The 115,619-nt window shown below is 35.1% G+C and overlaps 9 protein-coding genes and 2 pseudogenes across 14 annotated transcripts in view; 4 read left to right on the top strand and 7 right to left on the bottom strand.

The window, feature by feature from the left end:
- Window positions 1–1,766: 1,766 nt before the first annotated feature.
- Window positions 1,767–3,750, bottom strand: LOC100244716 (septum-promoting GTP-binding protein 1). Of its 2 annotated transcripts, XM_002279725.4 has the most exons (6): window positions 3,161–3,750; window positions 2,956–3,076; window positions 2,717–2,813; window positions 2,596–2,635; window positions 2,425–2,508; window positions 1,767–2,219 (listed from the first exon to the last, which is right to left on the bottom strand). In XM_002279725.4, exons 1-6 carry the CDS (start codon window positions 3,524–3,526, stop codon window positions 2,055–2,057), a joined length of 873 nt encoding a protein of 290 aa, XP_002279761.1. In that variant the 5' UTR covers window positions 3,527–3,750; the 3' UTR covers window positions 1,767–2,054. The 2 variants fall into 2 exon arrangements, with proteins under 2 accessions (XP_002279761.1, XP_059597205.1); XM_059741222.1 differs by having other exon boundaries at window positions 1,767–2,635; window positions 3,161–3,743.
- A 1,374-nt stretch (window positions 3,751–5,124) lies between these two features.
- On the bottom strand, window positions 5,125–11,088 carry LOC100250030 (glutamate receptor 3.4). Of its 5 annotated transcripts, none has more exons than XM_010659002.3 (7): window positions 11,028–11,088; window positions 9,921–10,295; window positions 7,461–8,800; window positions 6,868–7,145; window positions 6,612–6,643; window positions 6,087–6,496; window positions 5,125–5,867 (listed from the first exon to the last, which is right to left on the bottom strand). In XM_010659002.3, exons 2-7 carry the CDS (start codon window positions 10,222–10,224, stop codon window positions 5,457–5,459), a joined length of 2,775 nt encoding a protein of 924 aa, XP_010657304.1. In that variant the 5' UTR covers window positions 10,225–10,295; window positions 11,028–11,088; the 3' UTR covers window positions 5,125–5,456. The 5 variants fall into 5 exon arrangements, with proteins under 5 accessions (XP_010657304.1, XP_002273744.3, XP_010657305.1 ...); XM_002273708.5 differs by lacking the exon at window positions 11,028–11,088 and adding an exon at window positions 10,771–11,005; XM_010659003.3 differs by lacking the exon at window positions 11,028–11,088 and adding an exon at window positions 10,771–10,965 and having other exon boundaries at window positions 5,125–5,911.
- Window positions 11,089–15,198: 4,110 nt separating this feature from the next.
- On the bottom strand, window positions 15,199–21,556 carry LOC100255191 (glutamate receptor 3.7). The gene is made up of 6 exons (XM_002273677.4): window positions 20,581–21,556; window positions 18,535–19,874; window positions 17,716–17,993; window positions 17,531–17,562; window positions 16,360–16,766; window positions 15,199–15,772 (listed from the first exon to the last, which is right to left on the bottom strand). The coding sequence occupies exons 1-6, from the start codon at window positions 20,834–20,836 to the stop codon at window positions 15,356–15,358; spliced, it is 2,730 nt and encodes a 909-aa protein (XP_002273713.1). The 5' UTR covers window positions 20,837–21,556; the 3' UTR covers window positions 15,199–15,355.
- A 1,297-nt stretch (window positions 21,557–22,853) lies between these two features.
- Window positions 22,854–26,247, top strand: LOC100263647 (large ribosomal subunit protein uL6c). Its single transcript, XM_002279621.5, has 3 exons — window positions 22,854–22,983; window positions 24,173–24,481; window positions 25,576–26,247. The coding sequence occupies exons 1-3, from the start codon at window positions 22,949–22,951 to the stop codon at window positions 25,910–25,912; spliced, it is 681 nt and encodes a 226-aa protein (XP_002279657.2). The 5' UTR covers window positions 22,854–22,948; the 3' UTR covers window positions 25,913–26,247.
- A 461-nt stretch (window positions 26,248–26,708) lies between these two features.
- LOC104880886 (uncharacterized) lies at window positions 26,709–28,258 on the bottom strand. The gene is made up of 2 exons (XM_019223819.2): window positions 27,060–28,258; window positions 26,709–26,962 (listed from the first exon to the last, which is right to left on the bottom strand). The coding sequence occupies exon 1, from the start codon at window positions 27,654–27,656 to the stop codon at window positions 27,168–27,170; it is 489 nt and encodes a 162-aa protein (XP_019079364.1). The 5' UTR covers window positions 27,657–28,258; the 3' UTR covers window positions 26,709–26,962; window positions 27,060–27,167.
- An 8,138-nt stretch (window positions 28,259–36,396) lies between these two features.
- LOC100265485 (protein DETOXIFICATION 40) lies at window positions 36,397–39,304 on the bottom strand. Its single transcript, XM_003633261.4, is given in 7 exon segments — window positions 36,397–36,519; window positions 36,617–36,735; window positions 36,947–37,185; window positions 37,888–37,913; window positions 37,915–37,945; window positions 38,231–38,862; window positions 38,963–39,304. Coding segments are annotated over 7 exon segments (1,494 nt in total). The 5' UTR covers window positions 39,287–39,304.
- A 10,740-nt stretch (window positions 39,305–50,044) lies between these two features.
- LOC100241387 (protein DETOXIFICATION 40) lies at window positions 50,045–53,011 on the bottom strand. Its single transcript, XM_002279451.3, has 7 exons — window positions 52,673–53,011; window positions 51,941–52,572; window positions 51,503–51,559; window positions 50,849–51,087; window positions 50,519–50,637; window positions 50,335–50,421; window positions 50,045–50,183 (listed from the first exon to the last, which is right to left on the bottom strand). Exons 1-7 carry the CDS (start codon window positions 52,994–52,996, stop codon window positions 50,118–50,120), a joined length of 1,524 nt encoding a protein of 507 aa, XP_002279487.1. The 5' UTR covers window positions 52,997–53,011; the 3' UTR covers window positions 50,045–50,117.
- A 5,276-nt stretch (window positions 53,012–58,287) lies between these two features.
- Window positions 58,288–61,641, top strand: LOC100253423 (cytokinin riboside 5'-monophosphate phosphoribohydrolase LOG5-like; annotated as a pseudogene).
- A 39,556-nt stretch (window positions 61,642–101,197) lies between these two features.
- Window positions 101,198–103,373, top strand: LOC100267118 (probable cytokinin riboside 5'-monophosphate phosphoribohydrolase LOG6; annotated as a pseudogene).
- A 653-nt stretch (window positions 103,374–104,026) lies between these two features.
- On the bottom strand, window positions 104,027–107,271 carry LOC100246512 (protein DETOXIFICATION 40). The gene is made up of 7 exons (XM_002279294.4): window positions 106,794–107,271; window positions 106,062–106,693; window positions 105,626–105,682; window positions 104,975–105,213; window positions 104,645–104,763; window positions 104,461–104,547; window positions 104,027–104,285 (listed from the first exon to the last, which is right to left on the bottom strand). The coding sequence occupies exons 1-7, from the start codon at window positions 107,115–107,117 to the stop codon at window positions 104,220–104,222; spliced, it is 1,524 nt and encodes a 507-aa protein (XP_002279330.1). The 5' UTR covers window positions 107,118–107,271; the 3' UTR covers window positions 104,027–104,219.
- A 6,942-nt stretch (window positions 107,272–114,213) lies between these two features.
- LOC104880885 (uncharacterized) overlaps window positions 114,214–115,619 on the top strand; it is a 3,676-nt gene continuing 2,270 nt past the window's right edge. Inside the window, exon 1 of the mRNA XM_010658996.3 lies at window positions 114,214–115,619. This exon is cut by the window's right edge and continues 504 nt beyond it. The gene's annotated coding sequence lies outside the window, so the exon portion shown is untranslated.

Below are 115,619 nucleotides of genomic sequence, written 5' to 3'. Positions count from 1 at the left end.
AAAGACTCGAGAGGGGAGTGGGGCAAAATGGTCCTTTGATTCTCTTATTATGTTCTTTACAAAAAAACTTTCTACCATTAGCCTCATTGGTTAGTAAGGCCCAACAATTAGAGGCCTTCACATACTGGTATCATCTAGATCTTGTACCAACATGTTGATGCTCGTGGTGTCATATGACTTCAGATGGGAGATGTCAGTGGGCTCTCAATAGTTACATGCCCCTTCATCTCTTACCATGTCCCAAAAATTTGATGACAGGAGGATCAAACCCATAAGGTCTATGAATTAGGAGTTGTTGAGCTCTACATCTAATAGCATCAAGGTGCCACATCATAGTTGGGACATCTTCAAGGGAGTGGGGATCAAGTGGAGAAGTTTCGAGGTAACATCGGCTCGAAAAAGATGTCCCTCGCCTTTCATGAAATGAGAAGGATGGTGTGTTAACACAACCTATACGAAGGCTAAGGTCTAACACTACCTCCAAGGGAGCAAGCTCATGCCAACCTTGCATGAGGAATGAGGTTGACATCACCTTTGGGAGTCTAGGTTGATCGAATGTATAAGACCATCTCCAAAAGCTTAAATGGGGAACCCTCCTAGGAATGGCATCACGACGGGTTCGGTACGGGTCGTCCCCATCTCAATCCCGCCTAATTTATTTAAAGCAATTTTCATCTCCCGTCCCATTTAAAAAATTAAATAAGGTGGGACGGGTATGATAAATTCTCATACTCGTCCTAGTCCTATTTAATTTTTTTTTAATTTTAATTTTTTTTTAAAATTATTTTTAAAATTTTTAATTACATTAAAATAAATATATTTTGTAAATAATTAAATTATTATATTTTTTATAACTTATTTTATTAAAAATATTTTAATATTATCTATATATTAAAAATAGTAAAATAAAAATTAAATTAAATTAATTTTAAATTTTAAATTTAATCTAATTTTAAAATTAATTTTATATATAATCGGGACAGGGGCGAGGCAATACCCGAACCCGTCTTGGGTTTTTAAAAAAAATTTCAAACCCTTCCTAAATCCATTTATTAAAATTGAACCTCGTCTCATTAGGAACAGGATGGGATGGGTAACCGAAAAATCCCATCCATGTAGGTAAAAGGCAATGATGTCTCATTTAATAAATATCTTCTCAATTGGAAGGTGTACACACTTTTATCAGTCATCATACCTGGACATTTATTAAGGTGGGCCTCAACACATATGTAAAGTGTGACTTCCAACTTAGGGGTATATTAGTATACACTCCTTTTATCTCTTTCTCGCATATATTTTTTTGGGTGATAAAAAAAATTATAAGAAATTAAATTACATTTTATATGTTTGGTAGTTGCATTTATTTGCTTGGTTTAGCCTAGAAAAATAACTTTTGGGCTGACCCTTTCTCACCACCTAATTTTGTCCAATCTAAAAGCCCAATCCTAAGGATAAGAGAAGGAAGGTTATGGTATGTTCCACAAGGAACCCATCAATTTGAGGCCCATTCGTACAGCCAAAAGTCTCTCTCCAATTTTCTAATGTATTATTTAAAATAAATAATATTTAAATAGATTATGATAAATGGGGCAATTAGCATTAAAGAAATTGCTTTGATTTTCTTTCCTCAAAGCAACAAAAACACTTCCAAAATGCTACCCAAACAACACCCACATTTTCCTTTCCTTTTTCCCATTCTCAGTTTGTAAAATTGATCAATATTGAAGAATTATTGAGAAAAATTATTGAGGACATAGGCTAGCATATTTGAAAAGTTCAACCCTTTTATCTCGGTTCATGAACTCAATTTACTTCCCTACAAATGTTAAATATCCATGGAGATATGGGGGCGCATTCGCCTCTCCTTCCTCTCCACTGCACTCCAAACAAAACCATGAACTGAAACTGTCAATAGATCATATGCATATACCCTTCATCATCTACTGGCCAACATCCAATAAGACTATTTAGCTATTTTCTTCTGATACTGCAGATCTCTTCAATGTACAACTTGACATTCTGCAGATGCTGCTGCAGCACAATTTATCAGCTCTCTAGAAATCGATCATGGGCTCTCCAACTGTCAGATTTCTCTCCACAGTCCATGGCAAGTTGAAGAGTTTTGCTGTGATGAATTTGAAGATCTTGTTCACGTTTATGTTGTAGGTTGCGCTCGAGAAGAAGAGCGTTGCATTTAGGGCCTTAGCGTACGCTCTTGCCTGCCAAAAACAAGGTACATGTAATAACTCTTTCTCCTTATGACTTTAAAATGCGTCTATATGTTTAGAAGAGCAAGGGGCCCACCTAAGTCAAGCAAATAAAGACCTATGTCATACCATTTGTAATGACCGACTCCCAACCACCCACGTTAGGTTCAATGGTCATCACAACTTTAAAATTATGAATTGAGGTGGAAAAATTTACCTGACTTGCAACTGTCCATTGCAGGTCAATGGGAAGTTGGATGAAATCGTCAAACTTGGTTCCAATCAGCACTGGAATGGCATTCTGTAGCAACAAGAAAAGCCGAGAAAGAGAGAAAAATGTAAGACGAAATGAACTGCTAAAACATAGGAGAGAATCAAATGTGAGTACCTGATTCCATTTCCTTGCTTGGTGATACCAACTGATGACACTGCAATTACACCGCAGAAATCAGAATCCAGAGAGAAAAAGAGAGAATAAAATTGAAAATTTTAGTTGGGAAAACTTATACCTATTCAAGGTACACCTGCTAGTAAGATCAAACATGTACAGGATTGCTACTGAGTCTTTACAAGCCATTGGAATGTGATTATGAGCTTTTTCATCACCTAAACAAATCAATGAACTTGTAATTTCGATAAATGAACAAAACCCCCATTATACTTTCTAAGATCTTTAAGAGCATGAAGCCATCAAACTAGCCCAAAGCTGTGAAAAATCAAAGAGATAGAGAGAGAGAGTTATATGTACCTCCTACTTCCCAGATACTATAAGAAATCCTTGCACCTCCAACATAAAGAGTTTTGTCCATCAAATTTATCCCTGACGTCTGAATGTCTCCTTGTTCTTTCTCGTTTCCTACATACTTAATCTTCAATTTTCGAACAAAGATATCAGTAGTAAACAAGAAGCCTGTTTGGTAGCCAAAAAAAAATGTTAATCAACATGTACCCACCACAAAACTTGTTTTTCCAATCTGGCAATCACCCAGAAGACTGATCTTCAAAGCAACCAAATCCGAGTCCTTATCACGCTCACGACACCTTGCAAAACCAGCCTCCCCTGAAGACTGCAGAGCTGGAGGAGGAAGAGGAGGAGGAGGAGGAGGAGGAGGAGGAAAAGCAGGAGTGGTAGCAGAAGGAACAGGCTTAGCAGCAAAGGTAGTTGCTCTCAGCAACTGTTTATACTTAATGGATTTGGGCCTAGAAATGAGGAGAAATCGATCCCAGAGGCGCATGAGGCATCGGCCGAGGAGGGAAACGCGACATAGGAGTCTACGTCTGAGTTTGACGTAAAAAACTTTCCGGGAAAGTTTAATCATACTAAGGATGGCCTTGGAGAAGAGTAATGGCCATGGAAACGGCAGAAAGCGCTTTGAGAGCTCATATTTCAAAGCGTTGTGGGTAATATTTAGAATTTTTCTATATAAATTTATAGATTCAACTGCCTTTTTCCTATGAACCTGGGTTTTTTGTGTCCATTATTTGGACAGTTGACTAGTTTGTGGCCCTTATCTCCATTGTTTTTCTGTGGCTTTCATTTCAACTTCTATTTTGTCCATAACCTCTCCTTTTTCTATTTGATTCAAATCATCCAATTATTCATACATTTTTGTAAAATAATTTTTTAAATCCGCTTAATTTCATATTTTTATACTTTCATCTCATTTTTGGATACCTTATTCAAAGATTTAAACTTTATTATACAGATCGAGAGTTTGATAAGTACCAAATTAATATCCTAAAACTTTGTCATAAGTAAAACTAAATGACTTCAAAAAATTTGGGATAAATTGAGACAATATTGTAAATTATTTTGATTCCATTGATTTGAATAAGATATTTTTTACATTTTAGAATAAATATTAATATCATAAAGGGGTGGATCAGGCACGTGACAGAAAGAGATTGGATCAAAGCCAAGGAAGTCAAAAGTGAAGACTAGACGGTGGATCAAATAATTCATGATTGGATCGAAACGACGCCGTTTTAGGCAAACAACTATCCATTATTATCATCATGTGACACGTATTTGGATCGGACGGCTGTCAATGCATCTTGTTGTGATGATTGATGTCGATATTCTCTGGTGGGCCAGTGGGTGGGAAAATAAGCCATGAAGAAGTTGACACATGCCCTTAAAAAGTCTACAACCCACCCAACAGAGTTTGAATTTAATATTAATAGAATCTTGATTGGGTATGATAAAATATCTCCACCTCACAAATTAAATTGATGAATTTTAATAAAATAAAGAGGTTGGTGTTTAAAAATTGTGGGACATTTCACATGAATTATTTTATTTTTAATTATTTTGATTCCATTTTTTGAAGTTCATGGCTTTATGAAGTTGATCCTTTGATGGGCCACATAGCCCACCCCTTCCAGCCCAGCACGCTGAAAGGGATTGAACCCTCGACTGATTGGGCCTAATTCCCAGCCCACATAGCCCACCAGTTCTAGTCCAGCATGCTAAAAGGGATTCAACCCAGGACCTTTGAAGGTTCCACACAGCCAACTTTAATTTTGATATTTGATAAATATATATAGATATCATAAATTAATAAGAATGAAACTATTATAAATTAATTAATTAATTTTAATTATCATATCTTTTATATAATGACTAAATAAAAAATAAATATTTATATATATATATATATATATATATATATATATATATATATATATATATATATATATATATATATATTAAGGCGAAATATGTATCATACTATGAAGCCACATGTCATGCAATATGATCGAAAATTTGTGTTTCAAGGTTACATCATAATGACGTTGTATTATGATTCACCAAGCATATTGATATGAAGTATTTAGTTGTAAAAGAGAGTTCATAATGAAATCGTCTCTATTGAGCATATTAATACTACAATCATGGTGGCGAATCAAGGAGATCTTTAGCCAAAGAAATGCTCTTTATAACATCATTTTCCTCCATGAAGATCACATACAAACTACAAAGAACTATCTACATCTTGAAATACATGCTCCCTTCCTTTGGAAAAAAATAAATAGGACCAAAAAAAGAAAAAAAAAGGTAGAACAGAGAGCATTGTGTTATGCAGATATATAGCATATAACCAGCAAAAAGCCTTCTGAATTTCTATGAGAAAGCCAGGCAAATAGCTATTTGATTCTATCTGCCTAACCTTTGGTATAGAAGGAAAGGAGCAGATAATTTAGTATACGGGAATTTGAATTGAACATTAGTTATCAGTAGCTCTAACTCTAAGGAGTTGAATTGCTAGCCCGTTGCTTTGAATCCTTCCGCTTAAGAGCCTCCTTGATCTCTTCTTCTTTCTTGTCAATAAAAACCAGGCAGCCAGGGCGGGGAGGCCGCCTTGGACTATCAATCTCGTTGTCATCCTCCTCCTTCTCCTCTGGGCCATATCTGCGGTATTGACAAAAGGTCCTAAAGAAGAATACGGTGAGAGCTACAAAGCATGCAATGCCAGAAATGAGAAATAGGCCCCAGAAGCTTGAGAGTGAGAGTCGGTTTTCATCAACTTGGCTGAGTTGCGAGGAGCACTCCTTATTTGATAGCCATTTATCATGGATTCTTTGGAGTTCACCATTCTCTGAGAGCTGAAGAATGGCGGTTGACAAGTCAACTGCAAGAGGAGAATCCCTTTGGAATGCCTGAGTCAAGAAGGAAATTGAACATGAGATTATCTTGGAGTTTCCTGTTATTGTCCATCATAAAATCAGTTTGATTGAAGATCAATATCAGGTTTAGCATGAGATTGAATTAGATCCAGCCCACATGTTTCCTTTTATGCCTACAATCATATTTTGAAATCTTAGCTAATCAGAAGTTCAGGACAGCCTTTTGAGTTAAAAGAGAGTTCAGACACTTACGAATCCCCACCCACTTTTTGTAAACTCCTGTCCAACAATCCTGAAGGCGCAGTTCAGTTTGGCCAAGAAGACCTGAATGTAAGGAAGCTCATCAACAATGGCAGCTACCCCACCTTCTTTTGGTCCCAACCGGAGGGCATCAGCATATTCCTCCTGATCTTTTAAATGGACAAGCCTAGACACTGGTATGTTGAGCTCTTCAATCAAATAATTCCATGCAAAGGACCCATCTTGAACTCCAATTTTATCATTACTCGAGATCAAGCTATCAATTCCTTCAATCCGTGATGTCAGCTGCTGTACTGTGAGGATTGATGTCAAACTAGCTGTGTAGCTTGAGTTGATGATTAACACTACAAATAACCATATGATCAGCACCAGACGTCCAAGGGTGCTCACTGTGTTCTCTCCTGCACTCGGTCCAAGTAGCAAACGTTGTCAGGAGTTTCAACTATAACCCAGTAACTAACCCACTAATGGTAATTAAAGAAGAAAATATAAAAATATCAGGCATGATTTACTTACTGTGTGAGAAAAACATTGTGGAGAAACTGAACCTGCAAGATCAAAAACAATTTCAGTGGAATTACTTCAATATTGCAACCAGAGTATGTAGAGCCAAAGATGCTAAAACAGGGTCCTGGCCTTCACAACCCCTAGAAAGTTGCATAAGTGCTAAGACAACAGCCAGACACCGAAGGGCTTTTACATCATGTGCCTGAGAGACATGTTCAGATGCTATTAAGATCAGAGCGCTTTCAATGAGTTAGGGCATACTAACCAAAAGATGGTAATGAGTTGCTGGCTTGGTGGACCACGGAATTCTTGATTTATACGATGCTCAAGAATCCAAACAACTGCTCCTACAAAAATAAAGAAGGCACCAGTAACACACCACATTTGCACGGTGAATGGCTTGAGGAAAGCCCAAGGGCTAGATTTTGTCTCTTTCACCGTAGCAACTATGACGAGTCCAGATTCCATGAAAGGCTGGGTAAAATCCACTATCCTTGTTCTATTTGTAACAATTGTGATGTCCCCAACAGCAGCATCAAATTTCTGAAAAATAAAATAAAAGAAGAGGCAAATCAAGATAATGACAAGAACTTAGACACCAATGCAGAGCTTTGAAAACCTTCCACCCTGAACCAACTCTATCAGAATACCATAAAACTACCCAAACAGTTCCCTGGTTCAAGTCTGCATATCTCTGTCTCACACACACACACAAACACCATTTAATATTGATATTGCAGCTTGTTCTCTAAGTTAGTCAGTCCATATTCTATTCAGGAATAAATTAGGTCATTGCCATATATATATATATATATATATATATACACACACATTATGCATTCAAAAGAATATACTCACATTTCCCACAACCTGAGACACAAGATCATCGTAGCTAGGATTTCTCAAACCATTGCCATATAGCATATATGTGTGTGGAACTGCGTAAGGCAGCAAGTTTACTGCAGCTTCAAAGATATCAATGCAATATCCTCTGACCCCAAGGGGCCCCTTGTCTCTCGCCACAAAATCTTTAAAACTTACTCGGTCAGGCACCCCAATTCGCAGTGGCTTCCCATTATTAGGGAACACCCATCCCCGAGGCTTTGCTGTAATTTCACCAGGCCATATAACACTGTAAAGATGATGATTGCTAGAAGAAGTGTTTGGAGGCCTCGTATATAAGATTTCTGGAGTGATGACTGAGAGACCAGAATAATTTGACCAATAACCTATTCTGCGGAATCCAGTTCCACCAATGTTGAGAACATCATATGCTGGGTGAATTAGATTCTTCTCCAAATCAAATTGAATCTGACCACTCAGACCTGTAAAGTTTGTTGTAATTAGGGTTTGGAGTAATTTCTGGCCACCATCAAAAGTATGGAGTGTAGATAATTGTAGTTTGCTTCCATTTGTGTCGTGCAACTTTGGGTCACTAGAGAAAGAAATATTTCCACCTTCTTTGAAAAAAACATCAAGAGCATGTGCAACTAATGAAACAGAATCATAAGCATAGAAAGCATAAGAGTTCAGGCCGGAAATCCCCTTGTTCTTCAACTTGTTCCACCTAGATGTAAAACTCTTTTTGCGATCAGAATCAGGGATGTGATGGCGAAGTGCAACAACTCCTTGTAATTGATTCATTTGATCAGGATCAACCGTTTCTGATGAATCTAAAACAGAAGGAAGCCAGTCTGTGGCAATCCAAACATAACCATTGTTCAACATTCCAAGAACCTTTGCAACAGAGAAAATATACAGGCCAGAGTCAGGATTAACATGTACAACGAAAACTCGAGATTCCATTAGGTTCACTCCAGCCAACAAGTCACTGATTTCATTCTTGGTGGCTCCAGGTGTGAAGGCAGCCTTATAAGAAATCTTGGCACGCTTCTTAGCAAGGGCATCACCCAATACTGAAATCCCATTTCTTCCATAATCATCATCTACAAAAATTGCAATTACTTCTCTCCATTCAAAAAAATCAACCAAATCAGCAATTGCATACATTTGGTAATAGTCACTCTGTGTAGTGCGGAGGAAATACGGGAACTGCAGTGCAGAGAGGGTGGGATCTGTCGCCCCAAAGGACAGAAGTGGTATGTGAAATTCATTTACGACATGGGACATAACATGAGCTATTCCAGATGATTGTGGGCCGATTATGGCAACCACATCTTTCTCCATCAGCTGCAATGCTACACAAGTAAGAACACCCATGTCAAAACTTTTATGAGAGATGTTTTGACAGCAGCAGCCAGAAATCATTCTGTATTCTATCCTATTTTATTAGTCTCCTAAGGTCATAACTCAGTTCAGTTTGCTTTTTGTATATTCTGAGGCAAGGTCTTACCAGTGATAGCTGAAGACAATTAAAATGATGAATAAATGGTCTCTATTAAGAAGCATGAATCCTCCTCGTTAATGTCTTTGAGTCAATTAAATTAGCTGCTTGTTGATTTCAGGAGAATTGATCAGTTCAACCTCTGTCTCTGTATTTTCCTTTTCTTTATCCAAAAATTTCCTTATTGTTTTGCTACTTTGGCATCTCTATGAAATTCAGGCTGAGTTTAACAGATAATTGTTCTTTCACTTTATGGAACCAATTTCTAATCTGCTTCTACTTCATTCTAATAATTCCCCACCTCACAGCTACAGACACAACCATCAGACACTTTTTCAGGCATCAAAGATCAATGCCATGGATATGCAACATCAAAGCAACTACAGTGCACATGCAATGCCACTGGAGCAGGAGGAGTTTAATACACCAGACCACGTAAACAAAAACAAATAATAGCTTACAGATAAGTTCAACATTCAGATTTTAAGGAAAATTGCAAAACAAATAGTAATAAGTCATGTGGTTTCTCGTTCTCTAAGGTTTGATGCTGCTAGACAATTAATACTTGTTCAGAAATTTTTGACAGTATACGCAAAGGAGGGCTAGTTCTGAAACTAGATTATAAAAAATCATGATTCATAGAAAAGTAAGCAATTATATGGAATTTGAAGCTCAAACAGTATGCCCAACAGAAGTGCATAATGCATGAGTGTTTTACTGTTAAAATAAAAAAGGAAAAAGAAACTGCAAGCTCAACAAGAACAATACACAAGAATATCAGATGCAAATTGTAGAAGTTTTCCTTCACACCCAGTTTTTTTTTTCTTCATAGAATTATGGGCATCTTTAGTTTTTAAATGCTCCCAAAACAATGGGTGTCCCCCCCCTATCAAAATTAGGGATGGGAGAATCAATGACCTAACAAAAAAAAAAAGGATCTCGATTAACATAAGCTTTGACTTTCAGGAAAATACCTTCCACTGTTCCAAGAAATCCACTGCAATTTGTATCCTGAAAAATAACGTTCAGTTTCCTCCCTTCAAGAATGCTCGAATCAGAGTTAACATCATCAATTGCAGCTAAAATCGCCGGCTGTGCCGCTCTTCCAATGAATGAATTCAAAGTAAACACGGCACCAATATTCACAACATTTGCAGCTGAAGAAGAAACACTGGCATTTTGAGCCCTACCCAGTATGGGCACCCAAATACAAAAAATCAGCAGCAGCACTCCTGCCATGAAAACCCGACCAGACCCAGCAGTCAAGTTCACTTCCATGTCCAAGAAAGCTTGCACTTATAGGTCAAACCTTCAGTTCACACCAGCATTGACTCGAGAAACTAAGCAACCTGTAGAGTGTCAAAAACATGAATTCTCTTAAAACTCAGCAACCCAAATCAAATTCAGGATGATACCCAGAAGATGAAGATTCAACACCAGATAACAGCCAAATATCCAATAATATGGACCTAAAATCTAGGCTATAAGACCTTGGGCACCATATACTGATACCCATATGCGAAATCAGCAGAAGAAGCACAACAAGAAGATTGAACATCGGGATATCAAAAACTCCCTCAGATTTCAATTTTCAAAATGCCCATCAGTGTAGTTTACCTCAGCAAGCCATACAATAAGAAGTAAAATAAAAACACACAAACAACCCTAAATAAATAAATAGAAAACCCAAGTTGTAAAACCAAGAATCAACTGTGTACCAAACAACCGACATGCATGGATTAATAATAATTTTCTGAAAAAAAAAAAAAAACAATAATAAAAGCGATACCCAGAGGCAGGCAGCCTGGAGAGAGTATCACTCACCCTAAGATGGCATCAACTCCATATATAGATAAAGCCTCCCGTACAATCCTGCACTCCACACTCAACAGCCCAAACTAGAGATCTCAAAAATTCTTGCAATCTCAGTAAAGAATCCTTCTTTTTCCCCCTTTAGAACACTATGGGAAGTGAGAACCCCTAAACTGTATTTTTTTTTTTCCCCCTACAAATAAAATATGGACCAAAACCCATGTCAACTGGAAAGCTGGAAAAAAATCTAGGGAGATTGGATCACATACCTCTCATCAGGAGTTGTCATCACACAGAGAGGGCCCAAAGGAGTCTAGCGTGAAACATGTGGATTCTCCCTGTTAGTAAAAAATTATGTATATAAATATATTTTATGATTTTATAACTAAAAGCAAATTTTAAAAAAATAAAAAAAAAATTAGAAAAGGGTCATTGGCCCAGCCTCTAAAGAATATGCTACATTAGCAAAAGACTATCATGGGTCCCGCCTAATCACCTCAAATTCATGCAATTTAGCTTGTGCTTTTCGGATGGTACTCAACTCCGACATCTGATATATATCAATCAAGCAATAATCTCCAGACGATGTAATTGTATTCTAGTCCAACGGCTGGAAATTAGTATGTGTAGTCGCTAAACTTGGAATTGGAGAGAGGGACAACAGAGAGTATGGAATCCGATGTGGGACCAAGTTTTTGCTTTCGACTGCTTCTCTGTGGGGGCCCAATTTGACACTCGGTTGATGTGTTTTATGGCATAATTCATAGAATAGAATACGAGCATAGTGTTTATTTTGAATTTAGATGGTCAGTTTATTTGTATGGACCATCTTTCCTTGAATGTGGGCTGGGGGATAATCAAGGAATATGAATATCAGCATCACTGCTTTAATCTGATTCTTTTACGTACTACGTCAGCATATACAAGGTGTACGGTCTCTACCAGGATGGTGCCCCCTCCATGTTAGTTCTACACTTAAGAAATTTATAGATGTTTTTAGGCTATTTTTAGTTTGTAGTATTTCATGGATAATATTTCTATAAAGGGTTAAAAATTAATTTATCAATGATGATGAGAAGATTAAAAGCATGTTGCAATATGAAAAACGTTTACTTACATGATGAAGTGTTCACATCAATCCTACATTTTGTCTGTATTTTGTCTTTATGCATTGAGGAAAAGGGAAATTCATCGACAAAAGGACTGTACTATAAGAAAAGTAAGAAACTTAATGTTTTCTCTTTCAAATATATAATATGGATATCGATAATACAATGTAATTGAACTCTTATTTCGATTCGAATGAATCATCTTTTTAATCGAGGTAATGTCCATTATGTAAAAAGATAACAAGATTCTATATGTTTCATTAATAAAAAAAAAATTGCTAAAAATATTTTTACTTGAATCATTTTCAAATGATTGACATTGAAATATAAATTATAATATGTCATATGTTAAAAGGCACTTTGAAATTATTTTCAAACATGATCATTGAAATGTAAATTTCAAAAAAAAAATTGGTAATAATTTTAATAATACATATTTTTATAATATGTTAAAAAATTTGAAATAGATATGTAAAATATGTTAATTCAAGAATTAGTAGACATGTTCTCTAGATTTTTTAACTCAACCCTCTCAAATTTAACTCCCAATTTAAAAAATAAAATAAAATGCTAAAAAAATCTATATTTAGACCCAAATTTACCTCATTGCATCAAAAAAAATTTAAGTTACTTATCCAAGGAAAGAACCCATTTGCATCATTTTTCATAATTCCCTTTCCATTACTCTTTAGCTTTTCTACAATGGTGTTGATAAGGAAGAAAAATCTTGAAAATAAAGCATTAATTAAATAAAAACATCTTAATTAAAATTTAGATTTTCATCTTCATATTAGTTTAATATGTGTAAAGTATTCCTCAAATCATTTGGCATACTTGCTTGAGTCTTCTTCATCACTAAAGCTTTCAAAGTATCCATCTCACATCAAACATTGATTACAAATGATATGAAAGTGGTTTAGGCAGCCTTATTATGGTATAGTAACAACAAGCTAATTATGGGATTAAGAAGCCTCATTATGGTATAGTAACAACTAGCTAATTATGGGATTAAGACTATGTGAAAAGTCAAATTTGTACAATTGGTGTGGGGCTAACATTAGTTATTTGAATGAGACACATAGACTAAGTCAATTTTGGATCTAGTTATTTTATGGGCCTACCCATTATAGCCTTTTACCATTTCACTTTTGGAGTTCAATTGTAAGATTTTAGGGTCAGTAACAAAGTAAATTTTTATTTAATAATATAGTACATGGGGGGACATTGAACTTGTAGGTGGGGAACATTAAGCTTTCTCTATTTCACTTTCCTTCTTTTCATTGCTTTACTTCAATCAATGATTCTGCCACTAGTTTGGTCAGGTCACCTTTGCTTGTGATGCCCCACCATTTTATTCACCTAGAAACAATGTTGCCCTCAAATTAATCTCAATTTCTTAATTTTTGGAATGGTTGAAAAATAGCTTATTTGAGTAATTTTATTAAGAGGTGATTTGAGATAATTTCGGGTTTTTTTTTTTTTAGCTAGAAATTGAATCTGAAGTTAAACGATAATTTTCAAAAATAATATTAATATTATAAAAGTTTTATTAAACATATAAAAACAACTTCTTTAGTAAGTTAAAATAGAATTTTTATAAGAAGTAACATTTTTTTAACTTTTATATTAAACTTCTCGAACAAAATTAGTCAAATAAGTAAAAAAGTTCATATGGAGTATTGAAAGGGCTTTTGAATTCTCGGAAACCAATTTAGACAGACCTCAAAAAACTCATAATGGTATTTATATTTTAATTTTGATAGGGAAAATTATTTATATTTTATAAAACTTTTATGATATTAATATTATTCAATAAATTTAATCAAAGAGGAAAACTCCAATGAAACTCAGAAATCCTTTTCAAATGCAATGATTCTCATATTCCTTTTTTATTAAAATTTTCTAAGAAAAAATTACATCAAATATTTTTAAGGAGATACCTTTTTGTCGATATACATTAATCAAATAATTTTAAGAAGATATTTTCTTGTTCAAATAAATCCATAGCAACCTTATCACTTAAGAAAGTGATACCTCCAAGTGGCGAGTCTTAACACAAAGGGCTTCACTTTATAACATACCAAAAAAGTGGAAGCAATTAGATCTGACCACATGGGGAGCAATTAGATCTAACGACATGTATATCCAAGTTTGTATTGAGATAAGATCAAAATCTTACAAACTCAAATTTTTAGTAAAATTGATTATCTAATATGATATTAGAATCTTGTTTTTAAGAAGATTGATTGATTTACTTTATATCTAGTCTTATTTGTTTGTATCTGTATCTGGTCGATGACTCGCCTATATCTTACAAGGACGTATGAGCTGAAGTCAGAATGTTACATCACATTGGATGATCAAAGTGTTGATAAGTTGAGCATCTACAATTGAAGGAGAACCAACTCTTACCACACAAATTATTCTGAAGAACAAATTAAAGAATTATAAAGAGAGGTGTAAAATGAATCCTAGCCCAAGTTAGAATTTATCTCCATGAAACAAATGCTCCCCATCAATCTCCATCAAATGGGTGCAAAAATCTTTATCAAAGAAGTGTAAAGTGATATCTTGAACCAAAAAACCAAAACAGAGTATAAAGGGTGGCACAGGCTTGAAATGAACAGCTTGTAAAGACAAAAATTGTGAGAGATATTTATGCCTATTCAACAATGATCTCTTAGTGTGAAAGGACAAAACCCACTTTCAAAGACAATCCTTCAGTAAAAGTATCATATGTATAATATGCATATATGCACTTACAACTTTAAAGAAAGAGTATGAGATGAGACAGTGTGCCCTACCTGAAGAGAGTGTGAAATGATGTGTTTTTCAAAGAGACGCTTTTGGAAAAGAAGAAACATGGCATCTGATCTCTCCACAAGGGAACAAAAATACAAAGACATGTAACATGGTAGAAATATCTCTATAAACAAACAAAACTACCAAGACCAGAGTTCAGCTCTCTAGCAGTCTTACTGGGCTAAAAGAATAGACCATACACAGTGTCTCCTAAGGAGACTTTCAACCCAACTCCTACGATTTATTCACCGGCTACTCCAACAGCCTGTGTCATGGAGGGGAAGAGTGGGAAACTAAGGGGCATCAGTGTGAATGTGTATACAATCATGGAAGCAGCAATGCTTTTTTCTTTACATATGATTACATGCATTTGTAAATTTAATTCATGAAACTCGTGGATGATAGTGGTGTTTCAACCATTTCATCAATCATTTCCTAGAGGACTAGTGAGGTGGTACTCCATGGAGGACCCATAAATTCCTAATTAATCCCAACTGTCTAAACCAAATATCCTAATGAAATCAGAACATAAGCAAGGAAAGATTACTATATTACAACTTAGGTAGGCAAATATGTATGTACATACTTTTTGAATACCAGTTGAGATGTAATAAAAGATCATCTATATACTTGATTAGTCTCTTAACACTGGAATATTCAAATTGTACTAGTAATTATATCATTGATTAGCTCACCTGAGGCTGGGGATTCTCTTGCTGCTTGAACATTTTCTTGATGGCTTCTTCCTTCTCATCTATGAAGTCAAAGAAGTTGTAAATGACCTGGGAACAGCGGGTATTTGATGACACCGAGGGAGAATCGCCTATCTGTATTGGCTTCTTCCTTTTGTACCGGGCAAACTGGCGAATGGTTCGTAGCAGAAACACTAGGAGTGCAATAAGTGTAATAGAACCACATAAAAGATATAGACCCCAGAAGCTGATCATATGGAGTTGGTTAGGTTCAGACTTCCGTCTCCTCCATCCAGGACAACCCATCTTACAAAACCAATTCTCATGGATCTTCTGAAGTGTTCCAGTCTCAGAAAGTCTCAGGATTGCAGTTGATAGGTCAGCGGCAAGTGGAGAGTCTTTTTGAAAAGCCTGATTTATCATAGGGAAGAAAATTAATGGGAAATGCAATGAGATGCCGTAAACAAAATTCTTCTGATATTCATTCTAGAGTTTCAGATACATTGAGATTTAATAAACCTCAATGTCATGGATCAAGCCAATACAGAAAATTCATAGTTTCCCCACAAGTTAGAGAGCATGATTTTGAAAAAAATAAAATGTCCAAGACCATATGCCAAACTATTAAAAGTCTAATGAACTTCATCTTTAATTAATAGAACAACTAAAATAAACCACATGTACAGTGATAATGTGTGATTGCAATGAAGTAGACACTGGGAAGATCAATTTGCCCTAGTGACAGAAGAAAAAAAAAACTAATAAAAGAACTGGTTCAACTTAGTATATGAGATTTCATAGGCAGTTTAACCCCAATTCATAGTTGTGCAGATTACATGCATATAAACATGAATGCCAAATGCCCCTTGAAGCGAGACTGCAGTCCATTTATTGTTGTATGCTTGAAGTTGTGATTTAAAAAGCTTTTGTCAAGTATATCATTCATTTGACTACGCACATATGAACTCGTGTATCTGCTCATAAACAAAGCTACTTACAAATCCCCAGCCGCTCTTGGTGAATGTTTGCCCAAAAACCCCAAAATCCTTCTGCTTTTCTAGAAAAAGCTCCACATATGGAAGCTCATCTACAATAGCAGCCACCCCTCCACCTTTTGGCCCTTTTCGCAATGCCATTTCATATGCTTCTGGGGAGCCTAGAGAAACAAGTCTTGATTGGTGTACGTAAAGACTGTCCCTCAGATAGCTGAAGGCAAATGACCCTACTTGATAACCGATAGGCAAGTCACTTGCGATCAAGCTGTCAATTCCTGTGATGGGTGATGAAAGTTGCTGGACCGTAAGGATTGAAGTCAAGCTAGCTGTATAACTTGATGTGATTACCATCAATAAGAAAAGCCACACCACCATCACTATCCGTCCTAATGTGCTTCTGGTATCTTCTTCTGTAACACAATTGACAACATGAAAAACTATCAAATTTCCCAAGAACACCATAATTCTGTTTTGCGATCAAGGTGGCAACAGGATGACACAGAAGTTCTTTCCTCTCCTTTTCTTGAATAAGAAATAAAATTCGTTAAAAAGATAGGGGATAACTAAACACTATCAAATTAACAACAAATAGTATGAAAATTTTAGAACTACAAATAATTTAATTTAACCAATAGTGATATTAAAATATAACTTTCATAATAACTGACTCTATTCTGCATATTACATCACACATGATAAAGATCATGCCTGCCAAATTGTTTTGTACAATGATTTGCTCCCTGAGAAATTCATTAAGTAGAACTTATAAAATGACAGATAAGGTTAGCTTTGCTTTATGTGTGCAAAGTTTAATTTCTGGCATAAATTCTACATCTGAGAATACTTGAGATAAGGAGCATAAAGTTAAATGTATAGATCGACTTTCAAGATCAGCATAAAACAATTAGAGTCACTTTCCAATGGAATTGAAAGAGTTGAGCTGATTTTGTATTTTAGATTGCAAAATTCAAAAGGAAATTGGTGTAGAGTTTTTCTATATATATGCATGGACACCTGTTTGATTTAAGATTCTATTAGTAGGCTCTTAGAGAAAAATAACGCAGCAATTTTTGAGGTGGCTTTTAGCTATTTAATTACCGATTTTTCAATTATAGAAACACAACCAGATAGCTAAAAAGAATTAATCAGGTTGATGAGGCTAAAATTTCCTTACGGTTTGTCTTGAATAGTGTTGAAAAGCTGAACCTGCAACATAAATAAAATGGTTGAATGTGAGGTTAAGCACAAATTGGATTTAAAAGATGCAGCTTAGAAACCTCATTGTACATAGTATACATGTATATATAAAACCATGAGCGCCAAGGATGAGTTTTTGTAAAAACAATCAGGGAGACTTACAGGAACATTGTGATGAGCTGCCTCTTAGGAGGACCCCTAAAATCGTCATTGACACGATGCTCAAGAATCCAAATTACCACAGCAATCATCACAAAAGCAGCTGCAGTGACACACCACATCTCAACTGTAAATGGTTTAAGAAAGACCCATGCACTTAATTTTGTGTTATGGACAGGAGCTACTATGACAAGACCAGTCGCAGCGTAAGGCTGAGTGAAGTCCACAATCCTTGTCCGATTTGTAACAATTGCAACGTCCCCGACAACTCCATCAAACACCTGCCACCAAAATTTCAATAATCAAAACAGGATAACAATGAAATTCATACTTCTAAGAATTGGGTTTCAAATAAAATCAGCATATAGAGTGGAAACCCACCATTCCATGGATCTCCTATATGCCAAAATTTACCAGAAAAACATGACCATACAACTGTTGCTTTTTTCTTTTTTCCCAAAGTTTTCCAACACATTATCTATCCATGCAAAACAAATGGTAAAAGATTAAGAGCCCGTTTGTTAGTGATTTTAGGAAGCGCTTTTAATATTTATAATACTTGAAAATTTTTATCATTCAAGTGTTAAAAATACTATAAATACTTTCTAGAATCACTCCCAAACGCACTCTAAATGGATAGCAACATCCATTTGGATTTATTTTTGGTTGGACAGGTCTTTTACGCAGGACCTTTCTATGGTGACTCCATAATTCCAGCATGTTTTGCATGTTCTTGAACATTCTTACCCTAAAAACCACGGGGTGAGCTTAGGCCTCTTTTTGGTTGTTACTAACTCACAGAAAGCAACATATTTTACTTACATCATCGGCAACCTTTTGCACAAGCTCATCATAATGAGGATTGGACCGACCATCCCCAAATGGTATGAATGTGTGTGGAACATTATATGGGACTAGCTTCAGTGCTGCATTAAACACATCAATACAGTATCCTTGGACTTTGTGACTGGTGTTCAATTCTGTTACAAAATCAACAAAACTGGTTCTTTTTGGAATCCCGAGTCTCAACGGTCTTTCATTGGCAGCAATCTCCCAACCACGTGGTTTTTCTGTGATTCCACCAGGCCAGGTAACAATGCGAAGCTTCTGATCTAGAAGGGAATTCCTATTTTGTTCACCTTTGAGATCTTCTGGGGGTAGCACTGAGAGACCTGAATAATTAGACCAATAACCAACCCCACGAATTTCTGTGTGGACAATATTAATGACATCATAACTACCATTCATGACATTCCTTTCTGGATCAAATTGAATCCGACCTGTTAAACCAGTGAAATTTATCTGCAGTAATTGTTCACGCAAAAAATTTCCATTCTCAAAAACTTCTAGCTTCCCAAACTGAGTTGCTCTCATATCATGTAACTTATCACTTTCAGAAAATGACATATTGCCATTTTCCTTTAAAAACTTATCAATTGCATATGCAACCGCCCACACAGTGTCATAAGCATAAAGTCCATACGTATTCAATCCAGAACTTACTAACCCTTTTTTCTGCATTTTTCTCCACTGGGACACAAAAGCATCCTTCTTCCTGGATTGTGGAATATGTTGACGAAGTCCAACTACCCCTTGGAGGAAACGGAGTGAAGTTTGATTCATTGGTGAGAATGAATCTAAAGTAGCACAAAGCCAATCTGTTGCAAACCAAACATAGCCACGGGTCATCATTTGAAGTTTTTGAGCTATGGAAAAGATTCTAAAACTGGGATCAGGGTTAACATGAACAACATAAACTCGAGGTCCAATCAATTTGGACTTATTGAGCATTTCAGTGAAGTCCCTGACATTGAATTCAGTAGGCAAAGGCAACTTGTAAGAAATCTTTGACCCTCTTTTCTCAAGCTCATCGTCTAAAGCAGCCATTCCATTCCTCCCATAATCATCATCCACAAAAATTACAATAACTTCCTTCCACCCATAATAGTCAATCAAATCAGCCATTGCAGCCATTTGATACGAGTCACTATGTGTGGTACGAAGAAAGAAAGGAAATTGGAGGGCAGAGAGAGTCGGATCAGTGGCAGCATATGAGATTTGAGGCACTTGGAGACCGTTAGCAATCTGAGAAATCATATGAGCTATTGAGGAGGACTGTGGCCCAATTATAGCCAGTACTTGTCTCTCAAGTACCTGAAATGCTGACAAAAAAAATGCGAACAAGATAATGTAGTTTGCAGCAAGAAATCCAATTTCTTAGTTTTGACTCCATAATACATCCATCAACAGCATTAGTACAAATTATCACAAAACCCGTTCACGTGCTCTTACCACAGAAAAAAATGTTGTGATCAAGCCTCTTAACACTAAATTAGCATATGGTTCCTTGGGTTTTCCCCTAATGAAATTAGCAATTCAGTTTAGTTTTAGAAATTCAATCAGCAGTGGACAATGTTTTATAGAGAGAAGTTGGGTTCCTTGAATTTGAACTTTGAAGCTACCTCAAACGTTTACTTTCCAAGTTTCTTTCATTTTCTTTGGGCAGATATTTTAGAGTCACCTTATAAAATTAGCCCAAGCTACAAGTACTTTCCCCATACTAGATTACAAGGATTAATGCTATAAAGTATGTTCATGAAAGAGCAAACACAAGACACACTTTATTAAGAAGAATCCGACCAAAAAAGAATGCGAAATCTCAGTTAAGTTGATAGATTTTGCATCATCCCCAAAGTGAAAATTTTAATTACAATTGCTATAAACCATTGACAAAATGTTAAAATCAAGATTTCCAACTGTTTGGAGCAATTCTTCCTCACTAAAATTACTTGCATAACAGAATTGGAAAAAAAAAATTATAATTAGGCAATAACAAGAATAATAACAGAAAGTAAAGTTTGAAGGTACCAGCAATACAGCCCATGAACACACTACACTTTGCATCCCCCATGATTAGGTTCAGTTCAGTTCCATTGAGAATTCTTGGATCTGAATTAACATCAGAAACTGCAACTTTCATAGCCACTTTCGCCGGTCTGCCGATAACTGAATCAAAGGTGAAAACTGCACCAATATTCACAACTGCAGGTCTCTGGCAGAGCACAGAACCATGAAAAATAACCCATACCCATAAAGCTAGCGGCAGAGCCACAACATGCCTCATGGTTGAGCTATATGAACCAACGCCCAAATTCTTCACAAGAAAGATTCAGGGCCCTGAATCCAACTGGGTTTATAATACATTCTTATGGCAAAGTACCCCAGAACTGAATTGGAGGATAAACCTCAGGTATAAAAAGAAAAAACAAAGGAACCCAATGAATTTGACACTTCAGCCTTTGAATTGGAGAAACCCCACCAACTTTTCAGGTTTAAAATTGAGAAAATGTGGCAGCAGCACTGGAACACTACTTTTTCAAAGACTTCAAAGGAGGACTTTGAAGAAAAAGGACATGTGAAGTTGATATTTATTAGTGCTGTAAAAATCATTTCGTACAGTATACAAGTGAGAATCTAATTTCTTGAGGGAGAGGGGACAAGAAGAACCCAAAAGGAAGCTGGGCAAAGCCACAACCCCCAAGTGACAAGAGAAGAGAAAGCTCTAAGAAGAAGAAAAAGCATCACACTGTGTACTTTTCACATACACCTGAACTGTAAAGATGAGGATTGAAGAGGCTCCTCATTCCCTACTTCAAATCCACATTATTCTTTCTTACGAATGAAATTCATCACCTTTAGTACCCCTTATCCAAAGGAAAATGACCTCCATTACAACAATTACATATCCAAAATGGTAGAGAAAGAAATACTTAAGCATTCCAAAGATTGGCAAAAAAAATAAAAAAAGACTGTACAACTACAATTCCTATGTACAAGTGTTCAGGGTTTGAAAATAACAGATAAACTGACTTAGAAAAATGGCAAAATTCAACCCTCAGCTTTCCCATACTTAAATTTGTTCCGACAGTGATTTAAATGTGGTATTTCCAGAACCTGCCAAGCTGACAGTTGGGCCATTATGACCTGAGGATGACTCCATTTTTTAATCTCCAACTGGGCCTTGATCTGTCAAAAAAAATCTTAGGAATAATAATGAAAATTTTGGGCAAATGCTTAGTGGCAAATTGATTTGACAAAGAAAGGTGGGGCCAGTGGAATTGGAGGATTGCCCATTCCAAAAGAAAAAAAGAAAAGGGGGAAAAAGGGAGGCAAAGTAAGACAATGATCATGCATTCTTTTGAAATAAAGGAAGAAAGGGTAGTTGGAAATGGACTTTGGGGCCTTTGATGGGAATCACACGTCTGAGTACATGAACATGACTCCTTGCTGATAAACACCAAACACTTTTGCAGTAACATTCCATTTTTGAATACTACATCCTTCTATTATATGATCAAGATGAGTAATTATATAATTACTTATTCTGTTTGCTTCCCTAAAAATATACTTCCTTGCTAGAGCCATGTGGAGTCCCAAATAAGTTCTAACAACATCCCATGCTCATGGATGGGACATGACTTAAAATCGAGACTTTCTATTATTTTTTCAATATTTTTCATTTTATTTCATTTGTTTTTAATAGCCTTATTTCTCAATCAAAGGTGTACACGGTTTAATCAGTTTGATTTTGAGTATTAAAACAAAATCGAGCTCATCGAATTGATTTTCATGTATTAAGAATCAAGTAAATTCAACATAAAAGAAATTAATTGACTCTAATCAATCTAAGTTGATTTACTTGGTTTCAATTTAACCGATCTAAGTCGTTGAAAATGAAAAACAAATAGTGTGAGCTGCAAATTAATAAAATATAATTAAATTTTTATAAAATATATTTAAAGGTCGATAAATCATTAAAGAAAAGAGATAGATGGTTAAGAAGCAATTTACTATTTTTTTAAGTTTAATAAATTAATCATAACAATCTACCAATGAAAATTTATTAATTTTTTTAAATTTGGAAAAAATAGTTATTAAAATGAGTTAAAATAATAAAATTTTGATTTATAATTAAGAGGAGACAGAGTTTTATAAATAAATAATTGGATGGATTTTTATCCTATTATATGGGCGCCTGTCCCATAAATTGCCCTCCAATATTGTTGGCCCATTGGGCTTGCCATTCTCGAGCCCATGGGCCAACAAAAGGCTAGCCCTGGAAATTAGAAGTCCAGTGAGGGTAATTTCGTCATTTTATCAATCGCTGGTCGGATAACGAGCCTTGTGGATAGGCCGCGTAAGAGAAAACAGCAGATGCACAGAGAAGCTGTGAAAAATGGCGTCTTCAATCACTCCGTCTTTCCAAACCAGGTCAAAACCCTAAGCCTAACCCTCACTTTACTCTAATTTGAACTTTTATTGTACTCATACAACTTCTCTTTCCCATGGGGTGGGCAGGGATGGTTTTTTTTTTTCTTTTTTCATTCTCCTGCAAATGTTCATTTTCTCATTTCAATTTTCTGCAATTTTGATGAAACTCTATGAATATTTAGAGGTTTTAATCTGCATTGTAGTGAGTTTTGATCTTCATTTTTATACCTTGTATTTGTTGTAGATTGTTGATGGCTGGTTAGTCATTGAATTACAGGAGTTTGAGATGGGATTTTTTAGCCCAATGTGGAAGTACTTTCTAATGTGTGAAAATGGGTGGAAACAGTGAATTGCGGGATTGGCAGTGGGGAATAGTTTCAAATATAGAAAATTTTGGAAAACTCATTTTGATGAATGCAGAATGTCTGCCCCTTACAGGTACCTTCAGTTTTGTTAGGCTAAGAAAAGGGGTAGAGACTTGCTAACTAATGGGTTTCGTAAATTTCGTTAGCTTGTTTAAGTTTACTAAAAAATAAGGTTGATTCGGAATTTTGGAATTTGGTTTCCATCAAATCCTTTGAATGACTGCAGACTTTTGAAAATGTTTTTGGAGAAACAAGTGCTTATGAAGACTGAAATCATCTAAGGGAATTGTTATTTTATTTTGTTTTTATTTTTAATTCTTCATTCACATGGTGATTGTGATGCTAATGGGGTTAGATTAAATTGAGTGATGCGCTACCGGGGGTATTTTTGAGAAGGCAAATGATCTGGATTGAACATAGAGTATCTTTTCTACTGATATTCTGTATGTGCTAGTTCTTTGGTGTTTCACACGTCCTAGTATTTGAAAGGCCTTTTTTCCCCCTAAATGACATGAGATTTGTGTTTGATAATTTATTCGCACATGCAGTACTGTAAAAATGCAATGGATGAGAAATTCAGAGGTGGATTTTGGAATTTGATTTTGCACAATCAGTAAGCGAATTAATAATAACCAAAAAAATGACGATGCCGAAACCTTACATTAAAAAACAAGCCGTTATCCTAGAGACTAGTATAGCAGTTGTGAACTAGAAGGAGCGAGAAGGTATTTACAGTATTGTTATTATTATGGTGGTAAACTGACTGGCTAAGAGTAGATTATATTCTGAAATTCTGATACAGACTTTCCCTTATCATGTTTCAGCAACTTGAGATCTGCTTTTTTGGGTGAGAGAAATGGAATCTATGTTTCCAGCGTTCCTGTCACTCGTGTTGGATTTCTGAGGAAGACTATTGAATGTAAGGAATCGAGAATTGGGAAGAAACCAATTGAAGTGCCATCCAATGTGACAATTACATTGGAAGGCCAGGATTTGAAAGTAAAAGGCCCTCTTGGGGAGCTCTCAAGGACTTATCCACGAGAAGTGAAGGTTCAGAAGGATGAGTCAGGCATCCTAACTGTAAAAAAGGCATTTGAAACTAGAAGAGCTAACCAAATGCATGGTTTATTCAGGTGAACTCATTTATCTACTTTTACTTACACTGAAAGTTTCTTCAGTTATGACTTTGATAGAACCCTTCCTTGAATACTGGTTTGATTCTTCCCCCTCCCTGGAGTTTTAGTTCAGGATAGCTTTCTGTTTTTTTACTTTAGCCAAGCCCAAACCATAAATTTTAAAAGATAATGCTTGTATATAAAAGTTGCATTGAACATGAAATACCTTCCTGCATAAGTCTAAATAACATTTCTATAATAAGCAGCATTTTCTTGGTTTCCATTCTAAGTTCTTTTTTAAGCCATAGGCTCTTTTTAAAAAGTTTTTCCAAATAGGTACAAAAACTTTTATTGAGCTTAAGATCGAGCTTTTGGCTTCTCAGAAACCAATTTAAACAAATTCTTCATGTTTTCTGTAGGAACCTATGTTAAAATATTTTTTGATAGGTAAGTGCAAATAGTGTTAAAACGCCAAAAGGGGCGCACCAAAGCACACACGGTGATACGACGGCCGCCAAATTGTGCCAAAAATAATAGGGAAAACAAATTATGTCACTTGTTATGCAATTCCTAATTTGTTCTTCAGTGGTTTTCTTTCCATGGCCAGTGTAACTAATTGACCAAGGTTTCATATCTTTCTAGAATTATGCTTAATGATATATATAAAAGCTGGGTTCATAATATTTTACTTTGTAGTGTCGACTTGTGGACAACATCTAGAATGTATTTGATATCATGAAGCAAGAATTTAGTCCTAGAAAACTCTCTCTCTCTATAACTCATACTCATTGGCATTTGGCATTTTATCATTGGGGGCTGTAGGCTGCATTAAAATAATTGCAGGCTGAGAAGGTGCTTTATTGAAAATCATTTCGATACTCATTTACCATTATGATATGGTAATCATGTACACCAGCTTCTCTCAGATTTGAAATCCTCAAGCATTTGATTGGCTTATCTTAGGCTATTTCCCAGATTCATTTTCAAGAGTAGTCGTGTACTTCTTCAAATTCTTTAGGTTTGCTATATGGAATAGTTGGCATGATACAATCTGTAAAAACATGTCCACCCTAGCTTTTTTAATAATTCACTATTTAAATTATTTTCTTCAGAACTCTTACTGACAACATGGTGGTGGGAGTATCTAAAGGATTTGAAAAGAGACTTCAATTAGTTGGTGTTGGGTATCGTGCAACGGTTGAAGGAAAAGACTTGGTACTCAATCTCGGGTTTTCTCATCCAGTTAGGATGCCAATCCCTGGTGACCTAAAAGTGAAGGTGGAAGACAACACCAGAATCATTGTTAGTGGATATGATAAATGCAACATTGGTCAGTTTGCTGCTTCAGTTAGGAAATGGAGACCCCCAGAACCCTACAAAGGTAAGGGTGTGAAATATGCTGACGAAATTGTAAGACGAAAGGAAGGAAAAGCAGGAAAGAAGAAATAATACTGGTATTCCCCCACTTGTTTCATTTCAGTTTTGTTTTTATTTACTTCCTCAATTCATGCTTGCCAATATGCAACATCTACATCCTATGTACTGGCAATGGAAGAAATTATCTACCAAATGAAAAGATAGCAGAAGAAATTCCTTGCATTTTTTTCTTGTTTTCTTTTCCTTCTGTGGGAATTGAACATGGTCATGGTTGAATGGAAGGTTGTTTCAGAAAGGGAAGAGCCGGTTGGTACTCTTGTAATTTAAAATTTTTGCCTAACTTCCTGTAATCTTTGTCTTTCATTAAGAAGAAACGTCTTAAGTGTGGATGCCTCTTGTTTCTGATCCATGTATACTCAGCTAGCTGTATTTCTTTGTGGACAGCTGCTTGAACTTCGGCAACAGATCAAAGAGTTGTTAACTAGAATTAATATCATTCTGAAGAAAACAACTACAATGCCTAGCATAGCAAATTTTAGGTGGACTAATCTTCAATTCCTTTAAAGACATGTTATAATCAGCATTTGGTAGAAAACTGAATTTTTTTTAGTTCGATTCTAGTAGCAATTGACCCAAGTGGTGTAAAATCCAAAGTGCTAGCATTGCAGACATGTCCCTCAAGGTTAGAATTTCATGCAGAACTAATACCTAAAGCTTTATCACCCCTCTTTCATGGTGTAATGTATCAGACCATGCCATTTGAACTAAAACGATACCAAGGGTCAGACAGCAAAGGTAGCTTCCTTCTTCTTTTGGCACAATGGTCGAGAGATCATTTCCCCACATAAGGAGCCAAAGGGGCAAGTAATTAAAGAAAGTATAATGCTTTCAACTTGCAAGTTTTGATTAAGAAACATGAACTCAATTATCTCATCCTCCATTGAAACAGAGGTATAAGACTAAATCATAAATGTAACAGATTGAATCCTTCTCCCACTTAAGACAAGACATCAAAACCAATACTCTGAAGCCAAGCTCAGAACCTATCTCAAATCATATAAAACATGCCCTATGAAGGCTGCACAGCCTGCACATCATCCCTCGGTTTCCCTCAAACAAAGGCTGCAACAGAAACAAAACCCTTGAGAAAGACAACAATCAAATTATTTGAGCAGAATCTGAGAAAAATTAAAGACAGAAAGAAGACAAGGTTTAAGACCATAATCGATAACCCCCAAGAAACAAAGAAGAAAGGGGGCTCTGTAAACAAAGCAGTGGGTTGTAGCCAGCTGAATGGGATTCAACTTGATGAGGCCAAGCTGCAGGATTAGTTTATGGTCTGAGAGAGCCTTGAGAAACCAAGCTTCTTGAGCCGGTTGGCCATGGGGCTAGACCAACCTCTTTCAGGATTCCCACAGTTGAGGTCCACAATTTCAACGACACAAGAGCCTTTCTTACCAGGCCAGTTTCTATCAGGAGTTCTATCAAAAGAAACCTCATCAGAGCTGAGAATAGGAACGCGACAGGCTGGCAGTCTAGAGTTGCAAGTTTTTCTGTGGGCGCTTCCATGGCTGCCCTGACTGGAACTCCTTGGACTGCCACCAGAACTCTTGCCATTGCCCGTAGTTCTTCGGTGTTGTCTTCTTGCATAAGTGCCACAAGAAACCGAGACAGGGCCAGTTTGGCATTTTCTTCTACAAGACACTGGTGTCTCTGATGATTCACATCTTGTGGATTCCAGTTCCCTTGTCATCAGAACACTGATCTTCCCGGTTGTGCCCACCCTGATGGAGCTACCACCACCCTCACCAACCATAATGCTCTTTAAGTTTGATCAACCGCCTTATCAGATCTTCCCCACAAGGAACAAGCTTCAGAACATCGAAAAAATCGTTGAAAATTTGCTAGACACACCCCATCCTAGGAGCCTGTTAGCCCCCAGCAAGATAAAAGAATTGGTAACTCTGAGAAATGGATAGAGTCAAAGATCCGATGCAACAGCGGTTTAAGCAAATCAGTAATCAAAATTAAAGATTTAAAGCCGACCCATTTAGTGTTAGCTCATGAAAGACTTAACCCCATCAAATTGCACCAAAAGGACTCAGTTTGGTCGACGGGAAAGGAAAGGAAAGGAAAATGCGCAAACTTTCTCCTTTATTCCTACACCTTTTTCCCAATTAACCAAACAGGCATGGAAGTGGAGAAGTCAGCTTCAAGATTTCTTCTCTTTGATTCAGAAAACTTAATACATTATCCAAAATGGACAAGTAGAAGAAGACAAACCCAAGTATCAGAATTTTCAGGAGATCAAACAAGCTCGTAAAGAAAGAAGATGTAGAAGAAGAGAGGAGTTTGAAACATGCCCACAACAGTAGACATTTGTTTGCACCTCAAAAAGCTCCATATTCATTGTCTTTCCACCACTTGAGGCGTGGCTCATGGGTAATTAATTAGGTTATTTTATGAGCCATGAGAGGCCCACTCTTGTTGATTTGTTTGTTTGCCTATTTTCTTTTATTTATGTATTGTATGATGTCATATTTCTGTATTGGTTTTCAACCATATAGTTTAAAGTTCTAGTTAATGTTAAAATTATATATATATATTAAAAAATATTATCAATATAAACATTTTATCAAATATAAAATGTTTTTTTCGTAAGTTAAAATAGAATTTTTTTAAAAAGATTATTTTAAAATATGATAATTTATTATATTATAAAACTTGTCAATGAGATTAATATCGATATAAATCTCTTCCTAAATCTGTATAAAAGGAGGAGACTTAAATGATATTCTATTTTTTTTGAGTATTTTTATTTATTTTATTTTATTTTTCTCATTATTTTATTTTACAATGTATTATGAATATATATATATATATATATATATATATATATATATATATATATATATATATATATAAAACTCAAGATAAAGAAAAAAAAAGAATTTATTCAATTTTCCTCCTACATTTTTTTTTTCTCTTTCTTATTATTATTTTTTCTTTTCACTTTATTATTCTACAACATTACTTTATTATTTTATAACCAAATAATATTTTCATGGTTTTTATATAATTTTTTGTTAAAATAAAAAACTCTTTGTATAAAATTAATCAAATAAAAATAGAATATTTTATTGAACTTTTTCACCCAACTTTCATGTAAAGGATATTTTCAGGTCGGGGATTTTGAGAAAAATAAAATAATTTTTAAAATTATTATATTTTAATAAATATTCTCTAAAAAATCAATATTTTTGTCAAAATCCATTGGGAGCAAAATGCTCACTTATCACAGACAAATTTATAAGGCAAATCGATCACAAAAGTAGCAAACATCATTGATTTGGAATAAAATCATATCAGCATGTGCCTTTGGAGAAGCAAAATCATTAATTTTTCAGAAAATTTAAAGACGCACATCCTTACAAAAGTGAAACCCAGTCAGCATCACCGTCAATAATGGAACATTGGACATAAGCATGTGAGCTAGGTCTAACCTCAATGCATTCGAGCCAGCGGTGTACTAAGCATCACAGCCATCTCCCATAGCGTGTTCGTGGAAGCACCGGAGGGCCCGTGGCCGTGATTATGTCTGATAAAAGCGCTTTTACTATATAACATTTTTATCAAAAACGGCTTTATAAAGACTTCTTAGTATTTGAATATAAATTTTAAAATATTTTTCATAAATAAATAAATAACTTATAGACCTCAAAAGCCAAGTTATCAATCTCATCATGAAAGTTAAGCTCTGTTTGGAAATTGTGTTTAAGAAAAGTCTTCTACTCTTGACAACCAAAATCGTTTTTTGTTTTATATTTTTAAGAATAAAAAACATTATGTTTTTAAATAATATATTTTAATTGTTTTATGATGGTTGTTTTAAGAAATAGTTATACAAATATATAGAATAATTAAAAAATAAAACACCAGATATAATTTTTTAAAACATATTTAAAAATATTAAAAACAAGTTAAAAACATTTTAAGTTTCTAAACAAACTTTTGTTCTATAAAAATTAGAGAACAATTTTGAAAAACTGTTCTCATAAACTATTTTTCAAAAACTGTTTTCATAAACTATTTTTCAGAATTATTTTTTAAAATAATTACCAAACAAGTCCTAAAAGTTGATTTTTTTAACTCCTTTCGACTCTTTAGAATATTAAAAGACACGCATTAGATGAAAAAACATCTCAATTTTAAGTTGTCTTTGATTTATTGAAATTAAAATTCGATTTCTTAACTCCCTTAATCTCTTTAAAATATTGGAAGACCCACCTGATATAAAAATATCTCAATTTTAGGTTATGTTTGATTTTTGAAGAGTATCAAAATAAAGCAAAACAAATACCAAAAAAAAAATAAATTATTTTCTTATATTTGAATATCATTAACAAAATAATTAAAGAAAAAAGAAGAAGAAATATTATAAGTTTTTTCTCATTTTTTTCTTATTTTTCCTTTCTATTTTTTCTTTTTTAAAATTTTCAAAAACCAAACATAACCTTAATAATTATAAGACTTAAAATACAAATTTTATATAAATTATAAAATAAAATCATCGGTTTATTGTAGTTTTTAACTTCTTATTTAAAAGTAGAAGTAGAAAAAAAAAGTAATTATTGTTGTAAAACAAAGTGATAGAAGAAGAAAGCAAAAAAGAGATAATAGAATGTATGAAAAAACTCTAGAATTTCATTAGGGGTTCTTCCATTTTATAGGAAGTTACAAAAAGATATTTATGGATGATCATTCACAAGTTACCATAGTGCTACAGAATCTCATATTTTATAACACTTCCCCTTGGATGATCATAAGAATATGTTTCATTAAAACCTTGCTAGTAAAAAAACCTTATGGGAAAAACCTAGCGAAGGAAAAAGAGTACAATATTCTTATAATTCTTTAAGTTGTTCTTGGTATGTTAGGACTGCCTCGTTAAAAACCTTGTAAATAAAACCAAGTAGGATAAAACCTGGATGAAAGGAAAAAGAGTATAGTACACTAACACCCTTTTACAAGCATACTCCCCCTCATGTTGATATCATTGAGTTGACGCATTCCAGTCCTGTGTATTAACTTCTTGAATGTTGAGGTTGACAATGATTTTGTGAATAAATCTACTAGATTATCACTTGATCGTATTTGTTGCACATCAATTTCACCACTCTTTTGGAGTTCATGTGTATAAAAGAATTTTGGTGAAATGTGTTTAGTTCTATCTCCTTTAATGTAACCCTTGTTATTTGTGCAATGCATATAATATTATCTTCAAATAATATTGTTGGGTCACTTTTGATAGAGGATAGTTCACATGATTTCCGAATATGCTGGATCATATATCTTAACCATATACATTCACGACTTGCTTCATGAATTGCTAGTATTTTTGAATTATTTGATGATGTGACCACCATTGTTTGTTTGACAGATCTCCATGAAATAGCAGAACCATTGTAATTAAATTCATACCCTATTTGTGACCTACTTTTATGTGGATCTGAAAGATATTCTACATCTGCATATCCAGACAATTGTTGTTTTGATTCCCTTGAGTAAAATAGACCCATATCAGTAGTTTTGCGGAGACAACACAATATATGTTTGATACCATTCCAATGTCTTCGAGTTGAAGTGGAACTGTATCTTGCTAATAAATTGACAGAAAAAACAATATCTGGACGTGTACAATTGACAAGATATATAAATGCATCAATAACACTAAGATATGGTACTTCAGGACCAAATAATTCTTCATTTTTTTCGCAATGATGAAATATGTCTTTTTTCACATCAAGTGATCGAATAACCATTGGAGAACTTAAATGATGTGTTTTATCCATATAAAAACACTTCAAAACTTTCTTAATGTATGTTGATTAATGTACTAAAACTCCATTTGGAAAATGCTCGATCTGGAGGCCAAGACAAAATTTTATTTTTCCAAGATCTTTCATCTCAAATTCCTTTTTCAAGTAATTTGTTGTTCTTGTGAGCTCTTTAGGAGTTCCAACAAGATTTAAGTCATCAACATACACTGTAATAATTGCAAATCCAATTTCTAATTTCTTAATAAAGATGCATGGGCATATAGGGTTATTCATATACAATTCTTTTAGCAAGTATTTGCTAAGGTGATTACACCACATGTGTCCAGATTGCTTTAATCCATACAAGGATCATTGTAGCTTGATTGGGTATATGCTACGAGGCTTTATACAATTTGTTTCAGGATCCTTTAGGAATTTTCATGTATGTATCATTATCCATGGATCCGTATAAATATATTGTAATAACATCCATGAGACGCATATCTAGTCCTTCTGAGACTACCAAACTAATTAAGAAATGAAATGTGATTGCATCCATGACAAGAGAGTATGTTTCCTCGTAGTCAATACCAGGTCTCTGCGAGAAACATTGTGCTACTAATAACGCTTTATATCTTATGATCTCATTATTCTCATTGCGTTTTTATACAAATACCTATTTGTACCCAACAAGTTTTACATCTTCAGGTGTTTAGACTACAAGTTTAAAAACTTCTCGTTTTGTTAATGAGTTTAACTATGTCTACATAACTTCTTTCCATTTTGGCCAATCATTTCTATGTCGGCATTCTTCCATATTTCATGGTTTAGGACCTCCATAATTTCTTACAATATTGGAGGCCACGTGGAAAGCAAAAATATTGTTAATAATAATATTATTTCGATCCCATTTTTTTCCCGTGTATACATAACTGTTAGCCCAAGGGTTCTCCTAATCAGGTTTTGATGATAACAAACCATGGTTAAGTAACTAATTGGTTTAATGTTTAAGAATCTCAGGTATAAACTCGAAAATTCATCAAAGGACCAAATGGATACAAAATTGAGACGGTTGGAAGACTTGAGATCATAGGAAACTAATGTAAGATGAATGCATGAGTGCACTTAGGATTTTCATATGTTTTCATGTATCTTAAAAAACTCAGTTTATTCTTTAAAACGTCGACTTCATTAAAACCTGAGTTTTTAACTAATTTACCTTAGGCAAAATGTTTCAAAATTGGCTTAATAATTTACCTAAAGACCTTGCCTAAGTGTTAGAAAAGAAAGGAATAAAAAAATAGGTTTTTCGGGGCAAAAAATGCTCAACCGGTCGAGGCTATGGTCAACCGGTCGACCGGTTTAGGTCGTCCGGTCGAGGACCGATCGAGGAAGGTTAAAAACCTTCTCTCTCTCCCAGTAGTCTTCTCTTCCCGGTCGAGGTGATTCCTTTACCGGTCGAGGTCCAGTTGAGGCAACGGTAACCTGTCATGCATTAAATGCTCCAACGGCTAGTGAACCGGTCGACCCCTAGCTCGACAGGACGAGGTTGCCTTTTGCTGATTTTGACTCCCGAGCTTAGAAACCTATAAATTGAGAGCTCCACTTCATTTATTGATAAGAGAACACTTGCATTCAAAGCCCACCTACCTGTTCTTGATCAAAAAGCTCTCATTTCTTTCATAAGTGCATTAAATCACCACTTGCATATCCTTTAGTGCACTCTTGTTGTCATCCTAGCTTTGCCTTGTATTTGAGCCATCTTTAAGCTAGGTTGAGTGAGCATATTTTGTTACAATCTGAGTGTTAAAGCCTTCAAGAGGGTTGAATCTTGAAAAGGTTGTGTAAGAGCCCATTGGAGCCGGAATCCAAGTGTAAGAAAATTGGAAGCTTAGTTGAAGCTTCAAGTTAGTGGAACTCTCACTCGGTTAGGAGGTTGAGGAGAGTGGACGTAGGCAAGGAAGTGTCGAACCATTATAAACCCGAGTTTGAATTCTCTCAACTCTATCTCTTTACTTTGCTTATATTTTGTTTAATTTTGTTGTGATTGAAAAGATTTTAAAAACCCAATTCACCCCCCCCCCCCCTTTTGGGTGTTTTTCTTAACTAAACATAACATTTGTTTTCTCAATAACTTACTGAGATCTCACAATTTTTAGGTACATGTGCCTCTTTAGGGGTTTTTTGTTTAATATGTGTCTCTTCAGGGGCTTCTTGTTCAATATGTGTCTCTTCAGGGGTTTTCTGCATTATTTGTGCTTCTTTTGGAGCTATAGATTTATCAATTTTAAACTGATCAGTCATTTGATGGTCTCTTTTAAAGTGCCAAGTTTTTCTTGGGTTCTTCTCTTTCGGGGAGTTACATCCTTTGAGTCGACGGGTTTACCACGTTTCAGGCATATCTTATATTCATTTGTTAACTGTCCTACATGGACATCAATTCATGCTAGAGTATTTGCAGTTGGGATATATGACTTTGTCTTTTTTTTTTTTTTGAATCAATGAATGCATCTGGTAATTGATTTGCAAGATTTTGCAAATAAATAATCTTTTAAACTTTCAGTTCACATTGATTGGTACGAGAATCAAGATAAGTCAAAGTTAATGCATTCCAAATAATTTCACGTCGTTCTTTTGGAACTGGCTCTTCTCCTCCTAACGGTGAGAAAATTGTTTTATTAAAATGATAATCCACACATGTCGTTCTACCTTTTAAGTGTATAGGTAGACTAGTCACTAAATAAAAACTTCTGATTTTATAATGTACATCCATACGATCTTTTACCCTAGGGGACTAAGTTAGGCGGTGTTTGTTTTTTGGCTGAATAGAAAAAGTCAAAATATTTGGTTTTTTTTATTCAACTAAAAGTAACTTGTTGACATCATCCAACATAGCTAAAATGAACTTGTTATCAATAGGTTCAGTTTAATTATGTTGGATGATGTCAATATGCTACTTTTAGCTTAATAAAAAAAGCCAAATATTTTGACTTTTTCTATTCACCCAAAAAACAAACACCACCTTAGTCTTACAAGATTCTTCTAGATCTAGCATCATATAAAGTGTCATTCACATGGAATCAAATACTATAAGTAACATGGTATAAGCTCTTCTAGAGTCTTTAATCAAGTTTCTCTCACCTGATATAGTATTAACATTGTTTATCATCAATATTGGGCAATTAATGAAACAAGAGTTTCATCAAAGTAACAAGTCATAAAACATTGTCATAAAGTCCTCGTCTTTATAGAGTTGAAGAAATATTATCATAAAGAAAGAGTTTAAATCAATTGAAAAATATTAGTCATTGATGATGATTTAACTTAATAACTTGTGTAAAAGCAATGATAGCATATATAATACAATAAAACAAATATGAAAAGATAATTTAAAGTTACATATTTCTTAAATAATCTCACACATTTGATTTTGTAAGTATGAAACAATTTACACATGAAATAACGAGGAAGTATTTCAATAATCAAACTAATTGTAGTAATAGATCAATAATTTTATTCAAAATATTATTATGATTTAAATCAATGTGCAAAAATTAATTCATAAATCAAAATTTCAAGATAACATATCATGATTTAAAACATTTTGTTATATCAAAACTTTAATTGAAATACTACAAATCCATTTAAACATACATGTAAAGATATAACATAATATATTGAGAACTATAGTTGAACCTATTGTAATTTCAAAATTATTTTTTGATAATGAAATTATTGCATTAATAAAAATACCATATGTGGCAACATGCAATAATATATATTATTTTATATAATTTAGTAATAAAAACATGTTATAAAGAAAATTGGCATGCAAAATCAATTTATTAATCATATGACCAAGTCATATATTTCACATGTATACAAAGAATCTCAATTTTCTAAATCAAAATATTATTGTGTGTTAAACAACTAGAATAAAAAAATATTCCAAACTATCACCTTTAATACAAAAATATCATACTTTCATGCAATCCAAAATTCCACATTTATATGTAAATTTTTCTACTAATGACAGTATAACTTCTAATAATAAAAATTTATAAAAACTATTAAATACTTACCTATTTGTATAACTTGATATACAAAATATTAATCTTTTGATAATATGTAAATACTATCTATATGCTTATTATCATAGCTTTAGGCTATAATATATTCCATTATAACTTTTAGTTATATAAATTTCATAAAGTTGTACAAAATTGTTAGTTAACAATTTTGTTCTTCATATTAAATTTAAATCTAATTTTTATTTTTCTTCATTTTTTCTTTCCTTCTACTTTTCATCTCTACATTTTTTTCCTTTGCATTTTTTTTCAAATTTTTTGGAAATCAAACATAACCTTAAAATTTATATTTCACAGTGAAATTTGATCTCCCAAGCAAAATATTAGAAATCACTAACCTACAATTCAATCTCCACTAACCACACCATAAAAACTGAAAAAAAAAAAAAAAAAAAAACCACTAAAATTCTGGTCTAATTCAATTGTGACAAAATGTAATAAACAGATCAAGTGCACCCAAAGTTTCTTTCAGACCATCAAAAGTGGCTGCTTCTTATCATCCCACTTTTCCAATCTTTCTTTAGCTTTTTCCACCTGCAAATTTAATTAAATCTTGTATCTTTAATATTTTTAATTTTATAAAAAATTTTAGGACAAAAAATATCAAATGAAGTTTTTTCAATTTAACATCGATTTGATTTGTCTACATTTATTTCTTCAAACAGACACATGAATGAAAACGTACCTCCTTATTCCAATTGGTGCGTGCCGTAACCCAAATTAAAATAAAAGTTTGCATTAATGTGCCTCCTAGCATTCCTAACCAAATTCCCTGCACAAATGACATCTTACAAAGCTTAGAAGGTTGGTTTGATTCTCCACCTATATATTAAATGATCAAATCTGTAGAGATGTGGAAATATATGTACCTTTGCACCAAGCTTGAAGTAAAAGCCCAAGAGTGAGCCTAAAGGCACCCCCACGATGTAATAACAACCCACATTTACATAGGCCACAAAAGCTTGCCATCCACACCCAACAGCCACGCCTTCAATGGTTGCAATATGGTTAACCAACAAGTTGAAGAAGAATGAAATATGTACAATTAATCTATCTTATGAATAACCATCAACTTTAAAGGTTCACATTAGGTGGCAGATAAACCCCACCAAATGTGACCCATCACAAATCATATTATTAATTTAATTTGCATGGAGTTAAAAGCATAGGTGGTGTGGCGTACGGTGTTGGGATTTTACCTGATAAGACTGGTTGAATGCCATTGAGCATGAGGGTGATGGCCAAGACTGGACACAGATCAGAAACAGCTTGCGCCACAGTTTCCCCACCAGTGAAAGCATAGCTAATGACATGACGAAGGACAAAGACCACAGCCGCAGCTACCACTGATATTAGGAAGGAGACCAGAGTCACCACCACCACTGAAAATGCTGCTGATTTGGGGTGCCCAGCTCCAAGCTCATTCCCCACTCTTACACTGCCCACCATACCATGCCAAAAGATTCGTGTAACACTTGCACTATCATTTATGATTATGTCCTTATATTTACCATTTCCGCTCATTTATATGCGGCCATGTCATGAATATAACTTCGACAATTACATGAAAATGATAAGTTTCCATAATGGAGACAATCCAATTCCATGTTTCAAAAGTTGAATATGTAAGATGAGATTTGAACTGTTAAATGATTCGAATATATATATGTAATATCACCTAATTTATCTTTTGTTACGTATTAAAAAAATGTAATTTTGGATACTATAAATAAAGCCCAATTATATTTTACAAAGTAAATTGAATAAAAAAGTGATTTTTTTAATGGCATAGGAGATAATATGAGATTTCCCTATTTTATTTTTAAAAATATTAATAAATCATGTTGACTCGTATTTTAAAGCTCTATTAAGTGACCCACATAAAATAATAATATGATTAAAGTATGATGTAATTGAATGATGATTGTAACTCTCTTATATGATATCTAGAAAGAACTTTTTGATGCTTTCAATAATATAGTTCCGGCCTTAATTTTAATATTGAAAATAATTAAAAGAAATTAAAGAAAAATAGAAAAAAAAATTTTTAAGTCTAACAAATATATAGACACCCAACCGCAATATCAATGAATTATTTGAAGGGTTACTTGTCAAATAGAAGAAATAGATGAATACTGACCTTGCAGCAGCATTGAACCCAACTAAAAATCACGAATACAAATCCAAGTATTGTCATGCTGCAATAAATAACCAACAAGCTTGATGATGATACTTTTTAAAAGCAAATTTAGCAAAAGGAAAAAATAAAGAGTAGGAGGCAAAGACTGAAAGTCCTTATTATTGGTTTGGTTCACAAATTGATAATTAACGTAGCCTACCCATTTGATTATGTGACAATAAAGTCTATAGTTCTTTTCTTATAAAAAAATATTTTATTATTAATTTCAATTTCTATCAAAAATATTTTTCATTTATATTTAAATAATAATGAAGATTTTATTATTAACTCCTTTTTGCCGTACCATATCGACAGAGCATCCAAAGCCACCTCAGGATTCTCAAGCAAGCCAGCCAGCAGAACCAGAACCTGAAAATACCAAGTCTCCAAGCACAGCATCACTGCAGATGCTGCGGATAGTTTGAAGAACCCACACAACCCAGAGACAGCCTTCAGACTGAACCCACCCCATGTGCACTTACACTTCTCGCTCTTTACTATATAGAAGAACTGAGCCACCACAATTATCCACCATGAGAGGCTCAGCACCAGCGACGAACCCACCAACCCCAGCCCTATCTTGTACACAGCCACCCAACTCAGCAACAGGTGCAGCAACAGTGTAGCTGCCGATATATATGCACTTGGGGCCACTATGCTTTGAGCCTGTAGAAACTTTTGGATCGGGAAGTTGGCTGCGTATGCGTAGATTTGAGGAATGAGGCCGTAAACGAAGATCGCGGCTGCTGATGCGATTTCAGATGATTCACGCAGAAGAATCAGGATGGGTTTGCAGAAGATGTAGATGAAAGTGAGAAGGAACCCGGTAATGGTGAGGAGAACGGTGGATTTCTGGAGATAAATGCCCAGCATTTCAAATTTTTGAGCTCCGAAAGCTTGCCCACACAGAGTCTCAACGGCACTCCCCATCCCTAACTGTTGATAAACTCAGAGAAATGAATAAATACAGATATATAAAAAGACTCAAACAAGAGAAATACTTGTTAGTCAGAGATGTAAGTAATATCATTGGTACCATGAGGCCGTAAGCGAACATCTGGACTCCGGTGTTGCCGAGGGAGGCGGCGGCGAGCTCAAGATTACCGAGGTGGCCGGCGAAGATTTGGGTGGACATAGACATGAGATAGTTGATCATGTAAACAGCGACGGCGGGCCCAGCGAGTCTGAAAAGAAGCTTCGATTCAGTCGATGTCGCCGCCAGGAGGCGCTGGCAGAAGGGCAGCCGAGTGTCGGACAATATGCTCTCCAGCTGCCTACTGGTTTCAGACCTTCTCTCCGACGACAATGGTGGATTGGACTGTAACATCGGCTCATTAACACCATCACGAGAAGATTCCATTGGGTTCTAGACGGAGGCGGCGACGATAATCACGGAGGTCCAGCGGTGGTCGGAATCGATAAGCAAGCGAAATGCACCACGTCCATCTGGTGGTGGGCTTTAAAGGCACTGATGAGCACTGAAAGTGATTTTGTTTTTATTATTTAATCTCTTTTTGTCAAACCTTCTCAAAAGGTTCTACTTTGGAAAAGGGCAAAAAATAAAATAAAATAAAATAAAAACAAAAATCCAATATTTGGAAGCAAATTTATTTCAAATAAAAAGAATTTTAATTTTAATTTTTTAATTAAAGAAATAATTAAAATAAAATAATGCATTTTCCTTATTTTACATCTTAAAGAATAGGTTTTTACTATTTGACTTCTCTTTAAACATGAGCACACTTTTCTCTTTTTGGCTCTAAATTTTTTTATTCAATTTATATATATATATTACCCCTCACCAAGGTCTAGGATTTATTACCTTATATCCTCTATGCCCTTTTTCATGCTCGATTAATCCCTTCTTAGGTTTTTGTTATGGGCAATATGAGATTGTATATATTATATATATAAAAAAGGGAAAATGTTGAAATTAAAAATTATTAGTGGAGTTTTCAGCCATAAAAATAAAATAAAATTTTCCAATTATTTATATTTGTAATGAGCCCCACTCCATAATCTGAATGACATGGTTGGGCAATGCATGATAAATTAAAGATTAAATAAGTGTGGCTGGTAATCAACCCTTGCCATTTTAGAAGAATGGTAGGTGTTGAAATTCCGTTAATGCAAATCAAACACTTCAATAATTTAGAGTTTTAAAAGTATATATTAATCCGACAAAGGCAGAATCAACTCAATAATGTTTTTACTGTGTTTGTATTTGAAGTATTTTTAGTAAAAATATTTTTTTTAAAAAAAAATTATATATCATATTATAAATCCTAAAATTTGTCTTAATTTTATTTTTACATTAATTTTGAATCTAATTTTATCGTTAGATTTTAAATTTCGATTAAATATGATTTTTTTGCCCTTTCACTACCTAATTATTAATTTTTATTATTTTATATTATTATTATTATTATTATTGTTATTTTATTTTTCTTTTCTTCATTTCTCTCTCCTCTCACTCCCTTACCTGCTCTCACCTACCCCATCCATCCCACGTCATGGAGGCATGCCCCCTCACCTTTCTTCTATCATTTTTCCTTTTTTTTTTTTTTCTTCTTCCTACCCACTTGGCTCTCTTCCCATTTGGGGGCCCTTACATATTTTTCTCCCGTCCCATTTTTTTTTCTTCAACTCCGTATTTTCTTCCCTTGATTTCTATAGTTGTTGTTGTTTATTCTATTGGGTTTCGTTTGGGTTGTTTGAATTGCCCCTGCATATGAATTGGATTGTTGATTTGAGTGGGTTATTTTGAGTTATCACACATGAGGGCATCAATTCAGGTTTGGCTTAATTAGAATGCAAATACGTCATTTGGGCTGTTTTGTTATACTTAATTTCTAATCAGATTTGGGCTTTTGTTTTACATGGGCTTGACTGTTGGGCTTTATTTGAGATAGAAATGAGGCTTGACAGGAGCACACGTGTACATGGCTATGCATGACCACTCTCTAGTGCAATAACCTAAATGCCACGTGTCATCCTTTTTTCTTTTTTCTTTTTTTCATTTTTTGATGTTGAAACTTAATTTTCAAAAATCCAATTTCTTTCAAATTTAATGTCCAAAATTTCAATTCTTAAAACTAATTTTTAAAACTCCAATTTCTTTCAAATTTAATTTCTAAAACTCCAATTCTTAAATTTAATTTTCAAAACACCAATTCTCAAATAATTTCCAAAACTCCAATTTCTTTCAAAATTAATTTTCAAAACTCCAATTCTCAATTGATTTTCAAAACTCCAATTTCTTTCAAATTTAATTTCCAAAACTCCAATTTCTTTCAAAATTAATTTTCAAAACTCCAATTTCTTTCAAATTTAATTTTCAGAACTCTAATTTTCAAATAATTTTTAAAACTCCAATTCACAAACAATTTTCAAAAACTCCAATTTCTTTCAATTTTTTTTTTCAGAATTCCAATTTTTAAATTTAATTTTCGAGACTTCAATTTTCAAATAAATTTCAAAACTTTAGTTTTCTTTCAAATAGTTTGAATTCCACTTCGATTTTCAAAAATATTTTTCATGCCACTCCGGTTTTTTGAATAATTTTAAGTCCTCAACTTTCATCCTTCATTAGGGTTTTAGGTCACCAAAAATCCCGATTTCAATAAATTTGCTACTTTTCCTTACAAGTAAGTACTTTTACAAATTTTCTTTGATTTAAAAATAATTTTTCGTTTTCCTCGATTTTTAAATAAGCAATGAAGACAATTTTCATAATTCCATAATAATGGAATTTGTGATATTAATTCATGTAAGATAAATTAGGCTTTGGTGGGGGCCCAACATTCATAACATTTCTTTCAAAAATAATTCAAGTGAATTACATGATTGATATTGTTTGATCTTGATTGGTTTTGTGTGAGATATTTTACACTTATCATTGTGCACTAACCTTGTTTCCGTGATAGCGTACTATTACTTGCTGTTAAGGTATGATCTTACTCTCACTTTGCTTATTCTTACGCATATTCCGTTTTATTATTTGATCATCTTTTTGGTATCCATTGATTTCCTAGTTAATTGCCACACTTGTTTCATTTTCTTTAGTAGAGACCCGTTTTAGGGACTTAGAGGGGTGTTACGGTCTTTATCGTACCTTCCCAATAAGTAACTTGACCCTCGTACCCGACTTTAGTTTTTCACTTACTATCTTTTCTAAATAAGGAGTCACACTTAGGGTTTTCTTTCTTATTTTGTTTTCCCTTAAAAAAATAAAACAAAAATAAGTGGCGACTCCAAGTCTTTTAAAAAAATCAAAATTTTCACAAAAAAAAAAAAACGAGTTTTGTCATTGAGTGGGAACGCATCATGCGAAATGCAGGTCCACACACATGTTTCTTTAGAAAACACTAAAAGTGATTTTTCAATATTATAAATAATTTTTTAGATTTAAAAAGTGTTTTCTAAATTTTACTAAATTCTTAAAGCCCATTTGAAAGTGATTTTACAAAACGCTTCCAATATTTTTAATACTTAAATTTTTTTATCATTCAAGTGTTAGAAATATTATAAACGTTTTTTAGAATCATTATCAAATGTACTCTAAAAGTCTATTTGACCTTGATTTTAGAAAGTGTTTCAACAATTTTTAATACTTAAAAAATAAAAAAATTTAAGTCCTAAAAAGATTATAATCATTTCTTAGAATCACTATCAAACAATCACTTAAAGTTTATTTGATAGTGATTCTAGAAAACGCTTCTAATATCTCTAGCACTTGAATTTTTTTTTATCATTCAAGTGTTATAAAGAATAAAAATGTTTTCTAAAGTCAATATAAAACTCACTTTTACTTTTCTATCAAAAACACTTTTTAAGCTAAAAACAATTTCTAGGATGATTATCTAACATTGCAAATTTCATTCCATAACATGACAAATATAGTTAGTGTATTAGGCCCAAAACTATATTGTTCCATACTTTAAAGACACAATTCTTGAAAAGTAAAGAATTAATTTTAGGTTGTCCACATCCATAGATAAGAATTAAAAAGATTTAATGGTTGGTTATACATGCATCACATTGTACCATTTAGAAAGCCAAGATGATCAAGAGAGTAAGATATTCCTTTCAAGAAAGAGGTTAAGGCAATAAATTTATTTATGGGTAAATTATAAAAATCATTTATCAATTTTTAACGATATTTTGGTGTTTCATAGCAATACCGACTCTAAATTATGCTCAATTATCTGATAACCATTTTTATTATTTTTTTTATTTTATGAAAATGGATGAAATCAAATCACATATGCCTAAATTAGATAGATTTTTTTTAATCTATTTATTTGGATCATATTATGAGCCAAAAGAATTTAGGGAGTGAATTAGAATAAAGGAAATAAAAAAAATAAAGAAAATATTAAAATATTTTATTTTCTATTTTCTTTATTAAAAAAATTCAAAGAAAAGTGTATTATTCAAAAGATTATCTTTTTTCCTCCACCAACCAAAGAAAATTCATTATTTTTACTTACTCTTTTATTTTCTTCAAATTTTCCTCTTGAACATAACCCTAAAAAGGTAAAAGAATTCATTGAGCACCACAAATTAAAGCATATTAAATTCTAAAGTCCTTTTATTCATTTGTGTGCTTGTCTTGTGTATTTGGAAATTAAGTTATAAAATTTTTATTTTGACCAAAAACATTGACTTTTTTGTGAGCATATGAAACTATTTTGCAATGTTTTCAGAACCGGATCGGTCATTGAACCGGAAAAGTTACCGGTTCACGGTTCACCGGTCGGACCGACGGTCGAATCGCTATCGAACCGCTATTGAACCGGTGACGTCATAAATATATATTTTATTATTTTATATATTATAAAAAATTAAAAATTTAATAAATTCTATGTAAATTTTGACAGCATCTACTTTGTTTGTTGAGTTTTGTCACAAAAATTTTTACATGTAGAAGTCATCAATTATCATATATGATATCTATAACACAATATAAGATGTTATATATTCATAATGTCAATTAACTCAATATTTATCAAATAATCAAACCATTACTATCCTATAATAACCAAATTATCAAAGAGTTGTTAACTTAACACATTGTCCATAATAGATAATACAAATGTCAACCATAGGTCCACAACACTTAAATAATTACTCAAAATAAAAATATAACATGTCAATGTTTGAATATTCATGAAGTTTTTTGCATACTAATAAATATAAAATTCATGTCTTCATTCATTTTGGAAATTGGAATATGGAGATTGAACATGAGCATTTGGAAAACCAAAGTTCTCCACATCAAGCCCTTCTATAGCCACGTCACCACCATCCTCATCATTTACAAAAATATTGAATATATATCAACAAGAAATCATTTTTGAAGAAAAAAAATATAATTATTGAACTTTTATAAATTTAAATATTTTACTAACCAATGTGAGAACTTGAACCTTCCACTTCATTTATTGGAATTGACCCTTCTTCATATAGAAGATCTTCCAATTCTTCAACATCTAACTCTGCTGGTTGATCGTCATCAACTACCCAAAAATCGGTCTCATCAATGCATGCATAGTCAATGGGATCATAGATTCTTTTCTTGTTATAGAACCTAAAAAAAAAAAGCATATAATTATTCATAATTGTGAATAGAAGAATTTAAATTCAAAACAACTAAGAAATCATTTATACCGATTTTTTAGGTGCAAATTGTCATGAACGTATACAAGATCATTAAGCCTTTGATGTTCCAATCTATTCCTTCTTTTGGTATGTATACGTTCAAAGACACTCCAATTCCTCTCACATCCAGAAGACGATGCGGTTTGGCTCAATATTAGAATGGCTAACTTTTGCAAATGTGATGCACTATATCCATGTAGCCTCCACCATTCATCTAGTTACCATTTCACATTAAAAATAAGAAAAAAAATAAAACACATTAGCAAATTTAAAATATTAAATAGTAAGTAGGTAACTAATAAAAAAGAATAAACATACTAATAAATGAAAATAATATTTTACCAGGTTGAAGTACTTCACGTGAAGAATAAGCAAGTTCTCTTCCAAAACTTCCCAATCGATCACGAAATAACTCCATTTCATTCATTGTTTCAAGCTTGCCTTTCAGAACTTTCTGATCAGTAACATCCATGACACCTCCAATAACATTTGGCTTATTACAAAATTTTTCCTGATCATATTGGAAACATGGATTCAACCAATAAGCTGCTGAATGAATGCTTTTCTTTAGTTGTTGATCCCAACATTGCTTTATGATCTCTGTATAAGGCTTGTATAGTCTTTCATTGTAGTTAAACAATTTCTTGATGCCCAAACGAACCCTATACATGCCTTCATACACATATCCCATCGAAGACCTCTCATCACAATCAACAATACGCAATACGCGCATTAGTGGAGACATAAGATTCACAACAATTAAACAATCATTCCAAAATCTATTATCCAAGATGATGGAAACTGCAACTTTGCTTTTATAATCATTTGAATATCTAGAGTCCACAAAAAACTTACTAGTCACCAAAGCTTGCAAGTCATGTTTATGATCATGAAGACTCTTGAGTGCAATGAATGTAGTAGCAAAGCGAGTTGCACCAGGTCGCAAAATCTCTGTCCATCCTTCTCTTTTTCTCAATCAACTTAACAAAGCAACATGATTATAAACAAAAATTGTCACCTTTGATGTATGTCTTACAAGTTCAGAAACATGGTCCATCTTACCAATATCCTTAAAGATCAAATTAAGACAATGAGCTGCACAAGGTGACCAATTAATGTGTTTATGCTTATGAGAAATCAATCTCCCCGCGGCCACATAATTTGCTACATTATCAGTGACTATATGAACTACATTGAGTGGACCAACCCATTCAATCACCTCATCAAATAACTGAAACAAATTAATTGCATCCTTGACAATGTCCGAAGCATCAACGGATTTCACAAACGATATTCCTTCAGGACAATACACAAGGAAGTTGATGAGTGTTCTTTGTTTATTATTTGTCCAACCATCACCCATTATTGTGCACCTAACTTTTGCCCAAATTGCACGATAAGAGTCCACAAGTAACTGAACTTTTTTCTTGGCATTCTTTAAAAGATTAACCCGTAGTTGATGGTAATTTGGACCCTTATATCCAGGACCAATTGCAGATATAGCATCCAACATTGGCTTGAAGTAGAAGGAATTCACTGCATTAATAGGAATGCATGCATCATAAAAGAATCTCCCAATTGCCATATCCGCTCTCCAAATAGCTTCTTTCCCAGCTAGTACATTCCTCATAGAAGGTTGAGCTCCTTGAGTATTTCTTGGTGCAAAATACTTATCCACTGTTGATTTTTTCCTTTTTCCACTATTAGCTACCATAGAACTTTGCATTTCTTGAACCTCTTCCTCACCTTCTGCCATATCCCTTCAAATTGTGACACATTAGGACCATAAGGATTTCTACATTCATATGCTTCTTGGGTTGCTTTCTTAGAATTCACAAACTCTTGCAAAGAATTTTCCATTCGAAATCTTACATCAGGAGGAACCGATTTACATGGACCGATATCTCCTTTCACTCCAGCAAGATGTTGTTTCATTCTATGAATACCCCCACCTTTTGTAATCTTTTTACAATACAAACAAATAAAAGCTTTCCTTCCATTTGCATATCTTTCTTCAGAAACATGCTCCCATGCAGGATCAGTCTTACTTCTAGTTGATTGAGAATTGGTAGTTGAATCTTGACCAGAGGATGAAGTCAAGTTTTATTCCTTTTTTTATTTCTCTATCAAATTAGAAACAAAAATCTCACATTAACGTAGAGAATGGAAGTCATCAACAATTTAATGATTTATAATAAAGTCATCAACAATTTATAACAATCACATATCAATGAATAAATTTATCTAAAGGAATAATGGTCATTATAACAAGCATGTTTTGATCCAATTATAAATTTATCTAAATTCTAAAGTAATTTTGTAGAGATATATTGATGGGCAAACTCCACAAATATCTAAACAATCATGTTTGGAGAATTTTTCCACAAATATCTTGTAAATTCTGCTTCTTTTTCAATGCATGCTTTCACATTTTCTCTATGGCATGCGTCAACATACATGTGGTCCAAAAGAGATCAATCTTCATAATCACTCGTATATAATTAATGTATGATATCATTATACCATTATTTTACCACTTCTTCATCAAAGGTAAGGTCATTTTTAAAATAAGAATTATTAAAGCATCCTATGCATTCCATCATATTATAAACTAAATCAATATTGCTTTAAGTTACTGAAGAATTCCTCATGAATAGGCAATTAATTAAAGCAGAAGGCATGATGGCTTCCTTCCACATTTACCTCATTGTATATTTACTTTAAAAAATAAATAAATAAATTTAGAGGAAACACACAATCCAGCTACTTATCTTAGCAATCAGCATCATCACCTTGAATTATTATTATTAATAATCTATTAATCTTAATGAACTTGTATAGCATAGCAAAGAAAACTTAGAAAACAACTACTCACTGAGCAAACTCCAATGCCGGGGCGGGCTGCCAGCTGGGAGAGGGAGGGAGCTTTCCAACGCAGGCGATACCTGTGTGGGTGTCGTGGGCCGTCGGCGGGACTTGTGTGAGTGTCGCAGGCCATTGGCGAGATCTCTCTTGGTGTCGCGGCAGGGATGCGTTGACGACAGGCGGAGGAGAGGGGGGAAGCTACCAGTATGTGTGTCGTGGGCCGTCGACGGGACTTGTGTGGGTGTCGCAGGCCTTCAGCAGGATCTCTCATGGTGTCATGGCAAGGATGCGTCGACGGCTGGCGGAGGAGAGGGGGGAAGCTACCAGTGTGCGTGTTGTGGGCCGCTAGCAGGACCTGTGTGTGTGTTGTAGGCCGTCGGCGGGATCTATCTTGGACTCTTGGTGTCGCGGCTGGGACGCGTCGGCGGCGGGCGGAGGAGGAAGGGTTGGAGTTTGGAGGTTGTAGCGGCGCAGCCTGGAGATTTTCGTTTTGTTAAATAGGACTCCAAAACGGCGTCATTTTGATTTCAGAAGCATCAAAACAACGTCGTTTTGATGTTGTTTAAAAAAAAAAAATTAAAATCAATTGAATCGGCCGGTTGCCATCGGTTGGACCGCCGGTTCAAGCGGTCCGACCCCGGTTCGATCCCCATCCGATCCAAATGACTAGACCGGCCGGTCCGGTCCGGTTTTTAAAACATTGCTATTTTGGGAAAAGTGCATTTGCTATAACATATATATTTTTTTTCTGAATTTTTCAGATGCACCCATTTATTATTTTACATATGATCATCTGCCCATATAATATTGAATTATAGGGTAGCTTAAAGAAATCATTTCCCATTAGAATCTCAATTTGATCCATAATTCTAAATTTTAAAAAAAATCAAATGGAGAAACCTATGTGATAAATAAAATTTGTATGAATTGTAGTATGATATGATTGAATATATTAAATTTGTTCGTGTGTCAATTAACATTCACATTGTTTTAAAAATGAATTGTCGTATGATATGATTAAATATATTAAATTTGTTCATATGTCAATTAACATTCACATTGTTTTCAAAAAGCTTTAGTGTCGAATTAAACAGAACAAAGACATGGAAATGACTTTTATTATTTATCTTGAAAACTAAAAATATTTAATCTTAGTTTTTACACTTAATCGTATTGGTTGTTGAATATCCACTACTAACTCGTTTTGTGAGCTTGTGAGCATGTGAGACTGTGTTCACGAGTTAATGACTTTTTTGTGAGCATGTGGAATTTTGGAAACGTGCTTTTGCAATAACATATATATTTTTTTTCTAATTTTTTCACATGCGCCCATTTATTGTTTTACGTATCATCATCTGCCCATATAATATTAAAAGATAGGTTAGCTCAAAGAAATCATTTCCCATTAGTATCTCTATTTGACCATAATTAATTCTATTTAACATCGTGTCAAACTCTAAATTTTAAAATAAAAATAAAAAACCCTAATGGAGTAACCGAGAAGCCTGCATGATAAATAAAATTTTGTATGGGTTGTTATATGATATGATTGAATATATTATATTTGTTCGTATGTCAATTAACATCTATATTGGTTTAAGAAAGTTTAAGTGAAAATAGAGAGTCAAAGTATAATAAAGTAGAAAATCATAATATATATTTATCATATACATTTTTATGAGAAAGAAAAGAGAAGAGTCTTTCTATTTCTCTGAATAGAATAACGTCTTTCTATTTCTCTAAAGAGAATAACGTCTTTTTATTTCACTAAATAAATAAAAATCTTTTTATTTCTTTTGTAGAGACTATTAGACTATTCGTGCTAATTACATGTTGTAAAACAAAGTGAGAGAAGAAAAAAAAACAAGAAAAACATAATAGAATGCATGAGAAAACTCTATAGAATTTCATGAGAGGTCCTTCCATTTTATAGGAAGTCACAAAAAGATATTTATGGATGATCATCTACAAGTTATTATAGTGGTACAAAATCTCATATTTTATAATAATTATTTATTTTTTATAATAAATTTTATGTTTAAAAATATTTTACTAAAAGCAAGGACAACTTTAATACTTTTAAAATTTTAATTAAAGTTTCCCTATCTAAGAAAAAAACAACTTTATGTTTTTGCAAAATAAGGATAAATTACATGAAATATTTTGGAGATTTTTTTTCAAAATACACTTAGGTTATGTTTGGTTCCCGGAAAAGAGTAAGAAAAGAAAAACAATATATATAAAAATACCAAATACAATTAAAATTAATTTAAATTTATATATCTTTAAATTATTTAATTTTATTATATTAGACAAAAATAAGTAAAATGAGTTTGAATAAACGTATACAAATAATTTATTAAATTTAAACCAATTTTTTTATTTTTCTTCATTTTTTCTTTCCTTCTATTTTTTCTTTCTACCTTTTCTTCCTTTGCATTTTTCTTCAAATTTTCCGAAAACCAAGCATAAACTTAAAAATTAGATTTCACCGTGAAATTTGATCTCCTAAGCAAAATATCATAAATCAGTAACCTACAATTCAATCTCCACTAACCACACCATATACACTGACAAAAAAAAAAAAAAAAACCACTAAAATTCTGGTCTAATTCAATTGTGACAAAATGTAATAAACAGATCAAGTGCACCCAAAGTTTCTTTCAGTCCATCAAAAGTGGCTGCTTCTTGTCATCCCACTTTTCCATTCTTTCTTTAGCTTTTTCCACCTGCAAATTTAATTAAATCTTGTATCTTTAATATTTTTAATTTTATAAAAAATTTTAGGACAAAAAATATCAAATGAAGTTTTTTCAATTTAACATCGATTTGATTTGTCTACATTTATTTCTTCAAACAGACACATGAATGAAAACGTACCTCCTTATTCCAATTGGTGCGTGCCGTAACCCAAATTAAAATAAAAGTTTGCATTAATGTGCCTCCTAGCATTCCTAACCAAATTCCCTGCACAAATGACATCTTACAAAGCTTAGAAGGTTGGTTTGACTCTCCATCTCTATATGAAATGATCAAATCTGTAGAGATGTGGAAATATATGTACCTTTGCACCAAGCTTGAAGTAAAAGCCCAAGAGTGAGCCTAAAGGCACCCCCACGATGTAATAACAACCCACATTTACATAGGCCACAAAAGCTTGCCATCCACACCCAACAGCCACGCCTTCAATGGTTGCAATATGGTTAACCAACAAGTTGAAGAACAATGAAATATGTACAATTAATCTATCTTATGAATAACCATCAACTTTAAAGGTTCATATTAGGTGGCAGATAAACCCCACCAAATGTGACCCATCACAAATCATATTATTAATTTAATTTGCATGGAGTTAAAAGCATAGGTGGTGTGGCGTACGGTGTTGGGATTTTACCTGATAAGACTGGTTGAATGCCATTGAGCATGAGGGTGATGGCCAAGACTGGACACAGATCAGAAACAGCTTGCGCCACAGTTTCCCCACCAGTGAAAGCATAGCTAATGACATGGCGAAGGACAAGGACGACGGCCGCAGCTACCACTGATATTAGGAAGGAGACCAGCGTCACCACCACCACTGAAAATGCTGCTGATTTGGGGTGCCCAGCTCCAAGCTCATTCCCCACTCTTACACTGCCCACCATACCATGCCAAAAGATTCGTGTAACACTTGCACCATCGTTTATGATTGTGTCCTTATATTTACCATTTCCGCTCATTTATACGCGGCCATGTTATGAATATAACTTCAACAATTACATGAAAATGATAAGTTCCCATAATGTGACAATCCAATTCCATGTTTCAAAAGTTGAATATGTACTATGAGATTGAACGATGATTGTAACTCTTTTATATGATATCTAAAAAGAACTTTTTTATGCTTTTAATAATATAGTTTCGACCTTAATTTTAATATAAAAAATAATTAAAAGAAATTAAAAAAAATAGAAAAAAAAAAAATTTAAGTCGACGTCAAACCGCAATATCAATGAATTATTTGAAGGGTTATATACTTGTCAAATAGAAGAAATAGATGAATACTAACCTTGCAGCAGCATTGAATCCAACTGAAATCATGAATACAAATCCAAGTATTGTCATGCTGCAATAAATAACCAACAAGCTTGGTGATGATACTTTTTCTTTTGTCTTTTTGAAAAGCAAATTTAGCAGAAGGAAAAAATATAAAGTAGGAGGCAAAGACTGAAAGTCTTTATTACTTTTCTATCATTTCTCTGAATTATTGGTTTGGTTAACAAATTGACAATTAACCTAGCCTACCCATTTGATTATGTGACGATAAAGTCTATAGTTCTTTTGTTATAAAAAAATATTTTATTATTAATTTAAATTTCTATCAAAAATATTTTTCATTCATATTTAAATAATAATGAAGATTTTATAGAAGCTTTTTAACAGAAGTTGTGTCTTGAATTCTGCCGAATTAAAACCAAGTACTGTTATTAACTCCTTTTTGCCTTACCATATCGACAGAGCATCCAAAGCCACCTTAGGATTCTCAAGCAAGCCAGCCAGCAGAACCAGAATCTGAAAATACCAAGTCTCCAAGCACAGCATCACTGCAGATGCTGCTGATAGTTTGAAGAACCCACACAACCCAGAGACAGCCTTCATACTGAACCCACCCCATGTGTACTTACACTTCTCGCTCTTTACTATATAGAAGAACTGAGCCACCACAATTATCCACCATGAGAGGCTCAGCACCAGCGACGAACCCACCAACCCCAGCCCTATCTTGTACACAGCCACCCAACTCAGCAACAGGTGCAGCAACAGTGTAGCTGCCGATATATATGCACTTGGGGCCACTATGCTTTGAGCCTGTAGAAACTTTTGGATCGGGAAGTTGGCTGCGTATGCGTAGATTTGAGGAATGAGGCCGTAAACGAAGATCGCGGCTGCTGATGCGATTTCAGATGATTCACCCAGAAGAATCAGGATGGGTTTGCAGAAGATGTAGATGAAAGTGAGAAGGAACCCGGTTATGGTGAGGAGAACGGTGGATTTCTGGAGATAAATGCCCAGCATTTCAAATTTTTGAGCTCCAAATGCTTGCCCACACAGAGTCTCAACGGCACTCCCCATCCCTAACTGTTGATAAACTCAGAGAAATGAATAAATACAGATATATAAAAAGACTCAAACAAGAGAAATACTTGTTAGTCAGAGCTGTAAGTAATATCATGGGTACCATGAGGCCGTAAGCGAACATCTGGACGCCGGTGTTGCCGAGGGAGGCGGCGGCGAGCTCAAGATTACCGAGGTGGCCGGCGAAGATTTGGGTGGACATAGACATGAGATAGTTGATCATGTAAACAGCGACGGCGGGGCCGGCGAGTCTGAAAAGAAGCTTTGATTCAGTCGAAGTCGCCTCCAGGAGGCGCTGGCAGAAGGGCAGCCGAGTGTCGGACAATATGCTCTCCAGCTGCCCACTGGTTTCAGACCTTCCCTCCGACGACAATGGTGGATTGGACTGTAACATCGGCTCATTAACACCATCACGAGAAGATTCCATTGGGTTCTAGACGGAGGCGGCGACGATAATCACGGTGGTCCAGCGGTGGTCGGAATCGATAAGCAAGCGAAATGCACCATGTCCATCTCGTGGTGGGCTTTAAAGGCATCGATGAGCACTGAAAATGGTCCTTACAACGAAACGGCATTTCTTGACCTCAAATTATTTTGTTTTTATTATTTAATATCTTTTTTCATACCTTGCTCGATTAATCCCCTCTTAGGTTTTTGTAATGGATAATCTGAGATTGTATATATTATATATATAAAAAAAGGGAAAATGTTAAAATTAAAAATTATTAGTGGAGTAATTTTTCTTTAGAAACCACAGGTTTCTTTAAAAAAACATGATTTTTCAATGTTATAAATAATTTTTGAGGTTTAAATTATTTTTTTTAAATTTTACTAAATTCTTATAGCCAATTTGAAAGTGATTGTAAAAAACGATTACAATATTTTTAATACTTAAAATTTTTTATCATTCAAGTGTTAGAAAGATTATAAATGTTTTTTAAAATCATTATCAAATGCGTTCTAAAAGTCTATTTGACAGTAATTTTAGGAAGTGTTTTAACCATTTTTAATGCTTAAAAAATAAAAAAAATTTAAGTCCTAAAAAAATTATAATAATTTCTTAGAATCACTATCAAACAAGCACTTAAAGTTTATTTAACGGTGATTTTAGAAAACGCTTCTAATATCTCTAACACTTGAAATTTTTTTATCATTTAAATGTTAAAAAAAATAAAAATATTTTCTAAAATCAATATAAAACTCACTTTTACTTTTCAATCAAAAACACTTTTTAGTGTAAAAACAATTCCTAGGATGATTATCTAACATTGCAAATTTATAACATGACAAATATAGTTAGTGTATTAGGCCCAAAACTATATTGTCCACATCCATAGATAAGAATTAAAAAGATTTTGTGGTTGGTTATACATGCATCACATTGTACCATTTAAAAAGCCAAGATGATCAAGAGAGTAAGATCTTCCTTTCAAGAAAGAGGTTAATGCAATACATTTATTTGTGGGTAAATTATAAAAATCATTTATCCATTTTTAACGATATTTTGGTGCTTCATAGCAATACCAACTCCAAATTATGCTCAATTATCTAATAACCATTTTTATTATTTTTTTATTTTATGAAAGTGGATGAAATCAAATCACATATGCCTAAATTAGATAGATTTTTTTTAAAATCTATTTATTTGGATCATATTATAAGGCAAAAGAATTTAGGGAGTGTATTAGAATAAAGGAAATAAAAAAATAAAGAAAGTATTAAAATATTTTATTTTCTATTTTCTTTATAAAAAAATTCAAAGAAAAGTGTATTATTCAAAAGATTATCTTTTTTCCTCCACCAACCAAAGAGAATTCATTATTTTCACTTACTCTTTTATTTTCTTCGAATTTTCCTCTTGAACATAACCTAAAAAAGGTAAAAGAATTCATTGAGCACCACACATTATAGCATTTTAAATTCTAAAGTCCTTTTTTTATTCATTTATGTGCTTGTCTTGTGTATTTGGAAATTAAGCTATAAAATTTTTATTTTGGCCAAAAACATTGACTTTTTTGTGAGCATATGAAACTATTTGGGAAAAGTGCATTTGCTATAACATATATATTTTTTTTCTGATTTTTTCACATGCACCCATTTATTATTGTACATATGATCATCCGCCCATATAATATTAAATGATAGGGTAGCTTAAAGAAATCATTTCTCGTTAGTATCATCCACAGGATCCCACGTACCCAGATCAATCGAAAGTTCTACTCATTTTCAAATGATATTCGCATTATTCGCAAATATTTATTTTTGACTTTAAATTTTTTTTATAATTTAATCTATAACAATTTTCCATTTTCGCATTGAATCCACAAATGCCTATATTTTTTAGCTATCTCAATTTGACCCATAATTCTAAATTAAAAAAAAAAATCAAATGAAGAAACATATGTGATAAATAAAATTTGTATGAATTATCGCATGATATTATTAAACATATTAGATTTGTTCGTGCGTCAATTAACATCCACATTGTTTTAAGAAAGCATAAGTGTCAAATTAGACATAACTAAGACATCGTAATGACTTTTATAATTTATCTTGAAAAATAAAAATATTTAATCTTATTTTTTACACTTAATTGTATTGGTTCTTGAATCTCCACTACTTACTCGTTTTGTGAGCTTGTGAGCATGTGAGACCGTGTTCATGAGTTAATGGCTTTTTTGTGAGCATGTGAAACTATTTGGAAAACGTGCTTTTGCTATAACATATATTTTTTTTTTTCCTGAATTTTTCACATGCACCCATTTATTGTTTTACGTATCATCATCTGCCCATATAGTAGCTCGAAGAAATCATTTCCCATTAGTATCTCTATTTGACCCATAATTCTATTTAACATCATGTCAAACTCTAAATTAAAAAATAAAAATAAAAAACTCTAATGAAACCTGTGTGATCAATAAAATTTGCATGGGTCATTGTTATATGATATGATTGGATATATTATATTTGTTTGTGTGTCAATTAACATCCACATTGGTTTAAGTGAAAATAGAGAGTCAAATGATAATAAAGTAGAAAATCATGATATAAATTTATCACATGCCTTTTTATGAGAAAGAAGAGAGAAGAGTCTTTCTATTTCTCTGAAGAGAATAACGTCTTTCTATTTCTCTGAATAGAGAAAAATCTTTTTATTTCTTTTATAGAGACTATTAGACTATTCGTACTAATAATGTGTTGTAAAACAAAGTGAGAGAAGAAAAAAACAAAAAGATATAATAGAATGCATGAGAAAACTCTATAAAATTTCATTAGGGGTCTTTCCATTTTATAAGGAGTTACAAAAAGATATTTATAGATGGTCATCTACAAGTTACTATAGTGGTACAAAATCTCATTTTTATAACAATTATCTATTTTTTATAACAAATTTTATGTTTAAAAATATTTTACTAAAAGCAAAGACAACTTTAATACTTTTAAATTTTTAATTAAAGTTTCCCTATCTAAAAAAACAACTTTATGTTTTGGCAAAATAAGGATAAATTAAATTAAATATTTTGGAGATTTTTTTCCAAAATACACTTAGGTTAGGTTAGAGTCATCATGTCTTTCTCCAGTTTGGCATTCAGAGCCACCATCCTATCACGATAGGGCATTCATTGCCACATTTTTCGACGTTCAGAGATACATTCCTAGAGTTCAGAGCTGTCAATTTAGTTTGGGCATTTAGAGCTTCGTCTTTAGTATTCAGTGTTATCAATTTTTTTTTTAGTTCAACGTTTAGAGCCATGTCTTCCGTTCGACATTCAGAGTCATCATGTCTTTCTTTAGTTAGCTGTTCAGATCCACCATATCTCTTTCAGTTCGACGTTCAGAGTCGCATCTTCATTTTGGCGTTCAGAGTCGTTGTTTGTTTCAGTTTGACATTTTGAGCTGTGTTTTTAGTTTGACATTTGAAGCCATTTTTCAATTTGGCGTTCAGAGCCACATATTTGGTTTGGCGTTCAAAGCCATTGTTTGCCTCCAGTTTGGCATTAAGAGCCACCATGTTCCTTCAGCTTGGCATTTAGTGTCAACATCTTTCTTTAGTTTTGACGTTCAGAGCCGTTGTGCATACTCATTCTAACATTTTGAGCCACTACTTTTCCTCCTTTTGGAATTCAGAGTCATTTTTCCTCATCCTTATCATTCAGAGTCATAGCTCCTGACATTCATATTCACTAGTATCGCACATCTTGCCTTCGCGATTTTACATTCGTCCTCATTTTCCTCACCTCCTTTCCTTGTGCTTATTGCTTGATCATCATGCTCTTCTACACTTTCCCTTCCACTATACATGATATAGTCCTTGGAGTTCACGACACATATTTCGGTCATGTTGTTAGGCACCCTACCCTTAGCGTTCTCATGTAGTTCACATAGGGTAGTCCCCTTTGGATGCATTCTTTCTTGTACTCCAAGGTGGTTCGACCGTTACTCATCTTTGACATTAATATTCGAGTCACTTATTGAGACATTTTAGAGAGAGTCTAGATCCATAGCGCAACTTTAGAGACTCTTTGAGAGCCACCCTCATTTTAGGATTTTAGAACCCCTTTTGTTCCTTTATTGGTTTGAGCAAGTTTGTGTTTTACTTGTGTACCTTTAGGGGTCTTTCCTTTTTTTCGGTAGAGGTCACTTCGTTACACTCATTATTCACACTTTCTTTTCACTCTAGTGTTCATATTCCTTACACTCGTGAACTCTACTGAAGAGAGGCATATTTGTAGACCACTCATTGGCTACCCGGGAGTGAGTTTCCTTTCATTTTTTGGAGAAGTGGAGGATGACTTCCAACTTCATGCATGAGACGTGTGGCAAGGATGTGACCACCTTGCCATGGTGGTGGTTAAAGTAGTGGAGCAGAAAAGTAGTTGGAGAGGGAGATGGCTGGAACGAGATAGAGAAAATGATGATCTGAGTAAGAGTTAGGAGCCGGTGGAGGCTTGCATGAAAAGAAAGAGCACGAGAGGTTAAAAAGAATAAGGAGGGTGGGTCGGCTCATGGGTGAGGGGAAGACAACTTAAGGAAGAGAGCAAAATAAAAATAAAAAATAGAGTTGGCAAAAGAAGATAGTAAGAGAGGTCGAGAACAAGAAAGACAGGGAGGACAAGAGAGTAGAGTTGGGTAGCCAAGCAATTCTTTACCTGAAAGGAGTTTTTTGGGTATGACTACTGTAGCTTCTTATTTCTCATTTTTTTACACTACTTTATTCTCATTTCTAGTTGCTATTCTAAGCTTGGCTTTGTTGATTGGAGTGGACATCAAGGGCCACTCATTTGCCTTGTTGGGTTTGATTCAATACATGCATGCTCTACTTTGGTTTATTTTGAGGTTTTCTTTTTTTTGTTTCCTCTTGGAAGTATCTGATGCATCACTCATTCCCTAAACTAGATACACCAAGCTCATGCTCTTATTTTCTTTAAATCCCACCAACTCCAAGCTCTTTGGCGATCCATGACATGAAACTAAAGTTCATGCTTTGTTTTTTTATGTTTCTTTTTCTTTCTCTCCATTTCTTGTTGAGTACTGGAAGTGCACTAGGAAAGCTTGCAATGAGACCTAGATCTACTGAATCCTTACAAGAGTTAGTGGAGGTTGCAAGATATCCTACTGCTCGTTTCTTCTCTAACACTGGAACCACTACTTACGGCTGGTCCCATCTTGAAACACTAAGACTCTCCAAAGCATCGTGAGCCTCCTCTGTGTTCGGAAATGGCAAAGCCTATGGAACTCGAACGTCGATCTGGTAGAATGGCAGATGCACACACCAAGCATCTACTTCTATCACCCTTCTGGTGCTACCCACTTCTTCGACCCTCAGGTCATGAAAAAGGCACTGAGCAAGGTTTTGGTGCCATGCTACCCTATGGCCAACCGGCTCCGATGAGACGAGGACGACTGCACTGAGGTTGGCCATTGTGCTAAAGGCGTCATCTTCATCAAGGTGAGTACCAACCCTGTCATCGATGATTTTGGTGATTTCGCTCACACTCTGAAGCTCTAACAACTCATTCTGATGGTGGATTACTCCGGCGACATTGGATCCTATGCTCTCCTTATACTGCAGGAATCCCAAGTTGATGGGTTAGTCATTTCACCAAAGACGTTGCTATTGAATTGGTTCAAGAACTTGACTCGAGAAGGTTGGATATTGTTTATGGCGGAGTAAGTGTTGGGTTAATGAGTTTGGTTTCTTAGGAAGTTCATCGTGGTGGTGGACATGTACTTGGAATCATCTCCAAAACTCTGATGTGCAAAGAAACAACTAGGAAAACAATAAGAGAGGTTCAAGCCATAGTCGACATGCACCAAAGGAAAGCTGAGATGGCCCACCATTCAGATTGTTTTACCGCCTCATCAAGTGGCTATGGAACACTAGAGGAGTTATTGGAAGTCATCACATGGGCCCAGCTTGGAATCCATGACAAGCTTGTGGGTTTGCTGAATGTGGATGGCTACGAAAACTACCTCATTACTTTCATCGACAAAGCCGTGGATGATGGCTTCATCAAGCCCTCTCAGCATCACATTATCGTCTTTGCTCCAAATGCAAGAGAACTCATTCAAAAGCTCGAGGAATACGTGCATGTGCATTGTGAAATAGTGGCAGCACCGCCGCTAGCAGTGCAGTCTCGGTTACTCCCAATTTCCTCTTCCCCATGGCCATGCATGGCCACCTCGGTGTACTACCCCAAAAGGCCAAGTGTTTGGTTTTTTTAATTCTTCATTTTTTTTTAGTGTTAACAATTTATTTTGTATAAAAATTCTATTTCTAATAATCTTTCAAATTTCCAATTTTCAAAGTTAATTTTTGAAACTTCTGTTTTCAAATAATTTTTTAAAATACCTATTCTCAAATTAATTCTTCAAAATTCCAAATTTCAAAATTTCTATTTTTTTAAATAATTTCCTAAAATTCCAATTTTCAATTTTAATTTTCAAAATTTTAAATTTAATTTTCCAAACTTCAACTTTCAAATAATCTTCAAAACTCCATTTTCAAATTTAAGTTTCAAAATTTTAAATTTAATTTTCAAAACTTCAATTCCTTAATTTAATCTTCAAAAATCTTATTTCCAAAACTCTAGTTTCTTTCAAATTTAATTTCCAAAATTCTAATTCTTAAATTTAATTTCCAAAACTCCAATTCTCAAATAATTTTCAAAACTCTATTTCTTTCAAATTTAATTTCCAAAATTCCAATTCTCATATTTAATTTTCGAAACTACAAATCTCAAATAATTTTCAAAATTCCAATTTCTTTCAAATTTAATTTCCAAAATTCCAATTCTTAAATTTAATTTTCAAGACTCCAATTTTCAAATAATTTTCGAGACTTCAATTTTCAAATAAATTTCAAAACTCTAGTTTTCTTTGAATAATTTTAATTCTACAACTGTTCATCCTTTATTAGAGTTTTAGGTCACCAAAAAAATTCTGATTTTAATAAGTCTGTTGTCATTCTCATTTTGGCAAGCACTTATACAAATTTTCTTCGATTTTCAAATAATTTTTTTCGTTTTCCTTGATTTTTAATAAGCATGAATATGATTTTCATAATTCCAAAGCAATGGAATTTATGAGATTCATTCATGCAAAATCAATTGGGCTTTGGTGGGGGCCCTATATATGAGTTTTCTCTTCTGATTGTCAACTGTTATGCTTAATGAATATTGTTTGATCTTTGTCTTATTATTTGATATGCATGTGACGATTTTATACTTGAATTAACCTTATTTCATGGTAGTGCTTTATTACTTGCTGCCAAGGTACGCTCTCACTCTCACTTTGTTTATTCATTCATTATCATGACTTGCTTTTGATCTATAACCATTTTGGTATCCATTGATCTCCTAGTTAGTTGTCATGCTTGCTTCACTTTATTTAGTAGAGACCCATTTTTAGAGGCTTAGAGGGTTGCTACGGTCTTTACCGTACCTTCTCAATAAGTAATCTGACCCTCAAACCCAGGTTTGTTTTTTCATAAACTATTTTTTCCAAATAAGGAGTCACACTTAGGGTTTTCTTTCTTATTTTGTTTTCCATTTATAAATAAAACAAAAATAAGTGGCGACTCCAAGTCTTTTTAAAAAAAAATCGTATATTTCATCAAATAAATAAATAAATAAAAACGAGTTGCGTCATCGAGTGGGAATACATCGATCGAAATACGGGGTCCACAAACTGACGACTCCGCTAGGATTATTTAGAGGGTCAAACTTGAACTTAAGATGAGGCAAATGTGGCATTTGATTAGGCGATTGATGGATACCTTCCATTTGTGCTTTTCTATGCTTGAGTGATCATAGCACATTGAGAATTTTGATGTGGCAATTTTCTATGCTTGATTGCTATATCCATTTGGGACAGTGACATGCTGATGATGTTGATTGATTTTCTTGCTTGTCTTAGCAAATTGATTATGTTATTTCCATGATTATCCTATTCACTTTGACATGTATGCTCATATTGTTGTATATCTTGTTTGTCTTAGTGTTGATTCTCTTGCTCATATATTATCTTGATCATATTTGAGTATGCTATCCTTATTGCATTCATCTTTATTGTCATGTTCTCGGTTAGCTTGTGTGTAGATTTGGATGATATATAGTTGTTTTGCATGATTGTATGGTGCATGACTGCTCTTCTCTTGTATGATTTCATATTGCTTGTCTGTGTGGGCCGCACATCATCCCCTTACCTCCAACCTTTTGGTTTCGATCATTTTTTTTTCTGTTCTTACATTTGCAAGTGTGAGGCCTTGTGTGTACTTGTTTCTTTGATCGAGCTAGTGGTTAGGAGTAGGGTCTAGCGACGGGCTATATCGATGTTCGGGAGCATTATGGAGGAGGTGGACATATTGATGTTGATTGGAGTCTGATTTTTGAAGACCTATATAGCCCAAAGCTAGGTTTCATGGATATTTGTGTGACCAGTGCGTTTCTTGTTCTGCTTTAGCTTCATAGGTTTTTCGGATGCACCCACACCACTCACTGTGCACTTTAGTTGACTACTAAGTGCTAAGAGTTACGAGAGCTTTCACTATAGGAAACCCCCTGGGATGTCGAGGTAGTGCATGTGTGGAAGTGATGACCACCTTGCATGGAAGCACCTCGTCTCTTCAGAGGTATGCAGAGGGTTGCGTACCACCGGAGGGTATGATTGCTTCTGCTAGGGATCCTTTAAAATCCACCTCTTTTCTTTTTAAAGTCACCTTGACCTTGTAAGTTGAGTCTTAGATCATTCGATAAGGATTTCATTTCCTACACGTGGGTGCATCTGTGGGCCTTCAGAGTCGGGTCAGTAGTGATAGGTTTAGTTACCTTCGTAGTAGTCTCTCATATATTTGCTCAAAATTGGATGTCAGTTTGAATACTTTCAGGTTACTTTTCAGCATATTTGATAGACATTCCTTGTAGAGTTTCCCTTACACCGTATCTTATCTAGTATTTCCACTATTGTAGGAGTATTGATACGTCCGATCTGGGTTCAGCATCTTGAATTAGGGTTAGAGGTAGATTGATCAGAATATTAGAACAGTTAGACCAGAGATCAGATCAAAGAGATATGGATTCGTAGGTGGTTACCGTTGATCAGTTTGCTTCTGCCATGGCTTCAATTCAAGAGGCTATAACTGGCCTCAGCTAGAGGATAAATAGGCAGCAAGCCTAGCAGGTCCCGCCTCAGGATAGCGCACAGTATGACCCTACAATACCACCACCCCTCCACCCAGTCAGTGAACACCATAGGCTATACCTTTCACTCTGCATAGTCAGACCAAGGTTGCCCAGCCTCCTGTCATAGTGCTTACCCCGATCTTATAGGACCCACATGCTTGTATAGATAGACTAGAGTAGGAAATAAGACAGATGAGGACTTCAGAAAGAGCTATTACCTGAGAGGATTTTGATAAAGCACTAGTGGCCAGTTTATTGGCCAAGTTTAGGATGTCGAAGACAGACAGATACACGGGCATTGGCTGTCCTCGCATCCATTTGAGGCTTTACAGTACGATTATGAGGGCCCATGGACTGGATGAGGCCCAGATGGTTATACTTTTCTCTATTTCCCTGAGTGGTGCGACACAACGTTGGTTTGCTTCATTAGATGTATCACGTCGCTGGACTTGGGATGATTTGGCCCAGTAGTTCTTGAGATAGTTTGCATTTAATACTGTCATTAATGTTTCAAGGAGAGAGTTAGAGGCTTTGAGGCAGAGGCTAGAGGAGTCAGTCACCTCATTTATCTCTCGTTAGAGGGAGAAGATTTCACAGGTTATTTATCATCTTTCAGAGAATGATCAAATTAGTATGATCATGAGGAGCTTGCAGCCTCGATTTGCGAGGCACTTGATGAGATTTTCTCATACAGATTTTGGATCTTTGGTACAGGCTTTATACAGTATAGAGAAGGGCATAGCTAAAGAATTATGGTCTGAGTCTTCCCCTACTAACTCTAAGGGGAAGAAGCCTTTAGGAGGACAGAGATCAGGAGATGTTGGTGTTATCAGTTTAGCAGGGTTGAGATCTCCTAGATGCTATCAGACAGTTGAGCAGACTTCTGGACTCTACTACTCACCACCACCTTAGCAGTATAGGTCACGAGTACCTCATCAACCGTATGATCAGGCCTACTTGCCTTCCACGCTAGCACTATCTTATTATGCTGCACAGGGCACAAAGAGACCTCTGACTTCCTATTCTACCCCAGTATAGTCATGCTACGCAGCACAGTTTATAGCGAGACCCTTAGCTTCATATCCTAGACCTAAAGCTCAATAGACTTCCGCTTTTTTTGCTTTGAGGACACAAAAATAGTTCTCATAGTTGGGTATTTCATTGAGCCAGTCTCTTTCGAAAGCTCATAGCGGTCGGATTATTGACAGTTCTTGCTCCTAAGCCATTGCCTTAGCCTATCCTACCATAGTTCAGGATGGATTTACATTGCGCACATCATTAGGGGCTAGGGCATGAGATTGACCGTTGTACTGCTCTGAGATATGTCATCCATGACTTGATTGATCAAGGTTTGGTTCACTTGGTTCAGCTGAGTGTAACCACCAACCCATTATCGACCCATACTACACGTGCAGTTTCTCATTCGACCGGCGGTATACATTTCATAGATTTCATTAAGCCTAATGATCGCATTCACATGCTGAGTTGGGATGATTATGAGCCAGAGCCCATAGTAGTGGGTGAGTGCTATGAGGTTGATGGAGTGATCTTAGACTTACAAGCATCTGCATCATTTAGATTGGTCCTTGACACGCCACCATTGCAGTTGACCACGGTTAGGCCGTTGATTCACCCATGTTATAGCATTCAGTCTCCGTTTATATTGAGTCGAGATCCTGATGAGACGGTTGCTTAGGATGTTCAGTATGTCATTCGTGGAGGGAGGGTGGTACGATAGCAACCTCCCACAATTGCTAAACCTTTAGAGAACGATGTCACTCGAGAGGGGACCATACGAGATTTTGCTGCAGCTCCAGAGCACTGATTCGACTCATGGTAGCTTAGCTTTAAAGGCGTATCAACAAAATTTATACCTTGAATACTATTACTAAAGTAGCCAAGTTACTATAGCATAGTGGTTCTAGGATCGTTCACTGGGAAGGGTTTTCGCAAACACAAGTGATATTCAAATTAGGAAAATAGGTGATTTTCTTATGGATGTTAGCTTTAAAAGAAGATGTAAATGTTTTAGAAAGATTTAAACTAATCTAAGCTAACATTAAAGACTAAAATGAAAGGGTGTAAAAACAAGTTTCTCAAAGATAGGATAGCTATGCTCTGGCTCTTATGCAAATTGGAAATCTCAGGATAGGCTCCTCGCGTTGGGGTTGCAACTATGGTGATGCTTGCTTCCCGAACCGGTATGGATTTAGCAAATCAAGTTTTAATCCTTTAAAATAGCAAAACAGATGGTAGTGAATTTCATCAATGGTTATTCACCTTAGACTTCCTTTGAATGGCTCGTAAGAGATAACTAATGGTCTAAAGCCAAAAGCTTACCAAATATTGGCAACTCAAAGTCATTCTAGGTGATAAACTCACCTTTCAATGGCCATTGAAATTGGTTCTAACGGATTAATGCAAAACTTGGAATTGAAAACCTCACCTTCCAATAGCTCGTAGGAGATAACTAATGGATAGAAATCCAAAAGCTTATCAAGTATTGGCCCTTGGAAGTTGTCCAAAGGAAATAAAAACCAAACTTTGCATTAATGAACCTTTAATGAAAAACGACTACCTTACCTTCCGGGTGCGAGAAATTTCCATGGGATTGCATCCAAGCCATCACATAACATCCATACTTTGAGAAACTAAAAGTTTTAGCCAATCATCCTTTGAGGAAAAACCCTCAGAGGCTGTTTGGCTACTAAGAAAATAGAAACGGGAAAGCTCTGTAAAAATTCTATATATTGATCGATATATGTTACACCGGATGCAAAGGAATATATATAGAGAAGTTTTTCCAACCTTCCTAGCTAAGAAATCTTATGATTGGTGGATTACAAGGAGAAGAATGGAAATTTATACAAAAATATCCAAAAGAAAAGATCTCGTGTGGAGTCGGCAGAAACAGGGGAAAATTCGCACCACGCAAGGGGGTGTGCGAATTTGGAAGGTGTTGTGCGAAATTTTCGCACACCCCTGGAGCAGTTGTCTTCCAAAGGCCATATCTTCCTCATTTCAGCTCTAAATCGTACACGGTTTGAAGCGTTGGATTCTTGACTTCCTGAGCTTTGAAATGGTATATAGAATGTAGAAAATGAACTTCGGAAAGTGCTCCAAAAGTGCCAAAGAAGACTGCAGCTGCTGTCCTCTGTTTTCCTCTTTGCTTCTTTTTTCTTCTCTTTGCTTCACTTTGCTTTTCTCCATTTGTTGGCTTGCTTTGGTGTAGCTAAAAGCTTGCTTTAACTTGTCCAAGTAGCTCCTCCATCATTTGGCATGCTTGAATTGATTCATAAGCTGATATAAACATGTAAACTTGCCACAAAATGGTTAAAACCAATTACTAAGGACCTTAATGAATTAATTGGGTTAAATGAATATGATTACTACTCAAAGGTGCTTAAAACCATTATAATTAGGTCTAAAAAATAGCACTTTTTGGTAGTAATCAAGCACTCAGGCCCACATCTCCATTTGGAGTCTTTTGGCATCATTTACATCCCATCTGGAGGCACTGGTTAAGGCATTGAGTCAAATACGAGTTGAGACATCTACCTCCCTTGAGGGATTGACCCATATGTTGACAGCTGATAGGGCCACATGCATTGTCTTCTCTACTGATGATCTACCCCCTAGGGGTTTTGACCATACTCTATCTCTCTATATTTTTGTTGGTTGTTTTGGGCATCGAGTTCCATCTGTCCTTTTGGACAATGGCTCTGCCTTGAACGTTTGCCCGCTAGCTACAATAGTCGCCCTCAGCTTCAGATCTTCAGACTTTAAGCCATCTTCTTAGACAGTTCGAGCCTATGAGATTACACGTAGAGAGGTTGTGGGTACGTTGACATTGGATTTACAGATAGGCCCGGTCACATTCTCTACTTTATTTCAGGTTTTGAGGATTCCCATATCCTTTAACCTGTTACTGGGTCGGCCTTGGATCCATAAAGCCAGAGTTATACCATCTTCCTTTCATCAAAAGGTGAAGTTCATACATGAGGGCAGAGTCATTAATATACAATCTACTAGAGACACTTATTCTACTTATGAACAGTATTAGAGATTAGTCATGGTGACGATGACCTATTTCTTACTGGCTTCACCTTTAACGAGATATAAACTATGGAGGTTGAGCAGTTCTGTAAAGATCATGTGGTGTTTCCCTTTTTTGAGCATAGTAGTACAGTGGTTTTGGAGCTGATGAGATCTATGTCTTTCTTACTTGGCTTGGGTTTAGGGCATCGTTAGCATGGCTTTGGAGAGTTCATTGCCGCAGTTGATCACGATACTCCTTTCGGTCTTGATTTTGTTCATATTGAGGTCGATTATCGATTTATGGCGCAATTGCGCAAGGAGAGGATGAGAGCCCGATTGACTAACACACCATTTGACTATCCTGTTAGTCCATACAGCATGAGCTTGGCGGACTACTTTGTGAGGGCACTGGTGCTACAGACACATTCAGGTTGGATTATTGATGGATTTAGCACTGTTCAAGAGGTCAAGCTTTAGCGTCTTGTCCATCAGCTACGGTTGAGTGATGGAACTCCTGGCACTTTCGCATCTGCATTGGCCGCCCTATCATCTCCATATTGTATGAGCCTCATGACACTCTATTTCCCGGATGAGGTCGATGAGCATGGGACATTTGCTGAGATCGGGGACAAGGTGGATGAAGTTGTTCCATATGATAGGTACATTGATGAGATGCTCGCGATGAATATGAGTTGTATTGATGGGATAGTCCAACCTGAGTTTGCTTCGTCATTTGATCTCTTTGGGGTGTCCGCCATCGTGATTGTTGAGGAGATCCAAACTACTCCCATTCTGGAGTTTTTAAAGGATGATATAGTTGATGATGATGTATTTGTGGGTGTTACTAGCCTAGTTGTGCTAGGGTATGAGCATGTGGACCCACCACTTTATTTTGATGTATTGTTGGGATTTGTCTCCCTATTTGATGATGTACCGACTCTTCTTCATATATGGATATGAGTCTTTTTGAGTATTTACCTGTCTCTTATTACATCACTTTACCTACACCTTATTCACCCACATCATAGATGTTTGATATAGATGATGAGATTGTACAACACGATTCAGATGATGACTCTTCTTCTTCTTCTGGTTCGAGTCCTAGTGACTAGAGAGTTTTGTTTACCACAATAGATGCTAAGATTGTTGATTTTGGTACGGCAGACCAGCCTAGGGAGCTGAGGATTGGATTGGATTTATCTACAGATGAGAGGGATAGCCTCATCCAGTAGCTTAGATCATATTTGGATGTTTTTGCATGGTCTTATGAGGACATGCCGGGCTTTGATCCATCCATAGTCCAACATCACTTGCCACTTCTGCCTCATGTTAAACCGGTTAAGCAAAAATTGAGACGGTTACATCCTCGTTGGAGTTTGCATGTGAAATAGAAGATTCAGAAGCAGCTCAATGTGGGATTATTATCAATGGTTGAGTATCCTGAGTGGTTGGCCAATGTCGTCTATGTTCCAAAAAAAAACGGTAATGTGAGAGATTGCATTGATTTTCGAGATCTCAACAAGACTAGTCTTAATGATGATTTTCCTCTCCCACACATTGACATGCTAGTTGATAGTACGGTAGGTCATTCGATGTTGTCTTTCATGGATGAGTTTTTCGGGTACAATCGGATTCTGATGACTCCAAAGGACATGGAGAAGACGTCCTTCATTACTAAGTGGGGTACTTACTATAGAATGATGTCGTTTAGTTTGAAGATTGCAAGGAGCTACTTATTAGAGAGTAGCGACTACCCTTTTCCATGACATGATGCATTAGGATGTCGAGGTCTATGTAGACAACATGATAGAGAAATACCGAGATAGAGTAGATCACCTAGCAGCTTTAGAGAGATTCTTTGAAAGGATCAGACGGTTCAGATTGAGACTAAATCCCAAGAAGTGCACTTTTAGAGTGACTTCTGGGAAACTGCTGGGATACATGGTCAGTGAGAGAGGCATAGAAGCAGATCCAGATAAAAGCGGAGCCATCATTGACATGCCTGCGCCGAGGACTGAGAGAGAGATCAGAGGTTTCTTGGGTAGACTTCAGTACATCACCAGATTGGCAAATATCTACGAGCCCATTTTTCGACTTTTGATGAAAAGTCAGCCCACTGTTTAGGATGATCGGTGTCAGCACGCATTCGAGAGGACCAGGAAGTATTTGTTGTCACCTCTAGTTATGGTGCCTCCTACACCAGGTCGTCCCTTACTTCTATACTTGTCAGTCTCGGACATAGCCTTGGGATGCATGTTAGCTCAACTCAATGATTCGGGAAATAAGCGAGCTATTTATTATTTAAGTAAGAGGATGCTTGATTATGAGACAAAATATGTCATGATTCTGCTTAACATTGGTTTGGGCTACTCGAATATTGACATTACATGACAGAGTATTCAGTGCACTTGATATCCCATCTAGATCCTCTGAGATATTTGTTTGATAGGCCTACTTTGATTGGTCAACTCATGAGATGGTTGGTACTCCTGACTAAGTTCGATATTCATTATGTCACTCAAAAGTCTAATAGAGGAAGCATTGTTGCAGATCACTTGGCCTCATTACCAGTTTCTGATGGTAGAGCTATTGATGATGACTTTCTAGATGAGGATATTGCTACAGTGACTAGTTTGTCAGGTTAGCGTATATACTTTGATGGTATGGGCAACCATTCTGGATACGGGATAGGTGTTCTATTGATATCCCCTCATGGTGACCACATTCCTAGATCTATTCGTTTGGCATTCTCTGATCAACACCCTACCACAAACAATATTGTTGAGTATGAGGCTTGCATCTTGGGATCAGAGACAAGTCTTAAGCTCAGGATTAGACAGATGGTGGTGCTTAGTGACTCCAATCTGGTATTAAGATATATTCAGGGCCATTAGAAGACTAGAGATGTGAAGCTTAAGCCTTACTATGCATACTTAGAGCTACTGGTTGGGAAATTTGATGATTTGAGTTATACACATCTGTCTAAAGCACAAAACTAGTTTGTTGATGTCTTAGCTACTCTAGCTTCCATGATTGATATTCTTGTTGATACCGTTGTTCGTCCTTTACTGATTGAGTTGAGATCAATTCTTGTCTATCGTTGCTTGATTGATTAAGTAGAGTTGGATGATGATTTGCCTTGGTACCATGACATATATCAGTTTCTAAGACTTGACATATATCAGTTTCTAAGACTTGACATATATCCTGAGGTCGCCACAGCCAAGGATAAGAGAGCATTGAGACAATTAGCCACTCTGTTTGTGATATGTAGGGAGACATTGTACAGATGATCAGCTGATGGGATGTTACTATTGTGCTTAGATCGCGCCTCTATCGATCGAGTGATAAGAGAGGTTCACGCGGGAGTCTATGGGTGATTAGAGCCAAAATATGTGCTCTAATGGCACATATTCTATATGATTTGTGCATCAAAGGACATTCAAATCACCCAACTTGACCTAAATCAATGCTAAGGCCCTAGCCATGAGTTTAATTTGTACTTTGGAGACTTATCTCGGGTTCAAGGGAAGAAAATGGTGCAAGTAGAATCACTTTAGATTTTGAAAGATCAAGAAAGGGTTAAATGAGGAAATAAGTGAGTCAAGACTCATGGATCATAAGGAAAGGAAATATGAGGATATCATGAGTTTTTAAGATGAGAAATGACCATTATGGAGTAAGAAAGAAGGCAATAAAACATGGGAAATGAGACATGAAGCAAGATTCAACTACATTGAAATTTAGAACTCAAAAATCTGATGACATTATATACTCTGACTTTGAGGACAAATTTAGAGACCTTCCTGGAGTCCATTGTATACATACTATATACCATTTTGAATCGGGAAGTCAAAAGTCCAACACTTCAAACGTTTTGCAAATCGGAGCTGAAATGAAGAAGTTATGGCCATTTGAAAACAATTGTACCAAGCTAGAGGGTCATTTCGAAATGATTTCGAAATTCAACTTATGAATTCGAAATCCACTTCGAAATGACACCAATTTCGAATTCACCCACTACCACTTTGATGTTCCACCTTCTCTGCCTCGGGAATTGCATTTAGAGCACTCCATCAGCCCTAAGTGGACCCCACACGACTAGAAATCACCATTTTATTTTTTTAATCATTTTTAAGAAATTATTTTGTAATAAGTGGCCAATGAGAGTGTGCCACATATTAGGTAATTGATGGTATTATATAAACTCTCTTAATTCTAGGTTTTAGGGATCTTAGATTTTTTTTCCGGAGAGTTTGACATTGAAAGTGGAAGAAGACGAGAACTTTGGTTTGTTTTCTTTTTCTTATTTATTAAATATATTGTTTTTAGTTTCTTTTGATTCAAATTATGGATTTTTACCCTATTATGGATTGTGAATGTGACATCACCCCCATGAGAGGCTAAGAACCAATTGTCAAGGAACCATCTAGAGATAGAACAATGAACAGGTCAAGAGCTAGTGGAGTGTATACCTTACCAGAGGGTTTAGATGTCCAAGCAAAGTTTGCAACCGTTATGAGAAGGTTGGATGATTTGGAAGCCAAGGGAGTTCAAGAGATAGAAATAGTCAATGATGGGGTAACTCAACTGTGCTTGATATGTAACTTTACAGAACATGGTGTGCAATCTTGTCCCACTCTACCTGCAGTGCAAGACATGTTTACGAAGCAAGTCAATGCCTTAAGGACATACAACCAATATTCTAGCAATTCTCCACATTCCAACACTTATAATCCGGGTTGGAGAAATCATCCAAATCTATCATGGAGAGAAGGTAACAATGGCTAGTTTCAACAGCAAGGAAATCGATTTCAAGGTAATCAGACTAATGGGCAGCAAGGTTTTCAACCACAAGGTATGCCATCTCAGAATTGTCAATAGCAACATCAAACCTCATCATCTAACTCAAGCCTGGAAGATATGATGAGAAAGTTTATATAGAACCAAGACAAGCGTAATGAAGATCAAAATAGGATAAATGCTCAAACATCTCAGGAATTAGTAGATATTCGAACCACTTTGAGTCAACTTGCTGTAAGTTTATCTCAAGAAAAAAGAAAATTCCCAACTCAACCATAGAAAAATCTGAGATGAGTAAATGAAGTTTCTGAAGTGCAAAAGGAAGATTGCAATGCAGTTATCACACTCAGAAATGGGAAAGAATATGAAGGGCCCAAGTTACCTGTAAGTGAAGATATTCCTGCTAGAAATGAACCAACCATGGAGAAAAATGTTAGAAATGAGAAAGCGTATGAAAAATATGAGGAAGTCATTGTGAGCAAAAATAAAATGTGTTTCCAATCATTTGACTTTTCCTTTCAGCTATGCAGAGACATAAAGTGGGGGATAAGACTTTAAAGATTTTGGAAGTTTTGAAACAAGTGAAGATCAACATTCCACTCCTTGATATGATCAAGCAATTGCCTGCTTATGCAAAGTTCCTCAAAGACTTATGCACTGTGAAGAGAAGAATTAAATTAAGCAAGAAAGCATTCCTCACCGAGCAAGTCAGTGCCATCATTAAGAATAAGGCAATGGTGAAGTACAAAGATCCAGGTTGCCCTGCCATCTCAGTCCAGTTTGGAGATTCATTCGTGGAAAGGGCTTTGTTAGATTTAGGAGCTAGTGTGAATTTGCTTCTATATTCAATCTATAATCAATTGGGATTGGGAGAGCTTAAGGCTACTACCATTACACTCTCTTTACTAGACCGTTCGATTAAAGTACCTAGAGGAATAGTCGAAGATGTTTTGGTGCAAGTTGAAATTTTCTACTACCCAATGGACTTTGTGGTGTTAGATACAGGACCATTGAAAAATGGTGTGAATTCTGTTCCAATTATTCTTGGGAGACCCTTCCTTGCTACAGCCAATGCTCTCATTAACTATCGAAATGGATTGATGCAGTTATCTTTTGGGAACATGACAGTGGAAATGAATGTCTCCAATTTATGCAAGCAACCAATGAACTATGATGATGTGGAGAATGAGAAAGCATGCCTTATAGAGGCCTTGGTGCAAGAACACACAGAAAACTTAATGGAAGAAAATATAGATGAATTTTTCTCTACAATCGTTAAGAAAGAATGTGTTCAAGTTGCTACAAAATGGAAAGAAAATGTACCATTCAATCTTTGAACAGTGTTGAGAATGATGAAGAAAGCAAAAAGGAAGAGGTTGAGATCAGCAAACCAGAGTTAAAGCCCCTACCACATGGTTTAAAGTATGTTTATTTAGAGGAAAATGAAGAAAAACTTGTGGTCATTTCAGCTACATTAACTGAAGAGCAAGAAATCAAACTTTTGAAGGTGCTTAAAGAGAATAAAATTGGTTGGTCCATTTCAGATTTGAAAGGGATAAATCCCTTGATTTGCACGCATCATATTTATTTGGAAGAGAATGCAAAACCAGTAAGGCAACCACAAAGAAGGCAAAATCCCCTTATGCAAGATGTAGTCATAAATGAGGTATTGAAGCTTTTAGATGCAGGTATTATTTATCCTATCTCTGACAGTCGTTAGGTGAGCCCCACTCAAGTAGTACCTAAGAAAAGCGGGATAACTATGGTGAAAAATGATGAAGGAGAGCTCATTCCTACAAAGTTGACTATAGGTTGGCAAATATGCATTGATTTTAGGAAGTTGAATGCAATCACCAAGAAATATCATTTTCCATTATTTTTCTTAGATCAGGTTTTGGAGAGGGTAGCTGGTCATGACTATTATTGCTTCTTGGATGGCTATTCAAGCTATTTTCAAATTGTCATTGCATTGGAGAATCAAGAGAAAACCACATTCACATGCCCATTTGGCACCTATGCTTATAGGCGCATGTCTTTTGGTCTTTGTAATGCACCGACCACATTTCAAAGGTGTATGCTTAGTATTTTCAGTGACATGGTAGAGAGAATCATGGAAGTTTTCATGGATGATCTGACTGTTTATGGGAAGACCTTTGATGATTGTCTCTTAAATTTGTTTTGAAAATGTGCATTGAGAATGACTTGGTTCTAAATTGGGATAAGTGTCACTTCATGGCAACCTCAGGGGTAGTACTTGGTCATATCATCTCTAAAGAGGGCATTCAGGTAGATCCAGCAAAAATTAAGTTCATCTCAAAGCTACCTTCACCTACTACTATTAAAGAGGTAAGACAATTTTTAGGACATGCAGGTTTTTATAGAAGGTTCATACAGGACTTCTCAAAAATCTCTCAACCTCTTTGTGATTTACTACTTAAGGATGCAGAATTCATATGGAGTAAAGCATGCCAAGAAGCTTTTGAGAGGCTAAAGTCACTCGTCACTACTGCACCAATTGTGAGACCTCCCAGTTGGTCTCTTCCATTTGAGTTGATGTGTGATGCTAGTGACCATGTAGTGGGAGCCGTACTAGGTCAAAGGAAGGATGGAAAACCATATGTAGTGTACTATGCTAGTAAAACCCTCAATGATGCTCAGAAGAACTACACAACTACTGAAAAAGAGCTCCTTGCAGTGTTGTTCGCACTTGATAAATCCGGGAACTACCTTTTGGGAACTTCAATAGTAATTTTTACTGATCATTCGACCTTGAAATATCTACTCAACAAAAAGGATGTCAAAGCAAGACTTATCAAATGGATCATTTTCCTTCAAGAATTTGACATTCAAATCAAGGATAAGCAAGGAGTAGAGAATGTGGTTGCTGATCATCTTTCCCGAGTTAAAGTAGAGTCACATTTCGAGGAAGCACAAATTAATGATGAGTTTCTTGATGATGCACTTTGTGCAGTGGAGAAGTTGTCTTGGTTTGCAAATATAGTCAATTACCTGGCAACCGAAGAGCTTCTCTCAGAATGGAATATGGAAACGAAGAAGTATTTTCTTTCGCGGGCATTGGGATGATCCATATTTGTATAAGTTTTGCCCATATCAAATTACGCAGAGATGTGTTCCAGATGATGAACAACAAGACATATTGCGAATGTGCCATGAAGAAGCTTGTGGAGGTCATTTTGCTTCAAGGAAGACTTCAATAAAAATTCTACAGAGTGGATTCTATTGGCCAACTATGTTCAAGGATTGTAACACTCACTAAAAAAGTTGTCCACAATGTCAACAACTGGGGAAAATCAACACAAGGTATCAAATGCCTCAAAGTTATATTTGTGTTGTTGAGGTCTTTGATTGTTGGAGCCTTGACTTTATGGGACCATTCCCTCCTTCTTTTGGTAATCTCTATATTTTATTGGGAGTGGATTATGTCTCTAAATGGGTAGAAACGGTGGCATGCAAGAGCAATGATCACAAAGTGGTGCTCAAATTTTTAAAGAAGAATATTTTCTCTAGGTTTGGCATTCCGAGAGCCATCATTAGTGATGGAGGTTCACACTTTTGTAACAAGCCCTTTTCCACTCTTTTGTAGAAATATGGAGTGCGGCATAAAGTGTCCACCCCATATCACTCTCAAACAAATGGGCAAGAGTTAGCAAATCGGGAAATTAAGAGAATTCTCACCAAAGTAGTCAATACTACAAGAAAAGATTGGTCTACCAAGTTGAGTGATGCACTTTGGGCATATAGGACAACTTATAAGATTGTCCTTGGCATGTCACCATATCGTACTGTTTGTGGTAAAACATGTCATTTGCCTATAGAGCTCGAACATCGTGCATATTGGACTATAAAGAAGATGAACTTTGATTCAAATCAAGCTGGAACTAAAAAGAAATATGATCTGAATGAACTTGAGGCATATCGGAATGAGAGTTGTGAATGCTTACGTAATGCAAGGGAAAAACACAAATTCTACCATGACAGGCTTATTTTACGAAGGGAGTTCAAGCAAGGTGAAAATGTGTTGTTGTACGACTGCAAGCTTCACATTTTTCCAAGAAAGCTTAGGTCAAAGTGGAATGACCCTTATGTGGTAAAGGAAGTCTTCTCTTATGGCACCGTGACCATTCGAAATTTGAGGACTGGTAATGAATTCAAAGTTAATGGTCAACGCTTAAAGCATTTCATTGAAAGATTTGAGACACAAGAGAAGAATCTCCATTTTCTTGATAGGGATGTTCAAAATGGTTGAAATATTTTCTGAAAATCCAGTAGGTAAAAATTAGATTTAGGTAAAACTTTTATTTATTTGATTTCTCTTTTATTTTGTTTTATTTTATTTATTTAGTTTTGCATTTTCAACTAGTCATTAGCAATATGGTTAGCAATTTTTTTATTTATTTTTTATTTTTAGTTGTTTTTAACATACTAATGAGTTTATGAGTTGTAGCAACTTAGCTTGCAAACATCCGAGTGATATAGGTAAATGCGAACTTCAAGGTAGTGAAAAGGTAAACCTCACATGTGTTCAAGGTGACAAAGCTCCTACAGTTTATATGAAGTCCTCATAACAAACTTCTCACTTGATGATCTTGAGGTAACATATTCATTTTTCCTTTCTTTTGACCCATTATCCTACACATTGGGGACAATGTGTAATTTAGGTTGAGGGGGGAAGGCCTATTAGCCTATTAGCCCTAATTTTTTTCAAAAGTTTGCATGTCATCTTTGGTTAGCTAATGATATTCTTGATTTGCCTTAGTAACTCATGGTTTATTTTGCATGAGAATGCTTTAAGTAGTATTATTTCTTTAGAATTTGAGAAAAAAATACAGTTAGAGCAAGAGTATTAGTTCACTTATCTTATCTTTATATACCTTTAAGTGAAAAAATAGATAGGTTGAATCCTTAGAATACCTTCAATTTTTCTTTGATGGTTATTTTCTATTTAAGACTCAAAGCACACACAAAGCACGTATACCCTTATAGTATCTTGATTAAGATAAATTCTTTAGCTTAAAAGGAGTTGTTCTTAAACAATAAAAGAAGGAAATGAAAAAAAAAACAAATTGAGAAAAAAAATTGAAAATGACTGATTTAAGCTTGAGCAATTATCTGAGGGGGTAATGGCCTTGTGTCTTCAAGCCTTGGTGCCCGAAACCAACTGGTTAGGAGTCATCGGTATCTCCCTCTTTACATAAGCTAAACTCAGTTTTGAAAAAATAAATAAATAAATGTTTGGGAAATTTGACCTTGTTCTACCTTGAGCTAGGGTGATACCTGAAGGGTAAGTGGCCTATAAAAGTCCTCAATACCTAGTACCTTGGGTGAAAACTCGGGAGTTTCCGGTGGATCCCTATTAAGTCATATAGAAGGAGATTTCCTAAACTAAGAAAGAAAAATCAAAATAAATTTTCCTCCATCTTTAACTTAAAGAATGATGAAATTTGAGTTTAAGAAAAGTCTTAAGAAAAATACTATAAAGGGACACCAAAATTAAGCACATGAGGTTTAGGTGGAAATAACCAATCAAGGGAAAATCAAGAGACACTAAGAGGAATGTTAAACATGGATGCACATTTATATATACGAAGATAAGGTGAGAAAACTAAGAAATTGCATATCTTGTGTCATCTTGCTCAATTCTAGGAAATTTGTCTACTTGGGTATCTTGTGTGTGAAACATGTTATGTTGAGTTAATATGGTTTCATGAATCTCATTACATATTTTTCATTCTTTTTTACTCTTTTCATTTGCTAGGAACTAGCAAAGTTTAGGTTGAGGGGGATGATTGGAGCAAAAAAATGTGCTCTAATAACACATATTCTATATGATTTGTGCACCAAAGGAATTCAAATCACCCAACTTGACCTAAATCAATGCTAAGGCCCTAGCCATGAATTTAATTTGTACTTTGGAGACTTATCTTAGGTTCAAGGGAAGAAAATGGTGCAAGTTGAATCACTTTAGATTTTGAAAGATCAAGAAATGGCTAAATGAGGAAATAAGTGAGTCAAGACTTATGGACCATAAGGAAATAAAATATGAGGATATCATAAGTTTTTAAGATGAGAAATGACCATTATGGAGTAAGAAAGAAGGCAATAAAACATGGGAAATAAGGCATGAAGCAAGATTCAACTGCATTGAAATTTAGAACTCAAAAATCTGATGGCATTATATACTTTGACTTTGAGGACAAATTTAGAGACCTTTATAGAGTCTATTGTATACATACTATATATCATTTCAAAGCTTAGGAAGTCAGGAGTCCAACGCTTCAAACAGTTTGCAAATTGAAGCAAAAATGAAGAAGTTATGGCCATTTGAATACAACTATACCAAGCTAGAGGGTCATTTCGAAATGATTTCGAAATTCAACTTATGAATTCGAAATCCATTTCGAAATGACACCAATTTCGAATTCACCCACTGCTACTTTGATGTTCCACATCCTCTACCTCGGGAATTGCATCTAGAACACTCCATCCGCCCTAAGTGGACCCCATACGACTAGAAATCACCATTTTATTATTTTTTTAATCATTTTTAGGAAATTATTTTGTAATAAGTGGCCAATAAGAGTGTGCCACATGTTAGGTAATTGATGGTATTATATAAACTCTCTCAATTCTAGGTTTTAGGGATCTTAGATTTTTTTTCCGGAGAGTTTGACATTGAAGGTGGAAGAAGACAAGAACTTTGGTTTGTTTTCTTTTTCTTCTTTATTAAATATATTGTTTTTAGTTTCTTTTGATTCAAATTATGGATTTTTACCCTATTATGGATTGTGAATGTGACATCACCCCCATGAGAGACTAAGAGCTAACTTGGGGCTTGAAGCATGAAAACCTAAGGGCTAGGAAACCTATAAAGACAATGGGTAAATTATTATAACAATGAGATTAATTATTGGTTCGGTGACAATTTATCATTTTTTGATCCTATCCTTGTGAGTTCGTTTAGGGAATGATACGGTAAGTTATTACTTGATACTAGTAATTCTTGATCATTAGTTATCCTTGTCTTCCCTACCGTTATTTGCCCCTAAGCAAAGCTATAAGAAGTAGGAAGGGTTAAAAAGTCAAATCTTAAATTGGTAATCGATCTCATTCATTTGATGGTTTTAGGAATCTATTTTAAAAAAGAAAAATTAGGTTTCGGATGCAATTTTGAGTTATAGAACTCAACTTGCTCACGAGCAGCCAAGGATCCTAAAACCCTAAGATCATATTACTTAAAAGACCCTTGTTTTCTCTAATTTCTATACCCTAGGTTGGATTGTGGAAAACCCCAAACTTGAATCAATTGAATTTAAAATCAATACTCATTTTTTTATTAATTTAATTTCTTTTACTTAGTTTCGCATTATTCACATATTGTTTTTCACTTTAGGATTTAAACAAAAACAATTCATTTATTCTAGTATTGACAATTTTCATAAGCCAGTCCTTGAGCATGATACCCGAAATATTACAAAAGTCGTAGTGACTCTTTCTCTAGTTTTTCTTTACCAGAGTTACTACGTAAAAAGGCTAAGTATTTTGGTACAATAGAAAAGTTCGGTCAATAAATTTCTAGCAATATGGGAGGACATATGTTAGCCTGTAAGATCATGAGGACCGGGTATTTCTGGTTGACTATGGAGACAGATTGTTGTCAGTTTGTTCAGAGATGTCCAAAGTGCCAGATTCATGGGGACCTTATTCACGTACCCCCTTCAGAGTTACATGCATTGACTTCGCCATAGCCATTTTCAGTAGAGGGTATAGACATTATTGGGAATATTTCGCCAAATTCTTCCAATGGTCATGAGTTCATCTTGGTCACCATTAATTACTTCACCAAGTAGGTGGAGGCTGCCTCATATGCAAGATTGACAACATATGAGGTCACTAGTTTCATCAGATCACACATTATCTGTCGCTATGGAGTCTGTCATGAACTGATTTTAGACAAAGGAGTACATTTCAGAGTAGATGTTAATACTTTATTACAAAATACGGTATCCAGCATCATAGATCGTCTACATACAGGTTGCAGACTAATGGAGCGGTAGAAGTTGCGAATAAGAATATTAAGAGGATGTTACGAAGAATGATTGAGACTTCTCAGGATTGGTCAGAGAAGTTTCCACTAGCACTGTGGGCTTATCAGACTTCTTTTCACACCTCTACAGGAGTCACACCTTACTCCTTGGAGCCAACTAATGTAGATCAACTAAAGAAGTATTATGTTTGAGACCATGGTCGCAGGATTGTGGCCATCATTTCGGTTAGCCATATACCTTATTATTCCCTTTTAACATACAGACCATTGCTAGCCCATTGAGTTTCGCATGTGCATCAGAGTCTTTCTTTCTTATTGCCCTGCTTACATTTCTACACCGGGATAGGGGTCATTTGGTGTATGCATGCTTCATTTAGGAGTTTCGTGAGCCTTGGTCCTACGGGCACATCTTTCTCTCATTATTTTTTCTACCATCACATTACTGCATTCCATCATATCTCATTGGTTGTGTTATTCATCACTTTTTCTTTATTTTATTTACTACTTGTTTTGCTTCATATTCTCTCCATCTTAAGTGGTGATCCTTGATTCGTCCCTAGCAGCGGCAGTGGCAATGGCACCATTTGATTCGGGGTGCGATCCCCGGCAACGACACCATTTGATTCGTGCCCAATTGGTGTCTCAGCTGATTCGTGTCCAGCTGGTGCTCCTTGATTGAGGGATTAATCAACAAAATTTATAACCTATTACACCATTTACTAGGGTAGCAAAGACAAAGCTACTATAGCATAGTGGCTCTAGGATCGTTCACTAGGATGGGTTTTCACTTTGCAAATGATATTAATTCAAAACTGAATTGGTGCCTTTTCATTTCAAGGTTAGCTTTAAAAGAAAACATAAAGATGTTTGAATGAAAAAGGTTTAGATTTAAACTAACCAAAAATAGTAATTGATTTTACTTACAAAGAAAAGTGTTTCTTGGAGTTTAGATCACTAGGCTCAGGTTCCACATACAAAAAGGGAGTTCCGGTCACTTGTTTCTTTTCCTCGCATTAGAGAATTAACATATAGTTCCTTCTCCAACCGGTGTTGTACAGATGCTTCCCATTAATGGGTTCAAACATTAAATCCCTCTCACTGATGCACCGTGCCATGGCTCATACCTCTCACCTAGCACTTGCCATTCAAGGTGATCTTTAACCTTGGATTACCCGTCAAAAGCTCGCAAGAGATAACTAATGGATGTCTCCTTGGAGTCCAAAAGCTTACCAAGTGTTGGCTATTCTAGAAAATCCTACCTTCAAGTCACCTCCCAAAGGCTCGCAAGGGGTAAACTAGTGCATCTCCATGGACGGAGATCACTTGCCTTACCAAGTGTTGGCCCAGGTGATTTAAAGGCGTTTTAAGTTAACTAAAAAGATAAAAACCATTAACGGGTTACACTTTCTCTTCATTAAAAACTAAAACAACAAAACTTCCAAATTATGCATGTGGAAACTTACCCAGTTTTCCTTACTCCAAGAGACAAAAAGCTTAGCCTCTCATCCTCTTAGGAAAAATCCTCAAAGTTTGGTTGGCTAGAAATAAAAAGAAATGAAAAATGAAAGAGAAGGAAAAACAGAGCAAGGCTCTGTATATTCTATATATTGATCGATCTATTACATGATGCTCTTACAGTGGATGCAAGGGAATATATAAAGAGACATTTTTCCAACCTTCCCAACTAAGAAATCTTATGGTTGGTGGATTACAAGGAGAAGAATGGAAATTCATACAAAAATATCTGAAGAAAAATATCCAAAAGAGTCAGTGGCAAATATCGGGAAGCACTAAGGATCATTTCGCAAGAGAAAATGGTGTCTGCGAGATTTCGCAGGCATTCAAGGAGGGCTGCGAAATCACTTCGCAGCAGAAGGCTGGTTCCGCACCGCTGCGAAGTTGGCTTTCATCTTGTGGTGTTTGGCTTCCATCGCGGCGTGAAACTTCAAGGGAAATCCAAAGCACTGTACAAAAAGGCTGCGAAATTCTCGCAACAAAAGGCTGATTCCGCAACACTTTAGAGTGATTGACTTGCAATGGTTGTAACTTCTTCGTTTCAACTTCGAATCGTGCACCGTTTGAAGCATTGGATTTTTTACTTCCTGAGCTTTGAAATGGTATATAGAATGTAGAAAATGGACTTCAGAAAGTGCTCCAAAAGTGCAAAAGAAGACTGCAGCTGCTGTCCTTTGTTTTCTTCACTCTGTTTTTCCTTTCTCCAATGCTCTTTCCTTGCATATTTTGAACGACTTTGGCAAAGGACTATGAGGCTCCAAAGCTTGGTTTCTTCATGAATTTGAGCTTCCAAAAGCTTTGCCATGGATTCCAAGTAGCTCCTCCATCATTTGGCATGCTTGAATTGATTCATAAGCTGATAAAAACATGTAAACTTGCCACAAAATGGTTAAAACCAATTACTAAGGACCTTAATGAATTAATTGGGTTAAATGAATATGATTACTACTCAAAGGTGCTTAAAACCATTATAATTAGGTCTACAAAATAGCACTTTTTGGTAGTAATCAATCCTCCTCAGTTCATTACATGGAGGATAATCACATCATTCCACTATCTATCCTACAAACACTGATTCAGAGATTCTTAGTTTGAGAAGGTCATCTTGTTAGAGAGTTTTTGTTACCTTAGCACTTGAAAGTGTGTCTATCCGTTATTGATATCATTTTTGGGGTTCATTTGTTTATGTTCGGTGTATGTGCATTTGTATATATGTAAAAAAAAAAAACACGTGTATGTGCATAGTATTCTCCATCATTGAGCGTGTATATTGATATCTGAGGGTCATTTTATAGAGTATGTTTGTTGGTGAGAGTTTGTATGTGAGCTTTCTAAGATCCTTTTTTCTTTATATTTACTTTGTCATATCTCTTTGAGAGTGAGATGATCGACCTTCTCCTAGGGACTTTGGATCATTGTTCTTTCCCTCATTATATTCATTATTGATGTGACTTCACTCTATGTTTGACTTGAGTTGATCATCACTTTTCTTCGTATATTCATTGTTTCACTATCATCCTTGTGATTCATCTCATTCGCTTCACCCTCTTGTTCTTTTCTTACACTAACATATTCCAGGTTTGATATTTCCCTTGCATCATTCTTGTGTATCTCATTATCAGTTTGATTTGCTTCATCGTCTCATTATTGATATAATATTCACGTTAGGCACCCTCAGGTCCATGGCTCACGAGCTTTTCTATACATGTTGCATTTTATACATGAGGGCATGGGTTTTTTATCATTGGGTATTTGGGCCTAGTTTCCCTTCATTTCTATTACCTTATCACCCTAGCCTACGTTACGTCTCATGTCTTAAGACCACCCTGAGGCCATGAGATCAGATGTCGTCTTCAACAATCCCTACTTGAACAGGTATTTGAGATTTGGTTGATATTTAGATATCATCATGCTTCTTCTTCTGGGAGACACCTCTTTGATGTTTGGACCCGATTCAGTTGTGGATATGGACGATTAGGATTGCACATTTGATGATGGATGATCTGATATTGTCCGATTTTTTGATCTACCATACATCTGATGCCATATTAGGCCATATTTTTGTTTTGATTGAGATTTACAGATCTTTATAGAGTTGCATGTTTATCCCCACTTACGAGATACACACTGAGACGATGACCTATTTGTTATCTTATCATGATCTCTCATGGGAGCCTCTCTTAAGTCATTCAGTCAGACCCACACTTTTCGGCATTTGGATGTCATCATGTTTCTCCTTCTAAAATACGCCTTCTTGATCTGTTGGGTCTGATTCAGTTATGGACATGGATGACTAGAATTACACATTTGATGATGGATGATTTGAGGTCATCCATTTTTTCGACCTATTCCACATCTGATTCCATATTAGGGCATATTTCCTCTTCGATTGAGATTTGTAGATCTCCATTGATTTGCATGATCATCCCCAGTTACGAGATACACGTCAGGCTGATGATTTGCTTTCATTTTGTCATGATTCTCCAGTTGAGCCTTTCTTGAGTCATTCAATCAAGCTCATACTTTCTAATATTGTCATGATTATTGGATGGAGTCATCTCAGGTGCATAGACTCTCATATCATCATTTCAGTGGAGTACATGTCAGATCTCTTATACATCCTGACCGAAATTTCTCTATTGTACCAAAATACTTAGCCTTTTTATGTAGTAACTCTGGTCAAGAAAAACTAGAGAAAGAGTCACTACGGCTTTTGTAGTATTCCGGGTATCGTTCTCAAGGACTGGCTTATGAAAATTGTCAATACTAAAATAAATGAATTGTTTTTGTTTAAATCCTTAAGCGAAAAACAATATGTGAATAATGTGAAACTAAGTAAAAGAAATTGGATTAATAAGAGAAAATGAATATTGATTTTAAATTCAATTGATTCAAGTTTGGGGTTTTCCACAATCCAACCTAGGGTATAGAAATTATAGAAAACAAGGGTATTTTAAGTAATATGATCTTAGGGTTTTGGGATCCTTGGCCACTCGCGATCAAGTTGGGTTCTATAACTCAAAACTGCATCCGAAACCTAATTTTTCCTTTTTCAAACAGATTCCTAAAACCATCAAATGAATGAGATTGATTATCAATTTAAGATTTGGCTTTTTAACCCTTCCTACTCCTTATAGCTTTGTTTAAGGGCAAATAACGGTAGGTAAGGCGAGGATAACTAATGATCAAGAATTACCAAGAATCACTAGTATCAAGTAATAACCTACCGTATCATTCCCTAAACGAACTCACAAGGATAGGATAAAAAAAAATTGATAAATTGTCACCCAACCAATAATTAATCTCATTGTTAAAATAATTTACCCATTGTCCCTATAGGTTTCCTAACCCTTAGGTTTTCATGCTTCAAGCCCCAAGTTGGCTCTTAGCCTCTCATGGGGGTGATGTCACATTCACAATCCATAATAGGGTAAAAATCCATAATTTGAATCAAAAGAAACTAAAAACAATATATTCAATAAAGAAGAAAAAGAAAACAAACCAAAGTTCTCGTCTTCTTCCACCTTCAATGTCAAACTCTCTAGAAAAAAAATCCAAGATCCAAGATTCCTAAAACCTAGAATTGAGAGGGATTATATAATATCCTCAATTACCTAACATGTGGCACCCTCTCACTGGCCACTTATTACAAAATAATTTCCTAAAAAATGATTAAAAAATAATAAAATGGTGATTTCTAGTCGTGTGGGGTCCACCTAGGGCGGATGGAGTGCTTTAGATGCAATTCCCGAGGTAGAGGAGGCGGAACATCAAAGTGGCAGTGGGTGAATTCGAAATTGGTGTCATTTCGAAGTGGATTTCGAATTCATAAGTTGAATTTCGAAATCATAAGTTGAATTTCGAAATCATTTCGAAATGACCCTCCAGCTTGGTGCAGTTGTCTTCAAATGGCCATAACTTCTTCATTTCAGCTCCGATTTGCAAACCGTTTGAGGTGTTGGACTCCTGACTTCCCGAGCTTCGAAACGATATATAGTATGTATATAATGGACTCCAGAAAGTTCTCCAAATTTGTCCTCAAAGTCAGAGTATATAATGCCATCAGATTTTTGAGTTCTAAATTTCCATGCAGCTAAATCTTGCTTCATGCCTCATTCCCCATGCTTTCTTGCCTTCTTTCTTACTCCATAATGGTCATTTATCATCCTCCAACCTCATGATATCCTTGTTTTGCCTTTCCTTACGTTCGATGAATCTTGACTCACTTATTTCCTCATTTAGCCCTTTCTTGATCTTTCAAAATCTAAAGTCATTCAATTTGCACAATTTTCTTCCCTTGAACCTGAGATAAATCTCCAAAGTATAGATTAAACTCATGGCTAGGGCCTTAGCATTGATTTAGGTCAAGTTGGGTGATTTGAATGTCCTTTGGTGCACAAATCATATCGAATATGTGCCATTAGAGCACATATTTTGGCTCCAATCATCCCCCTCAACCTAAACTTTGCTAGTCCCTAGCAAATGAAAAGAATAAAGAAGAATGAAAAATATGTAATGAGATTCATGAAACCATATTAACTCAACGTAACATGTTTCACACACAAGATACCCAAGTAGACAAATTTCCTAGAATTGAGCAAGATGACACAAGATATGCAATTTCTTAGTTTTCTCACCTGATCTTCGTATACATAAATGTGCATCCATGTTTAGCATTCCTCTTAGTGTCTCTTGATTTTCCCTTGATTGGTTCTTTCCACCTAAACCTCATGTGCTTAATTTTGGTGTCCCCTCATAGTATTTTTCTTAAGACTTTTTCTTAAACTCAAATTTCATCATTCTTTAAGTTAAAGAGGAGGAAAATTTATTTTGACTTTTCTTTCTTAGTTTAGGAAATCTCCTTCTATATGGCTTAATAGGGATCCACCGGCAACTCCCGAGTTTTCACCCAAGGTACCAGGTATTGAGGACCTTTATAGGCCACTTACCCCTCAGGTATCACCCTAGCTCAAGGTAGAACAAGGTCGAATTTCCCAAACATTTTTTTTTTTCATTTATCTTTTTTTTTTTCTTTTTTTTTTTTTTTAAACTGAGTTTAGCTTATGTAACGAGCAAGATACCGATGACTCCTAACCAGTTGGTTTTGGGCACCAGGGCTTGAAGACACAAGGCCATTACCCCCTCAGATAATTGCTCAAGCTTAAATCAGTTATTTTCAAATTTTATTTTTTTTTTTCATTTCCTCATTTTATTGCTTAAGAACAACTCTTTTTAAGCTAAAGAAATTATCTTAATCAAGATACCATAAGGGTACATGTGCTTTGTGTGTGCTTTGAGTCTTAAATGGAAAATAACCATCAAAGAAAAATTGAAGGTATTCCAAGGATTCAACCTAACTATTTTTGCACTTAAAGGTATATAAAGATAAGGTAAGTGAACTAATACTCTTGCTCTAACTGCATTTTTTTCTCAAATTCCAAAGAAATAATACTACTTAAAGCATTCTCATGCCAAATAAACCATGAGTTACCAAGGCAAATCAAGAATCTCATTAGCTAACCAAAGATGACATGCAAACTTTTGAAAAAAATTAGGGCTAATAAGCTAATAAGCCTTCCCCCCTCAACCTAAATTACACATTGTCCCCAATGTGTAGAATAATAGGTCAAAAGAAAGGAAAAAGGAAGATATTACCTTAAGATCATCGAATGAGAAGTTTGTTATGAGGACTTCATATAAACTAGTCTTGCACAAAAGCAACAAGGTGAGTAGCAAAAGTATGCATAGAGAAAAAAATAAGTGGTGAGAATCGAAAAGAGAGTATAAGGGTATCAGTATGCTCCAAAAATACCATAGTGTATACAACCATATCGAATAAGGAATATAGAACAATGATCATCAGGCACCAATGATAGGAGTGACAGCTCCATCTATCTCCTCTAACATAGGTGTAGTAGTCTGATCAGTAATCTCCACGATAGGTGTAATGGCCTCGCCAAGATCCCGTACCATAGGGGGGTCATCCCGAATAATGATGTCCATACCAGTGTCAGTCGCACGAATGAAGATCTCACCATCAACCTGTCCTGCAGCACCCGATGTCTGTAAAATAGGCATGGTCTCATGGCCTACTGTCGGTGCTATAGTGTTAGAGCCAGAACCAATCACCTCTGTGCCGCCATCACCCTCTAGGCTGGTATCAGCTGGTGTAACAAAATCTCCTCTCTGTCTAGATAGAATAACCAAGGAAGTGAGCTGCTGTACAGAAAAAGTGAGGTCATCCATCCGAGTCTCCAGCTTACTTAGGCGAGCATCAATGCGGGAGTCCATAGACACAAATAACTCCTGAAGTGTGTCTAGACGAGCCATGATCGATAAGGTACTCGAGGTAGCATCAGTAACCTGAGGCTGTGAAGGTCTAGGAAGATCAGAGACTGGTACTGCTGGTGTAGAAATAGGAACAGTAGGCTCGGGGGCACCCGAAAGAGGTGGTGGAAGAGAAATAGGAAGCACTGGTAAGCTCGTATCAAAAGTAGGCACAGACGGGAGTGGGCTCTCTGTAGTAGATGAGAGTGGAACAACGTGCAAATCTCTCTTTCGTCTAGTGCCATGGGTAGTCAGCTGTGACCCGGAATGAATCACCCGAACCCACTGATCAATAACATAAGTATGAGAAGCCACACGACGATCAGACTCGGGTAACTGGTGTCCACGACGGAGCAAGTAGTATGAGAGCAACCGAGGCAAAGGAATGAGATAGCTTTGAGCTGAAGCTAACTGTTTTTCCTTCACCTTCTGAAAAAAATAAATGATGGTATCCATGATGAGTTGAGCAGGACTCCACCACTCGCCTGTGTACATGTGATATAACCCCCATAAGACTGAACCAGAGCGCTCTGTAGAGTGTCCAAATGGAAAAATATTGGTCTTAATGACCTGATCTACAAACCATAAGATCTGTGGCATCTCAAGGCGAGTGATGGCTGAACGACAACGAGTACCCTGAGGTGCTAGTATACGTGCAATCCTCGGAAAGGCTGGTCGTGACTGAGGTGCAAAGCGTGCTTCAGGAGGAGCAGATGATGGTAAACCAAAAGCTGTAGCAATGGTGTCACTGGAGATAATATCAGCTCATCCCCTAATAGAAAAATGCAGCTCTCGATACCCCCCTCTCCAATCCTCAAGGGTAGAGAAGAACTCTCGTACACTAGCGGCATAAAAATATGGGGGAGGATCCATCAATGCGAGAAAATAGTATCGATCAAGGAGACGCATGGATTGGGCAGTGGGCTCATAAGTACTAAAAGCCTGTATGTCATAAGAGAACTCTTGACCAAACTCCCGACGAGATAGGTCCACCCCAGGGGCATCAGCACAAACTCCTAAAGATGGAGGACATGTTGGGCTCATAGTAGGAGGAGATATCCGTGGATGTGGAGGAGTGGTAGTAGGCTTAGTGGTTGAGCGATCAAAACGGGCCTTCGTCCTAGCCTCTACATGCTTGACTTCAGTCCTCTTAGTGGCTGGACGATCAAAACGAGCCTTTGTCCTGGCCTCTACATGCTTAGCTTGACTAGTGACATGCCTCTTGGTAAGCTCACTAATCACTACACCACTTCGACTTTGCATAAGAGGTCGGGCACGCTTTTGCCTTGGGGAATGCCTAGCCTCATTGTTACTTTGAATAACAACTTTCCTTTTATCTTTAGCCATCTAAAATAAATGTTGAAAAAAAACAAACCAAACTTAATGAAGGGAAATAAATAAATTAAAAAAAAAACTCATAAGGGTTAAGAAAACAATCTAAAAAAAAAAAAAAATTAGATGCTCATGAAATCTATGGATTCATGTGAATCGGTGGTAGACCATTCCTAAAATGCGGGAAAACATTCAAGATGTCCAACAATGATGAAAACATGAATCTTTGAAGCCTTAGATATAATCCAAACAATACATAAGTTCAAATATCTCCAGAGCATATAAAACATAGATTAGGCAACAATTATGCAAAACTCATGGAAAAATAAGAACTTGGCTCTCAAAGTATTCTAGGATGTTCAACAAGCACTAAGAGTCATGTAAAAAGAATCAAACATTTTCTCCAAGTATAAACCAAAAATCCTAACACCCTGAATTTCCAAGGAAATTTCCAAGCAAACCAAACGGATTGTATGAAACCAAAATCAATCTTGTTGCGCTCCGCTTGGATGATTTCGGAATGAGCTCGAAATAGAAATTAGGTATTTTGAATTGGATTTCGGTTAAGAAGAGCCATTTCGAAATTTAACTTTTGAAATCGAAAATAGCCTGATTTCGAATTCATTAACTGATGGTAAAAAAATGCTTATTTTAAAATCTGACCATTGAATTCGAAAACTATCTTATTTCGAAATGACTCACTGTAAAAAAAAAAAACATTTCAAACACCTCATTTCGAAATGAATAAAATCATTTCTAAATCGGGTAAATTTCGAAGTCACCTTCTAAAATTCAACAAAATCTCAATTCTGAAGCAAAAGTTTCTATTTCGAAAAGCCCACCATTTCGAATTTGCTAACTATAGCCTCAATGCAGTGTAAAAAAAGCATTTCGAAATTTCCTTAATGATTTCGAAAATAGTGCCATTTCGAATTGACTCACTGTTGATTCCCACTTCTATTTCGAAATAGCAACTTTGTTGGATTTCGAATTTGTCTTCATTTAGAAATAACACACTGTGAGGTAAAGCATCAAAGTTGCTCATTTCGAAATTCAAAATCCATCTCAAAATTCATTGTATTTCGAACTCATTGTTTGTGAGTTCAAAACACCTATTTTGCCATTTACTAGTGATTTCGAAATCAATCTCAATTCGAATTCACTTTCTGTTGATTTAAAATTGCAATTCCAAAACAAAAATTTGAATTCGAAAAGATCATAATATTGAAATCACCCATTACTAGTCTCCAAAAATGTCATCTCCATTTAAGACTTCACATTTAAAGACAAAGGAATTTAACCCTTCATCATAAAAATTTAGGATTTCTCTCCCAAGGGCTACTCAGTTTTGTATTTCATTCTTTGTATTCAAAGTTCACCAATGGTCTTAAATATAGATCAACATACCTGTAGGAGCCTTGCAACCTTGAACACATGTGAGGCTTACCTTTTCACTCCCTTGAAGTTTGCATTTACCTATATCACTCGGATGTTTGCAAGCTAAGTTGCCACAACTCATAAACTCATTAGTAAGTTAAAACAACTAAAAAAATAAAAAAAAAATTAAAAAATTAAAAATAAAATAAAATAAAATAAAAAATGCTAACCATATTGCTAATGACTAATTGAAAATGCAAAACTAAATAAAGAAAAATAAATAAATAAATAAAATAAAACAAAATAAAAGTTTACCTACTGGATTTTCAGAAAATGTTTCAACCCTTTTGAACATCCCCATCAAGAAAATGGAGATTCTCCTCTTGTGTCTCAAATCTTTCAATGAAATGCTTTAGGCGCTGACCATTAACTTTGAATTCATTACCTGTCCTCGGATTTTGAATGGTCACGGTGCCATAAGGGAAGACTTCCTTTACCACATAAGGGCCATTCCACCTTGACCTAAGCTTTCCTGGAAAAATGTGAAGCTTGGAGTCGTACAACAACACCTTTTCACCTTGCTTGAACTCCCTTCGTAAAATAAGCTTGTCATGGTAGAATTTGTGTTTTTCCCTTGCATTACGTAGGCATTCATAACTCTCATTTCGATATGCCTCAAGTTCATTCAAATCATATTTCCTTTTAGCTCCAGCTTGATCCGAATCAAAGTTCATCTTCTTTATAGCCCAATATGCACGATGTTCGAGTTCTACAGGCAAGTGACATGCTTTACCATAAACAATTCGGTACGGTGACATGCCAAGGACAGTCTTATAGGCTGTCCTATATGCCCAAAGTGCATCACTCAACTTGGTAGACCAATCTTTTCTTGTAGTATTGACTACTTTGGTGAGGATTCTCTTAATTTCCCGATTTGCTAGCTCAGCTTGCCCATTTGTTTGAGGGTGATATGGGGTAGACACTTTATGCCTCACTCCATATTTCTGCAAAAGAGTGGAAAAGGGCTTATTACAAAAGTGTGAACCTCCATCACTAATGATTGCTCTCGGAATGCCAAACCTAGAGAAAATATTCTCCTTTAAAAATTTGAGCACCACTTTGTGATCATTGCTCTTGCATGCCACTGCTTCTACCCATTTAGAGACATAATCCACTCCCACCAAAATATAGAGATTACCAAAAGAAGGAGGAAATGGTCCCATAAAGTCCAGGCCCCAACAATCAAAGACCTCAACAACACAAATATGATTTTGAGGCATTTGATACCTTGTGTTGATTTTCCCTAGTTGTTGACATTGTGGACAACTTTTGCAATGAGTGTTACAATCCTTGAACATAGTTGGCCAATAGAATCCACTCTGTAGAATTTTTGCTGAAGTCTTCCTTGAAGCAAAATGACCTCCACAAGCTCCTTCATGGCACATTCGCAATATGTCTTGTTGTTCATCCTCTGGAACACATCTCCGCATAATTTGATCTGGGCAAAACTTATACAAATATGGATCATCCCAAGCATAGTGTTTTGCCCGTGAAAGAAAATACTTCTTTGTTTCCATGTTCCATTCTGATGGAAGCTCTCCGGTTGCCAAGTAATTGACTATATTTGCGAACCAAGGCAACTTCTCCACTGCACAAAGTGCATCATCAGGAAACTCATCATTAATTTGTGCTTCCTCGAAATGTGACTCTACTTTAACTCGGGAAAGATGATCAGCAACCACATTCTCTACCCCTTGCTTATCCTTGATTTGAATGTTAAATTCTTGAAGGAGAAGGATCCACCTGATAAGTCTTGCTTTGGCATCCTTTTTGTTGAGTAGATATTTCAAGGCCGAATGATCAGTAAAAATTACTATTGAAGTTCCCAAAAGGTAGTTCCTGAATTTATCAAGTGCGAACACCACTGCAAGGAGCTCCTTTTCAGTAGTTGTGTAGTTCTTCTGAGCATCATTGAGGGTTTTACTAGCATAGTACACCACATATGGTTTTCCATCCTCCCTTTGACCTAGTACAGCTCCCACTGCATAGTCACTAGCATCGCACATCAACTCAAATGGGAGAGACCAATTGGGAGATCTCACAATTGGTGCACTAGTGAGGAGTGACTTTAGCCTCTTGAAAGCTTCTTGACATGCTTTAGTCCATATGAATTCTGCATCCTTAAGTAGTAAAGCACAAAGAGGTTGAGCGATTTTTGAGAAGTCTTGTATGAACCTTCTATAAAAACCTGCATGTCCCAAAAATTGTCTCACCTCTTTAACAGTAGTAGGCGAAGGTAGCTTTGAGATGAGCTCAATTTTTGCTGGATCTACCTGAATGCCCTCTTTAGAGATGATATGACCAAGTACTACCCCTGAGGTTGCCATGAAGTGACATTTTTCCCAATTTAGGACTAAATCATTCGCAATACACCTTTTCAAAACTTTTTTCAAATTTGAGAGACAATCATCAAAGGTCTTCCCATAAACAGTCAGATCATCCATGAAAACTTCCATGATTCTCTCTACCATGTCACTGAAAATACTAAGCATACACCTTTGAAATGTGGCCGGTGCATTACAAAGACCAAAAGGCATGCGCCTATAAGCATAGGTGCCAAATGGGCATGTGAATGTGGTTTTCTCCTGATCCTCCAATGCAATGGCAATTTGAAAATAGCCTGAATAGCCATCCAAGAAGCAATAATAGTCATGACCAGCTACCCTCTCCAAAACCTGATCTAAGAAAGGTAATGGAAAGTGATCTTTCTTGGTGACTGCATTCAACTTCCTAAAATCAATGCATACTCGCCAACCTGTAGTCAACCTTGTAGGAATGAGCTCTCCTTCATCATTTTTCATCACAGTTATCCCGCTTTTCTTAGGTACTACTTGAGTGGGGCTCACCCAACTACTGTCAGAGATAGGATAAATAATACCTGCATCTAAAAGCTTCAATACCTCATTTCTGACTACATCTTGCATAAGGGGATTTAGCCTTCTTTGTGGCTGCCTTACTGGTTTTGCATTCTCTTCCAAATAAATATGATGCGTGCAAATCAAGGGATTTATCCCTTTCAAATCTGAAATGGACCAACCAATCGCTCTTTTATTCTCTTTAAGCACCTTCAAAAGTTTCATTTCTTGCTCTTCAGTTAATGTAGCTGAAATTACCACAGGTTTTTCTTCATTTCCCTCTAAATAAACATACTTTAAACCATGTGGCAGGGGCTTTAACTCTGGTTTGCTGATCTCAACCTCTTCCTTTTTGCTTTCTTCATCATTCTCAACACTGTTCAAAGATTGAATCGTATATTTTTCTTTCCATTCTGTAGTAACTTGAACACATTCTTCCTTAACGATTGTAGAGAAAAATTCATCTATATTTTCTTCCATTAACTTTTCTGTGTGTTCTTGCACCAAAGCCTCTATAAGGCATGCTTCCTCATTTTCCACATCATCATGGTCCATTGGTTGCTTGCATAAATTGAAGACATTCATTTCCACTTTCATGTTCCCAAAAGATAATTGCATCAATCCATTTCGACAGTTAATGAGAGCATTGGCTGTAGCAAGGAAGGGTCTCCCAAGAATAATTGGAACAGAATTCATACCCTTTTTCAATGGTTCTGTATCTAACACCACAAAGTCCACTGGGTAGTAGAACTTTTCAACTTGCACCAAAACATCTTCGACTACTCCTTTAGGTACTTTAATCGAACGATCTGCTAAAGAGAGTGTAATGGTAGTAGCCTTAAGCTCTCCCAATCCCAATTGCTTATAGATTGAATATGGAAGCAAATTCACACTAGCTCCCAAATCTAACAAAGCCCTTTCCACGAATGAATCTCCAATCTGGACTGAGATGGTAGGACAACCTGGATCTTTGTACTTCACCATTGCTTTATTCTCAATGATGGCACTGACTTGCTCGGTGAGGAATGCTTTCTTGCTTAATTTAATCCTTCTCTTTACAGTGCATAAGTCTTTGAGGAACTTTGCATAAGCAGGAACTTGCTTGATCATATCAAGGAGTGGGATGTTGATCTTCACTTGCTTCAAAACTTCCAAAATCTCTAAAGTCTTATCCCCCACTTTGTGTCTCTGCATAGCTGAAGGGAAAGGTAAATGATTGGAAACACTCATTTTATTTTTGCTCACAATGACTTCCTCATATTTTTCAGACGCTTTCTCATTTCTAACATTTTTCTCCACAGTTGGTTCATCTCTAGCAGGAATATCTTCTTCACTTACAGGTAACTTGGGCCCTTCGTATTCTTTCCCATTTCTGAGTGTGATAACGGCATTGCAATCTTCCTTTTGCACTTCAGAAACTTCATTTACTCCTCTCGGATTTTTCTGTGGTTGAGCTGGGAATTTTCCTTTCTCATGAGATAAACTTACAGCAAGTTGGCTCAAAGTGGTTCGAATATCTACTAGTTCTTGAGATGTTTGAGCATTTATCCTATTTTGATCTTCATTACGCTTGTCTTGCTTCTGTATAAACTCTCTCATCATGTCTTCCAGGCTTGAGTTAGATGATGAGGCTTGATGTTGCTGTTGAAAATTCTGAGATGGCATACCTTGTGGTTGAAAACCTTGCTGCCCATTAGTCTGATTATCCTGAAATCGGTTTCCTTGCTGCTGAAACTAGCCATTGTTACCTCCCCTCCATGATAGATTTGGATGATTCCTCCAACTTGGATTATAAGTGTTGGAATATGGAGAATTGCTAGAATATTGCCTGTATGTCCCTAAGGCATTGGCTTGCTCCGTAAACATATCTTGCACTGCAGGTAGAGTGGGACAAGATTGCACACCATGTTCCGTAGACTTACATATCAAGCACAATTGAGTTACCCCATCATTGACTATTTGTACCTCTTGAACTCCCTTGGTTTCCAAATCATCCAACCTTCTCATAACGGTTGCTAACTTTGCTTGGACATCTAAACCCTCTGGTAAGGTATACACGCCACTAGCTCTTGCCCCGTTCATTGTTCTATCTCTAGATGGTTCCTTGACGATTGGTTCATCCCAACTTCTAGATACCTCAGCAACATAATCAAGGAATTGAAATGCTTCATCGGGGTTTTTATTCATGAAATCTCCTCCACACATAGTCTCGAGAAGTTGTTTCATTGGTGGTGCCATGCCTTCATAGAAATACGAAACTAGCATCCAGTTGTCAAATCCGTGATGGGGGCAAGCCGCAACAATCTCCCTGAATCTTTCCCAACATGCAAAAAATTTCTCATCCTCCATAGCCTTGAAATTCGAGATCTCCTTTTTCAATGCACTGGTTCTATGTGTTGGAAAGAATTTCTGCAAAAACACTGATTGTAGATCACCCCAATTTCTGATACTATAAGGTCTAAGACTATTTAACCAAGTCTTAGCTTTATCCTTCAATGACAAGGGGAATAGCTTCATGCGAAAGATCTCCAAAGGAGTGTTGGCTTCTCGAAAAATTGAAACGATGTCCTCAAATTCCTTGATGTGAGAGTATGGATTTTCATTTTCTGTCCCCCTAAAAATGGGTAGTTGAGACACCACTTGAGGCCGAATGGTAACATGATCATGATTTGGAGGTAACATAAAACACGATGGTGTGCTCAACCTGGGAGGATTTAGAAGCTCTCTCATAGTTCTTTGGCCCTGCACCGATGGTTGTGGCCTGTTGTTATTACTGTTGAATTCTTCAGTGTCCTCCATATTTGGTTGAGATTCCTCAGTTGTTCTTTGAAGTCTACCTGAAATATCTCTTTCCCAACCAAGCATAAAATAGAAGAAAAATATGTATAAAGATAAAAAAAAATAAAAGAACTAAAACAAAGCAATGCACTATATCCTAGTTATGACGATTGCCAATCCCCGGCAACGGCGCCATTTTCTTGACCGAAATTTCTCTATTGTACCAAAATACTTAGCCTTTTTATGTAGTAACTCTGGTCAAGAAAAACTAGAGAAAGAGTCACTACGGCTTTTGTAGTATTCCGGGTATCGTTCTCAAGGACTGGCTTATGAAAATTGTCAATACTAAAATAAATGAATTGTTTTTGTTTAAATCCTTAAGCGAAAAACAATATGTGAATAATGTGAAACTAAGTAAAAGAAATTGGATTAATAAGAGAAAATGAATATTGATTTTAAATTCAATTGATTCAAGTTTGGGGTTTTCCACAATCCAACCTAGGGTATAGAAATTATAGAAAACAAGGGTATTTTAAGTAATATGATCTTAGGGTTTTGGGATCCTTGGCCACTCGCGATCAAGTTGGGTTCTATAACTCAAAACTGCATCCGAAACCTAATTTTTCATTTTTCAAACAGATTCCTAAAACCATCAAATGAATGAGATTGATTATCAATTTAAGATTTGGTTTTTTAACCCTTCCTACTCCTTATAGCTTTGTTTAAGGGCAAATAACGGTAGGTAAGGCGAGGATAACTAATGATCAAGAATTACCAAGAATCACTAGTATCAAGTAATAACCTACCGTATCATTCCCTAAACGAACTCACAAGGATAGGATAAAAAAAAATTGATAAATTGTCACCCAACCAATAATTAATCTCATTGTTAAAATAATTTACCCATTGTCCCTATAGGTTTCCTAACCCTTAGGTTTTCATGCTTCAAGCCCCAAGTTGGCTCTTAGCCTCTCATGGGGGTGATGTCACATTCACAATCCATAATAGGGTAAAAATCCATAATTTGAATCAAAAGAAACTAAAAACAATATATTCAATAAAGAAGAAAAAGAAAACAAACCAAAGTTCTCGTCTTCTTCCACCTTCAATGTCAAACTCTCTAGAAAAAAAATCCAAGATCCAAGATTCCTAAAACCTAGAATTGAGAGGGATTATATAATATCCTCAATTACCTAACATGTGGCACCCTCTCATTGGCCACTTATTACAAAATAATTTCCTAAAAAATGATTAAAAAATAATAAAATGGTGATTTCTAGTCGTGTGGGGTCCACCTAGGGCGGATGGAGTGCTTTAGATGCAATTCCCGAGGTAGAGGAGGCGGAACATCAAAGTGGCAGTGGGTGAATTCGAAATTGGTGTCATTTCGAAGTGGATTTCGAATTCATAAGTTGAATTTCGAAATCATAAGTTGAATTTCGAAATCATTTCGAAATGACCCTCCAGCTTGGTGCAGTTGTCTTCAAATGGCCATAACTTCTTCATTTCAGCTCCGATTTGCAAACCGTTTGAGGTGTTGGACTCCTGACTTCCCGAGCTTCGAAACGATATATAGTATGTATATAATGGACTCCAGAAAGTTCTCCAAATTTGTCCTCAAAGTCAGAGTATATAATGCCATCAGATTTTTGAGTTCTAAATTTCCATGCAGCTAAATCTTGCTTCATGCCTCATTCCCCATGCTTTCTTGCCTTCTTTCTTACTCCATAATGGTCATTTATCATCCTCCAACCTCATGATATCCTTGTTTTGCCTTTCCTTACGTTCGATGAATCTTGACTCACTTATTTCCTCATTTAGCCCTTTCTTGATCTTTCAAAATCTAAAGTCATTCAATTTGCACAATTTTCTTCCCTTGAACCTGAGATAAATCTCCAAAGTATAGATTAAACTCATGGCTAGGGCCTTAGCATTGATTTAGGTCAAGTTGGGTGATTTGAATGTCCTTTGGTGCACAAATCATATCGAATATGTGCCATTAGAGCACATATTTTGGCTCCAATCACATCCCCATGGAGTTATTCTCGAGTTATCAGGACAAACCAGATACACTAGTTGCTATACTGGGGCATATTTTCCTCTTTTAGTTGTGGATATGTTTGTTTTCTCACAACCTTGTTACAGTCTTCTTTACTCAACCGAGAGATGTTTATTCGCATTACTAGTCACTATTTCGATGATTTTTGCCGAGATGAGCCTTCAGAGGAGCACAACCTTCGGGTTTTGGCTATCCCACTATCCATGACTCTTCAGTAGATTGTTGTGTTGAGGTCGCAGTAGTTACCCTAGCGGACTATTCTCTTGAGACTCCCCAGTGGATCATTCATTTGAGATGACAATGAACTCCTCCAGTAGAGCATTTTGAGTTAGAAGCATCTGACTTATTGTGACACATCATCAGGCCTCGTGATTTAGTCAGATAGATTGTGAGGCCGTACTTATAGTCGATTTGATTATTCCAACTCGCTAACGGAGCATCTTTTGAGACTCATAGAGTCTCTTTCAGGCTCTTTCAGTAGATCAAGAGTTGTGGTGGCACGCTACACTGGAGCATATTTCCCCCCTCATCATTTCCTTGCAGCTTAGGGTTCAGAGCCGCCATATCTTCTCAATTACGACGTTCAAAGTCGTCTTTCACAATTTGGCATTCAGAGCCACTATCTCTTCTCAATTGGACGTTCAGAGCCATCATCTCTTCTCAGTTTGGGCATTCAAAGCCACCATCTCTTTGCAGCTTGGCGTTCAGAGCCGTCATTTCTTATTAGTTACGACTTTCAGAGCCACCATATCTTCTCAGTTACAATGTTCAAAGTTGTCCTTCATAGTTTGTCGTTCAGTTCCATTATCTTTTCTCAGTTTCGGTGTTCAAAGCCACCATCTCTTCTCAGTTTCGGCGTTCAAAGCCACCATCTCTTCTTAGTTATGGTGTTCAGAGCCGCCATCTCTTTACAACTCAACGTTCAGAGCCGCCATATTTTCTCAATTACGACGTTTAAAGTCGTCCTTCATAGTTTGGTATTTAGAGCCACTATCTCTTCTCAATTTCGGCGTTCAGAGCCACCATCTCTTTTCAATTAGGTGTTCAGAGCCACCATCCCTTCTTAGTTATAGCGTTCCAAGCCGCCATCTTTTTACAGCTCGGCATTCAGAGTTGCCATATCTTCTCAGTTATGATGTTCAAAGTCGCCCTTCACAGTTTGGCGTTCAGAGCCACTATCTCTTCTTTGTTTCGGCATTCAAAGCCACTATCTCTTTTCAGTTGGGCGTTCAGAGCCACCATCTCTTCTTAGTTATGGTATTCAGAGTTGTCATCTCTTTACAACTCGGTGTTTAGAGCCATCATATCTTCTCAGATCTGCATCTTCAGTTTGGCATTTAGAGTCACTATACCTTCACAGTTTGGTCTTCAGAGCCATCATCCTATCACGATCGGGCATTCACTGCCACATTTTCGGCATTCAGAGCTATTAGTTCAGTTTGGGCATTCAGAGTCTCGTTTTTAGTATTCGGTGTTATCAGTTTTTTCAGTTTAACGTTCAGAGCCATTGTTTGTTTTTAGTTCGAGATTCAAAGTTGTCATGTCTTTCTTCAGTTTGACGTTCAGAGCCACCATCCTATCACAATCGGACATTCATTGCCACTTTTTCGGTGTTCAGAGCTACAATCTAGCGTTCAGAGCTATCAATTCAGTTTGGGCATTCAAAGTTTCGTCTTTAGTTTTCAATGTTATCAGTTTTTTTTTAGTTCAGCGTTCAAAGCCATGTCTTCAGTTCAACATTCAGAGTCATCATGTCTTTCTTCAGTTAGGTGTTCAATCTCTTTCAGTTCGGCATTCAGAGTCGCATCTTCATTTCGGAATTCATAGTCGTTGTTTGTTTCAATTTAACATTTTGAGCCATGTTTTTAGTTTGACATTCGGAGCCATTTTCAGTTTGGCGTTCAGAGCCACATATTTGGTTTGGCGTTCAGAGCTATTGTTTGCCTCTAGTTTGGCATTTAGAGCCACCATGTTCCTTTAGCTTGGCATTCAGTGTCAACATCTTTCTTTAGTTTTGACGTTCAAAACCGTTGTGCATACTCATTCTGACATTTTGAGTCACCACATTTCCTCCTTTTGGCATTCAAAGTCATTTTTTCTCACCTTTATCATTCAGAATCATAGCTCCTGGCATTCATATTCATTGGCATCGCACATCTTGCCTTCGCGATTTTACATTCGTCATCATTTTCCTCACCTCATTACCTTGTGCTTATTGCTTGTTCATCATGCTCTTCAAAGCTTCCCTTTCCATTGCACATGACATAGTCCTTGGAGTTCACGGCACATATTTCGGTCATGTTGTTGGGCATCCTACTCTTAGCGTTCTCATATAGTTCACATAGGACAGTCCCCTTTGGATGCACTCTTTCCTATACTCCAAGGTGGTTCGACCGTTACTCATCTTTGACATTGATCTTCGAGTCATTTCTGAAGACATTTTAGAGGGAGTCTAGATCCATAACGCAACTTTAGAGACTCTCTAAGAGCTATCCTCCTTTTAGGATTTTAAAACCCCTTTTGTTCCTTTATTGGTTTGAGCAAGTTTGTATTCTACTTGTGTACCTTTAGAGGTCTTTCCTTTTCTTCAGTAGAGATCACTTCGTTATACTCATTATTCACACTTTCTTTTCACTCTAGTGCTTATATTCCTTACACTCATGAACTGTATCGAAGAGGGGCATATTTGTAAACCCTTCATTGGCTACCCGGGAGTGAGCCGCCTTTTTATTTTTTGGAGGAGTGGGGGACGACTTCCAGCTTCATGCATGAGACGTGTCAAGGATGTGACCATCTTGCCATGGTGGTGGTTGAAGTAGTGAAGCAAATGAGTAGCTAGAGAGGGGGATGGCTGGAACGAGATAAAGGAAATGATGATCTGAGCAGGAGTAGGGAGCCGATGGAGGCTAGCATGAAAAGAAAGAGCACGAGCAGTTGAGAAGAAGGAGAAGGGTGGGTCGACTGATGGGTGAGGGGAAGACACCTTAAGGAAGAGAGCAAAAAAAAAAAAAAAAAACAGAGTTGACAAGAGAAGATAAGAAGAGAGGTCGAAAGCAAGAAAAACAAGAAAAGCTAGAGAATGGAGCTGGGTAGCCAAGAAATTCTTTACCTAAAAGGAGTTTTCTGAGTATGACTATTGTAGCTTCTTGTTTCTCATTTTTTTACACTACTTTACTCTCATTTCCAACTGCTATTCTGAGCTTGGCTTTGTTGATTGGAGTGGACATCAAGGGCCACTCATTTGCCTTGTTGGGTTTGATTCAATACATGCATGCTCTATTTTGGTTTATTTTGAGGTTTTCTTTTCTTTGTTTTCCTCTTGGAAGTATCCGATGCATCACTCCTTCCTTGAACTAGATACACCAAGCTCATGCTTCTATTTTCTCTAAATCCCACCAACTCCAAGCTCTTTGGTGATCCATGACATAGAGCTAAAGTTCATGCTCTGTTTTTTTACGTTTCTTTTTCTTTCTCTTCGTTTCTTGCCCTGTTTCTTGTTGAGTACTAGAGATGCATTGGGAAAGCTTGTAATGAGACCTAGATCTACTGAATCCTTACAACAGTTAGTAGAGGTTGCAAGATATCCTACTGCTCGTTTCTTCTCTAACACCGAAACCACTACTTACAGCTAGTCGCATCTTGAAACACTAAGACTCTCCAAAGCCTTATGAGCCTCCTCTGTGTTCGAAAATGGTAAAGCCTATGGAACTCGAATGTCGATCTGGTAGAATAGCAGATGCACACACCAAGCGTCTACTTCTATCATCCTTCTGGTGCTGCCCATTTTTTCAACCCTCAGGTCTTGAAAGAGGCACTGAGCAAGGTTTTGGTGCCATGCTACCCCATGGTCGGCTGGCTCTGGCGAGACGAGGACAGCTGCACCGAGGTCAGCCGCTATGCTGAAAGCATCCTCTTTGTCGAGGCGAATACCAACCTTGTCATCAATGATTTCGGTGATTTTGCTCACACTTTGAAGCTCTGACAACTCATTCTGATAGTGGATTACTCCGACGACATTGGATCCTATGCTCTCCTTATGCTACAGTAATCCCAAGCTAATGGGTTAGTCATTTCACCAGAGACACTGCTATTGAATTGGTTCAAGAACTTGACTCGAGGAGGTTGGATCTTGTTATGGCGGAGTAAGTGTTGGGTTAATGGGTTTGGTTTCTTATGAAGTTCATCGTGGCGGTGGACATATACTTGGAATCATCCCCAAAACTCTGATGTGCAAAGAGATAACTGGGGAAACAGTAAGAGAGGTTTGACCCATAGCCGACATGCACCAAAGGAAAGCTGAGATGGCCCACCATTCAGATTGTTTTACCGCCTCATCAGGTGGCTATGGAACATTGGAGGAGTTATTGAAAGTCATCACATGGGCCCAACTTGGAATCCATGACAAGCCTATGGGTTTGCTGAATGTGGATGGCTACTACAACCATCTCCTTACTTTCATCGAAAAAACCGTGGATAATGGCTTCATCAAGCCCTCTCAACATCACATTATCGTCTTTGCTCCAAACGCAAGAGAACCCGTTCAAAAACTCAAGGAATACGTGTTTGTGCATACTGAAATAGTGGTAGCACTGCCGCCAACAGTGCAGTCCCAGTTGTGCCTCGAGCCCCACTCCTACAATGCAATGCCGATTACTCCCAATCTCCACTTCCGCATGGCCATGCATGGCCATCCCGGTGTACTGCCCCAAAAGGCCAAGTGTTTGGTCTTTTTAATTCTTCATTTTTTTTTTAATGTTAACAATTTATTTTGTATTAAAATTCTATTCTCGAATAATCTTTCAAAATTTCGATTTTCAAAGTTAATTTTCGAAACTTCCATTTTCAAATAATTTTTCAAAATCCCAATTCTCAAATTTAATTTTCAAATAATTCTTCAAAATTCCAATTTTCAAAATTTCCATTTTTCTAAATAATTTCCTAAAAATCCAATTTTCAAAGTTTTAAATTTAATTTTCCAAACTTCAGCTTTCAAATAATTTTCAAAACTCCATTTTCAAATTTAAGTTTCAAATTTTTAAATTTAGTTTTCAAAACTTCAATTCCTTAATTTAATCTTAAAAACTCTAATTTTTGAAACTCCATTTTCTTTCAAATTTAATTTCAAAAATTTCAATTCTTAAATCTAATTTCCAAAACTCCAATTCTCAAATAATTTTCAAAGCTCTATTTTCTTTCAAATTTAATTTCCAAAATTCCAATTCTTATATTTAATTTTCAAAACTCCAAATCTCAAATAATTTTCAAAATTTCAATTTCTTTCAAATTTAATTTCCAAAATTACAATTTCTTTCAAATTTTATTTCCAAAATTCTAATTCTTAAATTTAATTTTCAATACTCCAATTTTCAAATAATTTTCGAGACTTCAATTTTCAAATAAATTTCAAAACTCTAGTTTTCTTTCGAATAATTTTAATTCCACTCCAGTTTTCAAATATTCTTTAATTAATTCTACAACTTTTCATCCTTTATTAGGGTTTTAGGTCACCAAAAAAATCATGATTTTAATAAGTCTGCTATCATTCTCATTTTGGCATGCACTTGTACAAATTTTCTTCGATTTTCAAATAATTTTTTTTTGTTTTCCTTGATTTTTAATAAGTATGAATATGATTTTCATAATTCCAAAGCAATGGAATTTGTGAGATTCATTCATGCAAAATCAATTGGGTTTTGGTGGGGGCCCTACATATGAGTTTTCTCTTTTAATTGTCAATTGTTATGCTTAATGAATATTATTTGGTCTTTGTCTTATTCTTTGATATGCATATGACGATTTTATACTTGAGCTAACCTTGTTTCATGATAGCGCTTTATTACTTGCTACCAAGATACGCTCTCATTCATTATCATGACTTGCTTTTGATCTATGACCATTTTGGTATCTACTGATCACCTAATTAATTGTCATGTTTGCTTTACCTTATTTAGTAGAGACCTATTTTTAGGGGCTTAAAGAGGTGCTACGGTCTTTACCGTACCTTCCCAATAAGTAACCTAACCCCCGAACCCAGGTTTGGTTTTTCATAGACCGTTTTTTCCAAATACGGAGTCGCATTTAGGATTTTATTTCTTATTTTGTTTTCCCTTTAAAAATAAAACAAAAATAAGTGGCAACTTCAAGTCTTTTTCAAAAAAATCTTATTTTTCATCAAATAAATAAATAAAAAATGAGTTGTGTCATCGAGTGGGAACGCATCGAGTAAAATACGGGGTCTATAGTTATGTTTGGTTCCCGAAAAATAGTAAGAAAAGAAAAACATTTTTAAGGAAAATAGTTGTCTTACGTTTGGTTTCACTATAAAAGTTATATATAAAAAAAAAATCAAATATAATTAAAATTAATTTAAAATTTATATATCTTTAAATTATTTAATTTTGTTATATTAGAAAAAAATAAGTAAAATGAGTTTGAAGAAATGTATACAAATAATTTATTCAATTTAAACCTATTTTTTATTTTTCTTTGTTTTTTCTTTCCTTCTAATTTTCCTCTCTACCTTTTTTCCTTTGCATTTTTTCTCAAATTTTTCGAAAACCAAACATAACCTTAAAATTTAGATTTCACCGTGAAATTTGATCTCCCAAGCAAAATATTAGAAATCAGTAACCTACAATTCAGTCTCCACTAACCACACTATAAAAACTTAAAAAAAACAAAACAAAACCACTAAAATTCTGGTCTAATTCAATTGTGACAAAATGTAATGAACAGATCAAGTGCACCCAAAGTTTCTTTCAGTCCATCAAAAGTGGCTGCTTCTTGTCATCCCACTTTTCCAATCTTTCTCTAGCTTTTTCCACCTGCGAATTTAATTAAACTTTGTATCTTTCATATTTTAAATTTTATAAAAATTTATAAGACAAAAAAATATCAAATGAAGTTTTTTCAATTTAACCGCGATTTGATTTGTCTACATTTATTTCTTCAAACAGACACATGAATGAATATTTTGTATTCTAGTATTAAAAAACGTACCTCCTTATTCCAATTGGTGCGTGTCGTAACCCAAATTAAAATCAAAGTTTGCATTAATGTGCCTCCTAGCATTCCTAACCAAATTCCCTACACAAATGACATCTTACAAAGCTTAGAAGGTTGGTTTGATTCTCCATCTCTATATGAAATGATCAAATATGTGGAGATGTGGAAATATATGTACCTTTGCACCAAGCTTGAAGTAAAAGCCCAAGAGTGAGCCTAAAGGCACCCCCACGATGTAATAACAACCCACATTTACATAGGCCACAAAAGCTTGCCATCCACACCCAACAGCCACGCCTTCAATGGTTGCAATATGGTTAACCAACAAGTTGAAGAACAATGAAATATGTACAATTAATCTATCTTATGAATAACCATCAACTTTAAAGGTTCATATTAGGTGGCAGATAAACCCCACCAAATGTGACCCATCACAAATCATATTATTAATTTAATTTGCATGGAGTTAAAAGCATAGGTGGTGTGGCGTACGGTGTTGGGATTTTACCTGATAAGACTGGTTGAATGCCATTGAGCATGAGGGTGATGGCCAAGACTGGACACAGATCAGAAACAGCTTGCGCCACAGTTTCCCCACCAGTGAAAGCATAGCTAATGACATGGCGAAGGACAAGGACCAGGGCCGCAGCTACCACTGATATTAGGAAGGAGACTAGAGTCACCACCACCACTGAAAATGCTGCTGATTTGGGGTGCCCAGCTCCAAGCTCATTCCCCACTCTTACACTGCCCACCATACCATGCCAAAAGATTCGTGTAACACTTGCACTATCATTTGTGATTGTGTCCTTATATTTACCATTTCCGTTCATTTATATGCGGCCATGTCATCAATATAACTTTCGACAATTACATGAAAATGATAAGTTCTCATGGTGACAATCCAATTCCATGTTTCAAAAGTTGAATATGTACGACGATGATTGTAACTCTTTTATATGATATTTAGAAGTAACTTTTTTTATGATTTCAATAATATAGTTTCGATCTTAATTTTACTATTAAAAATAATTAAAAGAAATTATAGAAAAATAGAAAAAAAAAATTTAAGCCTAACAAATATATAGACACCAAACCTCAATATCAATGAATTATTTGAAGGGTTACTTGTCAAAATAAGAAATAGATGAATACTCACCTTGCAGCAGCATTGAATCCAACTGAAATCATGAATACAAATCCAAGTATCGTCATGCTGCAATAAATAACCAACAAGCTTGGTGATGATACTTTTTCTTTTGTCTTTTTGAAAAGCAAATTTAGCAAAACGACGAAATAAAAAGTGGGAGGCAGAGACTGAAAGTCCTTATTACTTTTCTATCATTTCTCTGAATTATTGGTTTGGTTCACAAATTGATAATTAACCTAGCCTACCCATTTGATTATGTGACGATAAAGTCTATAGTTCTTTTGTTATAAAAAAATATTTTATTATTAATTTAAATTTCTATCAAAAATATTTTTCATTCATATTTAAATAATAATGAAGATTTTATAGAAGCTTTTTAACAGAAGTTGTCTTGAATTCTGCGGAATTAAAACCAGATACTGTTATTAACTCCTTTTTGCCGTACCATATCGACAGAGCATCCAAAGCCACCTCAGGATTCTCAAGCAAGCCAGCCAGCAGAACCAGAACCTGAAAATACCAAGTCTCCAAGCACAGCATCACTGCAGATGCTGCGGATAGCTTGAAGAACCCACACAACCCAGAGACAGCCTTCAGACTGAACCCACCCCATGTGTACTTACACTTCTCGCTCTTTACTATATAGAAGAACTGAGCCACCACAATTATCCACCATGAGAGGCTCAGCACCAGCGACGAACCCACCAACCCCAGCCCTATCTTGTACACAGCCACCCAACTCAGCAACAGGTGCAGCAACAGTGTAGCTGCTGATATATATGCACTTGGGGCCACTATGCTTTGAGCCTGTAGAAACTTTTGGATCGGGAAGTTGGCTGCATATGCGTAGATTTGAGGAATGAGGCCGTAAACGAAGATCGCGGCTGCTGATGCGATTTCAGATGATTCACCTAGAAGAATCAGGATGGGTTTGCAGAAGATGTAGATGAAAGTGAGAAGGAACCCGGTTATGGTGAGAAGAACGGTGGATTTCTGGAGATAAATGCCCAGCATTTCAAATTTTTGAGCTCCGAATGCTTGCCCACACAGAGTCTCAACGGCACTCCCCATCCCTAACTGTTGATAAACTCAGAGAAATGAATAAATACAGATATATAAAAAGACTCAAACCAGAGAAATACTTGTTAGTCAGAGCTGTAAGTAATATCATGGGTACCATGAGGCCGTAAGCGAACATCTGGACGCCGGTGTTGCCGAGGGAGGCGGCGGCGAGCTCAAGATTACCGAGGTGGCCGGCGAAGATTTGGGTGGACATAGACATCAGATAGTTGATCATGTAAACAGCGACGGCGGGGCCGGCGAGTCTGAAAAGAAGCTTCAATTCAGTCCAAGTCGCCGCGAGGAGGCGCTGGCAGAAGGGCAGCCGAGTGTCGGACAATATGCTCTCCAGCTGTCCACTGGTTTCAGGCCTTCTCTCCGACGACAATGGTGGATTGGACTGTAACATCGGTTTATCAACACCATCACGAGAAGATTCCATTGGGTTCTAGGCGGAGGCGGCGACGATAATCACGGTGGTCCAGCGGTGGTCGGAATCGATAAGCAAACGAAATGCACCATGTTCATCTCGTGGGATGTGGGCTTTAAAGGCTTTGAGATGAGCGCTGAGCGGTGGCAGAGGAAAGAGAAAATGGTCCTTACACCGAAACGGCATTTCTTGACCTCAAATTATTTTATTATTTAATTAATCTCTTTTTGTCAACCCTTCTCAAAAGTTTCTATTTTTTAAAAGGGAAAAATAAAAATAAAATAAAAAATAAAAAAATCCAATATATGGAAGCAAATTTATTTCAAATAAAAGGATTTTTAATTTTAATTTTTTAATTAAACAAATAATTAAAATAAAAATAATGCATTTTCCTTATTTTACATCTTAAAGAATAGGTTTTTACTATTTTGACTTCTCTTTAAACATAATTCTAAATATAAATGGTTAATTTAGTTTAAAATAATTAAATTTATATTACTTATTCTAGAATTTCCTTAACCAATTTATTTCTAAAATGAGCACACTTTTCTCTTTTTGGTTCTAAAATTTTTTATTCAATTTATATATATATATCACCCCTCATAAACGTCTTGGATTTATTATTCCATTCTTTGCTCCATTAAGTTCATCCTTTCTAGGTCTTTGTTATAGATAATCTGATATTGTATATATTATATATAAAAAAAAAGGAAAATATATTAAAATTAAAAATTATTAGTTTCAGCCATAAAAATAAATAAATAAATAAATTCTACTTATTAATATTTGTAATGAGCCCCACTCCATAATGTGAATGACACAGTTGGCTTGATATAAGTGTGGCTGCTAATCAACCCTTTCCTTTTTAGAAGAATGGTAGGTGTTGAAACTCCGATAATGCAAATCAAGCACTTCAATAATTTAGAGTTTTAAAAGCATATATTAATCCGACAAAGTTAGAATCAATTCGACAATGTTTTTACTGTGTTTGTATTTGAAGTATTTTTTTAAAAAAAAAATTATATTTCACATGTTTCTTTAGAAAACACTAAAAATAATTTTTTAATATTATAAATAATTTTTTAGATTTAATATTAAAGTTTATTTGAATATGATTTTAGAAAATATTTCTAATATTTTTAATACTTAAAAAAATCATGCAAATTCTTAAAATTTATTTAATAGTGATTTTAAGAAACGTTTTTAATATCACTAACACTTGAAATTTTTTTTTATCATTCAAGTGTTAAAAAGATTAAAAATATTTTCTAAAATCAATTTAAAACACATTTTTACTTTTCTATTAAAAACACTTTTTAAGTTAAAATAAGTTTATAAGATCCTTATCTAACGTCGCAACTTTCATTCCATAACATGACAAATATAGTTATTGTCGTATGCCCAAAACTATATTGTTCCATACTTTGAAGACAATTCTTGAAAAGCAAAGAATTAATTTTAGGTCGTCCACATCCATAGATAAGAATTATAAATATTTTGGGGTTGGTTATACATGCATCACATTGTACCATTTAGAAAGCCAATAAGATCTTGCTTTCAAGAAAGAGGTTAAGGCAATAAATTTATTTATGGATAAATTATAAAAATCATTTATCCATTTTTAATGATATTTTGGTGTTTCATAGCAATACCGACTCTAAATTATGCTCAATTATCTAATAACCATTTTTATTATTTTTTTTATTTTATGAAAATGGATGAAATCAAATCACATATGCCTAAATTAGATAGATTTTTTTTTTAATCTATTTATTTGGATCATATTATAAGGCAAAAGAATTTAGGGAGTGTATTAGAATAAAGGAAATAAAAAAAAATAAAGAAAATATTAAAATATTTTATTTTCTATTTTCTTTATAAAAAAAATTAAAGAAAAGTGTATTATTCAAAAGATTATCTTTTTTCCTCCACCAACCAAAGAAAATTCATTATTTTTACTTGCTCTTTTATTTTCTTCAATTTTCCTCTTGAACATAACCTAAAAAAGGTAAAAGAATTCATGGAGAGCACCACAAATTAAAGTATATTAAATTCTAAAGTCCTTTTATTCATTTATGTGCTTGTCTTGTGTATTTGGAAATTAAGCTATAAAATTTTTATTTTGACCAAAAACATTGACTTTTTTGTGAGCATATGAAACTATTGGGAAAAGTGCATTTGGTATAACATATATATTTTTTTCTGAATTTTTCACATGCACCCATTTATTATTTTACATATGATCATCTGCCCATATAATATTAAATGATAGGGTAGCTTAAAGAAATCATTTCCCATTAGTATCTCAATTTGACCCATAATTCTAAATTAAAAAAAAAAAAAGAAAAAACCGATGGAGAAACGTATGTGATAAATAAAATTTGCATGAATTATCGTATGATATAAATGAATATATTAGATTTGTTCATGTGTCAATTAACATCCATATTGTTTTAAGAAAGCTTAAGTGTCAAATTAAACAGAACTAAGACATGGAGAGTGACTTTTACAATTTATCTTGAAAAATAAAAATGTTTAATCTTATTTTTTACACTTGGTTGTTGAATCATTAAATCTCCACTACTTACTCTTTTTGTGAGCATGTGAAAATATTTGGGAAACGTGCTTTTGCTATAACATATAATTTTTTTTTTCTGAATTTTTCACATCCACCCATTTATTGTTTTACGTATCATCTGCCCATATAATATTAAAAGATAGGGTAGCTCAAAGAAATCATTTCCCATTAGTATCTCTATTTCACCCATAATTCTATTTAATACCATGTCAAACTCTAAATTAAAAAATAAAAATAAAAATAAAAAACCCTAATGGAGAAAAATAAAATTTGCATGGGTTGTTATATGATATGATTGAATATATTAAATTTGTTCGTATGTCAATTAACATCCACATTGATTTAAGAAAGTTGAAATGTCATATTATACCGTAGTAACTTAAAGTATAGAAATGACTTTTATAATTTGTATCTTATTCTTTACACTTAATCTTATTGATTATTACATCATTAAATATCCATTACTTACTCTTTGATATTCCAAAGACATGGTTTTAGTTTCTCATTGTTTCGAATTTGTCTCTCTCCTACATGGGTAGAAGCATGTCTAAGACCCAAATAAATATTATGCAATTAAACAACAACTATTCCTAATTTTAATCAAGTTCGAATGATTAGATGTTAGTCAAAACATCATAACAAGTTAGAATTCTAACTTTGTGTCTGGATCTATATGTCAAGGGACAATCTCAAGTAAATAATTTCTATGGGACATTAGCCTCCTCAAAGATAATGAAAGCGAGCAAAGGCTTCCTAAGGTTGGATGGAAATTGGCCCTTGAGTGTAAAGATAAAAAAGAGCTTGAGTATAAGGCCCACCTAACAAAAATAAGCCTTAGGAAGATCATCATTCAATGGATAAAAGTTACTTTAAGGATGAAGAGTTGATTTTCTCCTAATGCTCACATTGTTGGAAAGGTTTAATGCCTCGATTTTAGCTATTCACCCCTTAGGGCTATAATATGTACCAAGAGTAAGGTTGCTCACTCATTAAAACAGGGTGTAAACTGAGTTCAGAATGTCATCAAATAATTTAATTCATATCCGATGTGGACATAAAGCATTGAGATGACTTTATCTAATGAAAATGAAAAAAAATAAGAAAAATAAAGAATCTTTACATTTTTCATAAATTCTTCACATCGATTAAGAAAAAATGTCCAACCAAAGTTGTGAAAAATCATTGACTTATTATCAATCATATATTTTTATTATTATTATTATTATTATTATTATTATTATTATTTAAAAATTTTGAAATAGAAACTAATTCTTGTTTAACAATCTACAATTTTAATATCTTTTGATATATACCTATTATAATAAATAGGTATTAGGTATAAACAAATTGGGATGATAATATTACAAAATTTTTATAATATTATCACAAACCAATCTAATGCATCCTTGTATTATTCAATCAATTTCAAATGTGATAGAGTTCTAATTTTTTAATTTTTTTTTCATAACATTCAACTATTAATATTGAACAAATTTCAACTTAAAACATTTTTTTATAAAAATTAATCAATTATCATCGAAGTCAAGTTAATCTTCTTTATAATAAGGTTCGATGTTATATTTCCCATACTCATTATGGGACTTAACTATTTGGAGGCTTATAATGAGGTTAGATCAACATACTCATCATGGGACTTAACTATTTGGAGGCATATAATGAGGTTAGATCGACTCACAACATACGTATCACAAGACCTTTAGATTTATAATGGAATCTAACCATCTCCAACACAAACTTTCCCATGATCATTTTTCAACCATCATTCTCCCATGGAGAAACATTGTGGCATAGCTAATAAGGATCAACATTTCTAATATCATACATTTGTCTATATTTTGTTTTTGGTGTCATCCCCATGTGACACCATGGATTATTTAAAGATTTGTCATCATCATATTTTATGTAAGGACAAGGAAAAGGAGAAATTTTGAATTTGAAAACCATTTATGACAACTTTTTAATCATTAAAAAAACGACTTTTGAAAATATATTAATGATTTAATCTATCTTTACGCTATGTTTGGCTTCGAAAAGTATTAGAAAAAAAAATTATTAAGAAAAATAATTTTTTTATATTAATTTTACTATAGAAAATATAAAAGAAAGTTAAATATAATTAAAATTATTAAGAAATTTTTATATTTTTAAATCATTTAATCTTTATATAAAAAAAATTAAATAAATAAATAAAAATTTAAAGTAATATGTAAAAATAATTTATTGATTTTAAATATATTTTATTTTTAAAAAAATTCATTTTACTTTTATTTTATTTTATTTTCTTCGTCTTAATTCTTCTTTCAAAAATTGTATAATAAAATAACTTACTATACTTATTTATTTTTTCTTTGCAGAGAGCCAAGGGATTCATAAATGTTTGGACATGGCTGCCGACAGAAAACTGAGGATTTGACCATCCGTTGCTGGAGAATGGTAGGTGTTGACGTACCAATAATTGATGGTAAATAGTAAACACTATAATAATTCGCCAACCCTCCTCAAAGTTTCAATTTTTGGAAAGTTGAGGGTCAATTTTAATTTTAATTTTTTTTTGGTATATATTTCTAATCCGGTAAATATGTTTAATAATTTTTAATAAAAGATAGTTTTTTAATAATTTATTTTTAAAATATGTTAATTTTTAGAATAAATTTGAAATGTTTTTTGCTTTTTTTTTTGTAAAGTGTGTAACAATTGAAATCATAGAGAATATTTTTTTAAAAAATTATATTGTACAATATTTATATAGAGAATAATTCAATTTTTTTTAATCTAAATTCTTAAAAAAATTATTTTAAAAAACAATTGAGAATTGATTTTAAGAGTTGTTTTTGGAAAATATTATTAAAGCCTTAATAATCCACTAAAACTTGATCCAAATTTCAATTTTAATTAGATTAAGATAACAAAAGTCATAAAGTTGTAAGGCAATGTTTGATCAATGGCATATAACATATGATAGAATAAAAAATAGGATATTATATTTTATCCTAGGTTTGGTTGGTGATGATATATGATAAGTTATCTTTTCACTTATCTTATCTTATATCCAATCAAACATAAAGAGATATTCGCTCTGCATACCAACACTATTATTCAATTCGATAGAAAAAATATATGTGACAGCATATGTTTTGCATGTCTCTTCCTAGTTAATGTGTTAGGTGAGATATGATGTCCAATTTAAGGAAATGAAAATCATGTTGTCATTCATGAAAATGATGGTTATAAAACCGATAATGTTATAATTAAAGTAATGAATGTCATCACATTAATTATAATAAATGTGAATTAAATATTATTTAAGACTTCTATCAATACTCATTAATGGAAATCATTAATGTTGTTTATGAGTTCCATTAATGTTCATTAATGGGAATATTAATGAAAGTCATTTGGAAAGCTTATAAAAGGGTTTTCCATCCGGTGTAATGTGTACCTCCAAGTAAAAAAAAAAAATTATCTCTTTCTTTCATTCTCTCTGTCTTTCATTCTTTCAACTCTCTTCTCTGATTCCTTCTTACCATTATATATATTGTTAAAGTAATATATATTTTATCTCTACTACTTTGACTTACATTGCATTTATCGTGGTTTTACAACAAATAATAATTTAATTGCAATCGTTAAAATCAAGTTTTATATTATTTGTTTCATTATTCCATGCAATTGTTTTAAATGCTTAATAAGTAAAAGGGTTATTAAATCACCTGAATTTGAAGCACTTTAAACCCTTTTGTAGACCACTAACATTTACGCCCGGCCCATTTCATTTTTCATGTTTTTATAGGCCTTTTTTGTTGGATTTTTTGGCCCAAGTTCTAAGCCCATTTATACCCATTTTTAGATAACCAATCTGAGTCATCAAATTTCATTTTTTCATCTCCACCGTCCATTAAAAAATAAGCCTTAACCATCTCTTTTTCCACAACGGCCACCCACCATTTTCTCCTTCTTCTCCCTTCTCTCTTTCTTTTTCATCATCTTCTTTTTTCTTTTTTTTCTTTTATTTTCTTTCTTCTCCATCTCATTTTTTCTCACTCGTGGTCACCTCTCAACATAAAATGGGTAAGTTTTTTCTCTCTTTAATTTCTACTATAACCGTTTTTGTATTTGGGTTTGAATTTTGTTTACTTGGGCTTGATTGCATTTTGGGTTTTTATAAACCCCAAAATTTATCTCAATTTTATCTTTATATTAATTTTAAGCCTAATTTTAAATTTCAATTACATATATTTTTTTGCCCACTCACCATTTAATAGCTTTTATTATTTTATTTTATTACTAATGCTTTATTTTATTATTATGATATCTTTTTTTTTTTTTTCTTTACCCCACCATTTTCTTCTCTCTCTTCCCATTCTTCCCACACACCCCACCCTTTTTATTTTTCTCCCCATTTTGCCCCCCATCTTCCCCCCCAATTCCCAAGATCTTCCCCCCCCCCCCCCCCCCCCCCTTTTTTGAGCTTTGACCCAAAAGACTACATTTAAAAAAAAAAAAAATCCATAAAGTACCCTCATTTATAAAATAATGCACAATCTAATGTGTCTGTGCCACATAGATTACCACGTCATAAAACCGTAGTTGGTAACTACGGTTTTATTTTTTTAAAACAGTTAAAACCGTAGTCACCAACCACGATTTTAACTTTAAGTTTAAAACAGTAGTTGGTGACTACGGCTTTGATTATTTTTAAAAACAGTCAAAGCCATAGTCACCAACTACGGCTTTAACTTTCCTTTTACCTTTTCCCCCTTTCCCAATTAGGTTTATTCATTTTCCCAATTTCATTTTCCCAATTACCTTTCTTCCTTCCCAGTTACCTTTCTTCCTTTTAGGGTTTCGTCTCTTTAGGGTTTCATCCTTGCTTTGCATCCTTGGCTCAAATTCAAAGTTTGGAAGTCATTGATCAGGTAAGATTTCTGAGATTTTCTGTTTATCGTAAATTTTAATTTTTTTTGTAAATCCGTTTGGTTTTCAAGTTGTTGTTGTTGTTGTTATAGCTGTGTTTAGGTTCTATTTGGTGAAGATGTGTTTGATATTTTTTGTTTTTATTTTGACTGTGATTTTTTGTTTTTATTTTGACTGTGAGCTTATCTGAAAGAAAAAAGGGTTTTTTGGTAAGAAAACGGATATGGAATGGGGGCCGCATGGATTTTTTTTTTGTTAAAGATCCAAAAATGGAGGGGACCACTGTAAAAAATTCCAAAAATGAACAAGAGGTGCGGTGACTTTTTTTATAGGAATAGAAAAAATAGGAGTACTCCACTTTTCAAGGTTAGATTTATTTTAAGAGATTTCTTATTCCTCACAATTGGGCATCTTCGTGAACCTAGTGATGAAAAGGATTTCTGTGAAGGCTTGAATTTTGGAAGAGTCCTCAGAACCTGACACCCCATAGGAGATTTAATCTTACTGTAAATTTCGGATCACTTGAAAATAAAAAAGGAGAATATTTATCCTAAATAACAAAAAATAAAATTAAGAATTGATCTGTATTTTCTCTAAGTTAGGATCTACTGATGAATATTTGGGTTGAATTCAACCTTCCTTAATAGAGAACTAGACCTTTCCGAGTGGTTCAACACCCTAAAAAATTCATTTTCGTGTGTCATGGCTGCATTAAATACTCAAATTATATATAATATATTTTCCAATTAAAACACTTCCTAAACAAAGCTTCTATTTTTTTTTCTTTTTTAATGAAAACCAATTCCTATTTCCACAATTTTATTCACTAATTTATAATAATTTTGTTCTTAAACATGTCCTAACCATGCTTATGTTAATTAACAACAGTAGTGGATATTCCCAAAATTAAGACTTATTTATTTTATTTATTATACAGTTAATTTTGTGCATAGATATATTGTAATGTTACTTAAACATAGTACATGCAAGTATAAATAATA

The sequence above is a fragment of the Vitis vinifera genome, chromosome 12 (assembly GCF_030704535.1).
Source record: "Vitis vinifera cultivar Pinot Noir 40024 chromosome 12, ASM3070453v1".
In the NCBI taxonomy this organism is placed as follows: domain Eukaryota; kingdom Viridiplantae; phylum Streptophyta; class Magnoliopsida; order Vitales; family Vitaceae; genus Vitis; species Vitis vinifera.
This window is presented reverse-complemented; position numbering and strand designations above follow the sequence as displayed.

What these genes read in the sequence shown, in the direction of transcription:
- LOC100263647 (XM_002279621.5), top strand. Translation starts at nt 22,949, where the DNA reads ATGGCGTCTTCAATCACTCCGTCTTTCCAAACCAG. An exon ending in ACTCCGTCTTTCCAAACCAG is followed by an intron (nt 22,984 to 24,172) that starts GTCAAAACCCTA and finishes ATCATGTTTCAG; the next exon opens with CAACTTGAGATCTGCTTTTT. An exon ending in CAAATGCATGGTTTATTCAG is followed by an intron (nt 24,482 to 25,575) that starts GTGAACTCATTT and finishes TATTTTCTTCAG; the next exon opens with AACTCTTACTGACAACATGG.
- LOC100241387 (XM_002279451.3), bottom strand. Translation starts at nt 52,996, where the DNA reads ATGGAATCTTCTCGTGATGGTGTTAATGAGCCGATGTTACAGTCCAAT. An exon ending in TTGGATGCTCTGTCGATATG is followed by an intron (nt 51,560 to 51,940) that starts GTAAGGCAAAAA and finishes TATTTATTGCAG; the next exon opens with CATGACAATACTTGGATTTG. An exon ending in GCACCAATTGGAATAAGGAG is followed by an intron (nt 50,184 to 50,334) that starts GTACGTTTTCAT and finishes TTAAATTTGCAG; the next exon opens with GTGGAAAAAGCTAAAGAAAG.
- LOC100246512 (XM_002279294.4), bottom strand. Translation starts at nt 107,117, where the DNA reads ATGGAATCTTCTCGTGATGGTGTTGATAAACCGATGTTACAGTCCAAT. An exon ending in GGATTCAATGCTGCTGCAAG is followed by an intron (nt 105,214 to 105,625) that starts GTGAGTATTCAT and finishes TATGGTGGGCAG; the next exon opens with TGTAAGAGTGGGGAATGAGC. An exon ending in CATTCAACCAGTCTTATCAG is followed by an intron (nt 104,764 to 104,974) that starts GTAAAATCCCAA and finishes CAACCATTGAAG; the next exon opens with GCGTGGCTGTTGGGTGTGGA.
- LOC100250030 (XM_010659002.3), bottom strand. Translation starts at nt 10,224, where the DNA reads ATGGAAGTGAACTTGACTGCTGGGTCTGGTCGGGTTTTCATGGCAGGA. An exon ending in ATTTCTTGGAACAGTGGAAG is followed by an intron (nt 8,801 to 9,920) that starts GTATTTTCCTGA and finishes TTACTTGTGTAG; the next exon opens with CATTGCAGCTGATGGAGAAA. An exon ending in CAACTCATTACCATCTTTTG is followed by an intron (nt 6,644 to 6,867) that starts GTTAGTATGCCC and finishes TTGATCTTGCAG; the next exon opens with GTTCAGTTTCTCCACAATGT.
- LOC104880886 (XM_019223819.2), bottom strand. Translation starts at nt 27,656, where the DNA reads ATGGTTGGTGAGGGTGGTGGTAGCTCCATCAGGGTGGGCACAACCGGG.
- LOC100244716 (XM_059741222.1), bottom strand. Translation starts at nt 3,526, where the DNA reads ATGATTAAACTTTCCCGGAAAGTTTTTTACGTCAAACTCAGACGTAGA. An exon ending in TAGTATCTGGGAAGTAGGAG is followed by an intron (nt 2,814 to 2,955) that starts GTACATATAACT and finishes TGATTTGTTTAG; the next exon opens with GTGATGAAAAAGCTCATAAT. An exon ending in AGCAGGTGTACCTTGAATAG is followed by an intron (nt 2,636 to 2,716) that starts GTATAAGTTTTC and finishes GTGTAATTGCAG; the next exon opens with TGTCATCAGTTGGTATCACC.
- LOC100255191 (XM_002273677.4), bottom strand. Translation starts at nt 20,836, where the DNA reads ATGAGGCATGTTGTGGCTCTGCCGCTAGCTTTATGGGTATGGGTTATT. An exon ending in AACACTATTCAAGACAAACC is followed by an intron (nt 16,767 to 17,530) that starts GTAAGGAAATTT and finishes ATTGTGTTACAG; the next exon opens with AAGAAGATACCAGAAGCACA. An exon ending in CCAAGAGCGGCTGGGGATTT is followed by an intron (nt 15,773 to 16,359) that starts GTAAGTAGCTTT and finishes ATGATAAATCAG; the next exon opens with GCTTTTCAAAAAGACTCTCC.